Consider the following 105,292-nt stretch of genomic DNA (forward strand, 5'->3'; position numbering starts at 1 on the left):
ATCTGCTCTGCCACCCCTGACAACCATCATTACCTATGGTTCAGCTCATTCTAGCCAAACTCTTGATTCATCAGCCAGGAAGCTTCCCAGACGTAGTGATAGTTGAAAGATGATGGAGGAAGCCTGAGAGCAGAGCTCTTAGAGGAAGCCAGTGGGACCTATTTCTATGCTGTACAGCAGCTACCCAACCCACAGGGCATACCGTGACGTGACACTTAGACGCTTCAAATGAACACTCAGGTCCTGGAGTAGTGTGACAGGCTGGCCTCCCAATGGGAGCTAGCTGAAAGAGAAATTCAGTTATGTGGGCAAGACTAGGAGATGTTGGCGTTTGCTGAGGTTTGGGCCCAGTGCAGTGACCATCTTGTTACCATTTACTTAATTAATTTATTTATTTTTGGTTCAAGACAGGGTTTCTCTGGGAAGCCCTGACTGTCCTGGAACTCACTCCGTAGACCAGGCTGGCCTCAAACGCAGAGATTTGCTTGACTCTGCCTCCTGAGTGCTAGGATTAAAGGTGTGTGCTGCCACTGCCTGGCTTAAAATAAAGATCTTTAAGAGAAAAAAATAAAAAAGACTACACACCTAGTTCCAAGGCCAGCATGGACTCCGTAAAACCTTGTCTCAAAAGAAAAGGCATGTGTCACCAACCATTCTACTAAGCCTTCATTTGTGTTTTCTCAGACCAGTTGGCTAAGCACACACATGTAAAGGACAGAGAACTTACAGGAATTGGTTCTACTTGGTGAGTCCCAGGAATTGAACTTGAGTCATCGAGTTTAGTGGTAGGCTTGCTGGGCCTTCTTACCGGCCCCAGGCAAGAGTCTTGGCATCACAAATCAGGCGCCTTGTTAGTCTCATCACACCTCTTTCCCTTGGTCATTTGTACCATTGTCTGTCATTTTATGTTCAGTATTTTTATTTTTACACGCATAAACACACAGAAGTCCTTAGTGTAAGCTCCTTGAGGCCCCTGAGTGGCCAGGTTCTGTCTCCCAGATTACTGTAAGGACCTTAAAAGCAGTTTTTGAACCCCCTGGAGAGACAAAAACAAAACCAAAAAAAAAAGAGAGACACAGAGAGAGAGAGAGAGAGAGAGAGAGAGAGAGAGAAGAAGGAGGAGGAGGAGGAGGAGGAGGAGGAGGAGGAGAAGAGAGAAGAAGAAGAAGAAGAAGAAGAGGAAGAGGAAGAGGAAGAGGAAGAAGAAGAAAAAGAAGAAGAAGAAAAGAAGAAGAAGAAGAAGCTGCAGTCCAAGATCAGAAGCTGCAGTCCAAGATCAGGCCACAGACTCCCATCAGGAAACCCTTCCCCTCCGGCCAAGAAACCCTATGTAAAGCCTGCCTCCTGCTCAGTTCTTTGCTGCTCCTCCCAGCCACACTCTTCTGTCTTTGCTAATAAATATCTTGTGTGAGGTTTGGTACCTTTCCCCTCAGAGCTGCAACACTTGCTATGGGGAAACCTTCCCCTCAGTGCTGCAACATTTATACCTACAAGGTAAGAGCTGTGTGCTTGCTATGGGAATCAAACAAATATGAAAATTACAAAGGTGGTCCTGTGCTACTTTCAAGATGGCAAAAACTGAGGCTTAGCAAGTTGCCTAACGAGCCCAGTCGCACAAAGTGGATTAATAGATCCACAAGCTTCTCCATGCAGCCTGTATGTTCTTTAGTTCTGACCCCTAAAACAGCTGCCTCAGACTCACAGGAAGATTTTCCTATGTATGGCATGAAAGCTTTTTTTTCCCCTGTCAATAAATACACACGTCTTTTTTTTCTAATGTCCATTCCATAGTTTGTTAAGGATGCCATGATATTTCACAGAGTGTAATTTACTTATATAGTGCCTTCCTGGGCTTCTTGATTTTTCCCTAGTTACAAAGAGCTCAGTGATGGATGACTGGGTATATGTGTTTACTCAGCATTTCTGTGAACACTAATCTTTGTTTCCTCGGGATACCTTTTTGGAAGTTCGCACCTTTGTGTACTGTGCGACCACCTGTAAGATGATGCAGAGATGACTGCTGCGGTGGGGTGCTTCAGTATCCTGGAAGTTCCACCTCTAGAGACCATTGGTGGGCTTGGGCAAATGACCATCTTTAAAGGCCTTGAATAATCCTAAAGTTCTCCAGATTGAGGGCCAGTTGTAATATGTCGACACTGAGGCGATTCAACACCCTGTCAAGTCTTGGGTGGAATAAAACCTGATCCGTCGGGCTGAATGGTCTATCCCTAAGTGTTGGGGTACTAGGATTCTAACCAGGGCTGGGTGAGGGAGAGGCAACTAGGAAAGATGACGTAATGTGCTCACAGCGTAAAGGGGGTTGTGGAAGGTGATGCCGGGCAGCCCATCATTAACCCTTCTATTTCCGGACTCTCGACGAACCCGCTCCTGGAGCTGATTCAACGGGAAAGTAGCGGCTCCTTTAAAGCGAGGAAGGCTGGGTCGAGGGCCTGGCGGCTACTCTCCGCTGGCGCTCGGAGGCCGCGAGGGGCGGAGCCTCACTATGCAAATCTGAGCTGCTGATCGATGACGCGCCATCACCCCACGAGCCGCTTCGCGCGCCCATTGGCTAAGGGGAGCCTGGTCCCATTGACAACAAACATGGGGGGCGCGGGGGCTGGGGGCGGGGCTGCGGTGGGCGCGGCCCGGGGCGGGGGAATCCTGCCCCGCCCCGCCCCTTCCGTGGAGTCGGGGCTCAGCTCAAACATGGCGGCGGCTGGCACGGGCCGGTAAGGCGGTACCAGGTGGGGGCTGTCGGGTGTCATGGGCGGTGGCGGCGGCACCGCCTCCGCGTCTCCCTGAGCCGGACCTCACGGGGGACTCTGCGCCAACCCGTGCAATGGACGAGAGCGGCGAGCTGGGCGGTCTGGAGACCATGGACACCCTGAGGGAGCTGGGCGACGAGCTGACTCTGGGGGACATCGATGGTGAGCGGCGGCTGGGTGGGAGTGCGGGGGCCGCGCGGGGAGGAAGGGGTTACGGCGGCGCTGGCGGGTGCGCGTGCGCCCACCCCGCGACCGCCCCGGCGTGCGCGGGAAGGAACCCGCGGCCCGGGCGGCCCCGGCGGCTCCCGCTTCTTACTGCTTCGGAGCCTGAGCCCGGGCCGTGGCGCAGGGCTCCCGGAGGATGAGGAGTCCTGGGTGCTGCGGGGCCTGAAGCGGGGCTGGGGGCGTCGCGAGTGCTGCCGGAGGAGGAAGCGACGGCCGCCTCCCTCGCGCGCCCACACGCGCTCTGGTTTGTCCGGTCTCGGTCGCCGGCGTCCCGCGTCGCACCTGTCACTCCCTGCTTGGCCACTGGAGCGGCTTCGGGATTTCCCGGACTGGGCTCCTAGGCTCGACTCCCCACGCCCCTGCTCTTTTCGCGGTTGACTGACAGCCGGGTCTCCGGGCGCTCTGGAAAACTTTGGGCAACAGCTGCGAAAGCAAGTTACTGATGGAGCGGGCAGAGACGGCAGAGTGCGGCGGCCTCGGATGGAGACCCGGGCGCTCCTGTTGTCGCTCTGCAAAGGGAGTTGAGCAGCAAGAATTTTGAGTTGTGGCCCCCTCGGGTACAGACTAGGGAGCGGGTGGCCTTTGTTTCGGCAGCCTTAACAGCGAAGTGGACGAACTGGTAGGAGCCCAGGGATCCTCTCTTGCAATTCTCTCCCTTTTCAGCCACGGGAACGAAGGTTTGGAGAGGGTCCCAGACTTGCCCGCGGTCATCATGCTGGTTAACAAAGCCCAGTTCTCTCTGTTCCTGAGCCAATATTAGTTTCTTTCCTCTCCACCTTTGAGGATTTGAAGTCCAATGAATAGGGTAGTGAATTAGTAATTCTCAGTAGTTGGGCGCTTTTGACATTCCCAGTCCCAAATACTTTGCGTTATTTCATTGACTCCTTGCACAATCCTGTGAAGTTGGTATCACTCTCATTTTTTTTTACAGGAGTGTGGTTTAAAGTCCCTTACTTTAGTGAGTCTGAAACTCCTAAGCAGTGACTCAGTTTATTGGAGTGTTATTACTTCTAGAATCTACACCCTTGCAGGCAGATATGGTGGCTACATCCTCATTTTGCAGATGAAGAAACAGGTAGAAGGAAGAAAGAAGTAACAAGTTGTTTGAAAAAAAGGTGTTTGCCCATTTCCTGTTTTGTTTTTATATCTCCCCCCTCCCCTTGGTTTGCCCTTACATTTTATTCTGGTCATCCAGGCAGTGTGACAAGACCCTGTAATCGAAGTTCCACTTTTAACCGCAGATTTTTCCACTAAATATTGCTAAACACAAAGATGGGTTAACAAATGGGAGGGGTTGGTCCTTGGGACACAGGGTAGCTGATGTGTTTTGTGCACTCAGGTGCAAGACACAGTGTCAAGCATGCACACACACACACACACACACATTCTCAATCCTTATAATAGCCCTTTCAGGTAAAGATGACCTTTAGACCAGTCAGCTCCCCTTGTGGGTGCTGGAACCGAAGCCCATGTGTTCATTAGCTTACCAGGTGTTCCACAGTCAGAAAGAAGTAAGCCTGAAACTGCCTGCTGTCAGACCCAAGAAGAAATTCATGTGGGTTTTTTATTTTTTGTATTTACATTTTATAATGATCTTTATTTGTCTTAATTTTCAGTATGTTAAATTACCTAGTGGTTGATACTAATGTAGATTGTTAAATCTATGTCTAAATAAAATGTGTGCTCTAGGAAGTACAACAGTAGATCAGTAGTTTCATAGGCCTCTATGCCAAGTGTTTCCTTCAAGAGCGATAACTCATGGACTGACTTTGGTGTCTCAGTTGTAAAGAGCCATGGAAGATAAGAAGGATGGTGTTTTATGGCCATGGGATGGAGGTGAGAGCTGGGTGCTGAGTATACAATAGCCTTTGCATAGGGCAGTAAGTGAAAGTCGATGAGGAAGGAAGCTGGGTGAAGACTCCTTTACCAGGAAGGTCTCTCCTAGGAGACAGCCATTGACTCTTGAAAGACAAGATGAACCAGTTGGACAGACTAAAAGCCATCGGTCTAGAGGCAGAAGTGTCCCTTGAAGCCCATCTGTTCCCCTCAGCATGTTACTGAGGCGAAGGAAAGGAGGGAAAGGACCTTTTCTTCCCATAGTTCTTTGCACCTAGAACAGCACTTGGGACAGTGAGAACGTTCACTAAGTATCACTATGGAATGCCTGTATGACTACCTGGGACAGGATACTACATGATTGGGTATAGTTTTCGGGGTTGGAGTAGGTCAAGGTGACTAACCATGTGCTCTAGGATGAGGAAGAGATTATATGAATGCATTTACTTTTGTATGGAATTGGGGTGGTTTCCAGCCTGACTTCTCATGCCCGCCTCCAGGAGCTCTTCTCTGGAGCTATGAGTCTCAGACCAACAGGGGCTCTGCTCTCTCATACCTTTCGGGTTTTGTTTCATTTGAGTAAAATAAGTGGTCAGTGACTGGGAATGTAGCTCTGTGGTAGGGTGCTTGCCTGGGATGTGTAAAGCCCAGGCTTCAGTACCCAGTGCTGCAAAGACAAACAGAATGCCGGTGAACATAGTGGCTCACAATTACAACCTCAGTTACTTCAGAAGCAGATCAGAAGGTTTGTTGCCTCATGTTCCAAGACCAGCCCAAGCAACTCAGTGAGACCCTCATCTCAAAATGAAAAGTAAAAAGAGGGCTGGGGTCTAGCTCAACAGTAGGGCTCCTGCTTAGCATACATGTGATCCTGGGTTCAAGCCCCAGTACTGTCAGAAGTAGAATAAAGAACTATTTGTAGCAGGACACTGTGTGATAAAATGGGGCTGTCTTACAGAGAGAGACTGGGATAACCTAGTTTAGACTGGGTAGTGGTGCCATTCTCTCTGAAGCAGTGCCAGTCATGATTTTTATGTGACATCTCAGGGTTTTTAAATATCTTTTCTCTTTGTGTGCGTGCATGTGAGTGTAGGTTCAGCTGTGCCCTTGTGTTTTGTGGAGGTTAGAAGCTCGACGACTTTAGGTATCAGTTTTGACTTTCATCTTCTTTGAAACAGGGTCTCTTCTTTTGACACTGCATACTCTGTCTGGCCTCCAACCTTCCAAGGATTCCCCTGCCCCTGCCTTCCATCTTGGCGAAGGAGGAGCACTGAGATTGCAAACTTGGCTTGCCATGGGTTGTTGGGATTTAATTCGGGTCCTTCCTTACACTTGTGTGACATTTCCCCAGACTTTTTTATTTTTTACATGTATTACATTTATTTATTCAGTTTGTGGGTGTGCATGTGCCCACGTTTGAATGTATGGGACCAGAGGACAACTTTTAGAGTTGATTCTCTCCCTCTACCGTGTGGGTTCTGGGGATTGAACTCAAATGATCAAGTATGGCAGCATTCCCCCTTACCCACTGAGCCATCTTGCTGGCCCATCCTCTTAAAAAATTATTTTTGAGAGTTTCATACATATATACAATATATTTTGATCATATCCATCCACTGAACTTTCCTGAAACCTCCCCTTAACATTTCCTTTTCAACTTCACATACTCTTTCTCTTTTTGAATAACTCAGTAGTCCAATTAGTGCTGCCCATATGCATGTAGGGGTAGGATCTTCTGTCCCCTGGAGCATGGCCACCTTCCAGGATCCACACTCTTGGAAAGAACTGACTCTCTCTACCCCATCAGCTGTTTCCTTGTTTATTTACTCTTTGTTTTTGAGACAGTGTCTCACCCTGTAGCCTTGACTGGTCTAGAACTTGCTATGTAGATGAGGCTAGCCTGAAATTCACCAAGATTGCCTGCCTTTATCTTCCAGGTTCTGAGATTAAAGGCATGTGCCACCAAACCTGTCTTGTCCCTCTTATTTTTTTTTTAATAATTTTTTTTATGTGATTGGTGTGAGAGTGTCAGATTCCCTGAGTTGAGTTACAGACGTGTAAGCTGAGTTACAGACATGTAAGCTGCTGTGTGGATGCTAAGAATTGATCCCAGGTCCTCAGGAAGGGCAGGCATTGCTCTTAACTGCTGAACCATTTCTGTAACCTTGTCCCTCTTGTTTTTAATGGTGGAGAAACAAACACCTAAAACCAAAACTTGTGAAAGAACCACTTGTTTGGGCCCATCGTGTATATCTTGCCTCAAACTTGACCTTGGCCTCCAGCCTGACTTCTGCTTCAGAGTAGGGTATTTGAAGATATCCATGTTGACAGCAGCCAGAAGTCAGGCTGGAGAGACGGCTCAGCAGTTAAGAGCACCGGCTGCTCTTCAGAGGACCTAGGTTCAGTTCCTAGCATCCACATGGTGACTCGCTGCTGTCTGTAACTCCAGTTCTAGGAGGTCCAATGCCCTCATAGTATACAGACATACATGCAGGCAAAGCAGCCATATACATAAAAATAAATTAACAAATCAATTTTTAAAAATAAGTGTGAGGAGCAGCACTGATAAGTGTATAAAAGAATAACCAAGGTACTTAGAAATAAAAGACAGTTAAAGATTTTTTTTTTTTAATTAACGTTATGTGTAAGAAAATGGTCAATGAGATCCATGAGGTGAGTTAGGACTAAACTGTGCTCTAGATAACAGGGTTTTGTGGAATTTTAAGAAGGTAACTATTGAGCGTTTCAAAATAGAGATAACTCTTATGGATTAAAAAATTTCAACTCTTTTGATAAAAGAGTTCCAGGTGTGAGGTGTGACCTCTTTGAAGGGTTGGCCCTGAACACAGAACAGAGGTAAAATTGTGGGGTTCCATTGAGGCCTTGAGCGTGGGCCTTTGGGGAAGCTTAGAAGGTAGCTCCACTAGAAAAGCTTGCTGGGGAGATGATGAAATTTAGTCTTAAATGGGTTTAAGTGGGGATTGAGCACAGTGTAGGAAAGGGGAAACGTATTCAGAACTGGCGATGGAGATTGATAGTAAAGAAGAGAACTGGAATGACTGAAAGAGAAGTATAGTAAAGTGTAATAAAGGTGAACAAGAAGAGGTGAAGCTTCCTGAAGAGCGGTCAGTGCAGCATAGACAGCCCAGTCAGAAACGAATGGGTGAGGGGGAAGCAGAGGCAACTGTTCACCTTTGGAGAAGGTTGAAGAACTTCCAGAAACTGTACCTAGGACCTTGTGCATGTGAGGCAACCACTCTACCACTGAACTATATTCCCAGCCCCGTTTCTACATTTTATTTTTAAACGGGCTCACTAAGTTGCGCAGGCTGACCTGTCTCAACCTGCAGAATAGCTGGGGTTGCAGGCTTGTCACTACCAAGCCCAGCTTTACTTTCCTGTCTTATGAGTTGTCTGCTCTAAACGTTTAATGTAAATGGGCCCAGGGTCTGTGACTTCTTTCACTTAGCACACATTTATATCATCCATGTTGCAGTGCAGTGTTTCAGTATGGCTCATCTTGCTAACTCCCTTGTCAGTTGCAGTTAGGAAGAAGAAGCTGAGAACATGTGGTTGTCCGTGGACATGTATGTCCATTTCTGTCCGTGTCTCTGGGCTAGACTATCTGTACTGTTGTTTATTCACTTACTCACTTTCTTAGTTTCCTGGGTCAGTTATTTGTTTCTTGGAGCCCTCCCTTTGTTCGGCCATCTCCTGGGTAAGTCAGCTACTCTTAACCAACCTACAGAGTGATGCTGATGTTCCTGTTCCCTTGTTCTTGGTTTGGGGTAGTGGTGGTGTTTACTTCCTTGTTTTTACAAAACACACCCAACTTCTCAAGGTACTTTGTTGTTGTTTGATCTTGAGTTTAATATAGCCCAGAATGGTCTCGAACTGTCAGCCAAGGTTGGAACTCTGATCACTCACTTCTGACTTTGGACCCCTCCCTTTATATCTGACTGTTCTACTGAAAGTTGACTCAAAGTTCTGGAACCACAGGCATGGCTTAGAGGTAAATTTTTGAGGACTGGACTGTTTAAAAATACGTAGTCAAATCTCATTCCAACTTAATAGTTTGGCTGGGTTTAGAGTTAATTTTTAAATTTTTTTTACACACGGTCTTACTATGTAGCCCTGGAACTCACTGTGTTGAAGAGGGGAATGCTGGGATTAAGGGTATGTACCACAACTCCCAGCTAAACATAACTTGTTTTGAGAACAGGCCTTGCTCTGTAGCCCAGGCTGGGCTTGTGATATCTTGGCTAGGCCATCGGAGAGCAGCAGTAACAAACACTGTGAAGCCTGGTGTGACAGGACAGTTTATGTCGGAATTTTGAAGAGATGGATTGTGTTTTAGCTCCTAGAAGTCGAGAATTTTGATCCCAGTGTATGGCACAAGCTGGCCTAGAACTCATATCCTCCTGCCTCTGCATCCCTGTCCTTGAGTGATGACATTAAACATGTGCACTGGTATCCCCTTTTTGCCATTTTGATGTGCTGGGAACTGAATTGAGGGCTTTATACCCACCAGGCTGCCCTGAGCTACAACCCAGCACCACCATCTTGACCCTATGCACTTTAATTCTGAAAACTCTTGATCTTGCTGTTGTCCATAGCTTGTTTATTTTCCACATGCTTTAAGCTCTTCGTCTCTTCTGGTTACATTTTCTGGGGCTTCTCGGACCAGTGTCCTCTTGAGTGTCCCCTTTCTCTGTGTGGCCTCACCCTTGTTAACCATTTTCTGTGTTCACACTCAGGCCTTTGGGCTAATAATATCCTTGACCATTGCCTGTCTCGATTGAAGTCTCTAAAAATGTTTTAAATTTTTTTTATGGTTTTCATACTTTTTAGAAAGTGTGTTTTTGCTTCTATCTCAAGTAGATCTTAAGTTAGTACCTAAAAAGGAAACTCAAGCAACTCTGTATCGATTATAATTTCCTGGAACTGGGTGTGTAGTTTAGAGATTCATTCCTCAGCACCATGTAAAGCTGTGTTTGGTGGCCTGTTTCTGCAATCCCAGAACCTGGGAGATGGTGTAGAAGCAGCAGAAATCCCAGGGTAGCCAGGCCAAGGTCCTGTCTCAACAACCAGCAGCAACAACAGAATAACCCGAGTAGCAGATCGTCTAGACCTGTTTGTACTCTTTAGTTTGTTTTTGTTTTTTGAGGCATGGTTTCTCTGCGTAGTCTTGACTTTCCTAGAGCTCCTTCTGTAAACCAAACTGGCCTTGAACTCATAGAAATCTGCCTGCCTCTGCCTCCCTGCCTGCCTTTGCCTCCAGAGTGCTGGGGATAAAGGCGTGCCCTGCCACATCTGGCCAGCCAGATGCTTTAAGTATATACACAGTTGTCATATTTTCATGTACCAATTATCACATGGTTTCTGTAGTAGCAGTATAATAGGTAATATCATTGAGTATAATCCAGCCAAATTAGACAACTTGCATGTCTTTTGCTCTGTGAAACATTTTCATTATTTGTAATCTCTCATTGGCATAAGTGCTATTGCTGGGAACACTTAGGGAAAGTCACTTTGGAGTTAGTTCCTGGGTGTGTGTTTCCCAGAGAGGCGGCTCCAGGTCCAGAGCTGGAATCTACACTGCCAGCTGTAACCTTTGCATTTTTCAGATCTTTCCATTTCTACAAATTACTATGGTGGCTATTTTAGTTATTTGGGGTAGGGAGGCGCTGCATTTATATGGATCAAAATTTTAAACACATAAAACAGGACTGTGGAAAGTCTTACTCTGTCTGCTAATCTCGCTAAACTACACCTCCTCAAAAGTAATCACATAAGAGCTGGAGATTGATCCAGTGATAAAAGCACTGATTGTTCTTCAGGGGGCCAAGGTTCAATTCCCAGCACTCACATGGTCCACAGGCATACATGCAGGCCAGGCATCCATAGAAACACAAATAAATCTCAAAAAAAAAAAATTTAGTCTCAGGAGCTAGAGGTTAAGAGCACTGACTGCTCTTCCAGAGGTCCTGAGTTCAATCCCAGCAACTGCATGGTGGCTCACAACCATCTGTAATGAGATCTGGTACCCTCTTCTGGCCAGCAGGTATACATGGAGGCAGAACACTGTATACATGATAAATAAATAAATCTCTAAAGAAAAAAAATTTAGTTTCTTTCGTCTTCTGCTAAGTGTATTATAAGGACAAGCAGAAACAGATGAGATGACTTAACAGATGAAGGCACTGACTGCTGAGGACCTGAACTCAATCCACAGAACCTCAAGATAAAAAGAGAACTGACTGCTGCAAGTTATCCCCTAACCTCCATGTTGTGAGTGTGTGTTAATACACACACACACACACACACACACCCCCTATAAAAGAAAAAAAAAGACAGGTATGGCAGCAGTCAGGAGGAGAGGCTTTCAGGTTTCTGAGTTCAAGGCCAGTGTGATCGCTTTTCACCAGAATCTTCAGATAAGTTAGGAAATGCCCTTTTGTGCTTTTTTCTTATAATGCTTTTAAGAAAAAAAGACACTCTCTAGAAGGACTAGAGCAGTGGTCCTCAACCTGTCTGTTGTGACCCCTTTGCTGGGGAGGAAAGATGAGGGGTGTCGAACAATCCTTTCACAAAGGTTGCCTCATACCATAGGAAAACACAGATATTTACGTTGTAATTCTTAACAGTAGCAAAATTACTGTTATAAAGTAGCAATGAAAACTTTATGGTTGGAGTCACCACAGCATGAGGAATTGTTTAAAAGGGTCGCAGCATTAGGGCCGTTGAGAAGCTAGAGAGGTGGCTCAACAGTTAAGGACTGTACTGCTTTTACAGAGGACCTGAGTTTGGTTCTTGGAGTCTTCGCCTGCTAGTAATTTGAGCTCTGGGAGTTTGGGCGGGGTGGGGGGGTTATATCCTCTTCTAGCTTCTGAGGGAACCTGCTGCACTCAGATGCACGTACTCATATACAAATACACACTTACACAATTAAGAGGTTTTAAAAAATTTTGTTTTGGTCAGCTTGAGGTTGGGCTTGATAGTGCACACCTTTAATCCCAGTACTTGGGAGACAGAAGCAGGTAGGTCTCTGTAAGTTTGAGTCCAGCCTGGTATACTTAGGGGTTCTAGGCCATCCAGGGCTTACATAGTGAGATCCTGTCTAAAAAATAATTGGCTTTGGTAGTTTTTAATGAGCTAGTTAGGGGCAAGCTTTCTCTTTATTTCTTGGGCAGGGTTGGACTGCAACTTGAGATAGCTGTTTTTTCATGGTGGGTTTTTTGTGCATAATACACATACATAAAAATACATATAATTGTTTAAAAGATTATTTTATTTGTTTATATAGTGGGAAGGGCATATGTGTGTGGAGGTGTCAGAGGAGTTGGTTTTCTTCTTCCACAGTTGGTTCTCTAGTTCAACCATGTGGGCCCCAGTGTTATCAAACTCAGCTCTTCAGGCTTGGTAACAAGTTCCTTTATCTACTGAGCCATCTTGCTGCCCCAGGACCATTTATTTGTTCTTGATTGTAGATACTGACTTTGATGTTCTCCAGGTATAGTAACTTGTTTCTTTCCTTATTAGTTATTAGCCATCTGCCTTCATTTGCTTTCTGTTGCTGTGATAAACCCCATAACCAAAAAGCTACTTGAAGAGGACAGGCTTACTTTGCTTACACACCTGGATCACAGTCAATCACTGAGGGTAGTTAAGGCAGGAGCGCAAAGCAGGAAGCTGGAGGCAGTAACTGAAGTGGAGGCCATGAAGGAGTACTGCTTACTGACTTGCTCCCCTGAGCTTACCCAGTCTGCTTTGTTATACAGTTCAGACCTACCTGCCCAGGGGTGGTACCACCCACAGTGGGCTGAGTCCTCCCACATTAATCATTCTTACAGTCAATAACATTAATCAAGAAAATGCCCACAGATTTGTTTACAGGCAGTCTGATGGAGGCATTTTTTTCATTTGAGGTTCCTTTTGCCCAGATGACTGTAGCTTGTGTCAAGTTGACAAAAACCTACAGCAAACTAACCAGCACACTGTCTTGTAGTCACATCTGCATGTTGATCTTCAGATTTTAAAGTCACATGTAGGCAGCAGTCACCATGTGCTCAGCACCACGTCTGTACAGACCTTTTCAGAGGATCCATTTTATACTATACCCTGGAGTGTGACACTCCTGAAAGGCAAACGGATTCCTTGATATCATAGCATGAATGTGTTGGCCCTGAGTTTCAGGCACTGTTCACTCTCCTCTATGTTGTCTTCTAATACAGTTTTGTTTTTAGTCTTTTCTCTAGTTCTCCAGTAACTTAGGATCTGAGCCATGCCACACAACTAGAAAGTGATCTGTTGGTAGCCTTAATCCAGATGTGTCCAGTTCTAAAACCGGTGTATTTTTCCTCTGGTCCATGCCACCTTCCTGTCTGATGTAAGCAGGCTTCTGGATTACAGAAACAAAGTAATGTGATGGAATTCAAATAGATAGATGCTAGCTAGATTCTCTGGTCACCTTCAGGGGACATGTACAAAGTCCCTGGGCAATTGGAAGTGACTTCCCCTGGGTCCCCTGGTTCTTCTGTGCATTTCTTTCTTTTTAAAAAAAATTTATTTATTTATTTAGCATACAATGTACTGCTGGCTAGGAAGGCACCAGGTTTCATTACAGATGGTTGTGAGCCACCATGTGGTTGCTGGGAATTGAACTCGGAACCTCTGGAAGAACAACCAGTACTCTTACCTTCTGAGCCATCTCTCTAGCCCTTCTGCATTTCTTTCATGCATAGCATAGGGGTTGGAATAGCTGTACCTTGGGTGTATGAGGTGAGCTAAACGCACATAGTGGGTGGGTTTTTTGGTTTTTTGTTTTGTTTTGTTTTTGTTTTTTGTTTTTCTCTACTAAGCATAAAGGAATTGAGTGAACTTCAATTTGATTGACTCTAGAGCCCAGGCCTTTTTTAGAACAGTTTTAGAATGTTTTTTTTTTTTTTTCCTTTTGAAAGGGCTTTTGTAAGTAGAGTGGGTAGAATACAGGAGGAGTCACAGTGTGTGGTTTCCCTCCACAAGACTCATGGGTTAAACTTTTTGACGTGGTGGAATTTTTTTAGAAGATGGCATCATAGCCTGGGTCTCCAGGTAAAGCTCTTTGGGGAACTCCTGTGTAGAAACTAACCTCGAGTGCTGACACAGACTGGAAGACGGCTCTTTCTGCTTTGCTTTAGCCTTGGAAGTTACTAGTGACCCTCACAATCTTACTCTGTCATCTGACCAGGGAACAGGTCTGTTGGGTTCAGGGTCTGGTTTGGAATGGTGATGAAATTCTGAGCTGCAGAACCAGATGTGGAGCCGCATTGTTGCACCCTTCTGCCTAGCCCCGGCTCTTGCCATCCCACAGCTGCAGGGGAAATAAGCTGTTTCCTAAGTGCTAACATTCTCATGAGGCCTTCCACTTTACAGAAGTCCTCCTAGGATCTTTTGTTTGTCTAACAGTGTTGTGAGATTGATCCTTTATTTTTATCCCCATTTTTCATGGCCATTCATAATGGCTCTGTAAAAGAGAAAGAAAATGATTTATCCAGGATTTTCTATGCTTTCAGAGTATGCCATTCAACCTCTTCCTTGCCCTGTGAATATGAGGTGGGAGATGGCCTGTTGTAGGAAGCCTGGTTGTCTAGGAGTCTTTTCTCTGCTCCTAAGTTGCAGTGAATGAACACCATCATTCATCACTCACTGCTAGAGAGCATTTGAAATTAATGAAACAGTCCCTGTTTTAGGGGAACTTTTTTTTTTTTTGGTTGCTGTACACAGAGTCCAAGCAGACATCCAAATGTTCACAAGGGGAAACTGTAACAGGTGTAACAGGTGCCATCCCAAGAACTCCAGATGTTTGAAGCACTAAGGAAGGAACATAGGAAGGTCTTCACAGGGACTTTGTCACTTGGCCTAAGTTGTAAAGGGTGGGTGAGCAGATTCACTTTGATAAACTGTTAATCTTCTCAGTTGGGTCAGGTTCTTTTTTACTTCAGTGTCTTTATCTGGCTAGCTTGAACTAAAAGTCAGAATTTGTTTGGGAAGGGCAGTGTGTTTATTGACCAGAGAAGCTCTAGAAAGCTGGACTTGGGAAATGGGTTGGAACCCAGAGAGGCTCAGGAGCTCCAGGCCTAGCCAGTGTTAAGCTACACAGCAGCCTGCTTAGGACCCTGCCCCACCCTATCATCTTAATGATGTGTTGTCTACTTTCCTGGGTCATTCCCTGGTAGGAACATTCCTTGTCAAGACATGCCTGGTGGACATTCTCCAAAGGAAGATCAGGGTGTACGTGGGGGATACTGGCTTGATGGTGGGCAGAGGAAACAAAACGACAGCTGTCTGTTGTACTTCTGCTCTTAATGGTGGCATTAAGACCTTTTATATTTTGTCTGTAGGCAGCTCCATCTATCCCTTTTTCGTTCTATGATCTCTGTACTAGCAACTTGGAGAACGTTTCCTGGTGCTGTTTTGTTGTTGTGTCCATCCCGCCCCCCACCCCCGCACCAAATTGTTTTCTTTTCCTTGAACATTCTTCCATTCCTTTAACTCCTAAAACCCTTTTTATCCTAGGTTTAGCTTTCAGTCTCCAGAACAGATTGGTCCTTTACTCTCTGGCAGCCCTTTGTTTTTGAGGCATTTGTCTGTTGTCCCCTCTGTTGAAGTTTGTGGGTTTGGTTTAGTTTCTGTCCTCGTTGAGATTTTCTTGAACATGCTAGGCAAGCATTTTACCACTAATACCACTAAGCTACAACCCCAGTGTGTCCTCCATACATCCCCTCCCCCCCAAGACACTGTCTCACTGCATCGGAATGGCAGCAAATTTACAAATCTCTAGTTTGAGTCTCCCCAGTGCTGGGGATTAAATACAGGGCCTTACCCTTGGTAGGCAGGCACTGGACCTGAACTACGCCCCAGCACTTCTGAGAGTGAAGGGCAAGAACCAGTACTTCTCTTTCTCTCTTTGTCTCCTTTCTTTCTGTCACTTTTCTTCAAAATCTTTTCCTTCCTATTTTCATGTCTTCTAAGATAATGAGGTTTCTCTTTGTATCCTCAAAGGAAGGCTGGTCTTTCCTTACCATGCTATCTTAATAGTGTTGAGATTCCAACTCAGTACTTTTGTCCTTGCTCTGTGCAGGGTCTCACACAGGTATTTGCATAAGATCCCCCAAGCTGTCAACACATAGTAAACATAGACAAGTAACGGGGGATGTTTGTATACAATTTAATGACCTACTTTGCATGTATTTTTGGCCTTAGTTTTAGGAAGATTTGAGAGTGTGATAGTGAATGGTAGAGTCTTGGTGTCTTACATTTTTTCTTAAGGGTTTTAGTGCTGATAAGGTTTGGAGTAGTTTGCTTTGTGGACTCTGCCCCCAAGACCACAGTTCAGATGAAGTGGTTTGTGACTGACTTTTTGAGGTGGATCATCTGTCATTGTGGAACATGAGGCCCTCTTAGAGCACAGAATCGTGTAGGATCAGTTCCTTGAGCATCTTGCTCAACTTCTACCCTGTTGTTTCAGGAGCATTAAAGAGAGCTGTGTAACATTAGGGTGGGGGCAGATAATGAGCTAGGAAAGACAGGAAAGGCCTGAGATGATGATGTGTGCTTTCCTTCCTGAGCTTGGGTGTTCCCCCTGCTCACTCATCAATGAAGCACTCACTAGTGTCTGCCCTGTTCTTCTGCTACCAGACTTGGTTTGGTGCGATCCACGTGATAATGCAACCAGAGCTTGATTTTAAGTTCCAGCTCCACTACCTGCTGGTTGTGTGACAGTGGCCCAGCTACTTAACCCCTATGCCTTGTTTTCCTGTCGGAGACATGGGTGATGACAGCACCTGTCTCAGTGTTGTAGAGCTCGCACGAGGAAATCCATGTGAAGTGTTCAGTGGGGTGCTGTCATACGCTGGTTTTGCTACTCCTCGTACTAACCCTCCCAAAGCCATTTCTTCCAGATTGCTGTACTCAGAATGCAGACATGTCAAAGAATAAGTGGAACATCATAGGGACAGCCCTTGAAACATGGGGTGCCAAGAGTCTGATATCTCCTAACAACCTTAGGTACGAACTAGAGTGCCTGCATAGGATTCTTGCACGGGTGGGAACTCCCATGAAGCTTTCTAGAATCCAGCTACTGTAAGGTGGGCAGTCCTAGTGAGGGAGTTCTTCTGGAAAACTACAGTGTATATGTCTATAAGGATAACTTGCAGTTGGGTGTTTGTAGGGAAAAAGCAAGATTTCCCCAAGAAAGGCTTCCACCCATCTCTCTCTCTCTTCTCATTTATATGCCTGAGACTGTGTAAAACTTCTCTTTGGATTTAAACTTGTCTTCTTAGGCACAATCAACTCCACATTTAAGCACTTCAGAGCCAGGCAGTATGTAAAATGCCTTACGCGTCAGTACTTAAAAGAAGTACCTCGTGGGGTGATGTTGAAAATTATATAACAATGTGTGTGAACGTGCCTAACAAAGCTTTGCAAGCAGAACAGCAGTGGCATTGCTAATGAGGTGGTTTTCCAGTGTTAAAAACAAGGACATGATTCTAATAAACATATCCAAACATATACATACTCATGCACAAACGCTGGTAAAGAGCCAGTAATGAAAATGCAGCATCTTTTCAGGCAGCAGACCCCTTTTTACAGTCTCTGTGCTTTGTGCCCAGCCCTAGCATGTTTACTCGGCTTTCACCACCAGAGTCTGCCACTTGGGAGGCATTTATTTTTGTGGTTGATATGTAATAGGATCTCAGGTAATTTTTATTCCATGCATATCTTCCTTGGTTTGTCATCTACTAAAACAGAAGGGGCTAAGGAGAGGCTGCTTTGGAAGGAAAGCTTGTCAAAGCAGATGATCTCCTTTATAGGCTAAGGATTTGGGTAGGAAGGTGTACCTATAAAAAATTACAAACCACTAGGCAAGAATATCTCTTCTTTGTTTCCCTCAATGAGTCAGTTACACACATTTCCTAAGGTTGATGGTCTTCAGTTAGCTTGTGGGGAGTTGTTTTTATGATGCTGAAGATGGACACCCCACCCAGGCTTTACTGAGCTACACCCCCAGATCTCTCTCACTTCCAATATTCACAGTATTCAATCAGTACCAAAAGCAGTATGTGCATTATATCCTAAGCACCTTCTGACATACCTTCATTTCCCCTTCACTGTCACTCAGATCTGTAGTGCGTCTTTCTCCCAAGTTGTAATTCATATAAATGCAAAATATAAGTCATATTTGGAAGCCAGGTATGGTGAGGCAAACCTCGAATCCCAACACTCATCAGGAGACAGAGGCAGGGGATCTCTATGAGTTTGAGGCCAGCCTAGTCTACAGAGCAGGTTCTAGGACAGCCATTAACAGAGACACATTGTCTCAAAATAAAGAAAACAATAGGTAAATAAATGGGCATTTTGGAAACCAGGCATAGTGACACATGCTTGTAATCTTAGTACTTGGGAGGTGGGGGCTGAGAGTCAGGAGTTCAAGACTAGCCTGGGATGCATGAGACCCTTTCTCAGTACCCACACCAAAAAAGGGTGTGTGTGTCATGTTATATTAAATGAATTTGACTTCAGTTGTAATCACCATCTATACATTTAAATAAAATATAAATATTATTTCTAATTAGAAAATAAAATTTGCTTTTAGGTAAAGTGTAATGACTTTTTGAAAAAAGTTATTTACCTACTTATTTATGTGGGAGGAGCACACGAAGGCTATAGGACAACCTGCTGGGGATGAGCACATGGAGACAATAGGACAATCTGCCGTATCCATTCTAAGGGTCAGCTTGGGTCATCAGATTTGGTGCTGCACCTCTTTACTCACTGGACCATCTTGCTGGCCCTCGTTTTTATATAGAAGAACGAAGGTGATCTCAAACAGAAGTCAGTACATGACGGTATTGCCCTGAGATTGACTGCCTAACCCCAAGCTGTGCAGAAAAGGAAGTGGGTGTTTTTCAAGGGTAGATGAGAAACTAGTGAGTGAGTAGTGAGTAGTAAAACCTTTACGAGTTGGAGAGAGTGGGGCTGGAGAAATGGCTCAGAAGTACTTACTGCTCTTCCAGAGGACCACAGTTCAGTTCCAATCACCCACAATAGTTAGTTCACAACTATCTGTAACTACTTGAGCTCAAGAGACTCTGACTGGTCCTCTGCAACACCACACAAGGTGCACACACACACACCTTTAAAAAAAAGAAAAATCTGGGCAGTAAGTGGCACATGCCTTCAGAGGTAGGTGGATCTCTGAGTTTGAAGACAGCCAGGCTACACAGAGAAATCCTGTCTGGGGGGAGGGGAGGGGGAGAGAGAGAGAGAGAGAGAGAGAGAGAGAGAGAGAGAGAGAGAGAGAGAGAGAGAGAGGGAGGGAGAGAGGGAGAGAGAGAATATATATCATAGCAAGTGGTTGGAAGCTCTGAAGCTTATGTTTAAGAAATGTGATTTTAACCTAGAGAGATGGCTCAGCGTCAAGAGTGCTTGCTACTCTGTAGAGGACCTGAGTTCAGTTCCCTACACCCACATCACATGGCAGCCAGCAACCATTTGTAACTAGTTCCAGGGTATCTGATGCCCTCTTCTGGTCTTTCTGGGCATCAGGCATACATGTGCAGGAAAAAAAAAAAAAAAAAAAAAAGCCAGTCCTTGCTGTTTTTGTGGAGGACCTGGGTCTGGTTCCCAGCACCTGCATGGCAGCTCACAACAGTCCTTAGCTAAAATTCCAGGGGACCCAATTCCTTCTCTTCTCTAGGCATCAGGCACACCTTCAGTGCACATACATACACTCATTGCAGACAAACACTCATGCACATTAAATTAAAAAATTTTAAAGTTTTAAATATGATTTGAAAGATGGTTCTACCAATCAGATACTCAAAGCTGATTGCTATTGGACAGGAGACTGGTTGAACTCAGCGCAGGGTATAGGAGTGGAGTGGTAGCTGCTGGGGAGGTGCCTGAAAACAACACCTCTGGCGGGGGGGGGGGGGGGGAGGAGACTGTTTTATGCATGTGAATGTGCTGTTATATGCAAGCCAGGGCCATGTCCGTGTCTGCCTGTATTGACCTCTTACTAAACTGGGAGCCAGCTGTTTGGGCTAGGCTGGAAGCCAGTGAGCTCTCCAATCCATCTCCCTTTACCTGCTAATTTTAGGGTAACAAGCACACACATTCATCCCCATATTTTATGTGAGTGCTAGGGATTTGAATTTAGGTCCTCATGTGCACAAAGTGAGTACTCTTACGCACTGAGCCAGGCCTTTTTAACTTTAGTGCAATATATATTCAAAGGAATCCATGATTTTAGCATGTTATGAACATAAGCATTTGAGAACCTCTATTTCCCCACCCCATTTCCTTTTTTGGCTTCTTTGGCAATTAAAAAGAATTCACTCATCTGTCACTTAAAAGTTCAAGATAACTAGCTGGGCATGGTAGTGCACAACTTTAATCCCAGCACTCGTGAGGCAAATACAAGTGATCTGTGAGTTTGAGGCCAGCCAAGGCTACATGGTGAAACCCTTAATTCAACACATTATGACATGGATGACCTTGGGGTAACCTTGAACTCCCTCTGCCACCTCCTTCAAGTGCAAGATTGCAGGCATGTACCACCATGCCCAACTTTTCATGTTTTTTTAATCTTGTGACTCTGATTCCGCTTTCATATAAGCCCTATGCTTGTAAAGAGATCTTTTTCAAAATTTATTTCATTTGTGTGTGTCACATTTGTGTGGGTACACATGGAGGCCAGAAGAAGGTGTCAGAGCCCCTGGAGTAGGAGCTAGTGTCACAAGTATTTGTTAAGTTGTTCAATGTAAGAGTTGGGATTCAAACTCAGGTTGTCTGAAAGGAGCAGCAAGTGAGCTTAACTGCTGAGTCATCTTTCCAGACCTCAGCTTTTGTTAGTTTTTTTGTTGTTGTTGTTGTTTTTGTTTGCTTGCTTGTTTTTTTTATTGTGTGTCTCTGTGTGTGATTTATTGTATGTGTATGAGATTTGTCAGGGGAGGGGGACCATGCCACAGGGTGTGTGTGTGGAGGTCAGAGGACAACTCTTGGGGTTGGTTCTTTCTTACCTTTATGTGGGTTCCAGCAATCAAACTCCAGCCTCAGGATTGCAGTGTTATGGTGGAAAATGCCTTTACCTGATGAGCCAGCGGTCTTGCCACTCGGTTGATAAAGCTGAAGATTTTTAAGTAACTGTCAGTTTTCACTATGTGAGTCAGTAAACTCTGGCACTGATATTACAAGTACAGTACTATAGAACTCACGTTTTTGTTGTTTGAGACAGGGTTTCTCTGTGTAGCCCTGGCTGTTTCTCTGTGTAGCCCTGAGCTCATTGTGTAGACCAGGCTGATCCCAAGCTCAGAGATCACCTACCTCTGCCTCCCGAGTGTTGAGATTAAGGCACATACCACCACCGTCTGGTATATTTCCTAAATTTGTCTAATGAATACATTCCTTTCACGATTTAAAACATTGTCTAGGGCTGGCAGGATGTCTTGGCAGGTAAAGGCATTTGTCATCAAAGCTGATTGATGGCTTGAGTTTCATCACTAGAGCCCACGTAGTGGGAAGAGAGAACTGGCTCCTAAGAGTTGCCCCTCTACCTTTGCTATGCATGTGTCCTTTTCCCCCCAGGCAAATAAATATAATTCAAAAATAATTAAATAAAAATAGATTATATGATCTTAACACAACATTCACAGTAAATATAAAATGTAAGACTAATGTATGAAAGTTTCAAAGAATTAGTAAAGTATGTATTAAAAATAAGTAGTAGGGCTGGAGAGCTTGCAGAGAGAACTCTTGTCCAGTTCCCAGCATCCACGGGGCAACTGATAACTGTCTATAATTCTAGGGGATCCAGTGCCCTCTTCTGTTCTCTGTGAGCGCTGCATGCATGTGGTGCACAGACACATTCAGGTAAAATACCTGTACAATAAACATAAATAGTTGACCTTTGCTGCATGTGGCCACTCACTGTAATGTCAGGTCTGAGGAGCGTAAGAGAAAAGTGCAGCCAGCCTTGGTTACGTGGTAAAGTCCATATGGTAAGTGTGTAGTAAGACTCTGGCCTTGGCTGGAAAGATGGCTCAGTGCTTAAGAGCACTGCCTGCTCTTCCAGAGGTCCTGAGTTCAATTCCTAGCAACCACACGGTAGTTCACAACCTTCTGTAGTAAGATGTAGTAAGTTCTACTACTCTAGTAAGATCTGGCACCCTCTTCTGGCCTGCAGGCATACATGCAGACAGAACACTCTATACATAATAAATAAAAGTCTTTTTAAAAAAGAGCCTGGTGTAACACTTCTTCCTACCCCACCCCCACAAGAAACAAAGAATAATGATTTCTGGTTCTTCCCTCACCTCCCAGGGCTAGATAACTAAAGGATTAAGACGTTGCCACCCCATCTGGGAGCTTTGGATTTATTCCTAATCAAAATTAATCTAATCAGGGGCATGGCTCAGTGGTTGAAGGCCCTGGCTGCCCTTCCAGAGGACCCAGGTTCAATTCCCAGCTACCCCCCGCACACATACCAGCTCACAACCATCTGCAAGGCCAGTTCAGGACATCTGACACCCTCTTCTGGCCTCCTTGGGCATGATGTTTTTACACTTGCTGGGCAGATATATATGCAGGCAAATACCTATATGCATAAAATGAAATAATAAAAATTTGATCTGATCATATTTCAGGTTATTGTATGTGTACTAGATGCTGTGTGGCTAAGCCAACCAAGATAATTTATGTTGCTTCTAGGTCATAAACTCCCTAAAGCAATGGACTTTGTGTCTCTTTTAAGCTTGAGACTCCCTGAAATGCATGGGTGCTAAACAATGCCTCTAGTTTTGTTTCCTTGTTCTTAAAGAGACAGAACCCAAATGTAGTCTCTTGGTGCCCCAAGCAACTTACCTCTAAATTTCAGAGACAGCTAAGCTTGGGAATATGGTGTGGAAGAGAGTGAGGTAAGCTTGAGTATGCTGGTCCACTTCTGGGAAGCCTTTTTGCCCCTGTGCTCTGTGAACTGCAACTGGAACACAAACTTCATTTTCACAGCTTCATAAAACCTTTTCCCAGGCCTCCCTTTCCAGGTCTCATGGCTCTCTATGGAAATGAGAGCCCATATAATTGCCTGACACAAAGCGTGGAGCAGGAAATAGTAAAGAGACATTACGATGCTCCCACACAGTGGAGCGTGGAGCTAAAGAGCATGACTGTTCCTTCCTGGAGCTTATACCTTAGCTCTCTGGGGTCCCTCCTGGTGTCTCTGTATGGCGCTCTTTCCCATAAGCACTCATCTTTTCTTACTACTTTGTTGGGGCCTGCTCCCCAGCTGTCTGGAGATGGCATCACTGGAGCTCTCATGTGAGAGTTAAAAGGGGTTTTACTTTAAGAAAAAAATCAGGCAGTTCAGTTCCATCTGCCTATATACTCTTAACCTGCTTTGTCAACTAAAACCTTGTGACCTTTGCACACCAGCCTACATATCCACCAAGCAAAGTGTTTTGGAGAGCACTTGATGGAAAACCAAGTGGGCACAAGTGCCTGTGTAGTGGGTGTTCGAAGGGTGCCACTAACGAGGGGCTTCATAAGGGCCTGCCCCTTGTAAGCACTTTGCACAAATTGTCTTATTACTCCTCAGAGCAAAGAATCAAGTGCGTGTTTCCCAGACAGCCTTCTGTGGTGAGGAAACAGTATAGAGAACTAATTTGTCTTCACAGCTTCTCGAGCTATTTTCCCGAGACCCAGACCCACATAGCATCAAAGCCTGTGTCCCTCCATCAGATTGCTATTTCATGTTGGCTTTATGGGAATTGTCAAAGACTCAACAAATTGCTAGGTTTCTCTTGATGATTTTTTTTTAATAGAAAACTCCATTTAATAAAATCCCAAACCCTCTGGGGAAGAATGCAATGGAAACCATACAGTTGCCTCTTTGGATTACTAGCTGTTAACTTTCATGTTTACATTTATTGATTTTTTTTTTTGTATGGGGGAAAGGTGGGCATGTGCTGCACAGCACACATGTGGGGGCCAGAGAATATCTTTCTTGGTTCTTTTCCTCTAGCATACGGATTTCCAGGGGTCAAACTCATGTCATCAGGCTTCACAATGGCTTTACCCCTGCGCCATCTCTTGATTTTCTTAAAGTTTCTATAATCTCATGTTAGGCTTGGAATGCTTGAGCATTGGATTTATATTTGGTTCATATTTTGTTCTGAGATTAAGGATGGCTCCTAGTTAAATTGTGTATAAGGAATTGGCCTTAGTTGACAGAGTTGGAATATCTGTGTCTTCTGCATGTTTCTCCCACCCACATCCAACAGGCTAGTGATGGCGGAGCAGAATGATGAGGTGTTCACTAGTAAACACTGTGGGAATTTAGCATGATTGAACAGTTATGCGTCATGGTTAAGCTGACTGAATCCTTTCAGTGCTGCAATTGAAATGCTAAGCTCCAGTTGCTCAATTTGGACCGTACTAGGAATCTCCAGTAACATGCTAACATGTCCCACATATGACTCTCCTACCTCAGACATCTCCCCAAAGGCCCCTCCGTCCTTTAAAGACTTGAAAAGGACTTGTTGGTAGGGATTTGGGGCAATGAATGGAGATGGTGCTTTCCTGTCTGGGTGACTGGTTTTGTATTATGATTATTATTATTTGCATTATTATGTGCATTATTGTTTTGTGTGTGAGTACACACTGTGACATGTGTGGAAGTCAGAGCATGTCTTGTGAGAATTAGTTCTTTCTTTCACAGAATCCAACTCAGGTTGGCAGGGTGGGTGGCAAGTGTTTTTCCCCACTGAGTCGTCTTGCCAGGCATGGTAGCTGTTTTAGTTATGGTGTTTTTGTTCAGTGGCCAAGAAAATTTGGAGAGAGCGGTTCTCGACCACTTGAAAATCTCTGCGGTGACCACAATCACTAACTTCATAGGTACACATTAGATATTAGAAAAAGAAAGAAATGCACAGTGAAAATCTGAAAATAAGTAGGCCAAAACTGAAGCTCCAGGCATCTAGTAAGGAACAACCCTAAGAACAAGAAGCAGCCGTGAGAACCAAGTGGGTCATGGAGTAAGTAGAGTTTAGGTAAGCCTTTGCAGGCTTGAGACTTTGAGGGTCAGGGATTCAGGGGTTATAGTCACTTGGAATCTGATCTAGAAAGGAGAGCATGGTTTCCAAGTGCACACATCTTCTTGGCCCTACTGACTTCTTTCCCAGAAAGTCCAGAAGTCCAGAAGGGCCCTGAAAAGCATGGGATCTGGTGCAGGACCAACTGCTGTGCCTTGGCCTTCAGGCAGGGCTCTGTGATACCATAAGTGAATGAAATAGTATGGCAGAAAACTGGATCTGAACCTGGCTGTGTACTGACAGTCACTGTTACCATGTTCTAGTTATTTCCAGGACTTTATATATGATCCTTTCTTCCCCTAAAAATTCTTGACAATTTCACTGCTTCAAACTCATGAGCTGAACCTCTTGCCTCTGCCTCCTGGGTGTAGGAATTACAGGCATGTACCTTGAGGTTCCTAGGCTACCAGTGACCACCCAGACATGTGCCTTGGTTGGAACAATGACCAGAGCTTGTCTATTGAGGATGAAAGTGGTAGAGTTCTGGTACAGCTACAGCCCCAATAGCTCAAGCCCTGCCACCAGAAGCATTGCTGAGGCTGGAGGATGCTTCATGGCCAAGGTGACTGTACTCCAAAGTTTTATGACAGTGACAGCCACCCACCCTCTTTTTTAGGGTGTGGGTTATGTAGACCCATCCTGATCCATTTCTACTTTCGTCTTAGAAAGGTCATTTCAGTTTGCACCTGTAATCTCGCACTCAGGTGACAGAGGCAAGAGGATTGAAGCAAATTCTAGACCAGCCAAGGCTATGTAGCAAGACCTTATCTCAGAAAAGATTCCTTCCTTCCTTCCTTCCTTCCTTCCTTCCTTCCTTCCTTCCTTCCTTCCTTCCTTCCTTCCTTCCTTCCTCTCTCTCTCCTCCTCTCTTCTCTCTTTTCTTCTCTTTTCTCTTTTTCTCTTTCTTTCCTTCCTTCCTTCCTTCCTTCCTTCCTTCCTTCCTTCCTTCCTTCCTTCCTTCCTTCCTTTTTTCTTTCTTTCCCTTTCAGACAGAATTTTTCTGTGTACCCTGGCTCTCCTGGAACTTGCTCTGTGGACCAGGTTGGCCTCAAACTCAGAGATCCGCCTGTCTCTGCCTCCCAAGTGCTGGAATTAAAGGTGTGACAGTAGATTTTCATTCCCTATATTTTCTTGTTTTGTGTTAACGTTGCTTGTGGTATCCAGAACAGAGCCCAGAGCTTTGTACATTTATATAACTGCAGAGTGCCACTCCCAACTTGAATGCATCAATTTCTTAATCAAATTTAAAAAGTTAATATTTGGGGAACTGAGGATGGAACCTAGTGACAGAACACTTGTCTAGTGTGCACCAGGCTCTGAGTTCATTTCCTGCACCTCAAAAGAAATCACTAAGTAGTTAATAACCTGAATCACATAAAGGACTCTCAATTCAGCTGTTAGTCAAGAGCTCTGAGCAATAAAATTACTCCTCTCTGCCTACAAATTACATACAAATCCATAGGAGTCATTAAAAAAAAAAACAAACAAGTAAAGGTGCTTATGTTTCATCAGCCTACTGTAGTGCACCTGTCTGTAATCCCAGAGTTTGAGGACTGAAACGGGGATTGTGGGGTTTTGTTTGTTTGTTTGGTTGGTTGGTTTTTTTTGTTGTTGTTTGGGGTTTTTGTGTGTGTGTGTGTGTGGTTTTTTTTTTGATACAAGGTTTCTCTGTAGCTTTGGAGCCTGCCCTGGAGCTCACTCTGTAGACCAGGCTGGCCTCGAACTCATGGAGATCCACCTGCCTCTGCCTCTCGAGTGTTGGGATTAAAGGCGTGTGCCACCACTGCCCAACAAGGGGATTGTTTTGATTACCAGACCATCCAAGTCTACTTAGCAAGACCCTGTCTCAAAAGACAAACCTAAAAAGTATATATTTTGGGTAGCGATAAAATTGCTCCTTTTCTTTGTTCACAGAAATGCTACAGTTCGTCAGCAATCAAGTGGGAGAGTTTCCTGATTTGTTTTCAGAGCAGCTATGTAGCTCCTTCCCTGGAGGTAGTGGCAGTGGCAGCAGTGGCAGCGGAAGCAACGGTGGCAGCAACAGCAATGGCAGAGGCAGCAGTGGTGGAACCACAGATCCTGCAATACAGCGGGCGTTCAGCCAGGTCCCATTACCTACCTTCTCCCCCTCAGCTGCCTCCCCTCAGGCTCCAGCCCTACAGGTCAAAGTCTCTCCTACCCCACCAAGGGCAACCCCTGTTCTCCAGCCCAGACCCCAGCCCCAGCCCCAGCCTTCAACTCCGCTTCAGCAGCAGACGGTAATGATCACACCAACATTCAGCACTGCTCCGCAGACAAGGATCATCCAGCAGCCTCTGATATACCAGAATGCAGCAACCAGCTTTCAAGGTGACTCAGGGGTCAGACAGAGTCATCAGTTGGTTCCACAGCCCCTGTGCCAGTGTGTAGACACTGTAGATCTACCATCTGAGCATGATAGAGTATTTCAGTGTGGTCTATCTGGACAAGTTTCTGAACATAGGCAGAATGGTACGGGAATGTGTCTCTTTCCTCAAAGACCTTAATGCCAATTTAGACCTACTTCAGAGTCCAGCAAACATGGTAGATGCAGGCTTATCCTGGTAACTAGAGGTGGAGTCCTAAATAAAATTAGGTCTGAAACGTTAGCCATCAGATCTGGGCATCCACAGACAAGAACAGTTCCCTCAGCAAATAATTCCTAAACAAGCACTGTGGAGACAAATACCATTTTTCAAATAGGTGCTGCTTCTCTGAATAGCAGACCTCACGGCAGGCTCTCAGTATATGTTGAGCGAGTGAGTGACTGAAACACTTGCTCTTTCTGGGGTGTGCTATCTCCAGTGACAGTGGGGATCTCTGGGTGGGCTCAGGATTCTCTCAGTTTGAAGACACACGTAGTTTTCTGGTGGGTTTGAGACTTTGGAGGAGGCAGTATAGCAGAAAGCAGAGACTATAGTCCCAAAGCAGATTTCCCATTTAGAAAGGATAGGAGGCAATGAGACTCTGGGGGGTTGTTGGTTCTCAACGTCTATTAACTCCATTGCGGGTGCAACCATTTGCCAAGTAGCTTCCCTTACTTTCACTCCAGTATCCAGAGTAATAAAACAATTTGTACTCATTCTATCAGAAATTGATGCAGCCCTCACGGGATGTTCCTATTCTCTAAACCAGCTTGTAAATGGCTGTGCACATCCTCTTCAGCAGCAGGTGGGGAGTTGAAGTCATGATGAGACACTCCATCCTCAAGTTATACTGCAGCTACAGAGACACGGTGCATTTCTTATCCATGTAACTTTTTCTTCTCTTCCCCAAAGTCCTGCAGCCTCAAGTCCAGAGCCTGGTGACATCCCCGCAGGTACAGCCAGTCACGATCCAGCAGCAGGTGCAGACTGTACAGGCCCAGCGGGTGTTGACACAGACAGCCAATGGCACACTGCAGACCCTTGCACCAGCCACAGTGCAGACAGTTGCTGCACCCCAGGTGCAGCAGGTCCCGGTAGGTAGCTTGGAAAGGATTCAAGGAGGAACTGGGGATGACTCTGAGCTATTCTTTGGTAGAAACTCTGGCATGCTAAGAAGGGTCATCAAGAATGTATACACAACAGCTGGAAGGGCTAAGAAGGGAACCTGAACAGGATATACCTGTGAGTATAGCAGAGAGTGAGCCCCACCTGTAGATACCCTCTGGCATTCTTGGGGAAGGTGGGGATAGTGACTGTATGGTGTTGACACATATGATGGGTCTAAACTGGAGGGAGGGCTCATGAAGTGACTCAGTGGACGTTGGAATCTGTTACCAAGCCTAAAAACCTGAGTTCAGTCCTCAGGACCTACATAGTGGAAGAACCAACTCTTAAAAGCTTCCTTGACTTCTGCACCTGAGTTGTGACCCCCCACTCCCACCCCAACCCTCTCCATACCTGTAAAACTAGTATCTCAGATAACTTTGTTTTCCGTATTCTACAGTGGATACTAAGTGTGTCTGGGGGGGGGGTGTTATTTTTGTAATGAAAAAAAGCATGTTTTAGGGGGCTATGGAGATGACTTAGTAGGTAAGATTGCTTGTTCTTGTAAACATTAAGACCTGTTTGACTTTTGTTTGTATATTTGGTTTGAGACAGTTCTCTTTGTGTAGCTCTGGCTGTCCTAGAACTCATTCTGTAGACCAGGCTGGCCTCAAACTCATAGAGATCCACCTGCCTCCATCTCTCAAGTGCTGGGATTAAAGGCAAGTGTCACTACCACCACAGCCACATCCATCAAGTACTGTGTTTGAATCCTTAGTACACCAGCATGGATGCTTGTGCCTGTAAACCAAGCTTTGGGAAGGGGTTTGAGAGCGGCTATCCTGAGAGCCCACTGAAAGGGTGATAGCCAAAATGGAAGCTTTTAGTTCACTAAGAACCTGCAAGACAGTAAGACAGAGAGAGCTGGTGTCCTCTTGTGGCCCGCCTGTACTCTCAGATAGATGTGCGTATCTGCGCGTACATGTGCATTCACTTCACACATACAAAAACAGGCTATATGCAATACAGTATATGAGCTGTTTTCTTACTAACAGATGAGTCTTTTTATTACGTTTTGAAATATTTATGTGTATGTGCACACGTGTGAAGGTGAGAGGACAATTTGCAGGAGTTGGTTCTTTGATGGCATACAAAAGAGTTCCACAACAGTCCTCTGCGTGTGCTGGGACCTGGAGCTGAATCCAGCAGCCCAGAAACCTGCACACATGCTTTCCTTCTATATTTATAGTACGTGAGACCATGCCCAAAGTGGATGGGTCTCTTAAAGGCTATTGGCTGAAGGAGTTCCACAGCAGTTCTCTCTTCCCACCTCGTGAGTTCTGGGGGTCAAAGTCAGGTCATTGAGCTTTGGTGACAGGCACCTTTACCATGGAGCTATCCCGCTGGCCACAAATTAATTTATTGAAAAAAACAAACAAAACCTAGGTTTATCACTTTTAGTTCTTGCCATGTTCCTGGCTATCCTGGTTCTCTCAGCTGTACTTTGTGAGACTTCCTTGTTCTGTTCAGACTAGCAAGTCTGAAGCCTTTAAACTCTTCAGCTGTCCCTTCAACAGGGGATGCAAGCTGTACAATATAGCCAACTTTGGGAATTGTCTGTAGGGGATTTCCTTTTTTGTTTGTTTTCAGTTCTGTGAAAATGTTTTCTTACTCTTTTCTGATGAGTCTGTGTAACAAGAACCAAATGAAAAAAAAAATACGAAAAATAATGCTACTTTTTGTCCTCCTTCTAGGTCCTTGTTCAGCCTCAGATCATTAAGACAGATTCCCTTGTTTTGACCACACTGAAAACAGATGGCAGCCCTGTTATGGCTGCAGTCCAGAACCCAGCCCTCACTGCCCTCACCACCCCACTCCAGACGGCTGCCCTTCAAGTACCAGTAAGAGTTGCATTCGCCTTCTACTGCTTGTCCAAGCTTTTTAAACCTGCTAAGTAGACATTGGGAGCTTTTATAGAATATATCAGATTGTAAATATCACTCCACTTTTAGTTTTGCTTTTTCCCTTGAAGAAATATTGCCAGAGTGTGTTATTAATCTTGGGAACTTGCAAGGGGGTGGAAAAGACCACCATATGAACCCTATAGCTGGGCAACAGCTCCACACAGAGCCGTCATCTCCTAGGTACTATTGTTGCCATAGAGGTTTGACTTCTGCGGTCACCAGACAGGGAGAGGTGTCAAGACAAGGAAAGTACCATCCTTCAGTTCTGGGATCCCAGAACAAAAATTGTGAAGAACTGGAAACATCCAGTGTCCATTCCTGGAATAATAAATAACTCACAGTACACCCCTAAAATGAAACTGTTGCCAACAATAAGAAAGGGGAGTATTGATGCATCTGGTTAATCCTCAGAATGATAGCAAAAGAAGCCTGTCTCAGAAATCTACACTGGTGATTCCATTAGTAAAAAGCTCAAGAGAGGAAACATGGCTGTGGTTATTGTCACAGAAAGGCTATAGGGCAGGACAAAGGAAACATTCATTCCCAGAGGAAGAGAGGGGACATCCTAAGGTGAAGGTTTTTGTCTTGACTTGGGTACTGCATGTTGTATTCATGTAAAACTTCATCAAACTTCTAAAAATGGTATTTGTTATGTATAAATTTTTTGTTTTGTTTATTTTGTTTATTTTTATATAGGATCTCTCAATATAGACCTCAGGTTTGCCTCAAACTCAAAATCTTCCTGCCTAAGCTTCTGAGGGCTGGAGTTTAAAGGCGTTTGCCTCCTTACCTAGCTGACTTTTTAGATAGTGTGTCACTGAGTAGCCCTGGATGGTTTGGAATCTGCATCTCCTCCCAAGTGGTGGGATTAAAGGTGTGAGCAGTTACGACCAGCCCAGTGAATTATTTCTAATTTTAATAAAGTAGAGCGTGGTTTTGTCTTTTTACTGACCATTAGGATTTGAAGCCATTTATCGAAGAAAATTAGAACAAAAATTAGTAAACATGGGAACAGGGAAAAGTAGAAATGAGGGATAGGAGCTTCTGTGGTTGATCTGATTAGTTAAGAAAACAACTCTGAATGGAAGTGTGAGTTTTACCCTTGTAATCTCTGATGGCCAAACAGTAGAAAGAAGTATGGGAATTTACTTATCATTGAGAAGAGAAGAAATGTGTCACATACTCAGAGTAAGTGTTCTTTTGGTCCAGTTAATGTAGTTCAATGAAGTTCATACGCTTTTATTCAGAGGTGGTTGACAGTTTGACAGCAAAACCATAGTTTTTTTTTCTGTCACCCCCTAGATCAGAAGTTAAATCTGAACTGATCTTTGGGTGGTACAGCTTACTGACAGTGACTCTGAGGGCAAGAGAGGAGCCAAGGAACTCCTGATGAAGTCTTAAAGTTTTTAGGGACCTATCCTCATTAGCCCAGGGGGTATCAGACTATACGGAGCATTTCCAGCTGACATCCCATATACAGGAATAAGCAACTTTTTGTTATGAGGTTACTTTATTTAAACTAACAGGATAACTCTGCTCTTGTTCTAGACCCTGGTGGGCAGCAATGGGACCATTCTGACCACAATGCCTGTAATGATGGGACAAGAAAAAGTTCCTATTAAGCAAGTACCTGGGGGTGTAAAGCAGCTAGAGCCCCCCAAAGAAGGAGAGAGGCGGACAACACATAATATCATTGAAAAGCGCTATCGATCCTCTATCAACGACAAAATCATAGAATTGAAGGACTTGGTCATGGGAACAGATGCCAAGGTAAGTGCCAAGAAGAAGGTAGATTCATGCCTCATTGTTGCCTCTGTTTTTGTCATGGGAGTTAGGGACGATGCAGGCTTAAACTGAATGGACACCAAAGTGAGTTAGAAAGAAAAAAAGAGTTTCAGAGTTAGGGTGAGTTTTGTCCCAGTTAGCTAGCATTTGACACCCCCAGCTGTGCTCTCACTCGTGAACTCTGGCTCTGCTCTCCTGGCTCCAGCATGCGCTGCTTTTCTCTTCCTTTCCAGATGCACAAGTCTGGCGTTCTGAGGAAGGCCATTGATTACATCAAATATTTGCAACAGGTCAATCACAAGCTGCGTCAGGAGAATATGGTGTTGAAATTGGCAAATCAGAAAAACAGTAAGTCTGCCTGTTGGGAAAGGCCTATCAAATCAAACCTCACAGTTGTTTGGAGAAGTCCTGTGATGGGCATAACGGAGGACTCAGATGTGTATGAGGCCCCATCCATGTGGGATTTTGTAGAAATGAATTGTTTTCTACGGGGGTTTTCTTTGCAGAGCTCCTGAAAGGCATTGACTTAGGCAGTCTGGTGGACAATGACGTGGACTTGAAGATTGATGACTTTAATCAGAATGTCCTTCTGATGTCTCCCCCGGCCTCTGACTCAGGGTCCCAGGCAGGCTTCTCCCCCTATTCCATTGACTCTGAGCCAGGAAGTCCTCTGCTGGATGATGCAAAGGTATGAGTACCCTCAAAATCCCTCATTTTCCCTAAGGCAACAGTGGCTGCAGAGAGGTGACTGGATCAGTGGAGAGGACCAGGAATTCTGTGATATTAGCTACATTTAAGGGGCGAAAACTGCCAAGTGTTGCCATGCATGCCTAATCCCAATGCCTCAGCCCAAGGGAGGCTGAGGCAGGAAGATCTTGAGACGGCAGCAAGACCATCTCAAAAACAAACAAAAAAATCCAAAAAGGAACAAGCTAAGCTGCCTCTGGATGACACAGACGCTCAGATTTAACAGGTCTTACAGAAAGCCCCGACAGAGAGGAATGAGTCCAGATCTTGAATGAGCAGCTGTCAGGCGGTGGGCTCTGGGAGTTGCTGGATATGCTCCATTACTTCCTTGGCCCATAATGGGCCTGGCAAGACCACTTTCTGAGGCTGTTCTGCTAGTTTAGAGTGAGGCCGCCTCTGGCTGCTCTTCCCAGAACAACTACAATTTGCAATCTAACAGATAACATTCCGCCAACCCAGGGCTCTTAAATGGTCCCTGAACAACGAAAAGCCCATGGCAATTGAAGTTTTGTCGAATTAGTTAGAAAAGGCCCTAAGCTTAATGACTTTCTTGGGACCTTGGGAGACTGGATCCTATACTGCCTCTTGACATTGGCATTCTTAACTCCAAAAGCGTATAGTTGTGTTTGTTTGAAGGTTGTCATGTTGCTCTAACTGGCCTAGAAGTTGCTATGAAACTAGGATGGCCTTAACCCCCCTCACCCCATTTTCTTGTCCCTCTACCAAGTACTGTGATTATAGGCATTGCCAGTGCCTTCAGTGTAGGAGCTGCTAAGGAGCCATAGCCAGGACTTTGTGCATACTAAATAAGCATTCTGTTTTCCTTCCTTCCTTCCTTCCTTCCTTCCTTCCTTCCTTCCTTCCTTCCTTCCTTCCTTCCTTCCTTTCTTTCTTTCTTTCTTTTTTTTAAGATTTGATCTCACTATGCAGTCCTAGCTGATTGCCTGGAACTCTCTATGTTCTCCATGTAGATCAGGCTGACCCAGCATTCTTTTGAAACATTTTTGTAAATATGATTTCGTTCAGCAAAAGTAGTCCTTATAACATAAAATTTTGAATGTGTGTGTCAGGACTAGGGAAAATCTTGGCTCCAGTCCCCTTCCTCACCCCTTGTCAGTTCCCTAGGGCCTGTGATTCCAGTTTTGTCTGTAAAATCAAAGAGACACAAAAAGCACATTTCAGTTTTTGTTTTTTCAAGACAGGATTTCTCTGTAGCTTTGGAGCCTGTCCTAGAACTTGCCCTACAGATCAGGCTGGCCTTGAACTCACAGAGATCTGCCTGCCTCTGTCTCCCAAGTGCTGAGATTAAAGGTGTGAAAGGTGTGCGCCACTACCACCTGGCTACATTCTAGTTTTAGTAAGCAAGCTCAGCTTCAGCATTCTCTCCTTTTCTGTGTTTTCCCTCACCACCGAGGTGAGACGAGCTGCTCAGCTCTGCCACCACAGCTGTCCCTAGTGTGAGGAACTAAAACCTTTGAATCCATGAACAAAAGCAAACCTCCCCCTAAAAAATTACACTCTTTACTGTAAAGCATGGTTTCCATCATTTATTGAGGTGTGGTGTGAACACAGTGAAATAGTGCTAGGCATGCAACATTGAGCACCTGAGATACAGAACCTGTGTTAAAAACCCAGATGTGGTGGGCCGAATTTGTAATTCTCTCTCCAGGACTTCTAGTTTGTTTTTTAGCCCCAACATTGTTGCTCATGTACTCTGCACAGTGGCAAACCTATCTCAAAAACAAAAAATAACAAAGCCCCTGTCCTCTCTGTAGTCATTGGAATGCTCCTTGATCTCCATGTCTTCAACCCCAGTATGCCCTCTGTTGTTGTAGAGGTCCATTTTGTAAGAAGACCTGGTACTTGGGAGGCAGTGACAGGCAGGTCTGTGAGTTCAAGGCTCATCCTGGTCTACACAGAGAGTTCTGGGCCAGCCAGCGATATACATTGTGAGACCCTGTGCTCCTTACTTTTGTTCTGTGGGATATACTCAGTCAGCAATAAAAAGATTCCACTGTTTGAGCAATAGTTTGAATTGTGGTCTTCTTAGTTTCCTTCTGGCTTTTTTCCTCTCTGGCTTAATGGTTTTGAATTTAAAACCCACAGTCTGTTTCTTGGTGTATGGATAAAAATAGTGTTTTAGGTACTTTTCTCTTGATGTGACAAAACACCATGACCAAGGTGACTTATTGAAAGAGAGGGTTAGAGTCCATGATGGCAGAGCAAAGAAAGGCATGGTGGCAGGAACTGCTGAGAGCTCACACCCTGATCTACAAGCAGAAGGCAGAGAGAGCACACTGGGTATGGTGTGAGCATTATGAAATCTCAAACCCTCTCCAAGTGGTAACATACTTCTCCAGCAAGACTTTTCCTCATACTCCTACCCTAAGCCACCAACTGGGAACCAGATATCAAATGTCTGTGACTTCTGGGGGGCCCCACAAAGTACTGCATGAATACAGATGGTAATCATGCTAAACTTGTGTTGCTGTTTTGAAGGTCAAGGATGAACCAGACTCTCCTCCTGTGGCACTAGGCATGGTGGACCGATCTCGAATTCTGCTGTGTGTCCTCACCTTCTTGGGCCTCTCCTTTAACCCCTTGACTTCCTTGCTTCAGTGGGGAGGAGCCCACGATGCTGAGCAGCACCCGTACTCAGGCTCTGGCCGCAGTGTACTGTCATTGGAGTCAGGTAGGTGGGTTCCCTGATGCTGCCTGGGTTAGACGGACTGCTGTGGTGAAAGGACCCTGTGTAAAACTGCATGGTGTATCACCTAATCAAAATGGGGTTGGACCTCTCACCTGCTTGCTTCCAGCAGGGGCTGACCTAAGTTATGCAAGTCAAGCTTTAGTTTAGTTGGGACAAGCAAAGCAAATCTAGAACCTGCTTTGTTACAGTTACCGTGGAGAGGGATTGGGAGAGATGGGGGAAGTGTCTGTTTGAGGGACTGTGTGGCATTATGTCAGGTGTGAGTTTGATGTCCTAATGTTCTTAAACTGAGGTTTTTGTGGCACTCAGTTCCATGGTGCCAGGGGATATAAAGATTTTTCTTGAGACTGTACAATTGTCTACTATTTTCTTCTGAAAATGATGCAGAAGGCTCTTTGTCCTCACACTTTTGGAGTCTGTCAGGAGCCTTGCTGTTTCACAAGGGGTCTGCCTGGTAGTCTCAGCTGAGCTGCCCCTCTTTAGGTTCTGGGGGCTGGTTTGACTGGATGATGCCGACCCTCCTCCTGTGGCTGGTAAATGGTGTGATTGTCTTGAGCGTCTTTGTGAAGCTGTTGGTCCACGGGGAGCCAGTGATCCGCCCACACTCACGCTCCTCAGTCACCTTCTGGAGACACCGGAAGCAGGCGGACCTAGACCTTGCCAAAGTGAGTTCTGTCATCCACCTTTCTTCACCTTCCTCTATGCTGAAACAAGAACTCAGTGCATTTTGTTGTATGAAGTCCGGTGGCCAGTGCTGGGGTGACCTATAACAGGCCCAAGGCAGTGGTGGATGGTGCACCTGTGCATAGGTCATGCTGTGGACACTAGATGAGCCTTATCTGTGGTATGGCATACTATGCTGTGAGACTCGGTATAGGTAGTACTGTGCTCACTAAGGACAGGCAAGCAGGCATGGCCGGACCTTTTAAGCTGGTAGTGCAATGAGCAATGTATTAGTCACTTTCTGCTTGTAACCAAGTACCTAACAGAAGCAATTTAAGGGAGAAGTGTGTTTGTGCTCATAGTTTCAATCCCTCCTGGGGAAGACTGGTGATCACGGGGCAGGAGCTTGTGATATGGTATCCTGACATCTCGGCAGATGAGGAAGCAGAGAACTCATCAGTCATCAGGAACTATAAATGGAGATCACTTGCAAGATCTGCCACTAGCACCCCGCTTCTGTCAGCCAGGCCTTAGTCCTGAAGGTTCCACAACCTTCTAAAGTATTACTACCATCTGGGGACCAAGTGCTGGACCACATGAGCCTTTGGGGGGGAGGGGGACATTCACGTTCAACTCTGACAAATAGAGGATATGTGTGTCGAAAGTGCAGGATCTATCAAAGAGAGATGGCAGTGAAGACTGGGGGTGTACTGGTCCACCTTTGCCGAGTTCTGACTTTGACTTGTAACTGAGTTCAGTCTATTTTTTTAGACTTATTTTTATTTATGTGTGTGTATCTGTGTAAAGGTATACAGGAATGCACATGAGTACAGGTACCCACAGAGCCAGAGAAGGATGTCAGAATCCCTAGAGCTGGGGTTGTAGGTAACTGTGAGCCTTCCTGGCGTGGATGCTGGGAGCCAGACTTTGGTCCTCTGGAAGAGCATCAAGTGCTCTTAACTATGCGCAGTCTCTCCAGTTCACTGATGAATCAGGGCTCAGGGAAGATTTTTGAGCAGGAAAATTAGCTGATGGTTTTTATTTGGAATCAGTATAAGGAGAAGTTATGGGAAGGAGTCTGTGGCATCTTATGACCCTGAAGGAGTCAAACATGCACACTTTGGGAGTCATGTGACAGAGAACAGTCCTGAACAACAGTGAGCCAGTGTTTACTCTCCCTTTGACAGGCTGTCACACCTCAGTTGTAGTCCATTGGAGTCTGCCCACAGCCCTGGGTCCTAAAACACAGACGTGATGCTGGGAGTGTTCACAGGACTGTCATAAGGGTGTTTCATGATGCCATTCTGGTGACTATGTTAAGGATAGATTGGGGAAAGGAAACATGAACGGTACAGAAACAATTTAGGAAGTTCTTAGAATAGGCGCAATAAGAGATAAAAACCTGGAATTTAACGCTTCAGAAAGGTAGACGTGAATAAGTATTTTGAGATGTAAAGTAAGTAATAACTGTTAACTCAAAGATGGAAGAAGCTGGAAGTCATTAAGGGCTTTTTCGAGGTTATTTGGAGAACTCAGAAGCCTTTGTATTTGAGCAGTGACCAGGAGGCAGGCTGCAGGGCCAATACAAGTCAGCTTCCCTGAGTGGGAGGCTGCATTCTTGCTAGGGAAGAATTTTTAGGGAGAGCTGGACTGATTGAGACAAAGGGAACAAAACCAAAGATAATTCTGGAAAACAGTAAGTCTTCTAGGGAAAGAGCTTCTCATAGCCATTGATAACCTCTCTCAGTTACCAGAATCAGCAAGGTGCCATAGACTCATTTGGGGACCCTCAGCTTGGCAGAGATCCCAAATTGGGGTAGTTTAGCAATTTTAGCAATTTAGCTGTGAGTTGTCCTTAAAGCTGTGCTTCTTGATCTTCTCCAGGCCACAGAATCGTAGGCAACAATTCCAAAGCTGTGAGTGAGCAACTCTGAGGTGGGGCTAAACAAATTTCCAGAACCTAAGCATGTAATTTATCTAAAATCTAGTTTCTACCTTCTTTATAAAAGCTGCTGTGGTAGCCGGGCAGTGGTGGCGCATGCCTTTGGTCCTCACACTCAGGAGGCAGAGGCAGGTGGATCTCTGTGTTCTAGACCAACCAGGTCTACAGAGTAGGTTCCAGGACAGCCAGAACTACACAAGAAACCCTGTCTCAAAAAAGAAAACCAAAAAGTTGCTGTTTTGAAGTTGCTGGAAACTGCCAACATTCATTCAAAGACAGAACACAGTCCTATTTCATTTAGTAAAAAGGTCAGGAAGTTCATCAGAATGTCTGTGGGGATTCTTTGTTGGGGGGTGAGGTTACAGGTGACTTCTTTTTATGTTTTTGTAGCTTTCCAAAATTTTTCAGAGTTTCTTTAATGGAAACTGTGTTTTATTCCGATAACAAACATGCTTTATTCTGATAACAAGGTTGGTAAAATGTAAGTGTCTGAAAACCAAAAGGGCACGGCCAAAGACCAGTGACCATTGTTACTACTTGCTGCTTTATAGGGTGATTTTGCGGCTGCTGCTGCCAATCTTCAAACCTGCTTATCAGTTTTGGGCCGGGCATTACCTACCTCCCGCTTGGACTTGGCCTGCAGCCTCTCCTGGAATGTGATCCGATACAGCCTGCAGAAGCTGCGCCTGGTACGCTGGATACTCAAAAAAGTCTTCCAGCGCTGGCGGGCTACCCCAGCCACTGCAGCTGGCTTTGAGGACGAAGCTAAGAGCAGTGCGAGAGATGCAGCCCTGGCCTATCACAGGCTGCACCAGCTGCATATCACAGGTAAGAACTGAATTGCTGCCTGGCATGCTGCCCGGTTGCACACCTCTCTTCCTTAGCTTGCTTTGCCAGAGTTCCACCTTGATGGAAGCCACTTTTACTTGGCTGTAATCCAGCCATCAGCTGTGTTACACAATGCTATAGCTATAGTTTACCATTTCTGTCTTTCTTTTTTAATTTATTGATTTTATGTATATAGATGTGTACCATATGTGGGCAGTGCTTTGTGAGGCCAGAAGAGGGCGTCAGATCCCCTGGAACTGGAGGTACATATGGTTGTGAGCTGCTATGTGGGTGCAGAGAGTCCAACTCCAGTCCTCTAGAAGATCAGCCAGTACTCTTAACCACCGAGCCCCCTCTCTAGCCCATTTTTTGTTTGCCATTTCTAGGACAGATATCATTCACAGTGACACTTCTAGATTCTTCAGCCTGACCAGGAGACCCACACCTATAATCCCCGCACTAGGGAGGCTCAGGAGTTCAAGATCATCCTTGGCCAGCTTGTGCTCCCTGAGGCGCTGTCTATAAATAAATAAATGAATGAATAAATAAATAAATAAATGGTCAGCAAGGTGGCCCAATTGATAAAGGCACTTGCCATCAAGCATAACATCCTGAATTCAATCCTATTGACTCCCATGACAGGAGAAAATTAACTCCCTCAAGTTGTGCTCTGACTTATACACATGTGCCCACACACATGCACACATAAAATATCAATAAATGTTTTGAGAAACAAAAGTGCTGCTTAGGATGGCTTCCTGCTCAGGAGTTTGGTTGAGCAGTGGTACTACTGGTGGCTAAAGGGAACGAGGAAAGTTGTTTTCCAAGAAAGGATGTGATGCACCGTTTTGGACACCTGCCTATGAGACACGGAGGAGAAATATTCAGTAGGCATTGGACCTATGGGATCTGCAGTCCAGATAATGGGCTCAGGTCCTTCAGGGGAGAGTGAGAACCAGGGGCATCTAAAATATATCACCAAAGAACAGATGGAGCAGTGTAGTCAAGACAGACACTGCCTAGCTGGGCGTGGTGGCACATCCTCTAATCCCAGCACTCAGGAAGCAGAGGCAGGTGGGTCTCTTGAGTTAGAGGCCAGCCTGGTCTACATAAGGAAGTCCTGGTCAGCCAGGGGTACATGGTGATGCCCTGTATCCCTAACCTTAAAAATAAGCAGAAAAAGACACTGCCTGAGAGAGACAACAATCAAAGGTCAGGAGAATCAAGAGGTTTGGCAGGTAAGCAGGTCAAGGTGAGGACAGGAATGGTTAAAAAAGAGAAGTTTGCTGCTGCTGTGCCTTCTAGCAGTAGATGCAGTCAGAAATACCTATAGGCTATGGTCCTGAGATATGGAACATTCCTTGTGGCTTTGATTGGAAGCAGGCCTAGTCATCTAGGATGGAGAAAGGACCAGGAGATGAGGTGGTGGTGTCAACTTTAATAGAAAATCCCTATCTTCAGACCTTTCCTACTGGTTTCTTTTTTCCCTGCCCTCACAGTGCCCTAAGGACAGACTCCACAACCTGGTCTCCGAGACTGAGCTGCTAGGGTCTGGAGTTCCAGCTGGAACATGTCCCACCACTCATGTCCACATTCATTTAACAGTCTCGACCCCAGGACCCATGGGGCTCTCTAGGGATAGGGTGCCCACAGCATGGTGTTCATGCTGGGTTCTGGCCCCTCCCTGAAAGAGAAAGCTTAGAGCATCGAGGGAAAACAGATAGCCCACACTAGTACAGAAGGAACTTGGGGACGAAGAGCTCCCCATGTTGATAGCAAAAAGGCAGCTGGGTGAAAAGAACCCTCAGCTAATGAGGTTAAGAGGGCCTGGTTGCTCCCTGACCCTTAAGGCCCTGAGATCAGAAGACTGCTAGTCCTTTGTCACCTCCCAGCTTCCATCTGAGGATCAAAGCAAGAAACTGTAACTATGTAAAAGCTTCAGGACAGCCATAATGGGTCCTTTGGCCTATACCAGGGGTACTTTGTCCTCTGATTTCATAGTGTAGGTCTCCTACCTACTAATCCAACACATGTGACTGGCATTGTTCAGTTTATATTTTTCCTTCCTTTGACACATATGGGAGAAGGGTGATAAAAATAAAATCTATTTGGAAATATTTGGAAATTCAGACCTTTGTCAACAGAATGTGGCCATGCCATTGCCACCGCCTTGGAAAATGTTGTACCACACACCTCTGAGTTCTGTCCAGTGGTCAGCAATCCTAACAACATTGTCACGGAACCAGAGCCGTGTCCCTGTCGGTTTGAGAGGTAGACTAGCACATAGCTAGTAACTTGCTGAGCCTGCATGTCATCTGGGGTTACTTCTTTCCCCTGGCACCTCCTGGATTAGTTACTGTGCTCACCACTGTGGTAGAAATGGGAGGAGTCGTTTACCTTGATTCACAATTTGGAGAGTAGCCAGAGGGGGTTTTCAGCCACAGGTGGAGCACTGGGTCTGGAGCTGTGCTTTAGCCCTCAAAGACCCCCCAGTAACCTCCCCAAACAGCACCACCAAGTGGGAACCAAGTGTTCAAATCCCCGAGCCTGTAGATGACAGTTGACGAATAAAGCCCTAGGCTAAAGGGGCAAAGAGACTTGTGGTTTGCAGATTCTGTCAACACTAGTGTCTGTCTCTGCCTGCCCTAGGGAAGCTTCCCGCAGGATCCACCTGTTCAGATGTACATATGGCTCTGTGTGCTGTGAACCTCGCCGAGTGTGCTGAGGAGAAGATCTCACCAAGCACACTTATTGAGATCCATCTGACAGCCGCCATGGGACTCAAGACCCGATGTGGAGGCAAGCTGGGCTTTTTGGCTGTGAGTATCCTGCGATTCCTGTATTAGTTTCTTTCCCCATCACTGTGGTAAAGCAACCTAAAGAAAGGATTTATTTTAGGAAGGGTGTGGTCCATGACAGGGAGGAGAAATCAGGGATAAACCAGAAGCAGGACCAGCCTACAACCCTTAAAGTTACCTTTATATCTCTGTATCTGCTAAGTAGGCTCCATGTTCAAAGTTGCACCACTTCCAAAACAGTGCCACCAGCTGAGGACCAAGTATTCAGACAGTCTGTGGGCACAGTTCATCTCCAGCTGTAATGTTTCTGCTGAGCACCTTCCCAGCCTGGAGCTAAAAGGCAGTATGTGCTGCACCACTTAGGGGTTGGTTTTCACTTGCTCTTCCACGAATACTTAGAGCAATGAAGAAAACACATCAAGATGTCCCCCTTGCTGAGGTTTTCAGGCGTAAGCCCTCTGGGGACATTCTGGTGCACTAAAGTAAAAGTTTCAGTTCATAGACGTAGACAGCTGTATGTGGGATTCGTGTTTTCCATCTCTTGTCTCTTTAATTCACCCAAAAACTATTGGGTGGCACCTTTTGTTGCTCTTGGTACCATAAACCCAGAAATAAAAGCCAGGAGCCCTCTGCAAAGAGCTCAGGTCAGATGCAAGGTGGGAACTGAAGTTAGGAAGCATGGCCCATTTGTCTGGCAAGGTGCCAGCTTGATGTTCCCAGCTGGTTGATTCCCAACCCATTATCAGCTAGTCCGTGTAGCATCTGCTGACCTCATCCTTTCTCTTGCTCTAGCAGAGACAGGCACATTTTACTCAGCACTTTACTTTGCATAGATAACTGAACGCATTAGATATGTTGAAAATGGAATTGTCTTATCTCAGCTTGTTGTTGCCAGTCGGTAATGAGGTGATATGCTGAGAACAAACCAAGAACATGCTGTGTGGTAACACGATTCATTGTCTCAAGTGGACCATTGTAGTTTACAGGACAGAGAACTCAAGGAAACTCTCCACTGTATTTATGACCATAAATTAGACATCCATTGGTTGATTTGTTCAGCAAATCCTACCTAACTCCTGTTCTGGACCAGGTACTCCCTGAGGGGATAGTACACAGAAGCATACGATCTGACAGGAGACCCAGGAGGGTTCAGGCTTTCAGAAAAACACATGGGTCTCTGCTGACACAGGGTCATCTTGTCACTCTGAAGGCCCACTTAGCTTCAGCTGTTGCTAATGCTAAACTACAGCTACTTTTAAAAAGGATTCAGCCTGTTTGAGTTAAGCACACATTTGGCACTTGAGGATCAGGAAAACAGCTCCATTGTAATTGTCTCCAGAAGCTAGGGGCTGTGGCATACCTTGTTGAACCATCTACTTTGGAGGTTGAAGCAGGAGGATCACTTGTGCCTAGAAGTCCAAGGCTAGTCTGGGCACCATAGCAAACCTTATCTCAAGAAAGAAAGAAAACCACGCTGCCTGTAACTTCCTCTCAGTCGGCAGTTTAGTATATAGTTCCTTGGAAGCTTCCTGCACATTAACATAGTATTATAATCCCCTGTGTGTAGTTGATTCTGCCTCAAACCTTGGTTTACCTCTTGATTTTTTTTTTTTAAACTTAGAGGTTTTGGGCATCTTGTTCTGCAGAAGTAGTTAGCCCTGCTGAGGGATGTTTGGAGTGCCGCCTCTCCTGTTTGCTGTTATAAACTGGTAGAGGGGGAATGTTTTTCTATTGTCACCCACCTCTGGGCTTCCTCATACTAAATCCCTAGTGATATCTCTAGTAACAGTGCTCCTGGAGCAAAGGGTATAAACACCTGCAACTTAATGTTGCCCAATTTGCATAGTCAATAAGGGAGAAGAGAGATGGGTGGCTAGAATGACTACCCCTTTCTGTTCACTCCCTTTCGGAACAGCTAGATTAAGAGATGCAGATGGGGGGCTGGAGAGACGGCTCAGTGGTTAAGAGCACTGACTGCTCTTCCAGATGATATGGGTTCAATTCCCAGCACCCACATGGCAGCTCACACCTGTCTGTAATTCCAGTTCCAGGAAATCTGACACCTTCACACCAATGCACAAAAAATAAAGGTTTGTTTTTAAAAAAGAGAGAGAGAGAGAGAGAGAGAGAGAGAGAGAGAGAGAGATGCAGGTGGTAATGTAAGCATTGTATTGTGGCTCAGATGGAAAAAGATCCTGGTATTCGGGAGCCAAGAAATACTGAATGTTACAGCTCGGGTGGAAGAGTATTCTGGCAGTCGGGAGCTAGGGAATAGCACAGGTCACAGTAAATGTAGCAGCTTATAGTTCTGCTCTAGTGAAAGGTTTTCCCAGTGTGATAGCTCTGCTCCAGCAGGAGAGAGCTTCCCCAGTGAAGGAGTTCCTGTGTGTAGCAGCTCTGTTTTGCTCAGCTCCTCCCCCCCACCCCATCTCTGGTTTCCCTGGCGAAATTGTAACAGTATTATGCTACTAGGGGAAGGCTCCCCCAGCCAATGTGTTACATTCTCACCCTGCTTGGCTCCAGCAACTGGCAAAAGGTCTTCATCCAAACCTCATTCAAGATTTGTTGGGAGGGAAGAATTTAGGAGAGTGGCTGCCTCTGCCAGGGTGGAAGAAAAGCAGCTGGAAATTGAATAGGTGCAGGGTTATATAGGGCTTCTTAGGGACAGAGTTTTTCCAGGGAGAAGAGGGATTGGTGAGCTCAGGAATTGGTTAGTTTAGCTGGTCAGGGGCAGAGATGGCTGATTTTAGAGCCACTGTGTTTCTTTCATTGGCCTTGTTAAGCTTTTTGGCTCCAGTTTTGAGGCCAGGGCTTATTTCTTTCTCTAACTGATTCTAGGGCCAAAGTGTGTTTCTTTGGCACTGCTTTCAGAGTCAGGGTGGATTTCTTTGGTTCTGACTGGGTTCAGGGCTAAAGCATTTCTTTCGCTGGCTCAGCTCTCTAAGCCAGGGTGTTTCTTTCACTGACTCTGATTTCAGTGCCAGGGTGGGTTTCTTTCATTGGTTCTGGTTTCAGGACCAGGGTGGGTTTCCTTGACTGGCCCTTTTCCCCTACAGGTAGACACTTTGATTTTGGTAATTAGATTACCAAATGTGCCAGGCATTGGGAGCAAACAGAGAGCTCACCTCTGAAAATAGTTTAGACCAGAAGTTCCCAAACTTTCTGTCTGTAGCACTAACTAACGTTTTTATGCTTAGTCAGTAATAGCAGTTTGGTTTTGTTTGTTCAGTGGTTAGTAGTTCCAATACCCTAAAAAATATTTATGTCTTAACAGCTTTGTGTAAAAAGATCAAATGTGCAATTGAAAGCAGAGATGATGTCTTTATTTTTTTATATATATTTTAAGACAGATTTTTAAGATTTATTTTTATGTATCTGGATGTTTTGTCTGCATATATGTCTGTTCCACGTACATGGCTGTGAACCACTATGTGGGCCCTTGGAAAGAACATTCAGTGCTCTTAGCTAATGAGTCATCTCCAGTCCCTTGCCTCAGCTTCTTCCTTTCTTCTTTTCTTCCTTCCTTCCTTCCTTCCTTCCTTCCTTCCTTCCTTCCTTCCTTCCTTCTTTCTTTCTCTTTCTTTCTCTCTCTCCTTTCAATTGAGAGTCTCTATCTACCCCTGACTGTCCTTGAACTCAATACATAGATGAGGCTGAGGTCAAAGTCACAGAAATTTGACTGCCTCTGCCTCCTGGGTGCTGGGAGTAAATGTGTGTACTCAGCTTGCTTCCACTTCTTAAGTATGGCTGTTCCACCACATCTTAGAGTCAGACTCGACACCATTCCCTGTTCCCTGTTGATTTTCACAAACTAATTGCTTTTTAAAACAAGACAAGACAAACAAAAGCAATAGCTTCCTAAAACTCATCTTTACAAAAAATATGATGTCATTTAAAAGAAGGTAGTGTGGTCTGGCTTTTCCACCCTGATCTAGTATTTTACATAATGTGCACATGATATTGAATATTCGTGTTTTCATCAAAAATTTTAGATATCACTTGGCTCCCCAGCACTCGATGTGGCACTTAGGGTACTTGACACACAGTTTGTGAACTAGAGTGGGGGACTGGAGTTGGGCCTGGTCCAGGAGTACTAGAAAGCCCTCAAGATCTAAGCAACCCTGGGCTCCTGCCTGGCTTCTCACAGCAGGCAATTAGCAGATAAGCTATAGGAGAGGCTTCTGTGCTGCAGCTCCGAAGAGGTTTGCTGTCTATAAAATTTACAGGGAAAGTGGTTTTTTAATTAGGAACAGTATAATTGGGCTTATAAAGCTGAGAAAGTTAAAAGAACAATAAAAATTATTCTTCGTTTTATAAGCTAAGTTGTACTGTCTATCCTGGATTTATATTTCTTATTAGTTCAAACTACTAAACTCAGGTCTCCCCCAACCCTCCCATGGAGATTTGCTATTAGTTAGTAGTTCTTTCTCTTGTTTGTTTGGTTTTTGGTTTTTTTGAGACAGGGTTTCTCTGAAACAGTCCCAGCTGTACTGGAACTCGCTCTGTAGACTAGGCTGGCCTCAACTCACAGAGCTCTGCCTGCCTCCCAAAGTGCTGGGATTAAAGGCCTGTGCCACAACTGCCTGTAACTCCAGCTCAGGAGACTCCGAAACCCTCTTCTGGCCTCTGTAGTCACTACACTCACATGCACAAATACACAAATAAAAACTTTAAAAATTTTTAATGTCCTGCCAGGTATAGGTATATACCTTTTATCCAGAACTCAGAAGGCAGGGGCAGATGGATCTCTATGAATTCAGTGCAAGCTAGAGCTACAAAGTGAGATTCTGTTTTTGTTTTGTTTTTTTTTTTAAAAATTCTTATCCTACAGCATGATTCCAATATTTGTGTTTTTTCAGTTCAGCTTTAAAATTTATTTTTACTTAATAGTTTCCTAAACAATTTCTATAGATTGTTCTTGCCAACTGACCTGACAGGCTCTTTGTGCTTCTCCCAGTTACATTTGACCCCTAAGAACCTTTTTCATTTTCTTTTGGGACAGCTGCCTTACCTTGTTGACCAGCTCTTTAACCTGGAGAGTTGCTCAATTGTTAAAAGGTTCTGGGATGCAAGAGGTCCTGGAATTACACACACAGTCGCACGCGTGTGCGCGCGCACGCGCGCACACACACACAGCCTTTGTTGTCCCGCAGTGGTAGTTATTAGTTCAGCTTCAGTGAGCACTTTGAAGGTCTCAGCAGGTCACAGAGTTCTGCTCTGTTTGCTTTCACCTTGTTGTCCAAGCTGGAAAGTAAGAGACTGTGTCGCTGTCCATCTGAATCTGAATGAAGTGCTCTCCTGGTCCCATAAACTGCCGTGAAAATGCCAGTCTGTCTGTAGAGCAGTCTTCTAACCAGGCAGCTGTCCCCATGTTCCCCTTTGGAATCTCCCCATTGCATCCTTGAGTGGCTGTGCTTCGGCTGTGCTATTTCTGACTCTGGCATTCAAGTTTTTTGAAGCTGTTACATTAGCTGATTGCTGCTTAAAGTCTATTAAAGGTCAGAACCATCAGACTACCAGACCATGAGATGGATGCCCTCATTGTGCCTGAGCGGAAAGGGGAGGTTCCCAGACCAGCAGCCCCTGCAGTGACCTCCCTGAGTGAGCTCCATGTGTGCTTCTTCCCATCCACCTCTGCTCAGCTTCCTGTTCAGATTGAGTCATTTTGTAGATCAGAAACCATGAGTTTTAGAGTAGAAATTTTATCACTCAAAAAATGACAGAGCTCAGGGTCAGGATTGGGGGAAAGTGTCTAAGAACAACAAACAGCGTTGTCCTTGAATGTGCTTTACACTGGGTCCTGCAGTGTTATCCCAGCTAGGGCATTGGTGGCTTGTATTCCCGGTAGATGCTTTCAACATCTAGTTGAGACAGGGTCACTCTGTAACCTCCTGGCTGACCTGGAACTCACAGAGATCCTCCTGCCTCTGCATCCCTAGTCCTAGTCCTAGGATTTAAGAAAGATGTGCACCACCACACTTGGGTCAACGTCTTATGAAACTGGCCTAGATGTCTATCAACAGATACTGATAGGATAATGAAAGTGTGTGTGTGTGCATGCGTGCGTGTGCATGCACACACACACACACCTGTAATGGAGTTAATCAGCTATGAAGGAAAACTGAATCCTGAAATTTGTAGGAAAATTGATGTAGCGTTTATATTCAACAAAAATTATTTTTTTAAACAAAGTAGCATGGCTTCAGAGAGGTGAATCCCACGTTCTTGTTCATCTCCTAGTAGGGAGTGAAACTAGAAAAGAGACTGGGCAAGCAGTGTTCACTAGAGCACTAGAACGTACAGAAACAGAAAGGAGGCTACCAGAAGTGGACAGGTGTTGAGAGGGGTAGGCGGAATCTGAGGAGAATTAACATGCTCTGTTTGAGAATGCCATAATGAAAGCTGATCCTTTGTATGTTAATTTGAGGCTAAGAGTACTTGCTGTTTTTGCAAGTACTGCTTAAAGGCCAAGTCTGGTTCCCAGCACCCACACCTGGTCTCACACGCACCCATAGCTTCAGTTTCAGGAGTTTGCACACCTCTTCTGGCCTTAGAAATACACATGTGGTGCACATACTCATCACCCTTAGGGTTGCCTAGGGGAAAAGAAGCCCATGTTTGGTCTTTCCTCTCAGGTTGGGGCTCATGCAGCTAAGGCATAAGATTCTTTGTAGAGGGTTTTCAGAGTCACACATGGGCACACAAACTTGCCATGGTCCTGGGCAAGACTCCTGCTGTCTGGCGTGGTACTGAAAGCTGCTCTGGGTGTGTACAGACTGTTCACATGCAGGTAAGAGCTGACGAATTAGTTGAACAACACAGTTTACCTAGAAACACTCTAAAGGACATGCAGTTTAAGTCACCTGAGAAGTCCCAGGGTTGAGGGGCTGCTTGGCTAGGCACTCACAGGGTCACAGATAAAGTTAGGGACTTTAGAGGCCCCTTCCTTCGAGCATCTATTGAAAACTAGCATGTGAAAGAGAAGTAGACTCTGGAAGGCTCAGACAGACTCAGCTGGACAGGCTATAGCAGGAACCCTGCTGCATGTGCCTTGGCCCTGCTCCCTGGTGACAGGTTCCCCAGAACCAACTTTGCTACTTTCTCTTGTTTGTGTGAGGGGATCATTTCCAGGGGTTCATGCAAAGCCTGTCATCTGTTGATCCCCTTTCCCCAGCGTTTCTTTCTGTGACTGCACAGTAGCTGCTGTCAGCATTCTGCTACCTTGTGTCACTCCTAGTCCTTTTTTTCACAGAGCTACTTCCTTAATCGTGCCCAGAGTCTGTGTGGCCCAGAGCACAGCACTGTCCCTGACTCCCTGCGCTGGCTCTGCCACCCCTTGGGCCAGAAGTTTTTCATGGAGCGAAGCTGGTCAGTCAAGTCAGCAGCCAAAGAGAGTCTGTACTGCGCCCAGAGGAACCCAGGTGAGTGCTGTCTCCATCTTAATAAGTTTTCTTTCCTGTCTTTTTCCCCCCAAAATGATTGGGTCTCATAAAGGTTAAGTAAGTTTCCTGAGGTCAAGCCCCCTCAAAGTCTATCTGTAACTTAGTTCGGCTCACAGCTCTGCTGTATGGGGCAGTCAGCGCCTGTGGTCACTACATAGGGCCACACGGTAAATTGTGATTAAGACCAACTGTATTCCTAGCCCCTGTCTGAACTCTTGGAAGATGGAAAAGGTGTGGGATTTGCTGTTCCCTGGCCTCGGGGCCTTCCGGTTCCATTGGGAAAGCAGACAGACATATATGGAGCAGCCAGGGAACAATAAGCGGCAGGCAGTCATCAGGGCTCCGAATGGTGACAGGGACAGGGCTCCAGGCATCAGAAGGAGAGGCAGGCTTTCTGTCCTTGGCATTTGACAGTGATTGAAATTGACTGGCCCAGTCTTAGAGTGCAGAGCCTGGCAGGGTAGACTCACGCAGGAACAGTTGCCTCGTGTTCTTGGAGAGGCTGTGAGACAAGGAACCATACTCTGTGAGTACAGAATGGATGCCAAATAGGTTTTTTTATAATAACTTGTTTTTTTTATAATAACTGTTATGCAGTATAAGGATTATGTTTGACTCCAAAAGTCGAAAAATAAAAAAATGAAATGGCAGTCTCGTCAGAGGGTAGACCTGGGGCTATCTCAAGTCTTCTGGCAGCCGCGTCCACAGGTTAGAACTCCACAGACCTGCACTCCCAGGACTAAGTTTTGTCACAGAGAAAGTGTCCAGAAACATTCCCCCTCCTCTCGGCCATATCAGGTTGGTGATGCTATGCAGGCCTACTGGTAAAGGGACTTGTCAGCCATTACAAGTTTTCAGGGTCCTTTATCCAGTCAGCTTAGTCACAGCATAGCTGAGCATAGGTTCTGCGGTAGAGAGAAGTGGGCTCTTTATAGTCAGGAGCGCTGCCACCCTTCCCTTCTTGGCTAGCAGTTCTCACAGAAACAAAAGGCCTTTGAGATGTGGTGGTGTTCACCTTTTTATTTTCTGTCCCCTGATAAGGCCTACAGCTATTGCCTTACAGTTCCAACCTGGAAGTTCCGAGCCCTGTGTGTAGATAGAGAAGTGCCTGTGTGTACACAGACCCTGGGGGCTAGTTCAGAACTACACAGAGGCTGGCATTGCCTTGGAGCAGTGTAGCGCCTGTGCTATGGGATGGTTCGCAAGCTGGGCAAGGGGCTGGAGATTAAAACACATACACACACACAGACAGAGACACGGATCATCCTTGAAATAAGAATGCCAGCTTTATTGTGCTCCTGGGAAGCTTATGTAGGGATCCTTAACTGATAGCCACGCCCCAGCTCTTGGGATTTTCAGCTGTAAAATCCACCAGAATTCACTTCCTGCCACCAGGAATTCATGATGAGGCTCTCGTGCTCAGAGCAGCTGCAGGCACAGGGAAACAAGTTGTTTACTGCGTTTACTCCAGCAGGCAAAGGGGTCCATAGCCCCAACAAGGCAGTTTCACAGGATAATTTTTTTCTTTCCTTCTTTCTTCGTTTTAGACATTTATTTATTTTGTGTGTGGTTTGGTAGAGACACGTGCCACAGCACTCCTGAAGTCAGAGGACGATTTGTAGGAGGAGCAGTTCTCTTCCTGCTGTGTGGGTTACAGGGTTGAACTCAGGGCATCAAACTGGGTGGTGTGCACCTTTGCCCATTGAGCCATCTCACCAGCCCCTGAAGGGTAATTGTGGGTTTGGTTGAGGAAGATTTGATCTCTGTTACAGGCGCAGCTGTTCTTAAGACTGTTTCCATGCATTTTTCACCATAAAAAGGTCTCTGGTTTATTTGGGTTTTTTGTTTTGTTTTGTTTTCCCCTTACTGTACAAATACTTCACAGGCTAAGCATGTGTTCTCTTGCTGAGGTACACCCCCAAGTCCAAAGGCGCTCACAAGTAAGACCCATTTAACCCTTCTTTCTGTTCAGCTGACCCCATTGCCCAGGTCCACCAGGCTTTCTGCAAAAACCTTCTGGAAAAAGCCGTGAAGTCCTTGGTGAAACCTCAGACTAAGAAGAAGGGAAACGACCAGGAAGATGAAAGCTGGTAAAGTCCCCAGTCTCCTCGGGCAGCATTCCTAGACCAAAACTGTCAGCCAGGAAATGGACTTTGGGGTTATTTCTCAAAACCAGAGCTCTGATTTAAACCCCACAATGTCCTTTTACATCCTTTTTCCAACGGGGGCAGTTGTCAGAGCAGGTTAGAAATTGGATGAATTCGCTTTGCTTTTGGGGACACAGAGCAGTGAAGTGTTGAGAGAGACAAGCGTGAGATATGGAGAGCTCACCAGGCAGGCCCATCTGCCCCAGAGTGCTTGGAGACCCAGCTCTATGTGAGTGTGTATAGTCTTTAAATTCTTACATAGTTACTGAACATGGCCTTTCTTTCACAGATTAAGACCTGTTAAATAGAAAGGTATCAAAGTTACACAAGGCCAGGACCCTGAGGGAGGGGCAGTTCTACCTATGAAGTAGGAAATTTCTGGAAGAGTGTGGCATTAGTATCTAGTCTGGAGGAAGAGGAGTCAAGGGTGTCCACTATAGAAAGATACTGGCCCTCAAAGTAGAAGGTCCTGGTAGAAGAATATCAGTGCTGCCCAGAGATGCCTGACAGAGGCTGGCGTGCCAAGCATGATATGGTATGCATGGGCAGAACTGGGTGAGCCTGGGGTGGTGGGGAAAAGAAGCCACAAAGGGCCATTTAATCTTGGCATTGGATCTGTAACAGCCAAGCTTGGAGATGTAAGAATGTATGTGTTACGTAAGACCGTACATAAGTATGGTCTTTCTGTATGATATACACATGAGACCCTTTCTTTTCTTTTTAGTGAATTTTCCAGTGCCCTAGAGTATTTGAAATTACTTCATTCTTTTGTGGACTCTGTGGGGTTTGTGACCCCACCATTCTCCAGCAGTTCTGTGCTCAAGTCAGCCCTTGGTGAGTATCTGTGAGTCTCTGTCCAGCCCTCTGCCTGTCTGATGTGGACCCAGAGTGAGTGAGGAGCATGTCCTGAAACCTCCTCCCTAGTCCTTGCTTCTTATCTGTGTCCTCTAGTCTGCCCAGCCCAGTTATCCCTCATGGGCAGCATTCTTTGAGCGGAAAATAACGGAGTACCCCACTGGGGCCCCGGCCAGGTAGTTCATGTCAGGACCTTTTCCAGATGCACAGGACAGGCAACAGTACCTGGGGCTGCTGGGTTTTCACCCTAACCACAGAAGCCCCTGGAGCTGGGTCCTAATGCTTCTGGCAGCGAAGACTCTGTGCATCTGTGCCGCCCAGCTCCCCACTGCCTCAGGTGCACTCTCCCCTGCTGACTACAGAGCTAAGATTTCTCCCTCTAAACTGCCATCAGAATGACAGCGCATCAGCTGCCACTTCTCAGCTTCTAAAGCACCTGAGGGTAGGGGTTGCCAAGCTATCCTCTGCCCGCTCTTCCGAGGAAGAGAAGTGTGGGCTCTGTTGACTTGCGAGTTGAGAAGAGTATGTGTTTTTGCTTTTTTTCTGTCACTGGCTGTCCCTCACTAGTCTTGTGAGATTTGTGGTAACAGAGTTTTACAGTTGAGAACCCGGGGCTCAGAGAAGGAAAACTGTAGCAATGTAAGCATAAAGTGGATCTGCTACTATACCTCTTTAAGACCAGTCCTTATGACTATTAGATCTTACCTTACATTTACACATAACAAGAAGCTGAGCCAGGAGTGGTGGCGCAAGCCTGTAATTCCAGCCCTTGGGAGGCAGAAGCAGGTAGATCTCTGTGATTTTGAGGCTAGCCTGGTCTGCAGAGTAAGTTCCTCTGTTCAGATACCTTGCCTCAAACCAAACAAAACAGAAAGAATAACAAGCTGGATGGGAATGGAGAGGTGACTCAGCCCTTGCTGCTCTTCCAGAGGACCCTGGTTTGGTTCTCCTCACCAATATTAGGCGGCTCACAGCTTCCTGTAACTTCTGCTCCCAGGAGACGCAGTGCCCGCTTCTGGACTCTGGGTACCTGTACTCATGCATACACCACATACACATAATCTAAAAAGAGAATAGATGTGTAAAAGCAAACCAACAAAACATGAACACATTATCACACATTTGTAATCCCACACTGAGACACTGAAGCAGGAGGATCACCACAAATTCAAAGTTGATCCTGTCTCTAAAAAAACAAAACCGGCCAGGCATGATAGAACATACCTTTAAATCTTAATACTTGGGAGGCAGAGGCAGATATATCTCCATGTTTGAGGCTACTCTATTCTTCATTGTGAGTTCCAAGCCAACTAGGGCTACACAGTGAGACGCTGCTATTAACTTTTTCAAAAATCTAACATTTAGCTGGGCAGTGACCATGGATGCCTTTAATCTCCACACTTGGTAGGGAAAGGCAGAGGTAGGCAGATCTCTGAGTTTGAGACCAGCCTGGTCTACAGAGCAAGTTTTGGGACAGCCAGGACTACACAGAGAAACCCTGTCTCAAAAAATAAACAAGTAAAAATCTAACATTAAAAAGAACGTTTTTGTTAAACTTCTGTTCAAACCAGTGTCCTAATGATAGAGTACCAAATATGAGATTAATGGGTTAATAGTTGTAAACATTTTAAGGTTCTTGATACATACTGCCAGATCATGTAGGAGGCTAACCCAAAGATCCTTTACCCATCACCACAAAATAAAGATGACTCATGCTGAGGGTCAGGTCCTGTAACCAGAGTTCCTCAGACTTGGTTCCAGTGGGTACTAATGGGTGCTCCCTGCTGCTGTTCCCATGCAGGTCCAGATATCATCTGTAGGTGGTGGACATCTGCAATCACTATGGCCATCAGCTGGCTCCAGGGAGATGATGCTGCTGTGCGCTCTCATTTTACTGAAGTAGAACGGATCCCCAAGGCCCTGGAAGTGACTGAGTGCGTAAGCTCCTTGATTGTTCATCTACTCCTCTCCAAGGGAGTCTTATGTGAGGTAGCAGAAGGGAACAGGTCCAGACAGCCATGTTGATCTGGGGTCAGAACTGTACAACAGATGGGAGCTGGAGGAGGGGCAAAGAAACCACAGAGATGTGATCTGGGTCGTCACAGGCCTCTCTGTGTGTTCTGCATAGCTCTTCAGGAGCCCTATCAACTATCACAATGGAACATCTTCCCTTCTGCTCCATAATGCCATATAATATAGAGGAAATGAAAACAGCATAGCCCTGGCAAATTCAGAAACAACAATGTGGTGTAGCTGTGGCCACTTCAAGGAAGTCCAGCAACTTGTATGAACTCCATTTCCAGTTTTCTTTCTTTCTTTCTTTTTTCTTTTCTTTTTTTTGGGGGGGAGGGGTTTCGAGACAGGGTTTCTCTGTAGCTTTTGGAGCCTGTCCTGGAACTAGCTCTTGTAGACCAGGCTGGCCTTGTAGATCCGCCTGCTCTGCCTCCCAAGTGCTGGGATTAAAGGCGTGTGCCACTACCGCCCAGCTCCAGTTTTCTTATAGCTGCTCTCTATTCCCCATCAGCCCTGTCAAGGGTGTGTGTGTGTGTGTGTGTGTGTGTGTGTGTGTGTGTGTGTGTGTAAATACACGTCTACTCAAATGTGTGCTTCCCATGGCACACATGAAAAAAGAGGACAGCTTACAGAAATGGCGTCTTCCTCTCCACCTTATGGGTTCTGGGGAACAAAAGGCCATTGGGCTTGATGGCAAGCACCTCCATGCTGAGCCATCTCTCCAGCCCCCAGCTTTTTTATTACTAAAGTACCTATAGCATGAGGCATAGCCAGAGACTTTGACATTCTTTTTGATGCTTGTGTCTGAACCTTAGAGATGTCTAACAGTTAATGATAAGAAACCTATCTGCTGATAACCTGGTTGTTTGTGCTTAGATCTGACTGCTTTATAATTTCATAAAATTATAAAATGCTATAAGGCAAAAAGTCCACTGGGGTCCTATCTTGAAAGCCAAAACACATTTCTTGCCAAGTAGAATTCTACCCAGAGCACAGAAGGGCTGAAAAGTGGGAGTAAGCAGTTCAAGCTGTCCCAGTTTCATTTAAGTGCCCCATTTTTAAGCCCCCATCCAGTAAATCCCCAGTCCTGTACCTGCCCTGCAGCAGCTCTTCTACCTGATGTGTCTCACTCGACTCACCGGGAGACTCCAAGGCTCAATAGGTAGGTTATCTGAAGTCACTTGGCCACTGAGCCACTGAGCCACAGAGCCTCAGCAGACAGCAAAGGTGCCTTATAGGCATCCCTACCCTTGTTTGCAACTCCTCTGCTGTTGAGAACTGATGAGTGGGAACCCTTGCTACCCAATGCCACCATGTCCATTCTCTTCTCAATCCAGAGACTTTAACAACAAATCTGGGTCTCTGGTCACCTCTAGCACCAAGTAAAGGAGTACTGGGCAAATAAAGGCTTGACTTGGTTCAAAACCAGTGTTTTCCATCTGATGCTGGCTACAGGATACCACTATGGCATTATTACAGTGACAACAGATAACACAGCGATAGAGGACGTGACAATCCCAATCTTAGGCTCATCCATGTGTTTGTTACCCAGCTAACGTGCTCTTCCCGCTCTCACCTTCTGGTTACTGCTCTAGGAGTCCCTTGGTGAAGGCCGTCTTCTATGCCTGTAGAGCCATGCACGCCTCACTCTCTGGGAAAGGAGATGGGCAACAGAATTCCTTCTGTCATTGTGAGAGGGCCAGTGGTCACCTGTGGAGCAGTCTCAATGTCACTGGAGCTACTTCTGATCCTTCACTTAACCATGTGAGTGGGACCTTAGCCCTTCAAGACAGCACTTGAGTTGATCTGTATGAACACTTCTGCCCCAAGTTTACCTAGCTGTTGGGTTGTCTATGAGACACAGAAGCCAGAATAGTAGTTCCCTTCCCCAGGATGGAGCCTACTGGGGCAGGCATATCTCCTGGTTCCTGGGGCAAATGTGTTTGCACCTTTCCTTGGCTCCCTTAATTCCAGATTTTTCTAGCTGGCAGCTTCCTATTAGCCACAAATGAACTGGCCACAAATGAACTGGCCATGCTCTACATTTGCTTCAGGTAGTGTATGCTACTTCCTCAGACTCTACAGTTCCCTAAGAACTGAGGCAACAGACAACCATGGTATTTCTGTGGTCAGCTGCACAGCTTCGCGGGCCGCTGGGGTGCATTGTAGTTGCATTGCATGTTCCTGCAGTACCTGTGCAATGTTTCCACAGTGCATCCCAGAGGTCTGCCCTGGCTTCCCACTCTTCTGTGGCCAACGGGCTCGTCACTGGAGAGGACCCTGGTTTGAAGGCACTGCTAAAGGCTGAATCATCCTGGGAGAGTGAGAAGGATAGAATGTTACAGCTGGGCCCCTAGGAAATGTGTGATGTAACTCCAGAGAGGAGAGACAGGGACCTTTTTGGAAGGTTAGAACAAGCTGCTCTCTTGAGGTTTAGTCCCAAGTGAATTGGCTGGATTTTCAAGGTAGCAGTTGTCAGCAGGTGTGGGTGCTTTATTGAAGTCAGGACAGCATGTCAACCTTACAAGGATAGGAATTGTGTAGATCACATGCTAGATGGCAAGCCACTGTTGGGCTTCCTGTGGGTCTCCTCTGTATATCTTCATGAGGAAACCATTGTCCGCCATATTGAGGAACTAGAAAGACTTGTAGTTGCCATCCTTGGAACTGTGGTTCCTAGATAAGTTCAGGGTGGGAGAATGGGCCTAGAAGAGCGTGGTCAAAGAGCAAGATCCAGTTTAGGCTACTTTGCCACACACAAAGGTGCTGTTCCAACACCTACAACTTAGAAATGCCAGCTTTGGTAAGAGGAGTGTTTGTCATTTGCACTCTCCTGAGGCCCTCTGCAGCCGTAAGATAGTGGCCCAGGGTTAGGGCCTTGTGCAGGAATGGGGCAGTACCGGTCTGGGCTGCATGGTACCCCAAGTCCGATGCCTGCAGGAAAGCAGAAACCACCTAGATGAGATGAAAGTGGCCTGCAGGGAATCCGTGTGATCCATTTAGGATCTCTCTCGTCTTCCTGCTTGCTGCACATGGTACTTTCGGGCTATTGGAAGCAAGTAGGCAGGAGTAGTAACCTTGTCAGTGGTTGCAGAGTACATTCAGCTCATGCCGTGCATGCAGAATGCTATTTCCTAAAATGCTCATACAGCTGTACTGCCATTCCCATCTTATAGATGAGGAAACTAAGGCTTAGTTTAAGTCAGCATGCCAGGGTCATGTAGCTGCTAAATAGGAAACCTGGGAGTTCGGGTCGTTGACTCCAACTTGACTACCAGTGTTCTGTCTTCATGATGTTCCACCTCCTTGTTCCCTTCTTCCTTCCCCTACCTTCTTCCTCTGGAAGCCTGGGTTTCTTTGGGTGATCTATCCTCCAGACCAATCATGGGAGTTTCCCACAAGATGCCCTGAGACCCATAAGGGTTATCTCCCTGCCCCTACTACCTGTGCCCTGCCCCTTTTAGGGCTTTTATTTTCTTACCTGCAGAATGATGAGAGCATACCTCCTCTCTCCTGGGGAAAGAATAAGCGTTCCTCACAGCTGTTCTTTCAACTCCAGCCCCTGGGTTTTGCACCTGGGTTCAGGCCCTAGCACTACTGAGTGTTGGACTGGGGAAGGCTATCTGGCAAGGTGCCGGGATCTTTGCATTAGGCATAGGCCAATCACCTGTCTCTTCTTTTTGATTTATTCCTTAGGTGGTCCAGCTGCTTACCTGTGACCTACTCTTGTCCCTGAGGACAGCACTGTGGCAAAAGCAGGCAGGCACCAGCCAGGGCCTGGGTGAGACCTACCACGCATCAGGCACTGAGCTGGCTGGCTTCCAGCGGGACCTGGGCAGCCTGCGCAGGCTGGCTCATAGCTTCCGCCCAGCATACCGCAAGGTGAGGCCTAGTAGGGTCTGGTGGGGTGTGCAGATTAGCATCTGTAGGTCTTGAACCCCAGGTCCCTTCATAGGCATATGTTGAGAAACTGGCTCTCTGAAGTCAACCATATGTATGACCTGTCAGGCACCTACTGGAACCAACACTAAACTGGGTGCCATGTGTTCCTTTGCGTATTCCTGTGTGCTCAGCCCAGAGCCATGTGTCACCAGTCAGGCACACAAGAGCGTTCAGTGGGCAAAGGAACAACTGAGGCATTCCCAGTCCTGGCCACAGGGGAACCTGACAGTCATAGCTAGTTGTCAGGTGGCACCCTAGAGCTTCATTCAAAGTGAAGTTCACCGTGATCTACTCGCTAAGTCACTTGGGAACTGCCTTCCCATCGCAGCAGCCCCAGCTCTGACTGCAGATGAGCCTCTGAAGACAGCTGCACAGCCGCACTGATCCTAGACGCAGGTCATTCCTTCTTTATGTTGCTCATTAGAATAATGTACTGGGCATTTTGTTTTTGTTTTAAGCAGAGTCATTATATTGCCTAGGCTGGTCTTGAACTCCTGGGCTCAAGTAATCCTCCTGTCTCAGCCTGCCTCAGCACCTTATATATGGAATTGCAAGCACCTACCTCCAAGCCTACATTGTATTTAAACATTTCAAGTTGGGGGCAAGGAGTTGGCTAGAACTTGCTATGTCAACCAGGCTTACCTCAAACTCGCTGAGATACATCTGATGCCTCCCAAATTAGGATTAAAGGGTGTACCACCATGCCCATCTTAAGAGCATATTTAAATTTTTTATTTGACACATAATAATTATACATATTTATAGGTTTTATAAATAATGCATATATAACAAGTTAATATGTACATAAGGTATAATAATAATAATTGGCATAACCTTCAGTTCATTTTTTGCTTTTATTAGAGTATACTAATTATACATAATGGGTTTCATTGTGACATTTCCATGTGTGATACATATGGATAGAATGTACTTTACTCCTAGTCACTCCTGTTACCCTCTCCTTCCCACTCCCTCAGCTCCCATTCATCTCCCCAGCTAGTCCCTTCTGCATACAGTTTTCTTGGGGGTTTTTGTTCTTGTTGTTTTGTTTTTTTTAACGACCCAGTGACTTTCATCAAGTTTGTTCATAGGCTCATGGGACTTTACCATTGGCTACACTGCTGATGATAATGTCTCTCCATCGCCCATCGATCAGTAACTGCATATCGATCCTCACAAGAGAATTAACACCTCATGAGCTCCACCCATTCCATGACAGGAAGTTGGTGAGCCTAGTCCTGTGTAGAGCCCATAGAGACAATTGTAGCTTCTGTGTGTTCTAGATTCAGAGCGTGAATCTAGAGTGCACTGGTTAGGTCCTTCCCGGAAGCCAGTGTTCCACAGCACTGCCTCGCTTCCTCTGCTATTGCTGGAGAAGGAATTCCTTATCCTAAGGTATAGCCTCAGGGTCGTACTGACCGCTCTGTGCAGCAAGCCAAGACTATTGGCATAGTAGAAGGATACAGTCCTCAAAGCATTGCACTGGCTGCAGGGAAGTAGCCGAATGGATAGTGTGCTTGCCTGGAGTGCACAGATCCCGCATCAGTCCCCACACCACTTTAATCTTCAAGTGTGATGGCACACACCTGCAGTCCTCGCATTTGGAAGATTAGAGCAGAAGGATCAAGAACCCAAAGTCACCTGGGCCACATAATGAGTTTGAAGCCAGCATGAATTCCATGAGACCTTACCTCAGCTAAAAACAAAAGGGGACAGTGTGCCCCAAGGTTTGGGCCACATTGACCTAATGGAATGCACTCAGGCCAGACCTCTGGTCCGCTCACAAACTGACATCAGAGGCCTCCATTAAAATGCCCTCCCTTGGACTGGAGAGATGGCTTAAAGGTTAAGAGCACTGGATATGGTCCTGAGTTCAATTTCCGACCACCACCATCTATAATGAGATCTAGTGTGCAGGCAGAACACTGTATACATAGTAAATAAATAAATCTTTATAAAAAATGCCCCAGAGGCTTACATGTCAATCTTATGGAGGCATTTTCTCAGTTGTGTTCCCCTCTTCTCAGAGAACTCCAGCTTGGGTCAACTTGAAAAAAACAGATGTCCTCCCTTCATGCCTGTTGCTCAGGAGGCTTCAGTGCCCCCATTCCCTCCCAGCATCACTGAGAGGCATCACCAGCTACTCCAGAGGCTGGAGCAGGAATATTGCAAATTCAATGCCAACCTCCACAAAAACCTTATCTCAACGCTTAAAAGACTGAGGATACAGCGCAGTGTGGAGAGCTTGGCAGGCATGTGTAAGGCCTTAGAAAAACAAGTTAGAGATCTAGACCTGGGTCTCCACCCACCAGGGATTCTCTTTACCTAAAAGCTGCTGATCTAGGCCAGAGAGATGGCTCAGCAGGGAAAGACACTTGCTGTCAAGCTTCAGGGCCTGAGTTCAATCCCCAGCACCCACGTGGTGGAGGGAGAGAAGCAGTTCCCACAATCATCCTCAGAGCACGTGCATAATGTGGCATTTTCTGCCCGCACTCACATACTCACACAAAAAATAATTTTTTTTTCAGCTGGCATGATAGCTCATACCTTTAATCCTAGCACTTGGGTGGCAGAGGCAGGTGGATCTCTGAATTTGAAGCCGTCCTGGTTTACAGCGGGAGTTCTAGGACTACACAGTGAGACCCTATCTCAAAGACAATGTGCCAGGTCTGACCAGCCAATCTACAGCCCACGTGTGATAAACGAGAACGAGTGGCTCAACTGAAAATCATAAATTTAAAAGCCAAGCATGTAATCCCGGTACTCAGGAGACAGAGGCAGGTGAATCTCTTGGGTTCGAGGCCAGCCTTGTCTGCATAGGAAGTTTCAGGACAGCCAGGGCTACAGAGAGAAAAGAAACACAAATGAGATTTATTATATGTATGATCTTTTGCCAGTGGGAAGTGGAGGAAGGAAAGGGAAGACCAGCCTTCTTGTACGATTCTTAGGCATGACCCTGGTAGAAGACAGTGTTGTGTTGCAATGTCAAACAGCCAAATAAGACTGTGAGTCTAGACTCCATTCCTTACTGAAGAAATAAGATATTGAACTTGATACCAGCCTGACTGTCCCCCCTCATCCCTCTCTCTTCCTTTGTCCTTTTGTCTGACTAGACACAGCCTTCAAGGACAGGGCTTCACCCTAACTAGCTTGCAAACCCTAGAGGACACCTCAGGGCTTTGCGGCCAGCAGGATAAGCTGCCCCTTGCCTCTGGCTCATCTAATATTGCTCCCGCCCAGCAGCTGGCCTGTGCTCCGTCCCCGTTCCTATGGTTCATCTAGGTTTCTAGCTTGGCTTGAGGACACGCTACATTGCTTTCCAGGAGCAAGAAAGGCAGGGTGGTATGGAGAAAAGAGGGAGGCATCAGGTAGCAGAGGAAATTGCTTGAGAAGTACTTACTGGGCTTAGACAGGCCAGACCCCAAGAGTTGACTGTGGTCCTTGTACCTGCCAGGTGTTCCTGCATGAAGCCACTGTGCGCTTGATGGCAGGAGCCAGCCCCACGCGAACACACCAGCTCCTGGAGCACAGCCTACGGCGGCGTACCAGTCAAAACACCAAGCATGGTGAGTCCAGCAGCTCCCTTACCACAGGCCTGGTGTAGCCTTGTGCTCAGATGGAGCCCTGGCATCTGGGGAAGTGCTCTACACACTTGACTCTATTGGCCACTTAGTGGGAATAAAAGGAGCTGGTACTTGTCTCAGTGGGCAGCAGAAATGGTGTTAGCTGAGTAGTTGTGAATGGGGCTTAGGGTGTCGTCCAGTGCAGGAACAGGGTAGAAGTTGCATAGATTCTAGTATCTCAGCCTACACAGTAACTGTATGGGATGCCTGCCAAGTTCATCTTCTGTCCTGTGAGGAGGACTTGGGAGAGAGCAGAACATACCTCCTCACAGGATAACGGGGTGAGTTCAGCAAATGAGGCCACATGAAGTCCTTGGGACAGTGCTTATATAAATCTCGTTCCCACAGGAGACGTAGACACCTGGCCTGGCCAACGAGAGCGAGCTACTGCCATCCTGCTGGCCTGCCGCCATCTTCCCCTCTCTTTCCTGTCTTCCCCAGGCCAGCGGGCAGTGCTGCTGGCTGAAGCTGCCCGCACCCTGGAGAAGGTGGGTGACCGACGTTCCTGCAATGACTGCCAGCAGATGATTGTCAAGCTGGGTGGTGGCACTGCCATCGCTGCCTCCTGACCGCATCCGGGGCTTGGTCCACCTCTTTCCACCTTTGTCTCTTTCTCCCAGGACTTTTTCTCTGTGTCTCAGACTGTCTCCCCATCTGTTTTTCTTCCTTCTCCAAGAACTGTGAGGATGAAGGCAAGACTGACCTTCTGAACTGTTACCTGCCAAGGTTTTTGGATCATTTCAGGCCAGTAGGACCATGGGCAGAGCATCTTAAGACTGCTGTGGTCTCAGCCCAGGTGGCCTGAGCAGGAATGGGGTGATCTCCCCACTTGAAAGCAACATAGGGTGCTGCCGAGCCCCTTCCCCAGCCCTCTGGAGACTCTTGAGTGTCTCCCTCTCTGCCTCTTCAGTTTTTTTGTTATGTTTTTTGTTTGTTTGTTTTGTTTTGTTTTTTTTAATCGGGCTTTCTCTGGAAACTAGGTCTCTGTGCACCAGAGAGCATTTTGCATTCTGGACTTATCTGGCATGCCCCTTTTTATACAGATGTTTTTATATGTGTGTGCTTGGGCCTGCCATGATACAGGGCAAAGTTGCTGTGGCATCTTTATTTCTCTCCCTGGGTCTGCATTCCTCCCCTGTGCCTGACTAAGCCTGTTCATTGTTTTCTTGTCATTACAAGGGACAGTCAGGGAAAGAAGGGAACCCAACCCTGGGAGGTGGGTGGGAGGCAGGGGCAGGTCTAAGGGATGGATGAAATAATGTTGGCATTGTTTTTTAATTTTTTAAAAAATAAATGGTATCTTATTTAATTGTCCTGTTCCTTCCCACTCCTCCATCCCCTGAGATAGCAGCCTAAGCTCAGGGAGGCCCAAGGGGCTGGACAGGATGAAACCACCATTGGGCCTGGGATCCAGGGGTCTTCAGCATGATTTATTTGTTCCTTCCTAGCTCAGCCTAACTCCTGCCTCCCATATAGTGTATTTTTATCCTGAATTCCTGTCTGTGAATAAGCCAGGGTGGCAGATAATGGTCCCAAGCCCTCCCCAGCAGCAAGCCTCTCTTTTTCAGGGTAGGAATCAGATCTCTTGCCTTGGAATGGGGGAGTCCTAGGAAGAAAAGTGGTCCTGCTTTTCTGGACTGCTTGGTCAGGGCTTCCTGAGAGACTTAAGAGGAATTCTCCCACCTTGTGCTTGTCTTCCCTTCAAGCTGATTGAAGCAGAGAGCAGGCAGGGGTGGGCCCTTCCTGTGCTTGGACCCCACTTATCCTATCCTCTGTCTCTCCCCAGCTATCACTGTAATTTATGGCCCCTACCCACGGGGCAGCCCAGCCCTTGTGTCTTGTGTATATACTGTGCCTTTTCTCCTTGTTGAGGGGTGGGAGGGTGGTTTTTCACTGAACAGGGGATACACCTATGTCTTCCTTGATGTTGAAACATTCACCATGTGCTGGGCATAGGTTATTCAATAAACACAGATTGGTACCACCTAACAGGCTGTGTGAGTCTGTAGTATTACCTCTATAGTGACTTAACCAAATGACTGCATAACGTGGCCAGCAGTGGGCTAGGACTAAGAGCAGCCATGTGGCTGCAGTCTGCTGGTCCTTTGTTACCCACAGGTGTACTTGACAAATCATAGGGATGGGTGAGGGTCTGGGATAAATGGGCTATCATCGGTTCCAGCCCCTTGCCTAGCCATTCAGCTGGCTGGCTGGTGGACAGTAGCAATTCTTTAGAACTTGAGGTGTGAAGTCACTCCTTCATCGGGTGGGCCACTCCTTCATTTGCACTTACTGTGGGCAGGGCCCTCCTAAGCAGCTCAGCAACTGATGGCCACATACAAGTGTGGTTTCTGCATTTCCCGCTGAGTCACTGGTGAACTGATCTCTCCCCCACTTGCATGTATGCAGACTGGGATAATTCATACCCTTGACCTCGGCACCACAGGCCCCTTGCTCAGATTAGAGTGATGGACGCTCACGAAGTACCAGTGTGCAGTGAGCACTTTGTGAAGCTGTAGGGGGTGGGGTGGCGCGATCACGTGCAGTACTCGGGCCTTGGTAGAAGTAGAGTGGAGGATTCCATCTGAGAAGGAGCCTCAGGCTGACCTGTTTGGTGTGTGGCTGAGTCTTGTTCATCTGGCCAAGAAACAACCCTGAATGAACCACATCGTAAAGAGCATCAACAGCAAAGTACACCACAGAGGATTCAAGCAGCCAGGAGGCACAACTAGTGCATTTATTCAAGCCAGCATTTCAGTAGTGACCACTGCCCTTGGCCTCAGCCTAGCCCCAGTGAGCAGATAAGGCTCTTGAGCAGAAAGGTCATGCTTGGCAGCCAAGACCTGCAACAATGTGGCAGGTGGCCTGAGTGACCCTGGGCAAGGTGCTTGGGTCCCAAAACCTTATTTTCCTTATCTGCAGACAGCCCATAGATCTCTTAGGATTATCAGTGTGCCACCCTTTGGAACACAGGAAGGGCTGTAGCTAGGGTATCCCCACACATAGCAGAACCTGGAACTGAGGAATTGGGGAAGGTGCAAAGAGGCAATGACAATACCCTGGACCTCAACCAAGTACTGGGAGCTTCTGGCAGGAAGGGGGAAGAGAGCTAGCAGTGCCAACCCTGTGCAACGGGAGCAACCCCAAGGGAGGGGCATTGCAAGGCTCCCATTCCAACATCTCCATCCCCCTAACCCCAGAGAAGCTCCTGGGAGGAGGCTAGGCTCCTCTATCCTGAGCACCAGATGTCCATGTGGCCCACACCCATTAGGGGGGTGGCCCTGGGCCAATCTGGTCAAGCAGCCTGCAAGCTAGGAGCCGGCCCAGGGCCAGACTATGTCCATGAGGATCAGCCAGGCTGAGCTAACTGAAACTGTTGAGTGAGAGATCAGCTGTGGGGAGGGGAGGGGCTAGCCTCTAGAAGAGCCCATGGACCCTCTCCTCTGAACCCAGATCTTAAGACACTGAGGCCTAATCGCTCTTCTATGGCTTGCTCTGCTCTGAGCAATGTTTGACATTAACCCAGCCATCCTCTCTGGCCACTTTTCTCAAGCTTGCACTGCTGTCATGTACAGTCAATGACTGACGATCCCCTTGAGACAGGAACCACATTAGAGGGTTTATTTACACAGGTAAGGATAGCCCTGCATTCCCAAGGACAGAACACATGACCCTACCCTTTTGGCCCCTTAGCCACAGGCTCTAACTGTCCCCAGTCCCGTCTGGATCGAAGCCAGCACTTCCACTCCACGACCTGGGGTCCTAGACCCCACAGAAAGCTCCTGTGGTTCCATTTCAGACAGTGACTTCAGCTTTGCTGTTGGTGCTTAGGTGCCGGGGCCCTCTGCCGGCGCTGCTGTAAAAGGTGTCAGGCTGCGTGCTGAAGGCCTCGGGCAACTTCTCTACGCTGAACTGACGCCGTGGCACGTGGCTGGGCCGCCGGGGTGCAGGAGAGACATGAGCCACCAAGTGGCCACGGGGGACCGGCCGCGTGGGGCGGCCCGCGGTCCAGGCCGCATAGGGGACCGGGCCGGTGGGAGGTACGTAACCTGGAGGGGCCCAGGGACAGGCTTCTAGCAGCGCAGGCAAGTCCTCCGGGTTACGCGGGGCCCGAGCTGGGAGGGTTCGTGGGGCCGGCTCGGTAGAGGGAAAACGTTGGTAGAAGTCCTGGGGTGCAGCCTCTGCAGGGTGGAGAGGAGGAGACAGGGTTAGTCGACACAACACTGGCTTTAGGAGACGGGTCAGCTGCTGAGGAGGGAGTCGATTGGCTGCTTGGGGATGTCCTGAGCTCGGGTTGGCCAAGTGGGCTGCTCTTGAGGGAGAGACGGTAGCGTCTCTGGGGAACTGGCGCCAGCAACGTGCACCTCACCTGTGGCCTTGAGGGCTGCTGCTTTAAGAGTAGCGAATTTGGTGTAATCGGGCTGCAACGTCAGGCTGCCACCACCCTGCAGCCGGGGGCCGCGCGGGGGTCCCGGGGTGGCAGATCCCAGAGGCGCGTTATTGAGGCGTTTCTTGTCTGGAAGGGAATGGGGCGGAGGCTGTGAAAACAGCAAACTGACCCTGCCTGCCTGCGCCACCACCTCTTCTCAACACCCTTCCCAACAGCAGCTGCAGGCAACCTGGGGCATGGATAGCTCTCCAGAATGTCCTGGCTTAGCTCACAAAAACATGAACAATGGCAGCAAGCTTGCTAGCTAGCAAGGCGCTAAATCCCTGGACCGCTCCCCAGAGATGGAGGGGCACTGAACTCCATGTAAATAGTAGAGGAATGGCCAAATAGACCAAGAAATGGGTTCCAGACCCACAAGCCAGACCCTTGGAATCACAGCTCTAGCCAGCGTGCCCTGAATCTGGAGCCTTCCTTACCGCATCCTTGCCCAGGAGACAGGAGGCAACAGGATGGTTCCTCTCCACCAAGGACTTGTCCAGACCCAACCACACTCCTGCACAGGCAGCCCTTCGTTTATATACAGCAGGCAGCAGTTCCACACACCCCCTTCCCTAGCCAACCAATCAACTCTCCCCACTCCCACGGCCTTGTGTAGAGGGACCAATGGCCTGCCACTGGCCTACTCACCTGTGCTGTTGTGGGGGGAACCCCGAAGAACACCATCACCCATTTGGACCTGGACACAGTTACCCAGGGGTGGGCCCAGAGGTGGAGGCAGTGGTTCCTGGGGGCTTGGCTGTTTGAGAAGTTCTGTCAGTGTCCTATGGAGAAAGGAAGATGTGGAAGGGACTTGTAGGCCCCGGCCTCTCCTTAGATAAGGCTGGCGGTCGTCACCACTGTCTCACTTTGAATTATTTTATCATTTTATGCATACCGGGGCTTTGCCTGCATGCATGTCTGTGCACCGCATGCATGCATGCTCAGTGCCCTCAGAGGCCAGAAGATTCTTGGAACTGGGGTTCCGGATGGTTATAAGCCAGTGGTCCTCAACCTTCCTAATGCTGTGACCTTTGAATGCAGTTCCTCATGTTGCGGTGACCCCAACCATAAAATTATATTCGTTACGACTTCATAACTAATTTTGCTACTGTTTATGAATCATAATGTAAATATCTGTGTTTCTCAATGGTCTTGGGCGACCCCTGTGAAAGGTCGTTCCACCCACAGGCTAAGAAGCGCTGTCATAAGCCAACATGTGGTTGCTGGGAATTGAACCTGGGTCCTCTGAGAGAGCAGCCATCTCCCCCATGGGCTCACTTTGTATCTCTGGGCCTCCCTTTTGTCCTTTCTAGTGATTGACCTGGGATATCTCGCTTCCCCTACCAGGCATAACCTGTCAGCCTCGCTTGTGGCTCCAAGATGACCAGGTCAGGAAAGTAATGAGGTCATATGGAACTAGGGCCACCTTGTGTTTCTTCCTGTGGCTCACTCTCTGAGACCGTCCCTATTGAGCCTCCTGGCCCAGCAAAGCTCTCTGCATCTGGTATCCTTCTCCCTAACTTCTCCCATACTCTGTCACTCAAATGCTACCAGAGACCCCCCTCCAAGGTCTCCCTTACCTGCACTCCCGCTGTGTGGGGTTCTGCTGGGCCTGGGACCTAGCTGTCACACAGGCAAGGAAGGCAGACAATGAAGAAAACAGGGAAGCCACGGAGATCCCTCTGCACCCAAAGGCTGTGTGACCTTGGGCAGCTGTCTCCCTGGGTACCCAGAACACCCAGCCCCCACCCAGCTGTGGCAGTGTCTGACTGAGCCTTTCCCATAGACAGCCCGGCCCTCAGTCCAGCTGCCTGCAGTACCCAGAACCCATGATTTTCTCCTACTCTACCTGACCCTCCTTCTGACTGATTAATGAAGAGGCACACTGGAAGACAGTAGCCCAGGATTAGCTACAGGGTGGCAGGCTCTAAAAGGGTCTGCAGCCTGTCTGAGTTGACCTCTCCTTTCCCGCTCCTCAGTGGCACATGCCATTTATGTCACGCAGGTACTGATAACCCAGCTCTCACAAGTAAAGGAGGAATCGTCATGCCCCTAGGCCTTTGCACAGACTCCAATCCTGACTCCAATTCCCGCACCCCTCCCCATCCGTCATCCGCATCAGCATGGCAGAAATAAAGAGAAACTTGGGCAGGGGTTCAGAACACACTCACCTAGGAGCCCAAAGAAGAGAGTCAAGGCACATTGTTATAGGGACATAACCAAATCTGAACGTTGCTGATCGTGTTGCCAGCCATGGACTAGCCCAACACCCCTCTACCACAAGGGGCCTCAGCTCCCACTGTTTCTCCGTCCTCCCCACTGCTACCTCTGTCCTGCAGGAGAGATCCCAAATTCAGAGGCTGAGCTTCTTTCTGCCTCTGCAACATTCAGAACCCTCTGCTAACGCTGGCAATTCAGTAGCTAGGGGAGAAACACAAGATACAGGCCCCCAGTTCTGTCTTCCAGCTGCCTGGAAGAGATGGGCTAAATGGTCTGTCTGGTGATGACAAGTCTCATGCTCTGCTTCTGGGACATCCACATCTGGTCCTCCAGGGGTGTGTGTGTGTGTGTGTGTGTGCGCGTTGGGGGACCTCCCTCTGTTGTCACTCCCAATTGCAGCCTGTTGCATGTGGTGTCAACAGTCTGAGCAGGCTGGGACATGGGTGGACAGGCGAGAGCTTGAGATGTGCTGGGGGCATAAGTGAAGGAGGTAGGGGGGAGCTCCAGGGTCGGCACAGAATTCCCGTTTGGTTGAAAACTCAAAATAAGCTCAAAACTTCAGCCAGCACCTGTCAGGTCCTTAAACACACTGGTCTCTAACCCCTCCAATCTGAGCAACTGGAGAGCCAGACCTTTGCCTGGGGGGCTACTGAGGGGACGCTTCTGAAGCTCCAAGGAATGAAGGTCAGGTTTGAGTCACACTGGGTTGGGAAAATGGATGGAGGTGGGAGGAGGGAGGGGAAAGCAGGAGCCGCAGCAGGGGAATCCGCCGAGCACCAATATCTCCCTTCTCTCTGCCTAAGCCCACCAGTGCAGCCCCAGTCCGTGTGTGTCCTGCCTGGTCATCGTCAGTGCCCCCTCCCTTGGACGCCGACGTTTTTCTTCTTCTTCTTCTGCAGAGAAGGTGCAGAGCTACAAGGAGAACGACCCAGAACCCAGTCTAGGGAAGGTCAAGGGGTGAGGTATCAGGTCTCTCCTGCGGGGGGCAAGAGAGACAGACCCAGGAGAAGAAAATAAAAACAAAAACAATAACAAAAGGAGAAGGAGGCTGCCGAGAGACCAAGAGTTACAGGGGGTCGAAAGGGGTGCAGTTGCAGGGGAATTTGGACCCAGCCGGGGACAGTGAGGACATGGCGGGACCGGAGGGCGCGCTCACCTGGTCACCGTGCGCCGAGCGCGCGGGCTGTGCGCTCTCTCAAGGCCCAGGCGTGCCCCGATGCCAACCAGCACGAGTAGCGCGGCGACACCGCACACCGCGTAGACCGCAGTGTGGCTGCGCTCGCGAGCCGGATCGCGCGGGGCGGCAGTGTCACGGGCACGGGCGGGCGGCCGGCCAGTCTGCACCCAGGCTGGCGTGTCGTAGTTGGAACAGCGGCTCTGGTCCAGGCGGCGCGGGCCGTCGTGGCAGCAGAAGCGGTAGCCGCACGTGCCGCAGCAGAAGCTGTAGACACCCGAGCTGCAGTTGAAGGGCGGGTCCCACTGGCCCATCACGTCGTAGTAACCCCGGCAGCGGTCGCCTCCCTCCGGGGCCACGGTGCCGGACGCTGCGGGCTCCTGCGTCTCGGGAGCCCCAGCGTGGCCCGACGGCGACCCAGCCAGTAGCAGCGCCAGCCGGAATGCGAGCGGGAGCCCATGCAGGCGCCGGCCACCGCGCTGTCCCCGCGTCCCAGCGCGCTCCATGCAGCCCGCGCCTTCTGCTATTGCGCCCCGCTCATGGCTCGGCGTATGGCCGCTCTGCCCGGCTCCCCCGCGCCCTCCGGGACAGATCGTCTAGTTGTCCGCGCTAGCTCCGGGCCGACGCTTCCTGCGACGTCCGCGGCTCCAGACACAAGTGAGCTCGGTGTGGAGTGCGCGGGGCTGGACCTCCTCCGGTGGGCGCGCCCTCCTCCGGGGCTCACCTCGGACTGCTAACGGTGGAGTCGGGCGGCGGATGCTCGCCTGCGCAGTCCCTGGTTCCCCCTAGCCTCAGCGGGCGTCCGGAGGCAGGGTCTTTCGGGAACTGAGCCGGGCGGCGGGTCGCCGGACACCGCTGCCTTCCCGCCGCCCGCTCCGCGCTGCCCGCGCTCTGGCTTCGGCTCCGGCGCGGGCTCGGCGCGGGCTCGGGCGGGCGGGAGAGGGAGCGAGGGGAGGAGGGCGGGAGGGAGGCAGAACGGGGGGGGGGGGGGGGGGGGAGGAGCGCGGCCGCTGCGCGGGGAGGGAGGGGTTCTGTAGGACCAGCGCTTCAGGCGCGCCCCACCAGGGACCCTCTCCAAAGCCTCACTCAAATTGTTGTCTGAAATTGAACCCACAAGGCGGCTCAGCTTAAAGCTCTGCGGAATCGGATCCCGGCGGCCTTTGGATGAGTGGTTGGTTCCTTCTTTTAAAGTAAGGGGGACAGAAGCATAGAGATCAAAGCAGCCTGAAATATGCCAAGAAGGTCGCTCCCGCCTTCTCCCCTTCCCCAACGTCCCAATGTTCTTTCACTCTATCTGTTCTGATTGCGACATGAGTGAAGAGGGCATTTATCCTTCTGCAATAAGGACCCCCAGCACAAAAAATGGCAGAGAGGCAAGCCTGGATCAAGCCCTCTCTAATCTGCACTAGAGCATGCGCTCTGTTTCGAAAACCTGGACATTTGGCTGGAGTCCTAGGATATCCCAGTTCTGGGCACAGCCTGGCCAGAGCCCCCTTGAGTTGGCCACCTCAAAACCACTGGGGGAAGTGGTCTGCCCCCTCCCCAGCCTCTGTGCCATAGAAGATTGGCCAGGCCAGGGGGGAGCAGGCCAGTTGCACTCCTCTGTATGTCCTTGCTCTCCCACTCTTGGAACCCCCAGCTCTTTTCAAAAACGGAAGGAAAGAATGGCAGGCCATGGCTCAGTGCCCCCTACCCTCCGGGTGTGTTTTTAAGGAAATGTGTCCCTGATGCTGGGCCTTGCTCCTCCCTGCAGCAGTAGCTACTGTTAAAATCGAAACATTTTTCCCAGTACCTGCGATGATGGAGCAGTCAGAAGACTTGGGAGGCTAAGTGAAGACCACTTGGGTCCACAACTTTGAACAGCCTGGGCTACAGAATGAGACCCTGTCTCAAAATGCAAACAGAACACCCCTAAAGATGAATCAGGAGAGTTGCTTGAAGCTGAACTGGTCTACACGGTGAGTTCCACTCTTTACTGAACAACTCTGCCTAGAGGAAAGAAGAAAGGAACGAAAGCTAGCAGTCTGGGTTTGGTGGTGCATACCTGTAGACATGCCTTTTAGGAGTTCAAGATGGAGCTGGGCACTGGTGGCACACGTCTTTAATCCCAGCAGAGGCAGAGGCAGGTAGATCTCTGAGTTCGAGGACAGCCTGATCTACAGAGTGAGTTCTAGGACAGTCAGGGATCCACAGAGAAACCCTGTCTTGAAAAACCAACACTCCTCCCCTTCCAAAACAAGGAAATTCAAGAGCAGCCTGGACCATATGAGACCCTATCTCAAAACCAAGCCAAACAAACAAAAAACCGCGAAATAAATAAAAACCTTTTTCTGAAGGGCAGATTTATGATCCTCCTTCCCATTCCTTCTGGGAGGCAGAGATTATCAGGATACTTCTGGATGTCCAGACGGGGACACCAGGAGGACAAGGACTCGGTTTCCAATTCACCCCAGTGTCCCTCTGCTTCCAGCCCAGCTCGGGTGCCTGTCAATATTTGCCGAAGGGAAGCGTGAGATGATACGTGCTTCTAACTCCTGGATGGTGCAGAATTTAGCCACTCTCGGGTCCTTTCTTCTCTCTTCTCCACCTCCCCTCCTTTGGAGCCTGGAATCAGCTTATGAAATGGAGAGTGTAGCAGAGGAGGAGGAGGGATTTACAGCTTAAGGAGGATCGCGTCCTTCTTGTGTGTGAGGCGAGAGGCCGACAGGCTCTTAAAAGTGTTAAGGCTGAAGGAGGGCAACTTTCCCCGCGTGCCAATCAGGCTGTCTCCATTTACCCGGGCTAAAAACGGCCTATCCCCCTCCCCAGACACATACCCATGTGATTCCCAGCCAGTCCTGACGACCCCCACCCCCACCCCCACCCCGTCTCCATAAAGACTTTCTACATTGTCATTTAGAAGGTGGGGGAGATACGCTGGGCAGGGACAGGACATGCTTTAATCCCATCACCCATCCGAGACAACCTGCCACCAAGCCGCTCATACTTGGTCGCCTCTGTTGGGCTGGTTTTTAGTTCGGGTTCTGTTGCTCTGTTCAGAGCTTAGTTGTTCTTTCTGACCTTTCGCGCTTCGCGCTTCCTTCCCCGGTTTTCCTGGAGTTGGGATAAGCGCCACCAACTGTTCTGTGTACATGGGGCTCACTAATGCCAAGCTGACCTTGGGGCCGCAGGGGCTCTGGGGGTTCTCTCCCTCCACTCCCATCTCTGAGCAGCGCTTTAGAGCTGGGTTGTCTTCTGATGTCCAGAGTCTGCCCTTGTTGCCCTCTCTTACTGCCGCTGTGCTGGTTGGCGTCTGCTCATCCTCGACCTCATGATGACCCTCAGGACCTGCAGTGCAGAATGATTCCTTTGGGCCAGCAAAGAAACTGGATTCCAGTTCCTCATCCTACGCAGGGACTGATGTGCAAACCTCACCCCTTCTCCAGCCCTCTCGTCTTAGTCTGAGTCTATAGATTCTGCGGTCAGTCAACAACCACAGGTGCCAACAATTACGGGGTCTGTGCCAAACATTCGATGCCTGACTGTATGGACACGTGGCCTTGGGGTGAGGGGCAGCAAGAGAGACTTACAAGACACAGCTGGTCTGTGTTCTGGGGTCTGGCTATCCATGCAGCTGACACCCCCACTTCATGTACATGCCATGAGCTGGACTAGGGGTTCTAAAGGTAATGCCATCCACTGAAGGAGAGACCCTTTGACCCTGGACCCCAAGGTCTCTGCTCACAGCAAAGGCTCTGGGGTACCCACCCCCTGTCTCTTCCCCTCCCAAGCCTGTGTCACCAAAAAGTTGCCCATTGATCCAGGCTTAAAATAACCCCTGGCATCTGCAGTGAGCCCCACGGGGCGGGCGAGAGGAGCTAAGTGTCTGCCTGAAGGGCACCGCCCCGCCCCCAGCTCTCAGGGCTGGCAGCTGAGTGTGAGTGTGTGCGTGTACAGGCAGAGTGTGCTCCTGAATGTGAGTGAGAGAGTGAGTGTGTGTCAGGGGCAAGGGTGACTCTCGGGGGCCTTCCCTGCGCTATGGGTTTACACTGCCTGACTGGCTGTGGGAGCCTGAAATCCTATGGACATTAGCAAAAGCTTGTGTTGGGCCTCAGTGTCCCCATCTTAGACGGTAGGTGACCTGTCTCTACTCTGTGCAGTTGTAGACAGGAAGGTTTGGAATTTACTAGACAGAAACCTAAGAACAGCAGAGGGGAAGTGACTTGCTGTGACTGGCACAGAGCCAAGAGGAGCCAGGGACTGGCCTGGAGCCATACTCCAAGTCCCAAGCCTGCCTTTGGCCAGCTCAGTACACAGCAGCTAGAAGCCCCCACTGTCCCAGGGAGGCACTTCTCCCCCATGACCTGCCCATGGGCAGCCAGTGCAGAAGGCCTCCCCCAAGTGGCTTTTCCTTCTCCCCTCCTCTTTAGAATGCCTTCTACTGTCCTTAGGATGATGCTCCCGCTCTGGGTGGTCGCATCTGGCCGTCTAGGTCTGTTTTCTTACAGGCAAGACGGGCAGCTAGGAGGCACAGAGCTACAGGAAGATGCTAAAAGGCCCTGACTGGAAACTCCTAGTGTAGGCAGCCACCTGGGAGTGCCCCTGCAGAAGATAGTGATGTGACTATCAGTTGTCACTCAAGTCAGAAGGCGACACCTGAGTTCTTCCATTTCCTCATGAGGTTCTAGAGAGGTTGGACTCCCTGCTAGTACAGATGCTGGCACCAGGAGGGGGTCTGGAGGGAAGGCGTTGGGCTGCCTTTGTCTCCTGAGAGGCAGCTCGTGACTCAGGCTCCAGCTGCCTGTGGGAGGGAGGGGGCGAAAGAGGCTCCTGAGGTCTCAAGGGAGCAGCAGGATTGGGGGTGCGGGGCTGGGCGCTGAGACTCAGCCTGCCCGCCCCAGTATTTATGCTCTGTGTCCTGGCCTCTGCTTTCCCCTGCCTGGGAGGCTCAGGTAACCCCCTTCCCTCTGCTTGCAACCCCCCCCCCCCCTCCCGGCCCCATTAGTGTCCTTCAGGAGCCTCCAGAGGCCAGAACTGTAAGAACAGGGCAGGATGGGAATTAGACGGTGCGGCCACCGGTTCAGGAAAGTCCTTCTAGCCCAGGCTGACCACGCCTGGGGCCAACTCCACTGAGTCAGCTCAGGAAGTGCGGTATGGGGTGTCCTGATCCCTAGCCTTCGCACAGCATCCTAAAGTGTGTGATAACTCACATCCAAGCCCCTCTTGCACCTGTCGCAGTCCTCTGAAGGCCCGTGAAGACACGGACCCCTCGTGAAGAGAGCCAAAAGGGCAGTGGGGGTGGGGTCTGTACTTAGAGACAGAGAACTTGCCTGGTGAGCACCAGGGATTCCATCCTCAGCACAACCGGGGGTGGGGGGGGACCTGGCGTGGCAGCGAATACCATCATTCGTAAAGGGTTGGCCAGATCAGGAGTTCAGGGTCATTCTGCGCTACAAAGACAGTTCGAGCACAGCCTGGCTGTGAGACCGTTTCTCAAAACAAAACAAGACAAGGTTGCCTCCGACTCGACCTGCCCTTTATCGGTCTCCGCCCTTGACCTCCCTCTTGGAGTTGCCTCCGGCCACACCTCTTTCCTGCAACCCCGTCACCGCCTCAACCCCGCCTCTCATTGGCCCCGCCCCAAGCCCCACCCACCTCTCTAGTCGGACCCTCTAGTCTTAGCTGGTGGTCTGGCGAAGACTTCTCTAGCTGCGCAGACAAAGCTGCGAGGTGCAGACCTGGAACCCAGATTCATTAAAGCTTAAGGATCCGTCCCATCCGGCCCCTCTCCCTGGCTGCAGAGTCTTGGGAGGTCGGCGTGACAGCTGGGTGGTCTTCAGGAAACTTTTGTTTTGTTTCGTGTTTTAAAGACAAGGTCTCATGCACCGGATATTCCTGCATCCACCTCCCAAATTCTGGGATTACAGGATTACAGACTCGAGCCTCCAAGCCCCATTTTATAACGTGGTGGGGGTGGAACTAAGCGCTTCAAGGACATTAGGCAAGCACTCCACCAACTGAGCCACACCTCTAGCCAGAAGCCCCAGTCTGGAAGATAAAGAGGCAGACCTTGAGACCTGCCCAACTTTTAAAGGCGGGGTTGTCCATCTCTGCTGACAAAGAGGAGGTGGGAGAGGGGGAAATCAGCAGGCTTTCCTATCTGGCTTCACTAGTGGGTCCCCACCTCCACCTTGAGCCCCAAGGCCCGGAGCTGCCAGGCAGGAAGTGAAAACGGCCTGCAGGAAACACCAAAGGGAACTGAGACTTCTACCCTTGGCCCCCACCTGTTAGTCCCTGGGGACCTGGGGGAAACCAGACCCTCCAAAGGAAACCCCAGACAGAAGCAGGCTAGGGGGTGTTGGGCTGCCTCCCTCTGTTCCCACTTCATCCAGCATGCCTTCCAGAACCTACCTTGGGCCAAAGCTAATGCCAGAGACAAGTCTCTGAGTAGCGATGAAAACAAGAGGTGGGGGCCGGTCAGTGCCTGAGTCAGTGGCTCTCCAGGACCTAGCTTGGGTAGGTGACCCCCTGTTGGGTAGGCAGACTGGATGAGGGCAGGTACCCCAATAAAAAGCCCCAACACTGGTTGTGATTTGTATCTCGCAACCACATAATCACACTTGTGGACGTGATGGTCGTTCCAGGTCTCAGGACATAAGTGTGTCACCCAGAGGTCATTAGAGAGGTCAAGGCCATTGTCACTGCAGGCAGAGGTTTCTTCAGGAGAAGGCGCTTGCTCTGTTCCTGTGATGCCAGCCGAGCCTGCAAAGGGCCAGATGCTCACACGGAAAACTTGATAACTGTCAAAAGCTCCATTGGGAGTGTTTAAAGCCAGAAACCTACCCGACGTGCCGTGCCGATCAAGATGGAACTTAAAGGAAAAAAGTGTGAGGGGGAGGAGGGTCGGTGCACACTTGTGGAGGTCAGGGGGCAGCTTGCCGGAGTCAGGTCCCAGGGTTAAACTCAGGTTGCCAGGCTTGGCAGTAAGCACCTTTACCCGGTGAGCCATCTTGGCCCACAATGGGAAACTTTCAAGACTGCAGTGACTGTAGTGGTGAGCAGCACACACAGCACAGAGAGGCTACGCCGGTGAGCAGCACACAGCACAGAGAGGCTACGCCGGTGAGCAGCACACAGCACAGAGAGGCTACGCCGGTGAGCAGCACACAGCACAGAGAGGCTATGCCGGTGAGCAGCACACAGCACAGAGAGGCTATGCCGTGAGCAGCACACACAGCACAGAGAGGCTATGCCGTGAGCAGCACACACAGCACAGAGAGGCTATGCCGGTGAGCAACACACAGCACAGAGAGGCTATGCCGGTGAGCAGCACACAGCACAGAGAGGCTATGCCGGTGAGTAGCACACAGCACAGAGAGGCTATGCCGTGAGCAGCACACACAGCACAGAGAGGCTATGCCGTGAGCAGCACACACAGCACAGAGAGGCTATGCCGGTGAGCAGCACACAGCACAGAGAGGCTATGCCGTGAGCAGCACACACAGCACAGAGAGGCTATGCCGGTGAGCAGCACACAGCACAGAGAGGCTATGCCGGTGAGCAGCACACACACAGCACTCAGCACACAGAGAGGCTAGTGCCTGGGCCATGGCCAGCTCTCCTCAGCCTCCACTCTATCACAATGCGCTTTCCAACTCATATGCAAAAAAAAAAAAAAAAAAAAGAGTATCTTGATTCCCTACCCCCACCCCAGACAGGATTGCTCTGTGTAGCCCTGGCTGTCCTGGAACTGACTTTGTAGTCCAGGCTGGCCTCAAACACACAGAGATCTGCCTGCCTGGCTTATTTCTTAATAATTTTTTAAAAAACTAAACACGGGTCCCTTCCCCCTTCCAGGTGTTGCTATGAAAGCAAAGCGCAGGATGGATGGAATGACACCTCAGAAAGCAACACTTACGGCAATGGCAACGGCAGGGTACTGATTCATTCCCTGACAGTGCAGCCCTTGGGGGTGGGGACAGTGTCCCTGCTCCTTGTCCCCTTCCTCTTGTTTTCTGGTTTTCCCAAAGAGCTTCCTTCTTGTTTCATTATGATGGCGATGGCAGGTCCTCTCCTTATGAAGGCCTCACTTTCCTCATCTGTGAAATGGGGGTGTGTGAGACTTCTCTCAGCTTCCCTCAGCCCTTCTCCTTCAGGAGCCAGAGACCAGGAAGGGATCTTTGTATCCATCCTGATTTTCTTCCAAAGAAACAGTTTGAAGGGAAACTGTGCCAGCCAGAGGCTTAGCTGGGCTGAAGAGGTGCCAAAGGTTTGCGTGCCATGGCCCCACAGAGGTTTCACGTCTTTTCTCCTCCAGAGCCTAGATCCTGGCTGTGGTTGTTACAGGTGATCAGGGACAGCTCAGACATCAGTGGCTTGACTGACCCGTCACTGTCACCGACTGTTTGCCATCTGACTTCATTTTACTCATCTAGCCCCCTGGAGAGAGGGGCATCTGGGAAATGAATGTCCAGGTGCTGGAAGCTCTAAATGCCGCTGGATACTGTTTTCTGAACTAGGGAGTGGGCAGGAGGGGTTAGTGCTGCCAGGCAGCTGTGGTGAGCTCAGAGAGACCGGCAGGCAGGGACAGAACTCAGCCCAAACCCTACAGCGGGACTCCATTTCTGACTCCCAGGCCAGTGCTCCTTCCAAACAGAGGCTAAGAGGTGACAAGTTCCAATAAGTTATGAGATTAGCTTCACCGTGAGGAGGGCGGGCAGGAGACATGAAGGTTCCCGGTGAGTGCAGCGTGCCCAAGGTCGGTATCTTCAGCAAAGAGCACACTGTCAGGGAACAGCTTCTACAGGGGGGATACTGAGCCTGGGGCCAGCACAAGCTTGGCCAAGAAAGCCCAGTTCAAGGGGAGAACAGTTCACAGAGGGAACACAACAGGACCTCAGTTCAGCCTGCCCCGGCCTCGCTATGAAGGATTGTCCTATAGTGTCCTATAGGCCGACCACTGCCCTTGTTCACTGCTGCAGAGTGGGCCGTGCCCCAGGGGACACTGGGCCCCAGGTGCTCTCTGGGGGAGGGGGAGAATACCACCATGGCGTCCCTTCAGCTTGAGTTTAGACTCCGCTATGGACTTCTTCCTGTGACTCCAGAAACTGCCCTCGTGGTAAGATGGCATCTTCTGTGCTGGCAGACTGAGCCAAAGAAATCCATGACTTCTGAATTATTCCTGAATTACTAGCACCTGGGACTCAGCACAACACAGCCCAATCATCTCCCCGACTCCCAGGTTATTTCTAAAACTTGATCTTACAGTTGGGGTTTAGCTCAGTGTAACTACTTGTTTAGCATGGGTCTGGTTCCCCAGTGCTGTGGAAAATAAAATTACAGAGAATCTTGCATTAAATACCAGAGCCAAACCATTAGCTCATTGCTGTCACTTGCATCAGCATCCAAGCAGGACAGTTCTGAAAGCAAGAATCAAAGAAACACAGCACCCATGACAGACAAAGCATCTTCCCACTAGCCTTTATTCAGATGAATTTTGGTGTAACGGCACCTTTCCCTGCTAAAAGGAAAAATTCTAACTCATAGTGCCTGTGTTAATCTGTTTTATAGTACTGTAACAAAACACCTAAGGTTAAATAACTTTACAAAAAAATAAGGTTGATTTAGCTTACAGTTCTGAAGGTTCAAGGGCCCACATCTGATGATAGCCCTCTCGCTGGTAGAGCCGAGTTAGCACAGTGTATCACATGGCCAGAAACAGGGAGTGCTCACTGTTGCTTATCACTCTGTCCTGATGACTCTACCTGACCTCCCAAGCATACTACTTCTAAACACCAGAATGAGATTAATTTTCTAATAATAATAAAAGAAAAAAATCAAAATTTAAAAAAGATTTTATTAACTATTATTTTGAGACTTGGCCTCACTATACGCTTCTGGTTAGCCTGGAACTTGCTCTGTAGACCAAGCTGGTCTCCAACTCACAGACATCTGTCTGCCTCTGCCTCCTCAGCGCTGGGATTAAAGTTGTGTGCTGCCATGCCCAGCTTATATTTTATCATTTGTAAGTGTGTGTATGATGTGCGTGTGAGTGAAGGTGCCCATGGAATCCAGAGGCAGCAGATCCCCTAAAGCAAGAATTCAAGTCAGTACCGACTCACCTGAAGTGCATGCTGGGAATCAAAACTCTGGTCCTCTGGGAAAGCAGTCAGTACTCTTAACCACTGAACCATCTTTCCAGCCCCTATTTTTAATATTTTAATTGTGTATGTGTGTGTGTGTGTGTGTGTGTGCGTGCGCGCGTGTGTGCATGTGTGTGCGTGTGTGCAAGCAAATGAGGGCTGGTACCTTTGGAGGCAAGAGGCTTTGGCTCTCCCTGAACCTGGAGTCCTAGGTGGTTGTGAGCTGCCTGACATGGACGCTGGGAAACTGGGCAACCACAGTCCTCTGCAGGAACAGAACATGGACTCCACTCCTGAGCCATTTCTTCAGTCCACCACCCAAATTTTGTAGAAAGAGATTGAGTGTCCAGTCTCTAACTCTTCGAAGAGATTAATATCTAACACTCAAGCCTGCCCAACCGTTTAAGGCATAAGAGTTTAAAAGCAGCAGTCTCAAAAATGGAACGTTCTTGAGCCAAAGACTAACACAAAATCAGTCTCGTGCTGGTGGGAGCCTGTGGCCTGTAGTGTCTATGGTTCTGCTGAGTACTCTCTAGGCAATGGGCTCCGTTCCTGAAGAGCTGAACTTGTTTTCCAAGGCCTTGGGGGAAGAGTCCATAAAGCCGGTAGGGCTCCCTCGGTTCCCTTCACAGCTGCTATTCCTCAGGGCCGGCTGTCTTGGTGGTCACCAGCTCAGTGGAGCCCAGTTCTGTGGCGGGCACTGGGATGCTGTGGCTTGGCAGGGTGGTGTCGGCATCTTCTTTGGGGGTAGGCCAGATGGGAGCGGAGGCAGGAGGGGTTTCTGAGGAGGACACGAAGACATTGTCCAGGGACTCTGGGGTAGGTGAGGGACCAGGTAAGGCAGGTCAGGATTGAGTCACAGCCTCCCTGCAACGCCTGCCTGTTCTAGAAGCCTCCTGGGGAACAGCCCTCAGCGGAAGAAGTGGGGCAGCACATGACAAGTCTTCAGGACAGGAAGTGCTGAGTCCAGAGACTTGTGAGATGAGGAGGTGGGAGACACTGACATTGAGGGGCGGGTGTCTGGGCAGTCCACTGGGCATAACCTAGGACCAGGCCACTCGGACTCCCAAAGGGAAGGGCAGACACTTTCATCCCCAAACATCTCTTCCTGGGCACTGAGTCTCCTTGCTTGGATTAAGGCTTGGCCTGTGCTGTCCTCCCTGAGTACCTGACAGCCTCAGAGCTGACTCTTCAGCCCCCCCCCCCCCCCGCAGTCCTGGGTCCGATTCCGGACCTCCCCTAATAATAAGGGTTGTATCCCCCACCTCCAAGCCGCTGTTGTGCTTCCCCAGACATGGTTCTCACCTTCCTGGACTCCGTCTGGAGTGTCAGGGGAGGCCGTCCTGCGTTGCCGCCACCACCTCCAGATCACCAGGGCCACCAGGACCAGCACCAGAACCAATCCCAGGAGCGCGGGGGCGCCGAAGAGCAGCCCGGGCAGCGGCAGCGTCGCGTCAGGCCCTGGTCCCGTGCCCACCGACTCCTGCGGCTGCAGCGCTGTCCCGGGCGCTGATGGTGAAGGGGATGCGGATGGAGGGCGGAGGACCGAGGGGTCGAAGACTGGGCGGAGGAGGGACAGAGAGAAACGGGCGGTGAGGACCATGAGGAACCGCTGGTCCCAGCTTCAGCTGAGGGGCACGTGGCGCTGCCGGGCTGGGGACCTTGGGGGGCAGGTTCCGTGTCCCCGTGGCCTGTCTTACCGTGCCTAGGAGGGTCCGTTGTGCGGAGGAGGTTACATTCCAAGCAGCGTCGCACCAGAGGGTCGAAGCACAGTGCCTGAATGCATGGCGTGGGCATGGGGCTGTCCCGGCTTCTCCGGCTTCTGGTCCCGCGTTTCCGGGCGCCCATGTCGCCACCACATGCAGGTGGGACAGAGGTCTGAGTCTGGACTCTGTGCCCCTCTAGTCTAGAATGAAACCCAGACGGAGCAGCAGCATCCTCCGCCCCGCCCTTGCCTGCTGGGGTGGGACCACTGGGGTGGAGCTGCAACCTCGCCTGAACCCCAGACCTCTTTCACCTGTGGTTCCTGTATTAAACCACTCAACTGTCACCGCAGACGACAGCTGAGCATTGCTAGCGCTGGGGGGTCAAACTAGAGGCTGCTCTTGGACCGCAGAGGGGACGGAACCCAGCAGTCGCCTACCTCCCTCAGTCTCCTGTTGCTTCTGCTGTAGCTCACCGAGGCCATCTCCCCCTAGTCCCTCCTGCTTCCTGCTCTGCCCTTACCCTGTCAAGACATCAAATGCCCACAGTGGCGACTGAGGGACACAGATATCCTAAAAGACTTCCCAGTCTCACCATTCACTAGCCCTCCATATCCTTGTCCTTTGCCCAGCCCTGCCTCCCCGTCCCTTTGTCCCCTTTGAGAGTAGTGGGGACAAGCAGATAGTCATCCTGAATTCCATGGGAGTGGTAGGTACGGGGTCTGCCTGAGGGCCACCAGCACAGCTCACCACCAAAAAAATGAAGGGAAAACTTGAGAGAATGACGCGGTGTTGCTAGAGAGGAGACATCTAGGGGCCAGTGGTGGGGTGGAGTGTGAGCAAAACCCTGGTGGCACAAATGGGAAGGGGAGTACTGGGCCTTGGGGAGTGGCGGGGAGGCTAGAACAACAGGAATCTCGGATTCTGGCCGCAGGTGCTGGGGAGCTTCTGAGCCTGGGCAGGATCTGCAGATTAGTAAGGGAACTGGTTCCCTGCAGTTCCTTTTCCAGAGCTGCGACCCTGCTTGGTTGTGTCTTTGCCTTGTCCCTGTCCCTGCTGTATCAGGCCCTGGTTTTGGTCTCCTGCTTGTACCTACCTCATCAGCATCACTCAAACCCTGTCAGTCACACACACAAGCTCTCTGGTTCTTGGAACATATGCAGTCCCCTCCCCAGGGGCCATGGGCTGAGAAGTGCCTGAGGGAGTTCCTAGCTAGAAGCTCAGGCCTGTAGTCCCTTGGTGTGCCTCATGATAGGTCATACAGAGGCTAGGGGCTGAGGGATCGCTCCGGCAGCTTCATGGGGCAGGGAAACGGGGTGCCCTCCAGGAAATGGCACGGGGAAGGCCTGCGAAGGCGAAGGGCTGCACAGACTGGGGGATGGACATGGCAACTGCTATGGGGAGCTGGGAGAAAGGAAAGCACCTTTGTGACACCTGGACGGGGGTCCAGCTGGAGAACAAGGCCTGGCAGTGGGGGCCTCGATTCAGAAGGGCCCTCTGGCTGCATCCAGAGACTGGATGGGGAGGAAAGGAGGCTGGATGGAGGGCAAGGGATGGATCATGGAGTAAGGGAATCAAAGCTGCTACAGGAGATTCTGAGGACCCACATAGAACCCTAATCAGTTAGCCTTGGGGGGTTCTGGCCCACTGCCTCTCCATCCCCTTGCCTATGGGCCAGCAACTCCACAGCAGGAAGGTGTAGGCGGCAGGGTGGCTGCAAAGGAGAAGTGGGTCTGGGGAGGTGGGTGTGGGTGTGAGTGTGGTGTGAGTGGGTGTGAGTGTATAGGGAGGTGGGGGCAGGGAAGGAACACGGAGCCAGGGCAAGGACAGTCCTTCTTACTGGAGAGAGGCAGGAAGGTTAAGACCAGAAGGCTTGGCTGTAACCCTCTGCTCACACCCCCTCTACAGAACTTATCATTAGGGCCATGGAGTCCTGCCTACGCACCGGGCATCTTAGCTATTGGCGCTGAAGAGCTGGGGCTCATGGGAACCCAGGGAACTCCAGTCCTGGGAGAGGGCAGCCAGTAGGGCCCGGGTTGGGAAAAGTCCCATGGGCCACACCAAGGAAGCCAGCCTGCAAGGAGATGCTACTTCACAACAGAGAGAATCGCCAGCTGCTCCGCTCCTGCAGGAGACGGAGGTCACCTCAGGGTATGGAGCAAGAGGCCTGTAACCCGCGGTCACAATGATAAAGCCCTTCCCCTTCACTTCAGTCAGAGAGGGACGCTTGAAGTCTGGAAGACAGAGGCAAAATTACTCATTTGACACAAATGCTTACTGGGCGCTTCTTATGGGCCCCATCGAGACAGGAGGCAGACTAAGCCAGCGACAGCAAAAGGCCTGTGGGATTCATGTCTGTGGCGTGTACAGGTGTCTGACCTCAGCCAGATATTTTCACTTACGCCTCTGTGGGGGCGGGGGTGGAGGCTGTGGGAGTCCTTGAATCTCCGCTTGAACGATTTCATGGTAAAGAGGAGAGATTTGGGGACTAATGACGTAACTGAGCTCTAGAATGGCCACCTGGCAAGCACGAAGCAGCTCTGGGTTCCACCCTGAACGGCAGAAATTGGGCATAATGGAATACACATAATGCAATACACTTGTAATCTCAGTGTAGCACTAGGGAGGTGAAGGCAAAAGAGGCTCAGTTCAAGGCTATGGTTGAGCTTCATAGTAGATCTGAGGAGTCCATTCTAGGCTACAGGAGGCCCAGCAAATGGAGAGCTAGACCAAGACGGGGAGAGAGAGCACGCTCAATGACGCAGGAAATGTTAGGCTACACTTTAACATTGTTTCTTCATAGCTACTAACTATTTTTATTTTTATTTATGATACAAGGTTCTCCTTGTAGCCCTGGCTGCCCTGAAACTAACTCAGGACTAGACTGACCTCAAACTCAGAGATTCACCTGCCTCTGTCTTCCAAGTGCTGGAATGGGATTAAAGATGTGCATCACCACTGCCTGGCTTTATTACTTATGTGTGTGTGTGTGTCTAAGCGTATGTCTGTGCACCATGTGTGTGCAAGAATCCTCAGAGGCTAGTAAAGGACTTAAGATTCCCTGGAACTGGAGTTACAGGCAGATGTGACCCATCATGTGGGTGCTGGGAACTGAACCCAGGTCCTCCCTCTCTGAAACAAGTGCTCTTAACCACTGAGCAATCTCTCCAGCCCCAAGATCACTAATGTCTCAATTTCTTCTGTGTAACATTTCTAGCTTACTGTAAAGGAGTTAACCTGGGAAGCAGCAGTGGGGAGCTACAGAGGGCATAGTCCAGAGGTGGTGGGCTTCTGGGGCTTCTCTGGGCTAGCTAGCATACCCCCAGTGCCACCTTCTCAAGCAAGAAGTTCTTCTGTGTCATTTTTGACTGTTCTGAGATGATCAAGAAGTTGGTTTCTAAATTCACTGTAGTGTTTACACATTTTCCTTTTAACAAATTTTCCCTTTTTAGTTTTGTTTTTTAAAAGTTTTTTTATGGGCTGGAGAGATGGCTCAGCAGTTAAGAGCATTGCCTGCTCTTCCAAAGGTCCTGAGTTCAATTCCCAGCAACCACATGGTGGCTCACAACCATCTGTAATGAGGTCTGGTGCCCTCTTCTGGCCTGCAGGCAGTAGAACACATAATAAACAAATAAATATTTAAAAAAAGTTTTTTTTATTTATAAACCTGCTTATGACAAACAGGATCTTGTCATGTTGCCCAGGCTGACCTCAAACTTCAGGGCTCAAGCAAGTTTCCTGCCTCTGCCTCCTGAGTAGCTGGGCCTAAAGACACATCTCAGCCCAAACTTCTAGCCCTTAAAAAATAACAACAACAACAACAAAATCCAATTTTTACTTTAAGCAATCTGATATTACTTCAATGCATTTTTCATTATCCCCAGGACTGAGTGCCAGCACTTGGGGTGGGGTGGGGCAGGAGGATCAGGAGTTCAAGGCAAGACTGGTTTACACAAGACTAAAAAAAAAAAAATCCCCCATTTTTTTTTTATCAGTTGTGTGTATGATGTCTTAAGTCAGCGTTTTTATTGCTGTGAAGACACTATAACCACAGCAACTCTTACAAAGGTAAACATTTCATGGGGTGGCTCACACTTTCAGAGGTTCAGTCTATTATCATCAGGGCAGGAAATGGCAGCATACATGCAGACTTGGTGCTGGAGGAGGAGCTGAGAGTGGACAAGGAGCTACATCTTGATTCCACAGGCAACAGGAAGTAGTCTGAGACACTGGGAGTGGCTTGAGCATATGAGACCTCAAAGCCCACCCCAGTGACACTCTTCCTCTAACAAAGCCACACCTCCTGATAGTGTCACTCCTTCTGGGAGTCATTTTCTTTCAAACTACCACGCATGCCACAGTGATGTCAGAGGATAACTCTCAGGAGTCCTGAGAGGCATGGTCAGGTGTCAGGTTCATGAAGCAAACACCTCGTGTCAGCCTGTGTGTGTATACATATATACACATATATGTGTTTATGTATATATATTCTTGACTATAAAATGAGGGACTTTGTGGCTGAAACTCCTTCAAGTTTTTGTCTTACTGATTTCAACCTTTTCATTTACTAAATGATGGCTTCAAACTCACTGTGTAGCTAAGGATGACCTTGAACTTCTAGGGTTGTGAGTAGATCATCAGGCCCAGGTCAGATGCCTCTAACTCAGAGATCTGCCTGCTTCTCTGCCTCCTGAGTGCAGGATTAAAGTTCCTGACACCATGCCCATCTGCTCTTAAAAAAATAAATAAATAAAAAGGTGATTCATTTGGGGGTGGAGTACGGTGTGGAACTCTTGCTCTGAAAATTTCCCCAAACAGCATGAGATGAACACAGAGGAAGGCAGCTTTCAGAGGATGAGCCAGTGGGAATGAAGGCCAGGATGGAGTCTGCACCTGCCTGAGTGTGAAGCATGGCCCAAGTTCTTCATGATTCAGAGATGGTCAGGGAAGTAAGGCCACTGTATCTATGGGGCAAGCCCAGTGTGATGGGGGTGGGGGAGGCAGCCCCCGGGGACAGAGAGGCTCAGGTCCCCCAGCCCCCACCCCCGATCTGGATGTGAAACTGTTCTGAGACCCGGGATATTCTCAAACATCAGTGTTAGTTGTAGCTGTAATCAGGCCAGGGCACCCACAGTCTCGGTCCCCTTGCTCTGGACACTGCTTACACACAGCTTCAGGTCCACACAGGCAAAGGGTTTTTTTTTTGTTCTTTTGAAACATGAGTCATAACATGGATTGCCTTGGGGCCTTCCCAGTCACTATGAGTTGGCTGGAAACTTCATGTCCACCCTCTCAGCTCCACCCCATTTTCTCAGTGTTTGTCTCAAAGTAGAAGCTCCCTTGACCCCTCACCCCTTGTGACACTGTTGGAAAGTTCCCTGCGGTGGGGAGAGGGAAGGACAATGTCAGGTTTTCTGTTCACTGAAGAAGGATGGGAATGGTGGGGGATCATTAGAGTCTACAGGCCTGAGAAGCAGGGGTCGCAGGCAAAACAGCAGTCAGGGTGGTTGGTCTGGTCCTCTCTCCTTGGAACCCAAGCCTATCAATGGCAGGCCACGCCCTCTCTTGAAGCTGTGTGTGTGCCACTCACGTCACAGCCCAGGCTACCCCCAGTCCTCTCCCTCCACACCCACTGTGCACACACTTATGCGCTGTCACAACAGGGCTCCCGCTCTGCCATTCTTTAAGAATGGCCTCGGTGTGGTCCAGGGCCTTCAGTATGAGATAAGGAACCACAGATCTTCAGGTCCTTGGCTGCAGGAGTAAAGTCCTGTCCGGAGGCCAGCGGGCAGTTGTGCCCGGGGACAGTGAGGCTATGAGGTGGAGGAAGAATGGGAGCGTCCCAGCTTTGATCAGGGCACCCAGGCAGAACAAGCTCTACCTGGGCTCCAGGCCTCCTGCTGGCCCTATGCAGGGCTGTTTCACCATCCAGCAAGTGCTGACTCCTTACCAGGTTCCACCAAGTTCAGGAGCAGCGACAGGCAGCCAGAACCAAACAAACTCCAGTAAGGAACCAGTCTAGTAGGTGAAGGATGAGAAGGGCTTGGGAGAAAAACTCAAGGAGGGTACCGGAAATGAGGGGTATGCTCGACTTTAAAATTTCAGGTTCTGTGAGAGACACTGACTCAGAAATAATGTGGAGAATGGCCGAGGAAGCCATCTGGAAGATGCCCACCTCCATGCTGGCAAGCACAGCATATGCCGGGCACCTGCAGGCACACGCATACCTGCGGAGGAAGGGGCAGGGCCACCAAGGACCAAGCTTTTGTTTCCAGCCACGAGAACCCCAAGGGGCAGAGCCGTGGGGCTCAGAGCAGGAAAGCAAGCTGACCCACACGTCACAGGACCCGGTGGTGAGACTCTCGGGCCTGGTCCTTTCCCACTCAACTACTTCCTCTGTGGCCAAGTAGCCCAAGGCCTCTGTTCTTGGGGGCAGGTGTCTGTGTGTGAAGTGTTTAGTTTTGTTTTATTTTTATAAATGACATTGGGGAGGCATGCACACACATATGGAGGTCAAGGGACAACTTGCAGGACTAAGTTCTGGAGATGAAATTCAGGTCATCAGGGTTGGCAGCAAATCTTCCCAGCTGAGCCATCCTGCCTTGCTGGCCCTGGTTTGTTTTAGACGGGGTCTCGCGTAGCCCAGACTGATCTCAAATGGCCTGTGTAGCTGAAGATGACCTTGAACTTGGCTTGAGCCCTCGTGCCTGCACGCAGTGCTATGGACTGAACTACGGCTTCAGAGAGGCTAGGCAAACACTCTACCTACTGAACTACACCCCACCCTTTATAAAACATGACTATTGCATGTGTGTGAGGCCAGAGGACAAGTTATAATGTGCACTCTCCTATCTTTACATGGAAGTCAAGCTCACATGGCAAATACTTTTATTTCACAGACCACTCCATCTGCTTCCCTCTTGCATGGACTGGTCTTACGTTGTAGCCCAGGCTGGCCCGAAAAACCACTGTTCTTCCCACCTTTGCTGGCTACAAAATGAGCCACACCCAGCTGGGTGGAGGATCCTTGTTGCCATTCTGCAGTTTCCTTTCCTCTACAGGAATGGCTGTTCGCCACTACTTAGGCAGGGACAAGTACCATGGGCCTACTGCCACATTTGGGTCAGCGCCCTCCTGCAGAGAACTGAGCTTCCTGGAGGGGTATAAGAACTGCCCATACCAGGTAGCCTAGGGTCAAACGAACCTATGATGCAAAGCAGGCTCTCCCAGAGGATCTTAGTCCTAATTCAGGTCGCAAGCATCTGACAGCTTCCAGATTCAACTGAGCCCTTGAGTCGCCCAAGTACTCCACCTCAGCACCAAGCCTGGTCCCCATGCCCTCAGTCAGACACACTGCCAGGAGCAGCCACTCCCCGCTGTCTTCGGTAAGGTAAGCGAGGGCACCTGACTGCCATTAACGTGTCACTCAGCCCTGCGGTGCAGCAGGGGCAGGCCAGCCCAAACCCCAGAGAGGCGCCTCTAGTTCCAGGGTCCCTGCCAAGCTTGGCAGGGAGCTGGCAGTAGTGACAGCCTCAAGCTCCCCCAGCACTTGGAAGGCTCCCAGGCTCTCACTGGAGAATGTGATGCCACTTCTCTTGTTAAATGGCACCAGGTGGCAAAGAAAATGTGGCACAGAGACCTGAGGGAGAGATGTGCACATCGTGCTCCTAGGCGAGGGTGAGGGCGAAGCAGGTGACATAAACAGGAGGCGTGCCCATGCTGCCTGCCTCACTCTCCCACCCCACTCAGGGCCCAGGGTACGAAAGGGTCTGGGAACAATGCCCCTGAAGACTGCTGCTTTCTCAGGCACAAAATCTTGTCTTCCCATCTCAGGCCCTCCCAGGGGAGGTGCCACACTTTTGTTGAGTCACACAGAACTGGGGACAACGCAGGCAGGCCCGCCATCCATTGGCTATGATTATGGGCACGCCTTCAGTGAAGTCTGTCTCAGGAAGCCTGACACAGGGAACCAGCAACCCTGAGGCATGCTGGGAGGTCCACAGGAGCTGTTGCCCTGTGAGCAGAACACCGTGAAGCGAAGCGTGAAGGGCTCTGCAAGCGTCAGGTGACACGTGTGGCCTCACAGGGCTCTACAGAGCTAACTCCCCCCCCCCCCCCCCCCCCCCCCCCCCCCGGCCAGGACCCAGGAGGCCATCAAGTCAGAAAGCTATCTAGCCAGGTGGCGTGCTTTGCACCTTTAATCCCAGCACTCAGGCAGAGGCAGGCGATCTCTGAGTTCAAGGCCAGCCTGGTCCACAGAGTGAGTTTACTACACACACAGAAACCCTGTCTCAAAAACAAACAAAAGCCCCAAGGCACAAAAAACCCAACAACAACAAAAAACCAGAGATGTATGTCTAACTCTTCACTCTAGGGGCAGGCCTTTGGGCTGTTCTGAAGGTAGCTACAGGCCCTGTGACTTCCAAGCAGAGGCTGTCCCTGCCACTATTGATGGAAGCCTTCTGTGCTCAACAGGCCTCGACCCTAGACCCCCCATGTGCTAAACCCACTCCTATAGCACTGGGAATCTTGATGGGGCTAACAGAACTTCCCCAGTCCAACCTGGCCCTTCTACAAACTTCCCCTGGATCTGAGGTGGAGTGTGCACTAGCCTCTCGCTTCTCACACTCTGACCTTGCTGGTGTCATGTCTGCCTGCTGTAAGATAGCTTTAGGAACTCGCTCGGTCTGGTTTTACATGACTGTGACTGTTTGCTGGATGCCTTGTTGCTGCTGTGGAGGGCATGACGATCTGCCAGACAAACAGACATGTTGCAGGAGCAATGCAGTCGCAGGCAGCATGCCACCTGCCATGTCATTCAATCCCCTCAACATGACATGAGAGAACCAACCATACCATTTACATCAGGAAACGGTTCCCAGGAGCAACGGCCGGGTTATAAGAAGCAGGGCCAGCACGTGACACTTCACTGGGATCCTGGAAGCCACGCTCTCCCCTTAATTGCACTGAGTCAGTTTCCTCATTTACAAAGTCAAATGGTGGATGATACAGATTTTCAGGGTTTTTTTTTTTTTTTATTTTTACGTCATGGCTCTTTGTTCCAAAGAAATCTTCAGCGGATGTAGCCCGCCAGACAGGTGAAGATATGGGTCTCTGTGGGGTGAATTGGGAGGCATGGGATTCCAACCATGGGGCTCCCTTCCCCATTCCTGCCCAGCACCACACTGCATAGTGGAGCGGAGCTCACTCAGCCCTGCAGTGAGCAGGCTGCCTCCCGGGTCTGTCAGGCCCTGACTGTCTTCACCAACAGTGCTTGCTTACGGAGCTAGAGCCACATGCGGGGAGGGCAGCAGTGCTCACGACTCCTTGGACAGGGGGCTGTCGGAGCACCTCAGCAAGGACAGCAGGTTCAGCGCTGAGACACCGGGCACGTGGCCAGCGCAGATCTGCAGCATGCGTACCAGGCGCTGGGCCATGGTGGCTCGACAGCTCTCCACCTTCAGGGAAGAGCAAAGAACAGCAGTGAGGCGGTAGCTGGCCCTGTGGCCCTACTCAGGGCAGAGGCCAAGGCAAAGCTGGGGGCTGAGATGCAGGGGTACCCCATGATTGTGCCATACCTGACAAGGTAGCTTGTAAAACCTAGAGACACCCAGAGACTGTGAGTCCCGATCAAGAGGAAATAAGGGATTTGACAAGTCTGGTTGGTGATGGTTGTGCGCGCCTTTAATCCCAACACTCAGGACGCGGAGGCAGGCAGATCTCTGAGTTTGAGGCCACCCTGGTCTACAGAGTGAGTTCCAGGATGGCCAGGGTTACACAGAGAAACCCTGTCTTGACAAACCAAACAACCAACCAAGCAAACAAACAGGAAAAGCTGATAAGGTCAAATGCAGTCCAGGGTCACAGAGGCGTGACTGCAGAGTGGGGACCTCAACCGTAGCACCTCAACCGTAGCGAGTCCCAGGCACCCTGGGAAGACACAGGGACAACAGGGAGGATGGACAGAGTGGCCCGCGACACAGATTAGAGTGCATGACTCAAACCCACATGTCCTTTATTGGGCTCAGGGAAGCCGGGGGTTGTGTAGCTGTCCTGACCTGGATCAGTGAGTTCTGGGCAAGTAAGAGGTGTTTACAAGCATTTGCCTAGCCAATAGCAAATGCTCCAACAAGTGGGCTCGGGCACTGTCGGTCGGTCACTGGCTGCTCCAGCAACTGTGCTCATCTCTAGAGGCAGGACCATCCTAGGGGCCATGCTGGAAGCCTCAGTTGTCCGACTCGTCTTCCTGTCACCTCACATCTGGCCACTAGCACACTCTGTGGACGGTCCAGGAAACAGCAAGGACTATGGACCCTCCCATGTCACTCTTCCTGGACATCACTGAACCCAGGCCACTCAAGCCTTCCAGAAAAATCTCTAAACTCTGTCCTCATTTCTGCCCTCCTCTCTCTCCCTCCATCCACTCTCAGAGTCAGAGCAGAGCCACATGATCCCCTTTTACCCCCTGGACTGCAAGCTTCCAGCAACTCCAGCTGTATCTGGAGTAAAAGCCACAGCCTTTACTGACTGGATGACCTAACCCTTCACTACTGCAGTCCCCACTGCTCTGCCCTCCCAGTGTTCGGCTACAGACACGCTCTCTCCCCTCCAGTATCCACACAGCTACACCCCAAGCTTCCATCCCTCACACCCCAGTCATAGTCTCATTCTTTCTTTCCAGACAGGATTTCTCTGTGTAACCCTGGCTGTCCTGGAGCTCGGTTTGTAGACCAGGCTGGCCTTGAACTCAGCCTAAAAGAGAGCTAGCAACTCTCCATCACACAAAGGCATCCAAATATGTTGAGGTTCTAACTTGTTAAGACAGTAGGTATGCTCTGAAAAGGACAACCCAGACACGTGGGATCGCAGTCATCTGAGGGACCCAGGCATGCGTTCTGGGCAGGTATTTGTAGTCTTGCTGCCGGCTGAAGACAAGACTGCAGCTTTTGCTTTCCTCTCCACAGCTGGCCCCACGATTTTCCTTTCAAAACCACATTTAGAGAGAGAATGTGTGTGTGTGTGTGTGTGCATGCACCCACGCATGAAGGTTAGAGGTCAATTTGCAAGGAATTCATTCTCTCCTTACCTGTGGGGTCCAGGGACAGAACTCAGGCTGACAGCAGTGCCTTCACCCGCTGAACCCCATCACTGTCCTAGTCTAGTGCCGTGAAAACTCAAAACCTGGTGTGGACTGCCACCACATGGCCACATATGGAACAGCAAGAGCACCTGTCACAGGGTCAGCAGGCACAACCACTACCTGCGTTACAAAAGAGTCGTCCCGTCTCCCCCACCCCCATTTTCAAAGACAGGGTTTCTCTGTAGCTTTGGAGCCTGTCCTGGAACTCACTCTGTACACCAGGCTGGCATCTACTCCAACTCAGAGAGATCCACCTGCCTCTGGGATTAAAGGTGTGCACCATCACCGCCAGACTGGCAAAGATGATTCTTCAGTAAGAGATCATAAAACTACCGAGAAATGGATCTAAGGCGACTCACGCAAAGCCACATGGTCAGCAGGCCTCAATGTGGGGAGAGCTGCACACTAATCGGCTGGCTTTACCTTACTGTGTGGCTGAGCAAGGTGATTCTGTCTGGAGTGTTTTCTCAGGGGTTTGTTAGGAGGAAAGCCTGGAGGGTGAGACACTTCGGATGTGTCAGGGGTACAGGGTGTCATCACCTATGAGAGCACATCCTGGATCCAGTCAAGAATTCTGAAAGCAATTGTTAACAAGAAAGACCGATGTGTAATGAATGGCAATGTATACTCTGATCAATGCTTCAGTCTAGGGGTAATCTACGGGAGTTTAGCAACCAGAGAACAGCAGTGATGGGTTGCTAATATGTAAATGAAAGCATCAGTCAGTACCTCTGTGTATGGGTGTTCTGCCTGCATGTATGTCTATGCACAGTGTGTGTGCCTGGTACCCGAGAAGGGCAGGTTATAGACAGTTGTAAGCTGTTATGTAGATGCTGAGAATCAAACTCAGGTCCTCTTCAAGAATAGCAAATGCTCTTAACTAATAAGCCAGCATTACAGCTCCAGCATGCTACGTCTGTTGGTAACTGCTAACTTAGCTATTCCCACTAACATTCTAGGCTAATTCATGAGTTCAACTCCACCTCGAGGGTTGTATGATGCTGTGGGGGAGGGGACAAGTTCTACTTCTCATCCAAATTTATAGATAACCTGAACTCTGCTGTCACGGGCACAGTTCATAGATCAAATAACAGAAAACCCTGGGCCACAGGATGTGTTGGGTTTTGTCCTGATTTGCTTCTTATGGAGTCACTTGTTCTTAGAAAAAAGGTGTCCTACCCAGGACACAACTGTTCAAAACAAACCTCAAAACTAACAAAATGATCATCAGAGCAACGGAGCAGACCAGGTATGTAGGTGGGGCAGCTTGGTTCAGAGAACTTACGGTGATCCTCCCAGGGAGCATACATTAACTCCTGCTGAACAACACCTACCAATGCAAATGCACTTCTGGGGCTCCAGAGCTGGCTTGGTGGGTAATGCTGAACAAGCATGTGTTCTGATCCTAGCAGCCATGTCAAAAGTTGTACACGGCTGCGCATGCCAGTAACTCTCGTGCTGTGGGCAGAGGCAGGACATTGCTGGGTCTTGGTAGCCACCAGTCTAGTTCCGGATTCAGTAAAGACCCTGCTCAAGGGAACTCGGCAGTGTGAGAGAAGGACACCTGATATCCTTCTCCGGCTTCGGGGGAATGTGCAGGTACATGATCCCTCCCCCACACATGCAAACAACACAAACAGAATAAAGGGAAAAAAGCGGGGCTGGAAAGATGACTCAGTATAGCACTGGCTGCTCTTCCAGAGGACCTGGGTTCAATTCCCAGCACCCACACGGCAGCTCACAACTGTCCATAATGCTAGTTCTAAGGGACCCGACACACATGGCAAATGAACATGAAATAAACAACAACAACAACAAAAAAGAGCCAGGTGGTGGTGGCACACGCATTTAATCCCAGCAGGCAGATCTCTGAGTTCGAGGCCAGCCTGGTCTACAGAGTTGAGTTCCAGGACAGGCTCCAAATCTACAGAGAAATCTTATCTCGAAAAACCAAAGAGAGAGAGAGAGAGAGAGAGAGAGAGAGAGAGAGAGAGAGAAACAGAGAGACAGAGAGACAGAGAGAGAGAGAACGTATACCTGCTTTGTTATGGCTAGACAGGGCTCACCGGGTGAGCACACCTACAAAAGCTAGTCAGGGTGGAACCAACACACCCAGCTATATACCCGTATAGTCGTCCATCTAATAAACACCCCTAGCACTTGCTCTGTGTCCTGCCCTGTGACACCACAGACTGTCGTCCATGGAGGGTAGATGACATCAGGTACTCTAACAGCCAGAGAGGCACGAGGATATACTGGTCAATTAGACATGACACTTTATAAGTACTTATACCCTAGCAGGAGAGGGCAATATTAACAGGGACACACACACACACACACACACACACACACACACACACACACACACACGACTTACCTGGACACCTGCTGACCCTTCAGTAAGCATTCCCAATGTGTTTGTTCACTGTGTTTTCACTGCCCTTTCCTTGTACTGAAGTATAATACTGATCACAATGACAGGGCTCTCACCTTTAAGTCACAGAAGAGCAAGGGGCTTCGGTAGGTGTGGGCCAGCTTTATGACAGTGTTCCGGTGAATGCTGCAGTGGCTCTCCCGTTCAGCTGCAAAGAAGCCAGGCACATTGCAGGCTACATCTGTCAGAAATCCACCTGCCTCCACCTCTAAGTGCTGGGATTAAAGGCGTGCACTACTGTGCTTGACCATTCCATTCTTTTCTGAGCAGTCAAGACCGTCACATCAGACTCTAAGGCTGGAAAGGCTTTGATGTGCTCTATGGAGTTGAGGCTCTTCACTTTTGAAACAAGAATAAGAGTACCTACTACACAGAGCTGCTCAGAGTCAGTGAGTTGATACTGAGGAGTCCCAGGCATTCACTGAGATCATCACCATCACCACCATCATCACAGGCATCGTGTGGGACTCTCCCCTCAAGGACCTCAGTGCCACAGGGAATGTGAGCGGATCAGACAGATCACTGACCCTGAGCAGCGTTTTGGTTCCTGCAGGAGTTAGCAAGACAAAGAGGAGAAACAGGACTTGATAGGAGCCCCACAGTCCTGACGCTAGGCACGGGGACACATTGAGTTTGAGGATCGCCTGAGCTACACACTGAGTCCCTGTCTCAAAATGTAAAGCAGGGCTGTGAACCTCTGCTCTCCACTCTTGAGCTATAGTGCCCGAGGCAAGTCACTTAACCTTACGCTCAGTCTTCTCAGGCGTAAATCTGAGGCAACACCCACTCAAAGACCACTGGGATGAGAAGCCAGAGTGTTTGGTGCACTGAGAGAGCCCATGATTACCAGTAAGACTGCCTCGTCTCAGGACCAGCAGCTGACCCAAAGGATGAGAGGAAAAGGAGTGGAGGCTAGACAGGGAAGGCAGAGGCCGACTGCAAAAGCCTTGAGAGTTGATCTCACCAGGCTGTCAGCTGGCCTTGGACTTTGTCCTCAGATTCCTGACCTTCGTGCCTTAGTAGCATCCAGCATGTTGTGATTATAGGTCTGTGCCACTTCCAGGTTTACTTTGTATTTTCAGAGGATTTGAATTTCACTCTGGAAGTCATAGGAGTCAGCAAGGAATTCCAAGTAAGAGCATAATTAGTTACTTGGATCAAGTTAGAAGTTCAGTAGTGCCTGGCATGGTGGTACACATCTTTAGCTTTTATTCCCAGCACTTAGGAGGCAGGTGCAGCTCTGGTGAGTTTGAGGCCAGCCTCGTCTACATAGGGAGTTCCAAGACAGTCATAGCTACATAGTGAGACCCTGTCTCAAAAGTACATTCTAAAATGGGGGCCGGAGAGATGGCTCAGCAGTTAAGAGCAATGACTGCTCTTCCAGAAGACCTGGGTTCGATTCCCAACACCCATGGTGGCTCACAACCATCTGTAACTGTAACTCCAGGTCTAGAAGATCCCATGTCCTCTTTGGACCTCCTCAGACAGCAGCTGGGTAAGAAGAATCTCTCTGCAGGCTGCCGTAGCAAGGGGCCATAACAGTGATTATTCTATCGCTCTAGCTGGGGTAGGGGTGAGCAGGAAGGGCCCCCCCACTTACCCCCTGTGGCGAGGAAGCAGACTTTCCCCAGGAAGAAGCGACTGTCCACATGGTTCAGAGATTCCTCTACCTTCTGGAGGCTGGGATACAAGGCCAAGCAAGAAAACAAACCATAAAATAGAGTTTCACAACACAGCCCTGCTAGGGTATGCCTCTAATACCACCACTCAGGAGGCAGGGGCAGGCAAACTCTCTAACTTTAAAGCCAGCCTGATCTACATATTGAGTTCCAGGACATTCGAGGCTATTTAGAGAACTCTGTCTCAACATCTCCCCCCATGTTATTTTTTTTTTGGGACAGGATACTACTATGTAGCTCAAGCTGGCCTCTATCTCCTGACCCTCCTGCCTCAGCATTCTGAGTGCTGGGATTATGACATACAATATTATGCCTAGCTCAAACCTGGGTGATTATTTTTTGATATTTATTCATTGTGTGTGTGCATGCGCGCACAACCATGGAAGGTGCCATGAAGTGCTTGTGTGGGTCAGAGGACCATACTGAGCCCTGGGGTTGAACTCAGGTGATTAAACTAAGCCACCTTGCTGTCTACCTTACCCTTTTGAGCAACAGCTCCCGTGGTTCAGGCTGCCCTGAAGATGACCTTGAACTTCTGATCTTCCTGTCCCTATATCCCAAATGTTGGGATTTTCCTGTTTATTTTTTTCAAAGGTTTTATTATTATTATTTTAAACTATGTGTTGACCAGTGCTTGTGTGAGTTAGGTGTACAGGAGTTCTGGTGTCTGGAGGCCAGAGGCTTTGGATCCCTCAAGTGGAAGTTATAGATTGTGAACCTCCTATTGTGGGTGCCGGGAACCAAACTTTCATAACCACTGAGCCACCTGCCCAGCCCATACCCTGTTTGAAAATTTACTTTTACTTATAGAGAAATTGATGAATGCTTATAAAATAATCAGGCAGTAAATATGTACGTACACACACACACACACACACACACACACACACACACACTTTAAGAGTTTTCATTCATTGAGGATTCTTCGCTGCCAACTCTCCAGAGGAAACTGCTGCCAACAGTTTGGGGTGTAATTCTTCTAGGAATTTTCTCTGCAAACACCTGCTGTTTTTCTCAAATACTGTCCTGCATACTATCAACTCCTGACTGCTGTAATTTGATAGGGTTTAGTCGCTAAGAGGTCATGTGCTGAAATTTAACCCCTGTAGAACCCAGCCCTGACAAACTCAACAGACGCCCCAATACCTGGTTCCAAGAAAGACCACAAACTGACATCACCTAGGAACAGACTGTCCAAAGGAAATTCTTAATGTTCCAACCATTGTAGATAGGATCACCTGCTAGCACACACCCATCACTTTTCACTAGGACACCCCTAGACAAATGTCAATCAATCAGAGGTCCTGAACCTTAGCAATCCCTCACCCCAACCTCTGCTATTATAAAAACCAACCCCAACTGAGCTCGGGGTTCTCGGATCACTCCAATACGTTGGATACATGGAGAGTCTGAGTTTGCAAACTTTTGTAGGAATAAAGGTTCTTTGCTTTTACATACAGGCCTCGGTCTCCTAGTTGGTTTTGGGGGGACTTCGTTGCAATCTGCTGGTCTGGACGGTCAGCTGGGTACCCTGTCCCTTGAAGAGACAAGCTCCGCCCACTCCCAACCTCCTCACCCCCACATCCCCCTCGTGGATACAACCCGTTTATATATGATCTGTAACAACCTCAGTGTAAAAAACCTCAGCAGAGCACTGGTTCACAGTACTGCAAACAAGATAAACAGGAAACATGAACAGGGCATGAAGTGTAGGCTCGAGGGCGCACTGACTGTCTTCCAGAGCACTTGAGTTTGCATCCCAGAAACCACAGGGCAGCTCACCACGGACTGTAACTGCAGGGGGTACACGGCTCCCAGAAACCACAGGGCAGCTCACCACGGACTGTAACTGCAGGGAGTACAAGGCTCTCTTTTGGCCCCCTTCGACACTAGGCCTGTACTGCTAAAGAATAGGTTGTGGTTCCTCTTTCAAACCTTGTGGCCCTCCCCCCTCACCCCCCCCCCCGCAGCTTCTCAGGGCCCCGCCTTCCCATCACAAGGTTACTGTTCCAGCAGCGCCAAGCTAGGTCCTTCAGAGGCCTGTCCTGGCTCTCACCTGTGTTTGCTGTGAAGGTTAATCACAAACACAATCAGGTCAATTCGGGGCCGGTTCGCGTCGGAGGGCAAAGGGAGGGAGTTGGCCAAGTGGCTGAAAAACAAGAAGGGTAGGACTGAGGATAGGCATAGCCACCTCATAGCGACTGTTCACACACTGTCCTTTACTGCGGAAGGAACTGCCACAGGAGTCCAGCACTGAGGTGGGACACAACCAGTTCTTCCCAGATCAAAAGTATAACATTTTTTAAAATGTTGTCATTTTCCCCCCAAGACATGGTCTTATGTAGGCCAAGTGCGGCCTCTAACATTGTAAGTAGTTGAGGCCCACTACAGGTGGCACCATTTTCTGGGAGGGGACCGGGTTGTCTAAGAAGAAAGCAACCGAAGCACTAGCATGCATGCATTCCTCTTGACTGTGGATATGATGTCACTGACTGCTTCAAGTTCCCGCAGCACCGGCTTCTCCAGCAACCATGGGCTGGAACCTGGCACTGCGAGCCAAGCATCTCTTAAGTTGCTTTCGTCAGAGTATTTTACGCAGCAAAAAGAAGTGAAACCAAGACACAAACCTCTGCTTTGTTTTTAGGGGCTGACGACCAAACCCAGAACTCCAGTGGGTACGTGGGCTTTTGGCGTTGTGTGTGGGTCATGAACATTTATAGAGACTTGTAAAAAGTCAGTTCCGCCAGGGTGGGCAGGACCAGGGAGGGCAGGTGGCATCTGGGAGGAGTTGGGCCCTCTCCTGCAGGCTCCCTTCCCTTCTCCTCAGGCCAGCCCAGAGTTCAGGCTGCACCTCCACAACTTACACCCTCAACTCGGACGCACAGTCGTCTTTGAGCATGGACTCCGCCAGCTGCTGCAGAAGCGCATCCTCCGTGCCCACCAGCTGCGAAAGGAGAGGACCAGACAGGTAGAGACCCAAGTAGGGCGGCTCCTCTGGAGGGCCCGGCGCTTTGAATCCCCATGAGGGTATACACCCAGCCAGAGGCGGCTCGAAGGGGAACCGGGGAAGCGACACTCCAAGCAACCGCTCGGCCTCTCCCACGGAACGCGGGAAACCCAAGTCCGAACTGGAACGCCCACTGAAGCATGCGGCCGAGCCAGTCGCGCGCCTATTGGTGGAGGCGCCATTCAGTTTCGTGAGCCGCCGCTCCGATTGGCCCAGAGTAGTGCGCCCGCCCACCCCGGACGGGCGCGCTGTGGTTTGAGGAAGCGTACGGGCCTGGACTTGCGGGAAGCCGGCCCGGGGCGCCTTCCGTACCTACCAAGATGGTGGCCCGGTTCAGGTCGGGCAGCTTGTCCATCGGCCTCAGCACCGACATCTCGGCGGTAGCCGAGCCACCCAGCTCAGCGCGCCGCGCTTTCAAACCTCCCGGAGTCCCGCCTCCAGTGGGCGGGGCTGGGCGGGGCTTGAACGTCTGGGCGGGTCTCTCTTGCCTGCCCACATTCTTAAAGAAACCGCCACCTCTCTGCCTGCCCCTCAGGAGCAGTTTGTGCTCTTAACTGCTGAGCCGTCACGCCGGCCACTACCATCCTCCTCTTTTAAAAAAACATTTAGTTCATTATATATTTTTTTAAGTTTTCAATTTAATTGAAACGAGTTTACAGATCGTCGTGAGCTGCCATGTGGGTGTTCCCAATCCAACCTGGGTCCTCCGGAACAGTTGAGCCATTTCTCCTGATACAGCCCGTTTCCCTACCTGCCTATTCCTGAGGCTGTTATTTCTCTCTCCCCTAGTCTTGGGACCCCTCCCTTTCCCCAATTACCAGAAAGTTCCAATGTGTGGTTTTTCTTTAAGTTCCTAAACTTCTCTCTTTAGTCTATATCTGTCTCAGCAGATTTCCACTTGACTGACAGACGCCATCCAGGAAGCAGCTGTGGAGCCCTGGTCTTGCCGAAACGTGATGTGACTGCTCCCAGTCTCTATAGCTGGGTCAGTGAACCAGATGTCTCTGTTCAATGCCCCATTGCCTGATCCCTTCCTGGCCATTGACTTACATTCCGGCCTTCCTGGACCCTGACAAGGGGGTCCTAATTTCAACAGGAAGTACATACAGAAGAAAGCATATCTCCTCTATATAAGGCTGGAATGTTAGGTCAAAAGGAAACCCCCTGACAGAGGGGACAAAATGGCTACCTATAATGCTTACTGGACTCCAAAGGAAGGTACCATTTAAAACCAAATAGACCTAAATCTATCAACAGGTAGACTCATTAGCTGAAATAGTTCTACAGTGTGATAGGGCACTCAACCTGCTCTGTGCAGGACAAGGAGGTCATGGTGTGGCTTTAAGAAAAAGTTTCTTTCTATGCAAAGCACTTGAAAACCATTTAAAAAAATTGGCAAGGATTAGACCTAACAGTGGGGAAAGGTGGCCTTTGCCACTTCCTCTAGGAGGAATGTTGCTTCTATGTTAACCAACCAGATATAATACAAAACAAAAATCTGACAACTCCAGACAGATCTCTAAAATTGTAAGAATCAACTTAATGTCTCTGGCCAGTGGGTTGTTGACTGTCCGGTATGGAATTGGAATTTGCCTTTTTTTGTTTTTTGTTTTTTTTTTTTTAACATTTCTTATAGTTTATTTAACTTTTATTTTATGTGCATTGGTATGAAGGTGTCAGATCCCCTGGAATTGGATCTTCAGACAGTTGTGAGCTGCCATGTGGGTGCTGGGAATTGAACCCTGGTCCTCTGGAAGAGGAGTCAGTGCTCTTAACCACTGAGCCATCTCTCCAGCCTCTTGTTTTTTGTTTTTCAAGATAGAATTTCTCGGGCTGGAGAAATGGCTCAGAGGTTAAGAGCATTTCCTGATCTTCCAAAGGTCCTGAGTTCAATTCCCAGCAACCACATGGTGGCTCACAATCATCTGTAATGAGGTCTGGTGCCCTCTTCTGGCCAGCAGGCATACACACAGACAGAATATTGTATACATAATAAATAAATAAATAAAAATATTAAAAAAAAGATAGAATTTCTCTGTGTAGTCCTGACTGTTCTGGAACTCATTCTGTGGACCAGGTTGGCCTTGAACTCACAGAGATCTGTCTGCCTCTGTTTCCTGAGTGCTGGGATTGAAGGGGTGATCCACCACCGCTGGGCTAGAATGGTTTTCTCTTTTTAGAGTCTTACTGGTATCAGAACCCAGGATCTCTTGCATGCTACGCAAGCATTTTGTTACTGAACTGTATCCCCAGCCCACATATTGCAATTCTTAACTCTTCTTCGCTTCCTTTTCTTAGTTCCACTAATTGCACCCTGTCTCATAAACTTCTTGTCTAGATTTTTTTCAACAGCAGAATCAAAAGATTTCTCATCATTTAATCACTTGTTACAGGATTTTCAGCCCCTACCCTGATTATAACAAGATAATCATCCCCAGAGGCCTACGACCCCCATTACACCTGGATGGTGAAAATCAAGCTTGCCCCAAAGACTTTGATACCCCCAAACAACAGAAAGTAATCTAGCAATACTCCTCCGTTGTTTTTTGTTTTGTTTTCTTTTTTGAGACAGGATTTCTTTGTGTAGCCCTGGCTGTCCTGGAACTCACACTGTAGACCAGGCTGGCCTTGAACTCACAGAGATCCGCCTGCCTCTGCCTTCCAAGTGCTGGGATTAAATGTCTGGGTTCTACCCACCACTTCAGTATCAGGACCACCATTGTCATCTATCACCTGGACCTTCTCACCTGCTCCCTGCTCTAACGAAGGTTCCCAGGGCAGCCAGCATAGCATCTGGGTCCTTTTGAGACAGAAATTAGAAAATGCAACTTCCTTGATCCAAACCAGCCTCTGAATTCCATCTCAGCGTGCTGCAAACACCTGACATGACTCACAGGCATCCTGACTCCAGACAACTTCTCTGACCTCAGCAGCTCTACAGTAAACAACCCCACCCTCCTGGCAGCCCCTGGCTGTCCTTGTTCAGGACCTTGGTCCTTCCTTCCCTCTTAGTCCCTTTGGATGAAATCTCCCAAACAGTCAGAACTTGTCCCTTACTTCATGCCTCTGCTCCAATTTCAACCTGTCACAGGGGTTCACTCTTTTGTGTGGATTTCGTTTTGTTTTTGAGACAGGCTTTTACTCTGAGATGCTGGCTGGCCTTCACCTCTGGGCAGTCCTTCCTGCCTCAGCCTCTCCAAGGGCTGGGATTACAGGCAGGAGCCATCATGGTCAGTTAGAGGGGGAACTTCCTTTGCATTTATTTATTTATTTTTTTACATTTTGCTTATTGACCATGTGTGCACATATGGGCACAAGTGCTATGGTGTGTGCATGGTGCTCAGAGGACAGCCTCTGGTATTTGGTTCTTTCCCTCCACCATTGTCAGAGCCGGCGGCAAACACCTTTACCCATGAGGCCATCTCACTGACCCATTTAAAAAAATGATTTTATTAGCATGTATTAATTTTATGTAATAACGGGGTTCATTATGAAATATATGTAAGTATTTTGGTTCCCTCCCACTCGCGGAAATCTCCTTCTTCCTCCTAAATAGTTCCTGGGTGGGGGGGAGTCTTTCTTTTCTTTTTTCTTTTTTTCTTTCAAGACAGGGTTTCTCTGTGTGTCTCTGACTGTCCTGAATTCACTTTTGTAGACCAGGCTGGCCTTGAACTCACAGTAGAGGGCCCTTTCTTAATGACCCTACCTAAAGCAATACCCCCTCCCCCGCCATGCTTCCTAGTGTCCTTTCCTGGTTCTGTTCTGCTTTCTCCACAGCACTCATCTCAATGTCGTTTTCACCAATTTCCTAGCCTCTATCTGTTCTACTTACAAACTAATAATCCAGCTCATTCCTGTTTCCTGAACGTTCCCAAAGACAAGCCCTTCCAGGAAGAGATAAAGGGTACGTAGCTTTATTTAATTTATGGGAACTCTGAGCTGGAGATGTTGCTCACGTGGCAGAGTGCCTGTCTCCTAGACACAAAGCCCTGGCTCTGGTCCAGAATGACATAAACAGGGTGTGGGGGCACACACCTACGATCCCAGCACTGATGCGTGGGGGCAAGAGGATCAGAAGTTCAAGACCATCCTCTGTCACATAGTGATTTTGAGGTCAGCCTGGGCAACATGAGGCCCTGTCTCTAAAATCAAATCAAATTAAAAGCAGTAACTAGTTTTTCTTACTCATGACTCCTGAACTCCACAGTGGGCCATTGTGGATGTTGTGAAGCTAGTAGGCAGCTTTTCTTTTCCCTTCCCGAGACAGGGTTTCTCTGTGCAGCCTGCCTATCCTAGAACTCACTGTAGACCAGGCTGGCCTCAAACTCACAGAGATCCGCCTGCCTCTGCCTCCTGAGTGCTGGGATTAAAGGCATGCGTCAACACTGCCTGGTCTAGTGGGTGGCTTTATAGTGGCTGGTAAACATTTCTGTCTTTTGCTCAGGAGGAGACATGACTTTATCCCTTCCGATTCATTTCTGCAGATAAACCCTGAGCAAGGACCTCGGCACAAAGCTTTCGGGATATTGTTTTCTTGGTCTATCCAGCAAGAAGCATCCTGAAATGTTCAGGGTATATAGCAGATTTCTTTCTTCCTTCCTTCCTTCCTTCTTTTCTTTCTTTCTTTCTTTCCTCCTCCTCCTTCTTTTAAATGTTTTTATTTTATGTGCATGAGTGTTTTGCTTCTAAGTGCACCACATGTATGCAGTACCTGAGGAGGCCAGAAGAGGGCATCGTGTTCCCTTGGAACTAAAGTTATAAGCAGTTGGGAGCTGCCATGTGGGTGTTGGGAATGGAAGCTGGGTCTTTTGCAAGATTAGCAAGTGTTCTAAACCACTGAGCCATCTCTCCAGCCTGTAGATTGTTTTTGTTTTTTTAAGACAGGGTCTCACAATAAGGCCCCAGTTGTCCTAGAACTCTCTATGCAGGCCAGGTTGGCCTTGAACTCAAAGAGATTTGCACGCCTTTGCCACCACCATACCTAGCTCTTGATTGTTTCCTTAACAATGCAGTTATTTGTCTATTGTCTGTCTGTCCAACTAAAGATATAGGATCTCAGCCGGGCAGTGGTGGTGCATGCCTCTAATCCCAGCACTTGGGAGGCAGAGGCAGGTAGATCCCTGTGAGTTCCAGGCCAGCCTGGTCTACAGAGCGAGTTCCAGGACAGGCTTCAAAGACCAAAACAAAAACAAAAACCAAAAAAAAAAAACCACCCCTAAACCAAAACAACAACAACAAATACCCAAACAACAACAATAACAAAAAAATCCCCAGAAGAACTCAGAGACTTTGTCACCTTGTCTGTCCAACACATTCTAAAAGTGGTAAGTGGTACATTGTAGTTGCTAATAAATAGTTGTTGAATGAAAGAACTACCTTACATCCATCCATTCATTCATCCATCCATTCTTATTAGTTAGTCATTCATAAATACCAGATTGAATGCCTAAGTTTAGGAATACAGATACACAAGACATTATGTC

The 105,292-nt window shown here is 48.6% G+C and overlaps 5 protein-coding genes across 8 annotated transcripts; 1 reads left to right on the plus strand and 4 right to left on the minus strand.

The window, feature by feature from the left end:
- Positions 1 to 2,679: 2,679 nt before the first annotated feature.
- Positions 2,680 to 63,891, plus strand: Srebf2 (sterol regulatory element binding transcription factor 2). Of its 2 annotated transcripts, none has more exons than XM_085678466.2 (19): positions 2,680 to 2,927; positions 26,870 to 27,304; positions 28,252 to 28,433; positions 30,198 to 30,344; positions 31,956 to 32,177; positions 32,426 to 32,540; positions 32,699 to 32,880; positions 35,439 to 35,631; positions 36,133 to 36,314; positions 38,806 to 39,082; positions 41,732 to 41,901; positions 49,133 to 49,301; positions 51,295 to 51,412; positions 52,194 to 52,303; positions 54,126 to 54,258; positions 55,933 to 56,101; positions 58,034 to 58,219; positions 61,734 to 61,845; positions 62,251 to 63,891. In XM_085678466.2, exons 1-19 carry the CDS (start codon positions 2,840 to 2,842, stop codon positions 62,469 to 62,471), a joined length of 3,411 nt encoding a protein of 1,136 aa, XP_085534592.1. In that variant the 5' UTR covers positions 2,680 to 2,839; the 3' UTR covers positions 62,472 to 63,891. The 2 variants fall into 2 exon arrangements, with proteins under 2 accessions (XP_085534592.1, XP_048301022.1); XM_048445065.3 differs by lacking the exon at positions 2,680 to 2,927 and adding an exon at positions 3,307 to 3,609.
- A 717-nt stretch (positions 63,892 to 64,608) lies between these two features.
- Positions 64,609 to 70,633, minus strand: Shisa8 (shisa family member 8). The gene is made up of 4 exons (XM_085678467.2): positions 69,708 to 70,633; positions 66,980 to 67,113; positions 66,272 to 66,418; positions 64,609 to 66,083 (listed from the first exon to the last, which is right to left on the minus strand). Exons 1-4 carry the CDS (start codon positions 70,229 to 70,231, stop codon positions 65,698 to 65,700), a joined length of 1,191 nt encoding a protein of 396 aa, XP_085534593.1. The 5' UTR covers positions 70,232 to 70,633; the 3' UTR covers positions 64,609 to 65,697.
- A 103-nt stretch (positions 70,634 to 70,736) lies between these two features.
- Positions 70,737 to 76,845, minus strand: LOC125407455 (uncharacterized). Its single transcript, XM_087899100.1, has 7 exons — positions 76,116 to 76,845; positions 75,360 to 75,442; positions 75,031 to 75,154; positions 72,883 to 74,501; positions 72,050 to 72,209; positions 71,518 to 71,714; positions 70,737 to 70,907 (listed from the first exon to the last, which is right to left on the minus strand). Exons 1-3 carry the CDS (start codon positions 76,711 to 76,713, stop codon positions 75,131 to 75,133), a joined length of 705 nt encoding a protein of 234 aa, XP_087755226.1. The 5' UTR covers positions 76,714 to 76,845; the 3' UTR covers positions 70,737 to 70,907; positions 71,518 to 71,714; positions 72,050 to 72,209; positions 72,883 to 74,501; positions 75,031 to 75,130.
- Positions 76,846 to 79,156: 2,311 nt separating this feature from the next.
- Positions 79,157 to 81,964, minus strand: Tnfrsf13c (TNF receptor superfamily member 13C). 2 transcript variants are annotated; one of them, XM_048445063.3, is made up of 3 exons: positions 81,547 to 81,964; positions 81,152 to 81,406; positions 79,157 to 80,627 (listed from the first exon to the last, which is right to left on the minus strand). In XM_048445063.3, exons 1-3 carry the CDS (start codon positions 81,692 to 81,694, stop codon positions 80,482 to 80,484), a joined length of 549 nt encoding a protein of 182 aa, XP_048301020.3. In that variant the 5' UTR covers positions 81,695 to 81,964; the 3' UTR covers positions 79,157 to 80,481. The 2 variants fall into 2 exon arrangements, with proteins under 2 accessions (XP_048301020.3, XP_048301018.3); XM_048445061.3 differs by having other exon boundaries at positions 79,157 to 80,660; positions 81,547 to 81,960.
- Positions 81,965 to 90,558: 8,594 nt separating this feature from the next.
- Cenpm (centromere protein M) lies at positions 90,559 to 100,252 on the minus strand. 2 transcript variants are annotated; one of them, XM_048445057.3, is made up of 7 exons: positions 100,126 to 100,252; positions 99,667 to 99,746; positions 98,859 to 98,951; positions 96,724 to 96,803; positions 95,180 to 95,271; positions 94,024 to 94,147; positions 90,559 to 91,007 (listed from the first exon to the last, which is right to left on the minus strand). In XM_048445057.3, the coding sequence occupies exons 1-7, from the start codon at positions 100,180 to 100,182 to the stop codon at positions 90,811 to 90,813; spliced, it is 723 nt and encodes a 240-aa protein (XP_048301014.3). In that variant the 5' UTR covers positions 100,183 to 100,252; the 3' UTR covers positions 90,559 to 90,810. The 2 variants fall into 2 exon arrangements, with proteins under 2 accessions (XP_048301014.3, XP_048301017.1); XM_048445060.3 differs by lacking the exon at positions 94,024 to 94,147.
- Positions 100,253 to 105,292: the final 5,040 nt, after the last annotated feature.

This window comes from Myodes glareolus, chromosome 19 (assembly GCF_982192425.1).
Source record: "Myodes glareolus chromosome 19, mMyoGla1.1, whole genome shotgun sequence".
NCBI classification, from domain to species: Eukaryota; Metazoa; Chordata; class Mammalia; order Rodentia; family Cricetidae; genus Myodes; species Myodes glareolus.

What these genes read in the sequence shown, in the direction of transcription:
- LOC125407455 (XM_087899100.1), bottom strand. Translation starts at nt 76,713, where the DNA reads ATGGCTCACCGGGTAAAGGTGCTTACTGCCAAGCCTGGCAACCTGAGT. An exon ending in GGCATTAGCTTTGGCCCAAG is followed by an intron (nt 75,443 to 76,115) that starts GTAGGTTCTGGA and finishes TCTGGGTTCCAG; the next exon opens with GTCTGCACCTCGCAGCTTTG. An exon ending in TAGAGGGTCCGACTAGAGAG is followed by an intron (nt 75,155 to 75,359) that starts GTGGGTGGGGCT and finishes CTGTCTTTGTAG; the next exon opens with CGCAGAATGACCCTGAACTC.
- Srebf2 (XM_085678466.2), top strand. Translation starts at nt 2,840, where the DNA reads ATGGACGAGAGCGGCGAGCTGGGCGGTCTGGAGACCATGGACACCCTG. An exon ending in CTGCGCCCAGAGGAACCCAG is followed by an intron (nt 49,302 to 51,294) that starts GTGAGTGCTGTC and finishes CTTTCTGTTCAG; the next exon opens with CTGACCCCATTGCCCAGGTC. An exon ending in CAGTCAAAACACCAAGCATG is followed by an intron (nt 61,846 to 62,250) that starts GTGAGTCCAGCA and finishes TCGTTCCCACAG; the next exon opens with GAGACGTAGACACCTGGCCT.
- Tnfrsf13c (XM_048445061.3), bottom strand. Translation starts at nt 81,694, where the DNA reads ATGGGCGCCCGGAAACGCGGGACCAGAAGCCGGAGAAGCCGGGACAGC. An exon ending in AACGGACCCTCCTAGGCACG is followed by an intron (nt 81,407 to 81,546) that starts GTAAGACAGGCC and finishes TCCTCCGCCCAG; the next exon opens with TCTTCGACCCCTCGGTCCTC. An exon ending in TCCAGACGGAGTCCAGGAAG is followed by an intron (nt 80,661 to 81,151) that starts GTGAGAACCATG and finishes CACCTACCCCAG; the next exon opens with AGTCCCTGGACAATGTCTTC.
- Cenpm (XM_048445057.3), bottom strand. Translation starts at nt 100,182, where the DNA reads ATGTCGGTGCTGAGGCCGATGGACAAGCTGCCCGACCTGAACCGGGCC. An exon ending in TGAACCGGGCCACCATCTTG is followed by an intron (nt 99,747 to 100,125) that starts GTAGGTACGGAA and finishes CTCCTTTCGCAG; the next exon opens with CTGGTGGGCACGGAGGATGC. An exon ending in AACCTTCACAGCAAACACAG is followed by an intron (nt 96,804 to 98,858) that starts GTGAGAGCCAGG and finishes CTTGTATCCCAG; the next exon opens with CCTCCAGAAGGTAGAGGAAT.
- Shisa8 (XM_085678467.2), bottom strand. Translation starts at nt 70,231, where the DNA reads ATGGAGCGCGCTGGGACGCGGGGACAGCGCGGTGGCCGGCGCCTGCAT. An exon ending in GCTCGGCGCACGGTGACCAG is followed by an intron (nt 67,114 to 69,707) that starts GTGAGCGCGCCC and finishes CTTTCTCCATAG; the next exon opens with GACACTGACAGAACTTCTCA. An exon ending in TTCCCCCCACAACAGCACAG is followed by an intron (nt 66,419 to 66,979) that starts GTGAGTAGGCCA and finishes ATTCCCTTCCAG; the next exon opens with ACAAGAAACGCCTCAATAAC.